Source organism: Plectrocnemia conspersa, unplaced genomic scaffold, assembly GCF_051122295.1.
Source record: "Plectrocnemia conspersa isolate PC_06_02 unplaced genomic scaffold, ASM5112229v1 ptg000003l, whole genome shotgun sequence".
Taxonomy (NCBI): Eukaryota; Metazoa; Arthropoda; class Insecta; order Trichoptera; family Polycentropodidae; genus Plectrocnemia; species Plectrocnemia conspersa.
In genome coordinates, this window is record NW_028277167.1 from 16,421,822 (window position 1) to 16,566,000 (window position 144,179).

The window sequence follows — 144,179 nt, forward strand, 5'->3', positions numbered from 1 at the left end:
GATATTGAAAGTTCATTATTTAGTGATATAACATACCTTCGACCTTTTAGGTATGAGCGTATTATGTGGAAAAATAATCGGGTGCTTTGTATTGAAATAATTTATATAGTGAACCGTTGTTCAATACCGCATTGAAAGCATTATTGATATCGAGCATCTATTTATAATCGCTCGCTTTTTTAATATTTAAATTGCCGGAAATTTCCCACGTTAGCCTGTTGGGTTATTAAGTGGTTAAGTGCATTCTATTTAAAACAAACTGTTCGTTAATAATTTTATTATGAGGGTTTCTTTTAAATTAAAGATATTTTTTAATTAAACTTTGAAATTCGGTTAATTTTCCTAGTTTTAAAAATTTGTATGCTTAAAATTATATTATTTTTAATTATAACAGATCTAGATACTCGTCAACATGGTTAACAAAGTTCATTAATTTTAAAACGCTTATTAAAACGACTTTTTTCATCAATGATAAATAGCTATCATATTCCATCTTAATAATAAACGTCACATATTAAATTTGGCTGTTTATAACTTAATTTTCAGAATCAAAAATAAGTTAAACATACATTTTACCAGCAGTTTGACTTCGTGGCATTCAATGGTAATCTTCAGGTGTTTTTATAGGTTAATGATATGGTGAGTTTTTTGATGTGAAGACATTTTTTATTATTGGTATGATTCAAATCATTGTGCAACAATTAATAAATATTTTCCGTGAGCGTCGGTCTTATTTTGCTTTAGATCCTGGTTGGAAGGCTATGAAGATATTCAGATGTGAATCAGTAGTCTCTTAGAAGTTTTAATCGAGTGTTAGTGATTCTTGCTTGTTCACATTCTTATAATTAAACCCATAGCTCCCTTCATAAAGGTTTTTTTTTACTTTTTTTGGTTGGGACGACTATTTATAAAAAAGTGGTAAAGCAAATTACCGTTGGGCGCTAAAGCAGATTAGAAGCAGCCGTTTTGAGGGCAAACCCGAGTGTACGCTTTATTTTTTCTTAAGATAAATGATACTTTCTTTTTTGATTCGTGGCAAGTACTTTGTAACTTAATCTGTTAAAAGTTTTCTCACAGTGGTGTCCCATTTTAACTAAGAAATCCATTTTACTTAAACTTAAAAAACGGCTTATCATAAACCAAACTGAACTTATTTTTTTATTTTATTAGCTTTATCCATCTAATTGTAAATAAAAGAGGGGCTGAATTGATAAACTATATATATTTTTTAGTGCTAGTATTTCTTGCAATTAGATAATTTCTCTTTTCCCATGATTGATTTTTATATCTTGTCATTGAAATATATTGATAATACTAATGACTAGCAATTTTTTCACACCAGCTTATAAGACCGCTAACTCGCGACTGCCTAAATATAAATTAGGGCTTAGTCTTAGTCTGCAAAGTGCTCGAGCTCGACTAGGTATAAGTCCTAGTTACTCTTTAGCCTAATGCAACTAGCTCCTAATGGACATACATTCACAGCTTGCAAAACTTTGCTGCGATTGAGGCTTATGTAAACCTTACGTTAGCAACCGAGTAAAACATTCGATTTGATTTTAACTAAGATAAATTTATTTTATCATAAACCTCATGTTACTGACATACATTAAGCGGTGCGACATAGCCAGTTTCATAACAAAATAGTTTTCCATAAATATTTTTGTCTATAACTATGCAACTATAAAGATGTACAGTGTTAGTTTAAATCTAAACATGTTTGCCAAGAATCAACGACAAGTAAATAATAAAATATTATAAATAGCTACCGCTGCTTCATCACAATAATGCACCGGCTCACACCATTACATTTGCGTTGTATATTTAAAATTTAATTTTATCGCCTTTGATTCTTAGATCAAACCTCAAATAATGGTATGTTCTTTAGATGCAAACAAAAAACTCGCATATGATCGAAAGATTCATTTAAAATATATTTGTTAGGTATAAAACGTTCCTTTTTAATATACAACGTTCCTTTTTAATATACAACAATATAAAACCAAGTTTTTAGGTAATAATCAAACAAAATAAATTAAACTTCTGACTTTTTGTAGATATGAAGATTAGTTATTTTGATTCAAAAGCTTATTAGATATTTATTGTATGCAAAAGGATACTTTTAGGACTATTTGAAAGTAGTATAATATATAATAAAAAGTCGCTTTTGATATTCTTCATTATTTTTTAACCATGGACGTTTTTATAAAACGATACTTTATGAGAAATATTTACGTTTTATATATCATAAAATAATCGAATACGTATAAAAAACAGCAGTTGTCAGTTGCTCGTAATTTTTAAAATATTATAAAAACATTCTCAAGCGCCATAATTGATTAAACGAATCTATTTCTACTTCACTTATACAAATATTTTTTTGGGATTATATATACAAATATTTTTTGGGGATTATAATGTAAAATATTTATATAATCCTAACTACTTATGTATACAATATAAAGTTAGTTTTCTTTAAAGATATGATACTAGTTAATATATAAGTTACTCTTCACATTACGCCAAGAACAACAAAAAAGGATAAAATAAATTTATTTAATGTCATTTTTTTCTCATTGTAAAAATAACTTTTGAACCTTTCGAATCATAATGAGCTTTGTTGAGTCGTAGTTTGGAACGTCGTGCATTTTTTTATATTGTGTTATCCTAAGTAGTTTTTGTATTGAGTTATACAAAGGTTGCGAAAGTTGCGAAAATTCCCCTTGCGGTCTATTGTTATGCAACATGACAAAGCTAATACTTTTACAACAAAAAAATCTTAATACTTTTTACATTTCGGGAGCTACGTCTAAAATAAACTTCCGCTTTATAATGTGCAATTTTATTTATATTATAAATTATTACACTTTACACGCGAGTTTATGTAGTATAATAAGTTAAAAATAATTACGCTAAACAAACCATGAAAGCGTTTAAGGTTTTCCATAAGCCATTGCCACGCATGAACCTAAGCTTTTAATTACGATGTTTAGCATAAGTAAAAGTATAAATTTATATAACAAAGATGGTTACCTTATTTCTTGTATGTATTTTGCTGGCAAGCGTTTTATAATAACCGAGCATATTCATACATATTATGTACGCAAAATCTCTTTATATTATAATACTGATACTTTAGTGTACACACAAAAAGCATTAAATTTAGTGGGTGATATAACTAAGCAAATTTGATTCATAAGTCAGTTTTGTCATACTAACATATTATGCGTTGGCGTTAGTTACATTATTGTTAGATTTAATTGCTTGTTGTATGTGTATACTTTAGGTTAGGCAAACTTATTTTGATTGCTTACATTGTAATACTAAATAATAATTTATGATTTTAACGTGTCTTAAAAAGCAAATAAATAGATTTAGTGGTTGCAGAGAGCTTTTTAAATAGCATTTACTACGTGATTGCTTAAATTGTTTATTTTTTGTTCACCATATATTTTTCTATAGAACACCATTTTTGTGTAGTGTAATAAAACACATTGGTAAAGCTTATACGTCGTTCGAAAAAAATTCTGCTTTACAATATATTGTGTTTGCTTTTACGTTAAATTATTTTTTTTATTTAAATACAAGGATTTAAAATGGAATGTCAAGAAGACAAAAGTGAGCAATTTCGACACCTCCTTCTGTTCCCGTTCAATTATGGGAATGAAGCCGCCAAAGCTGCTGGTAATAAAACTTTCGGTGTACGGTGAATATGATATCAATGAAATAACAGAGCATTGATGGTTTTCTCAATTTAAATACGGTAATTTCAACCTTAAAGACATTATCTGACGACTAGTGGAATTCACAAAGATCCACTTTAAATTACCGTAGAATTGACTTAACAGAAGAATTGTAATGACATGACCGTATACCGCCATCTTCAATCAATGGGAAAAGTCCAAAAGTTCAGCGCTTGAGTCCCACATCTATACTGGTGATGAAAAATTGTAAATATTAAAGAAGAATACTTTATTGGCGATTTTTTTGTATTTTTTTGTTGTGTTCTCTTGTCCTCTTCATTCGGAAAATACGACACAATTTATTTTAACACCCAACAATGTCTCTAATATAGTTTATAATTAGGTAAAAATATATAAAAACTATAACATATTGCTTTTTATTACTTGTAATATATAACTTTTTAAATATATTTATTATTTTTATTATAAAAAATAATTTGATATATTGTACTATATAAATGTACCATGCACAATCAATTACGTCCCAAAACTTTGTCGTTTTTTCGAGACGGCCAAGAAATACGGAAAGAGGTCGCCTACTTTTTATTCGACTCATATTACACGGTATATGAATAAAGAACAAGAAAAAAAGTCTCATACACAAACAAGTTGCTAACACTGGCAATTTTCGTAGCATAATTCTTGGCAAGCGAGCGGATGCAATATTTCCTACGAACGGGCAATTTTCCGCTGCGGGTAAAAACGAAAAAAGTAACTGCACCGCGATCGTCCTTAGTCAAATGTTAACTAAACCCGCTACCGTTTGTTTATTTGTTGACGATTATACATTATAAAAAATAAATAAAAATAAATCAGCAAACGGTAAAACGATTTTTTTATACATCTTTGATTTGTTTCCTGTGCAAACAACCGATCAGTTTACGGCTACCTCTTCAAACCGGAAAATGTGTACTCAAGATTTGCCATAGAAATTTTGATGTGAAATATATAATATATAAAAACCCATCAAAGCTTTATAGTGACATTCTTACAATTTAAAATAGATTTCAATATTATTTTAACTTCTTATAGTAATATTATAACAGTAGATTTACAATATGAATAATAATAAAATAAGGTAAGCTTAACGAGCTTAAAAAGAAAGGTCAAGGCTATTTGAGTTGTAGTCATATATAAATGACATGATTTATTATGTATAATTATTTTGCCAAAAGGAAACGTTTCTATGTACGTCTAATTAGCGAGTTGTGTACACAAGTTTCAAAATCGTGGTAATAAATTGTAGATAATCCGTTGGTTAAACTATGTAGCAGTGCTAACCGCTTGGTATTTTGTATTATATATCTCTATGTGTGCGATAGTTATATTAAAATTATAATAAAACTAAAAGAATTTTAAATTTTGTTGAAAGTGAAAATATAAATTTAAGTCTTATAAAATATTGTAAAATATTTTTTATTATTATTTAGCGTTAATTAAACGTACATAAATCTAAACTTTGCATAGTTTTTAAGAATACTAAATCTTATCTTTAAAATTAAAATTGTTTTTTTCACTCTTTATTTAAAAAAAAGCTTTTGAATTCTAATAAAACGATTTTTTATGGTTATTTAAAAAACATTTAAAGATTTTGTCAGTAAATTTTTATCAAAAAACTTTTAGCTATACAAAAAAAAAAAAAAAAAAGACATTTTATTTATATTGAAAACAGTTTTACCATTAATTAATTATATTAAAAATCGATTCTAAAACCAATTATTTTACGATTTTAATAAGGCAAAAACTCTAAATTAGTAAGAAAAAAATAGCAAACATACAAATTAATAATGCACTGTATAAAATACACAAATTTGATTTATTTCTAAAATTAGTTTTGTCTTTTATTATTTTTTTTATTAATATTTAATCAATAATTTCTATATTCGGTGTATACCAAAAATTTATTTTTGCTGTATTAATTATAATTTAATACACGAATTTTGAAAATGTATTTTTTCTAATTTTAGCATTTTGCCTTTCATTTTTATATACATTACAAAATTATCGCATTTATTTAGCATTTCAGCATATACGCTTTTTATATCGTTTGGGCAAATTTTATAATTAAATAAAGTAATTACTTCATTAAATATTTTTGACGAAAATATATTAATATTTAATGTTAATTATCCATTCATTATAAGTATTATGATGTTACATTTCAAAATTGTATTTATGGATATTTTTAATTAGTAAAATATAATCCCAAATGGACGTTCAAGTAAAAGAAACGATTATAAGTAAAATAATGTTACCTTTCTAGTTTTATTCAAGACCTTTTTCTACTTTAATAGCAAGTAAATATTAATATTGAATATTTTTAATATTAATTCATAATTTTTATTAGGAATAGTAATATATTATTATATACTTGCTTTATATATATTAATAAATTGTTTATTATATTTTGAATTAATTTTATTTTATTATTATATTTACTTATATAACTAGTTGTTTATTTATACAAATTTGATTTAATTTAATTTTTATTAATTATAATATACCTTCACAATTTTCTTTTACTATGTCTGAAAATGCTCTGTTGTTTATTTATTTATCTCTATATTAAGAAAAAAAGAGTTTTAACTTTCGCTAAGATACAAACTTATTATTTACACAGGAGTGTAAATATGTGTTATTTGTTTTAAATTATAGGTATTTACATTCCTATGTATTTATTATTCATTATTTATTATTTTCCCTAACGATTTGTAAATATGAAAACATTTTTAATTTTCTGAAATTATATGTAATTTCGTACAAGAGCAATATTTTTATAATTTTGCTACCACCATATTTAAATATATTTTCACATAAACCTTTACGAATGCTGGTATTTATGTATATAGATACTTAAAGGAACTTTAGGGGATTAATTGTCTGGGCAGAGCAATTGTTAAGGGGATGTACTGTACGGGGGATCAACTGTCGGAGGACCGAACCGTAGATTAAACCATTAAATGGTCAAAAGTCTTTAGAAAATTAGTGTTATATTAATACATACTAATAACAGTGACTTCTAATATATTTACAAAAAAGATTGACGAACTTTTCTAATAGTCATATATCATAAGTCTGGAATAATTTTATTATGATAAATATAGTCGATGGAGAAAGCAAAATATTCAAAAATAAATAAATATGATTCTATTTCAAATAGAAAAACCTAAAAGCTTTGGTAAAAGCTTGATTTTGTAGGTATATGTACACAAAATATGTATATAAAAAATATTTTAACCCTGGCTGTCAAGATTTCATGTGTACACGACACACTAGGTTGTAAATAATAAATGCAAACACGCGACCGAGATAAACAGGAACAGAACGAAAAAATGGAATACTATTTGCAGGACACGCTTTAAAAAATCGCAACACCGGATCTAGACAGGATGAGCGCTGAAATGCATACATATATGTACATATTTTTTAAATTTTCTTTCTACCGCACCCACACTCGCTTTTGCGCTCTAGTAAATTTGACAGATGTTCATTAGCACTCGTTTTATTTATTTCTGCTACGTATCTACGTCTGTGTTTTCTCTGTACATTCGGTTGCATACTGGCGAAAGATATTTTCTTTTCCGGCGTATGCTAAATTTATATTTGGTTTTTATTCGTAGCTCTAGTTCAAAGTTGCCCCATTACTATTCCTGAAATTGTACAATATAAATTGTGCTTACCGCTTTAGCATCGTATATACTGTATAGCATTAAACAACAAAAAATATTGGATTATTTTTACATAAATTTGAAACCAAAATAGTTTTTAATTTAAAAAAAGACATCCAAGGTTAATACATATAATAGCACGCCAAACAGCTTTTTACATTAAACTCTTATTTAATTTGTTTATTAAACAATAATAATAATAATTAAATTAGTATGTATTTCTAAATTAAGTTTAAAAATTATTAAACTGCATTAAGATTTGAACCACCCAAATTGTGTATCAATAAATTGTAGCAAGTAAGCTAATAAATCAATAAAAACGATTGAGTACTAGGTCGAAATTATATCTAAACGCTAATGTTTTATCTATATTAATTATGGCTAGTATTTTTTTTTTAGATCGTAATTTTGCCCAATCATTACATATTCTTAAAAAAGATTATGATTATTTTATTTTGTGCTAATTTAGTTTATTAAAAATATCACACTTGTATATAAAAATTGTTTATATTAATAGAGTAAAATAAACAGAAATTAGTAAAATATTACAATTTACATCATAGTAATATTTATCTTGAATTAGTATAATTTGTGAAAAAATAAATCTGTGTTAATAGAAAACTACAAGTACAAAATTTAATTTGGTATAAAAAATTTAAATAAGTATAATTTTAAGTCAAACAAAAATAAATGCATTAATAAATATACACAAAAACTAATTGAAATATATGGTTTTAAAAGAGTATTTATTATAAAAAAATATTAATCATGAATAAATTATTAAAAATTTAATTTTTTAGATTTCATTCAATTTATGAATGATCATAGTCATATATGATATACAATATATAAAATAGTATAACTATGTAAATCTCGATCGTTTACCATATTTTAAAATAAATGGTAAAATTAAAATATAAAAGTAATAATTGTGTTTAAATTATTTTCAAGTTCTTTACCTAGCTTACTTTGTTTAAAGCTTTTAACAATTAAATCAATAGGTAAATAAGACATACAATTAAATATTTTTAACAAAATAAACAAAACTCTTATGATATTACAATATACATTAATTTTAATTTATCAATGTTGAAATTAAGTTTTTTTAAATGCGCACTAACTTATACCTACTACAAGAAAAAAACTAACATCATAATGATTTATAGCTATCGACCTTTATTCATAAAAATCTAATTATTAAATTTATAATTGGCATTAAAACATTTTTAGTTATTTTTAAGTAAAATAGCAAAGACCTGAAATAACTAAGTTTTGCAAACATTATCACTCTAAAATTATAAATTGTGTTGTGGTAAGTTATTTTCAGTGACCAGTACTAAAATTCAATGCCTTTTAACTTGCCATTAACGTCTCATTTTTCGACGCCCAGACCTTTGAAAGGGTTTCTAGTGTCTGTGTTTACTTTACGAATCGACTTTTTTAATTTCGTGGTTCGGTTACCGTCTGAAGTGAAGGGGTCGCACGCAAAAAATTAATAAAACCGAACCTTAATTTCGCAGAGCCTTCACTCTGATTGATAGATACAAATTGTTGAGAAAGTTACAGACCCTACGATGACGAGGGGGAAAAAACGTGTACACACATGCCCACTTTTGCAAAAGATTGGCTCATTTTACTGTAAAAAAATTTCCGCCCCCTACTGGTCTCGTAATTACTATCGCTTCAGCGGAGTTCGAGGTCTGAAGGCGGATATTTACAGGGGAGGCACTTTTTGTCATTAAAAGGTAATTATCCGAAGGTTTCGTGCCTTGATGTGACCTCCTCTCGGTAATTCTACAAACAATCCCAACGTTAATTGGCTCCTCATACAAACGTCAGGCCCTCACGTTCGCTTGAGCGTCTGTAAACAGATTATTAACGCACTGTTCGACGTTAAAAATCTACGTTATTCATTACCATAACGTGAAATTTACCACGCAAATGAGATTTGCGTGAAAAGGCAGGGCAGCATTTAAAAATAATACACATCAAAGCGAGCTTCGTAGTATGTTGATATTTATATGTACTTATAATTTACTAATGTAGAAAGCGCGACCCAAAAGTATACAGATTAAAAAAATAAGCATTCACAAATTTAAAATTAAATTATAAAGTATCTGCGCTTCTTTAAAAAGATAAATGGAGATAATACTTATAGGAACTACATTTTATAATAAAAGTTCATTCTAAAAATTCTGCAAATTTAAATATTCATTTCCCTAAATAAATTGATTTTTTGCCCCGAAATCGACGTATGAATGTTTATGTTTCTGTTTATGATGTGAATTAATGTCCATATATGTACAGTTTATTAATTGTTTTGCCAGACGATTACGGGAATTGTAAAATTCTTAAAGTAAATATAACTAAAAGAAAAAGCGTTTCCATAAATTCATAAGCCTGTTGCTTGATCTCTACTATTCCAGACAGTGCTTTAACAGTCGAATGTACTTTTTCATGTAACGCATAAAAATATCAGTTTTAAATATTATCACGTTCATCATAATGGTAAAAGAAAAAGTTTTACTTAAAAAAATTTAAATCAAAGAAATTTTTACGATACTGTTATTAAAAAAAAATGTATTGCCTTCGCATATAATTAAATGATCATCTGGTGATTCAATCGCACTATTCCAACACATCTTAACAATTTTAATTTATGACTTTATGGTAGTAAAAACTGACTTTTAGATGTTCAGTATGTATAAATAATTGTGCATTTGCGATGTATATTATACGAGAAACAGTATTTTTTAAAAATAAAATGTATGTATATTGATATATAAATATATACATACGTTACTCTCAATGTAGACATAGAGAAATATTTTATTTATTTAACAAATATTTACAACCAATTAGAGGCTAACGATTTGTCATGTGATCAGTCATTATGAAGGTTACTAAAATTCAAACATAACTGTGATGTGAAATTTAAATAAAATATAAAATGTTTTTATTTGGCGATGTATAGACTTTGAGTGTTGTATGTTTTATTTATAATATGTCTCGATACGTTGAAAGTGAAGTTGTAATTTTTTTAAATGGTTAATGCACCCCGATTAGTACTCATTTGCTCAGTAATTTACTGCGTATAAATTCTTAAGATGAGAAACACAAGCCTTAATAAAGACTGGTTATATTTTATAAAGCATATAAATGTAACATTACCACAATAATTCACCATGAAAACCCTTCCCTTGAGACGCTTTTGTCCGTAGTAGTTAGAGTTGAAATTTTACTTTGCACCAGCCCTTGGCCTTGTTGTTTGTTTGCGTATTTATTGTACGTGTGTTTCGGTTGTTTTTCCTTAAGTCTAGTGAAACGTCCGCGCTTATAATAAACAAAAGGGCCGAGTTTGAATTAGGAAAGCGAAAAAGTGATCGGTAGTCCCTAGTACCGTTTGTGGCTTTGGTGCGAAAGTTGTATTTGCGCTACACCCCGGGAGCTTAGGCGGAAACAAAAAGCCTTCTACATTATCTTTGGCGGGGGGCCGCACTTGTTGGACTAACAAAGATAATCGCATTATGGAACACCGTGCTGCTGCTGCTTCGTATATCACGCTGGCTGCTGGACTACCCTCATTAGGAAGTCGGCTTGTAAGCACTTTTTAATTAGCGCCAACCGTAGAGAAGGGTGACCTGGACGAAGCTTTATTGGAAATCAACGTGAAAAAACGTTATGTATTCACCTCTTACTTTACAAATTTGGCCTAATTAAAAGCGTTTTTTATCCCTAAAACTTCTATAGATTTAATTAAAAGGCGAAAAATAATCAAATCATATATATCATACATATATAAAAAACACATAGTTCTGAAATAAAGCCTTAGCTATATTAGTTCAGCAATTTTTGAAATGTTGCATAATTATTTTAAAGCGTAAACTCATTTTAAAAACTATTCTGATATAATAATTTTATATAATATTTTTGCTTATTAATTTACTTATTAGTTTTAATTTTTATAATAGTAATATACATAACATGTGACTAATAAAACAATATGACGAACTAAACAGTTGCTAGAAGTTCTGAAACACATTGAAAGTAACATCAATAGGCAATCAAATAGCAAAGAAAATAATTAAGAAAAAAATTATTTAGCTTTATCTCGTAGTTTAATTTTTTTGTCTTTTAACACCCATGTAAATCTAAGATTCTTAAATTATAACAAGTACGCTTTGTGAAATAGCATATATTTTATATAATTAACGGATTTGGTACTATTTTTAGAGGTTATGAAAACAGTTAGTTTGCACCACATTGAATTGAAAATAAAAAGTCACGTTTGCTCGTTGCAGCCGAAAATGCGTATGCCGGGAAAAATATATACCTCAATCTAACAGCCTTTCGGCGAGAACAGTTTTTAGAAGAGCTAAGCACATTGAGAGTAACATCAATAGCCAATTAATTAACAATGCAAATTATATCAAGTTTTCTTGAGCCTCTATCAGTGGTGATTTAAATCTCGGTGCCATTGCTCAATCTATATTGTAAAATTAGTTGAAAGAAATTATAAAGCTTGTAAAAGTACAAGGTGTTCGAAGCCTCTGATTATTTATTGTATTATTTAGCAGCAGGTACTTTGTAAGAGTTATCTATCGATCATACGATAAAAATAACAAACTTTAACTCGAGTTTAATCTAATGTTGCCCATAAAATAAGTTACAATAATATGTATTATATGCTGGTGACCTAAAAGTGTTTTACACAAATTCGAATTCACTCTCTTTACAGAAAGACCTAAAGTCGCTGTGGAGGTAATCGTTCCACAATCGACTACCTTTTTGAAACGGTAAGTGTCACATATCACATTTTCCAAATCCCTTGCCCGGCGGAATTTTTTCATAGTTTAGGCAAAGGTGTTTTAAACAGAAATACTTTCGTCAATGACTTGGGAGTGATATTCGAGCAAAGATACGCACATCTCCAAAGTTTGCGATGAGCACATGTTACTGCAATTAATTATTGCCGATTCGCGTTTTGTACGATACGCCAGTTCGTAGCGTCCTCTATCTATTGTCTGGACCAATACAAGTGAAGCTAAGTACTCATTAGGACGGTCTTTACTTATTTTTGGTGTGCACCATAATTGTTTTTTTTTAATTTTTTTTTTATTTTTAATATTATTTTTATATTAGCTATTATGACGCATTAGGAAAATCAAGTCATGATGGTCAGATTTGTAATAAAAAATATGTTTATCTGTAAAATTTACTACTATATTAGTAAAGCATATTTATAAACGACATGTATTTCAAGTAATTCACGATAGATGTAAAAATTCATAGTATATATGAATATATGCTAAAATGTGAAATATGCAAATAGATTTTAAAATTGCAAATATTGAAGAAAATCTAATTTTTAAATTGTAATAAAATATAAACAAATTTAAAAAATACTATTTAAAATTATTATTAACTATAACTAATTTATTAAATTATTGTGATGACAGGTTTAAAACATCAGCGATAATAAACCCTAGATTTAGTAATACATTGTTTGTTTATTTTGATTTTATAAATTTCTTATTTAATTAATATATGCTGTTGATCTCACAATTTTGAAGGTAGGAAACAGGCCAGACATAATAACAAATTGTTATTCGACGAAATGTTTGCTCTAAAGCGTATAATTAAATTTAGGTGCACAATTTAATTTAAATGATTTTAATGTATCATCTGATTGTACTAAGAATTCATTGTACTAAGAAAATCGTTATTAATTAACATAACTTATAGATTTGGCAATCACTACAACATATGTATTAGGTAAATTTAATTATAGTACAAAACTGTGTAATATAATAATATAAATAAATAAATTAGCTAGTAATTTAGTCTTTGGACAATATTGTGTTTTTGCTCTAATCCGAAAATCCTCTTTTCAGCCTAAGGACACGATAAACATAAAAAATAAAATAAAACATTGCAAATATACACCTTGATTATAAAACAGGTTGTAACGGATGCTGGTAAGACGAGAATATTAATGAGAAACAGCGACGATTCGTGGCGCATTAAGATGAACCTAGAATTTTAGGTATTGATTAAAGGTGTTGATATAGTACGCTTTGTCAAATCCTTATAATTAGGATGTTTGAGACATGTTTTACATAAAAAATATAATAATAATTCTTTTTATTTTCTTTCACATTTTATTTTATATAAAATATATATTTAAATATATTAAAAATCTTTTGTAGCAGTGTAACAGGCGTAAGCTTAATGCGTTACAGTGAAATAAACGCAATTTAAATACAACCACTAAGTAAGTAGTGAGACGCCAGACTGAATTACATAAACATATTAGCTATTACTTATGAGAGCGGCAAATCCATTCTCTTTCAACTTATTTATAAAAATATTTCATCAACTCCACAATATGTTTCAGTGCGTTATGTTTCTTACCAAAGTAGTTAAGTTCACTGATTTATTGTATTTTTTAATTATGTATGTGTTATATTTTATAAATGTATGTATATTTTGAAAAATATTTATTTATTTTTTTTTGTAAAAGGTTTTATGTGTTTTTCCTTAAATCTTTACTTTATTACACTTAGGGATAACTTATTATTATTATTTTTTAAATTTTTAATTGTAAACAATGAAAATGGTTATAAACCAGTATTGTGTATTTAACATGTCTGTATACTATTGTACCCATGAATATTTCTGAAATAAACGCGTTAAAAAAAAAAAAAAGTAGTTAAGAGGCTCACGTAATGAGAATAATTGTAAACAGCAAAGCTACATCGAAACTTATCATAAGATCTTGATCATTCAATAATATTTTACGAATCTTGTCCACAAATTGAAACGGTTTTTTTTACGTAAAAAGTATTTTTTTCTGTTAGTGGTTGAAAAATCTCTGCTAGATATTTTGCTAGCTCTTGAGTGTGTGCAACAGTGCTTACAATTAACCTTGTTTTATGAATTTTAGGGAGACCGTAAAAACGAAAGACTTGAAGAGTTGATTCGTGGTGCAAGTTGCTCTTTCGAAAGTTTCGTCATAAGAGATTTTTCGATTAGATATTTAATTTTATCTTTCTTTTAAACAAAAGCATAACAAAAATCGACCGTTCATCAGCTTATTCAGAGGCTGTTTCAATTCCTTAATACTTTTGGATCTAATGCGGTCTATGTAGTCTTGAGTGCTACATTAATTTACAATTTTATCATTTTTTTTATATCCATTTAAAATTTACACTTATTTTTACATATGGTCGTTCTTTCTTCAATTATTTTATATCACTATTTATTTTATTGTAGAACGTTATAATTTTGCGTTTGGAGTTTGTATATCTTCCAATTGCTTCTGTTCCCAAATTTTATTATTTTGTAGATATTTCATATTTTAATTTATCTTTATTTGTTACTTTTAGTATTTCTTTGCTAAAGTGTTTGCTTGTTATAGAGTATTGAGATATATAATAAATATAAATCTAAATTGCAGAAAATGTATTTATTGACATTATATAATATAATATCAATAAACTTTAAAAAATAATAATATTTTTTTTTGTATTAATTATAGTATCTTATATCTACTTGATTAATTTTTAACCTTTAAGAAACTCTAATTAAAAAAAACTGAAATAATTCAAATTTTAAAAGAAAACCAGACAAAACAGCTTTACTCTTATTATCCTTTGGAATCTCCTACTCGACATCAAACAAATTGTCAAATTCCTCTTAAATAAATTTTTAGTATCATTAAAAACATGAAACATTTCATTAAGCAGCGACGTTTTCTCTGGGTTAATTAAAACACTTTAATTTATAATCCTTGAAAATTTCAGTCAACAGACAAATCAGGTAGAAAATATTATAAAATATTCATTGCATAGTCTTTGGACAATGTTTTTGCAACCAAAGCACGTACGCTTTTAAATTTTCTATATGAGCAAGCTTATAAATTTTACCTTAAAAAAACATGAAACAAAAGGAAAAAAACTTTAGTTGGGACTATAAACATCGCATATCCCGCCAGTCTCGGGGCTTAACCGGCTCAAAGCAAACGTGTCAACCTGTACCGTTTTTGAGGTGTCGAGAATAGCTCATAAATACATAAATTCATATATAAAGCAATAAAAGTTGCGGAAGTCAGCCCACACGGCTCATAGATGATCCCTGTCCTTATCCGGCATTAATAATTCATCGCTTCATTTAGCACTTCGCACTTGGAAGCCAGAAAAATGCTTTCGACACCTTCAATTCTAGAGGCAATGGCAATAAATTATTTAAAGGATTACCTCAGTGTACCGATGCAACATGTATGTGTGTATCATAACATACATATATACATGTAAAAGTTAAGGAAAGTCGAAAGAGGGGCGTTCGAACGAGAGGAAAAGTGCGAGTTTAGGATTAAAGTAATGGGAAATGTATTGAAAGCACAAAGTCTACTTTCAGAGTTTGTTTCATGAGATATGTATAATAAAAAAGTTAAATATATATTATACAACAATACAAGTAAATTTTTTCTTACTATAAAATATATTATATGAAATTTGAAATGTTTTCATACAAATTCCAATACAATTTTAATATGCATAGTTGACGCAAAGAATATTGCAATAACCACGTACTCTTTTGAAGTGTTTTATAGACACATTACATGTTTCTTATATAATTAAAATTAATAGCATCTTAAAGAGCCTTACTTTATTATATTTCTTAAATAAAAATATATATTGCTTTTTATTAATGTCAGAATTTATATATGAGTATTTATTTATAAATTTTTATAACCATTAGAATTAATATATCAGTATTTATTTATAAAATGTCACAAAAACGCGACAAGAAAAATACATTTATAAGTAATTAGTCTTAAACTTTAATTAACAACATCTCTTACGTTAATTATATAATACGATATACTTATTCCAGTCTAGATAATTCCGACGTTAATCTGTAAAGTATATCTTTATTGAACATACTCATCAATATTTATTAAAGACACTCTTTGAAACTTTAGCAATCCACAAAATAGTAGGATTGCATCAAATCAATATTAATAAATCTCTTAAATTAATTATTTTTAAATGTTACAAAAAGGAAGCTTAATAAAAATAAGACTAAAAAATGTAATTTTGAGACCTCATTAAATTTCTGATAAACGTAAACTATCTTTTTTTTAAAATACCATAACAAAATAAACCAATGACGACACTGACTATAAACATATTTTAAGCTATACAGATTTGGAAAGAAAAATAATCTTTGATTGAACGTAAACATAAAAATAGAGCAAATATTATTTTTATTTTGCTATTTGTCTTAATACACACAAATACATATGTGTATTATGTACATATATTTTAAGCTATGAACAAGATTTTATTTACAAAACCAATTTGTTTTTTAATTTTATATCGATATTAAATTTTACAACAATTTTATTACCATCAGAATCATTCCAATGTAAATGTCTTGATTTTTTCTAGTCATGCTCGTACGATCTTTTTGAATTGTTAACACATTATTAGACAATAAAAATATATTTTTCTTGCCTTCATTTTCCCTTGATAAAAAAATACAGTATATTATTTATCTAAAGGAAACGACTCAAAATAAAACACAGAAAAAAATACCAGTATAGTAAACATAAAAAGAGTAATTTACGTCCTTTTTAGTGTCGCAGTAAAATTCGTCATTGATCCGAACGAACGAAACGTTGGTTTAGTGGTGCATGGGTAAATCGACCCCGTGTCTGTGAAATGAGTTTCCCATGTTCACTCGCCCGTGTCTCATGAACGCTCCATTATCTGTCTGCCACACTTTGACAATCCGCCAGCCATTATAAACTTGAGGGGCCAGATTGCGAGAGATTGCCAAATGGCCATAATTTTGCAGCTCCCGAGGACTCCATCCTTCCGACCGCCCCTTAACATCGTCCTGAGGGGTAGCTCCTGTTGCTAATACGTATTTTAACGGCCTGTCTTCTCTACCCGATATCGGGAATATGCTTTTAGACCATTTTAAATTTTTATCAAGCTATATCTCTCACCGTGAACGAAGTACTTAACACTCATCTCGATCCGATGCGATATCGTTAGCTCTAACTATCAAAGAAAAAACGATTTTCACTCTAGAAAATAATTCGCGTAACCACACTAACCATCTAATCTCAAACATCAAAGACTATGATAAAACAAATTTAAATATAAACACAAAATGCTAAAGCACATATTACTTTTGATGCAAAAGCACACATTTTAATGGTTTCAGAGCTTTAGCTTAATGTATTCAAATTAATTCTAAATTCTTTGTATCTTCTTTTACTTTTATTTATTTTACACAAATTGTTTAAGGTTATTAGTTTTTTAAAGTCTGGGTCTGTAAACTCAGCCGTATTCTAAATCGATCTAGTTAATTTCCATTGTGGGGGTAACAACCAACTGTCAAATTTAATATAATTTGAAGGTTATTCGTACGAATATTTAAACAAGCAAAAATTTAGAGCAAAAGTCGGGCTGCACAAAGTATCTTTCCAACAATGTAAAAGAGATTTCGGGAACAAATAATTGCGTTAAAAATTAGAAATATTGCACAGACTACCTAATAACACGTCTGTTCCTAAATGACAATTACTTATACGTACCGCTGAAAAACTACTCTTTGCTTGGAAAAGACGCATCCCAAGAAATATATTTTAATCTGCACGTAAGTTCTTTTACCCATTGCTAACCTTTAAGTGACTATCAAGACTGTTTCTTTTTTAAAGCGTGGCGTTTTGTAGGTGTGTCCAAAAAGCAATGCAATTGGCCTGCAAACATCCTTTTATGCTAAAGCATTATCGATTGATAAAAATATATTTTGAATTTAATTTATTATTATGTATCATTATTTAAAAAAAAATAATATGTAATATACTTTTTATCACATTAATGTTCTTGGTTAACCATTTAACTCTGTTCTTCTAAACTTTGTATGTATATACAAATCGTTTAAATAAGAAAAAAGTTTTTTAAATTTTTTTGACGAATTTGAATTTTCCCTAGTGATTTAAAGTAGAAAAATTGTTAAATATAATAAAAAGTCTTTGTAGATACCTTGAATTTTTATTGTGATATTCCTTTTACCATAAAAAATACGATTATACTTACATATTTCAAGTTGTAAATAAATTTTAACGACCCATATCAGATATCAAGAATGTGTTACGCAATTTAATTTCTTGATCTAACAGTTATCGTCTACCCTGCGCTTTTAAAACATATCTACATCTTCAAGAACGTTACTTTTTATTATTAAATATCATAAAGCGTTAGATATTATTTTTACCCCGCTAAAAGCCGAGGGGTGACGCTGCGGGCTAATATTATACTTGGTAGTTGTTCCGCTTAAATCGAAGACACTTTTACTATAAATCAGAAGGCACGGCCGCAAAGCCAAATCCAGAAACTGCCGTTATCATTGTTCGACGAACGACTCAATGTTTGCAGCCGAATAAATCTCGAAAGTGAACATAAATCATTTCAATACGGTACCGAATCTGTTCCGTAAGTTCCCAACCGCAAGATCAGATCGGTAAATCTGCAAAAAATAGCATGAAAAGGTCTAAAAGCGTTTTGAATAGTTTATGGCTCGTAGCCTATTGTCTTGGTGGTTGCAAATAAAATTTTCTCCAAAAATATAACTTATTTTAATAACTTTTCTAGCTAGTTTTTCAATCTGAGATAATAAAAAAATAAATTAATATAGATACATAGTTAATCAGTGATGATATAAGACATTAATTTATACTACATTTAAAACACTTAATTTATAGGATATTTACAATAGTTTTAAATGCATATTTTTAAAACTGCTATGTTTATAAGCACTTTTTATTTTCTTTGTCAAATTGATTGGTCGTGTAAGAATTATTTATCAAAATGATTTATTATTTTTAATTTTTAATCGGATTATTTAATACCAATGGGTGTTTTGAACTTCTTTTTGATACTAATAATATTTGTGATAATTTGTCTGCTTTGAATTCAATACACCTATTTTAAATGGAATGTTGCTACGATTGAGGTACTATGCCACGTCACGTGGACCCTTCCAGAAGAAAATAAGCTGCCAATTAAGTAAAACATAATCTGCAAAACCTATTTCTTTATTTTTGTTCTTATATTTATTTTATTTTATTTTATTAAAATATTGGAACCCTTTGATATCTAACATTATAATATTATACTAGTTAAAACAGTGAACTAATATTCATAAATGCTTAAATTATAGTTTTAGAATCGTAAGTCAAATTTGTATGTATTCATATATGTAAATATTTGTTACTTTTAAATTTTTACTACGTCAAATTAATATGAATTACCCATACAATGCTTTTAATATGATTTATTACGCTGTAGCGATCATTGCTACGCCTTATAATATAAAGACATTTCTTAAAAAAATAATTTCTTTTCAACGTTTCATAAATACTGATTTCAATGTATTATAATGGTGCAAAAATAGCTTTCCCAATATTCATATATTCATAAAAGTAATATTTTTCATATATCTATGTATGTTATAATTCGATACATTGAAATTTTTACTTCATTTAAATAATATAGAATACTCTTGCATTATTTTTAATGTAATTTATTGCGTTATCTTAATTAAAACTGATAATATTGTGGCGACCATTGTGATCACAAAGTTTCTTAGAACCATTTTTAAACTGCTTTCTAACTTTTCATTAAAATTGATTTTAACGCTTTTAAAAAAGAGTCTTACAAAAATTAATTTGACTGATTTATATATTTTTAGATGGTTTTTCAAGAAAATATTTAATTTGCCAGGTGCCAGGGATTTTAATAGTTTTGAGCCATGCTGAAAGCAGTGGATATTTAGTCGTCGGGTGGAATGAGTATATTATGCAGATTGTTTGTATAAATATTTGCACAATTTCATATAAATTATAATACTACTACACGAATAATGATGATAAATCAAAATACACATATTAATTGTATTAAAACTAGCAGATTAAAAAATCTGCTAGTTTTAATACATACTTGTAGGTATTCATTATTTCTGATTGACATACCAACATAATACAGAATCACACTGTTATAACGCATTAGGCTTACGCCTGTCAGATTACAACAAAATATTATTATTAAGAAAAAAAAATCAACGCTCTTTTAATCATTATTTGGTTTGTTAATTTATAATTGATTTAGATGTAATATATATTTTTAATTTACTAATATATATGTCTTTAAGCGTATATCAAGAAATTCATAGCAATGAAATAGATCAGCATAAATGTATACCAAACATAAAAACGAGAAGAGGTCAAGCACGAAATCTCTTGCAGGTTAGCAAAGTATATAAAAACGGATACATCTGGTCTAAACGAATAACTCTTAATTAAAACTCGTTTCGGGCTACACATTAAAAACTTGAAGAAAATCAAAAACTGAGCTACCTAACTAACCAGAGTAACCAGATATTCTGACGTATTTTGCATGTACGTACAAACTGATTCAAAATGAATCGTAAATTAAAATAGGTTTTATGTATCTTCTAACTTTTGTTGTTGTATATTTTTTGAGATGATTTTATGCCCTATTCATAAGCATAGTGCTTTTAAATGGTTTGACATCTTAATATGTATCTTTACCGCTTATGATACATATTTAAAGTATTAGTCGTCCTCTTTAAATATTTTTACCCATTGAAAACAGTATTTAAATGGAATCATAATTTGTAATAAAACTCAATTTAGAAAAGGAAGTGGGTGATATTATTGCATTTATACGAATCATTTTAAATATAATTTTAATTGAAATTTCTAATTTTAGTATTCTATATTTATACATCTGTCACTTAACACAGAATTAATAAAATGTGTAATAAATAGATTTACGATTTAATTAAACATTCCTTAAGGATCTTATTACCTATTTGACGTGTAATATATTTATCGTCGGTACCCAACATCAATAGGTGGCTTGAATTCTCTCGAGATCAATCGTCTCATTAAAGAGCACCTTTCGACGCAAGTCAGACGTTTATAAATGACCAAAATAATGTCACGATGCCTTAGAGCTTCGATATAAATTTCTACCTGTAATAGTATGACGGCGTACGTTTTTGAATAACGATCATCGATTTGTAATGGGCCCTATCGAGAAATTGCGAACAAATTGGCGGGGTCGGTCAGCCACTTCTTCAGGTATTTCTTTATCATCGTTCTCTTTTAGCGCTGGCGCGTGATTCGAGTGCGAAAAAAATTGCTTAAGAAAAAATAATAAATGGGCAGGAGGAAAAAAGTTTGGCGCAAAAACGATAAATATATATCACCGCGCACCTACCTTCTCACGCGTAAGTCCAAATCAGAACGTGTCGATATGAATATTTATTTTATCGTAAATTTGCGAGAGTTTCTCTGCAGGCGTTAAATTTGACACAAATTGGTTTTGTACTTGAGCGTTTCGCGGAAAAGTGTTTTTCAGGAAATGTGCTTCGGGAAAGTTTTGCGGCGCGCCGTGACGTTTGTGTTTGATGGCGATCGAATTCTGAGAGATACAAATATGAGTATAATAACATAAAAAGTGAATTAACAATATTTTAAAAGTTGCATCTTAAAAAATAAATTAAAAATTAAAAAACATTTTAATGTTTAATATCACACTAACAATACGATTTTTTGCTACAATATATTAGCTGCTCGTTGAATTTGTGAGATTATTCACCGAGTTTGTTATGTTAAGTGTCACTTTTACGATAACCTAGATTTACTATAAAATGTGTCGTTTTCAACGATTTATTATTTTAATTCTAATTTAAATTATATATTATAATGTAATTTTATACTATCTAAGATACCTTATACATTATTCTTATTAAAATTATTTAGGAAATGAAATTTAGAAACAATAAATAATTGCAATTATATACAAGAGATGTCTCTAAATAATAATTCATTATCCTCAACATATTTTCTCCCTACATATTATTTTAAATAGAAACAATTACATAAACCTATTTCTCAAAAAAATATTGTACTAAGTGTTAAAGTTACTATCCAAATTAAATATGAAAAACGATTACAAAATATAATGTATTGTTATATAATATATTTCATATTTATTTAAGTCATGCTTTGTGCTCTGCAGTATAATTAGGACCTAATATAAAACAAGTATATTATTTTTATTAAAATTGCCATAAAATATACAAGTTAAATATTATTTTACAAAATGTTAATAATTCATACTACTACAATGCTTTTTGCGCTGAGCTAAGCTTAGCTTTTTGATACATACAGGTATTATGTTAAAGTTTTGTTTTAAATTATTTACGAGGCAAATTCATAATATGTATACTTTAATTTTTAATATATTTTTTAGAAGTAAATAAATATGTGAATATAATTTGTTGACATTATTTTTGCCGCAATTAAAATTCATTGGACGCGAAAATAAATAATCAGTAAATAAAGCTAAGAAACTAATGAACTATTTTAATATACGCGCATTTGAGCTCACCATTGATGACATACATTCTTAACGTCAAGGCACTGAACGTCCGTTGTTGATGCGTTGATCTCATTAAACCTCTGATTGTCATATTAAATTGTTGACATAAACATTTCAATTGTCGGCGAATCATATACAATAGTAGCATTTTTCAAAGTATGCGCGACAAGTGTTTTCTCGCAGTCAATGCGTATTTGCAAGCGAGATGCAAGCATAACGATTACACATTATCAGAACTCATGACAATATAATTCTTAATTTATAAAAATATCTGGTCAAAAGACATATATAGTAAATTTTAAATCGTGTTGTTTTTTGTGCTGCGATAATCACTTTTTGATAGATATTTTAATTAAAATTTATTATTATCACAAATAAATTTTTTCACGGTGACAAAATAACGCTTTTAAATCTCAACATTAAATAATAAACCTTACAACGACTTATAGTCGTTGTAAGATTTATTAATAATATATTATATATAATATTAATATTTTTGTGTAAATTCGTACCACTTGCATATCATACACCATAGAAACGCATTGCGTATATGTAAACATTTTATATATGTATTTATATTATTTGGGAAAACATTAATGTAACGTCAACATATTTTTATGTCAAACAAGGTTTACGAGCGTAATTTTATAGTGAAATGCCACTAAAAATATCGTTTATGTATCTGACTATAAATAAAAAAAACATACTCATAGTATGATAGCGACCCATGAAAACTTTTCCAATAAAGCATGCAAAGCTGTTTATTTTTACTTTTAACGTATTAAAGTATTAATTTTAATATAAAGTAATCTAAATATTCCATAATGGTTTACTCTAGCTAATCTAATAATTTAAGTATATGTTTATTTTTTACGTATGCATATATAACACATATATGTATAAGATAATTATATAATGTTAGATAATAATTATTTATATGTACTGGTGAATCTAATAAGAAAGAAAGGTATAAGAAGAGATAATATATGATTTTAGGGAAAGGTCAAATTATTTTCCCGTTTCCTTTTAGTCAAAGATAAATGAACCGATAATTTCAATAAAAGCGTAGAAAACAAATCCCCTCGTATCATGGCGATTGTAACAAAAATAACCCTGTATATTTTGTCTCTGAATTTTTATTGCTAAATTCCGGTTCAATTATATCGCAAAAGGAATCAAAAGAAATTTTTCTTTTGTAGTCCTGTAATCATTTTTTTTCTTGGCTATCCGCATGGATAATAATTTTCGTAAATATAACCAAAAAAATGCGAGGAACGATTTTGCAAACACGATATTATCCATGGATATTTTATGTTACGTTGTGCTTGATAGAAAAAATCTATATAATGGTAAACGGACAGAGACGATAAACCTAATTTTATAATATTTGTATGATTATTTTACTTTCTTAAATACTCCATGTGTAGAAACATATATTTTAATGAATGTATATTAAATTTGTTTTAAATGCGAATATCACTCAATGGTAAATATTTGATTTTGATTTAAAGTTATTCATTAAAACTGTTTTAAGCATATTAAATTGAATTTAATTATCTTACTTTTATATAAAGCTTACTAAAGAGCAAAACAATATGTTTCTTTATATATTACGTATTCATGTTTCATTTAATTAGGTTCCAATAGTTCATAGTAAATTACGTTGTACATAACTCATTAAGTATTATTATTTTATAAAAGGTTCTAGCGAGACAAACAAAGTATTATAAACATACATAAATATTGTGTTCTATGTTATTACAAGAAAGAAAAAAATCGTCATAATTAATTAATATGTAAACGTACCTACAAGATATAATATTTCTCAAAAGACTAATAAATTGATAGTAGACCTTTCTGTATAAAAATCAATCAGAAATTGTTAGCAAGACAGATTTAATAACAAAATTGACTATTTTAGTTTAATTAATAAAAAAATGTTTGTTTTACATATAATTAAAATTATAACTGCATTATACCCTTGTGACAGCACACACAGTAAAATATAAAGAGGATTTAAGAAAGAAATAGATAAAAAATCCCAAGAGATTGCAAGACTGGTTGGTTAAAGTAGGATCCAGTTAATTTTTAGTGAGTTAGACAAACTTTGAAAATAATAATATAAATGTACATTAAGTATAAATCATATAAACTAACTTTATCATTTTTATAAAAGATACAAAAATATCTAATTTGACATAAATATAATTACGATTTTTTATATTTTTTATAAATAAACTTTTAATTTCATATTTTATAACAATAAATCTTAGCTTTACTTATTTATTTTAAAAACAAAGATTTATATTGGTTTTGTGCTAATTTATATGTTAATAAATAAATAATATTTTTAATAGTTGTTAGTATTATCAAAAAAATCCCACAGCCTAATTTTCAATTATAAGTTAGGCATTGAAACTGTCTTGGCGACTCGCATAGTATTTTTATAAATTTTAAAATTGTGATCCCACTAAAATTGGGCAACGTACTATATGATAAGAACTTATTGCTTAGTATGAAAGGTAACCCATTTTCCTATTTTCTTAAATTATATTGTTTTTTATTGGTTGTTTGCATTTAATATGCAGCTTTAAAAGTGTACAGAGGTCTATATCATGAATCTGGAAATTTTTTCGTAAGGGGCCAGTCATATATATTTTAGGCTTGGTAAGCCAAAAGTATAAAAAACTTTTTTTTTTGAAAAACTATTTGAATTTAGATAATATTAAATTTTGTATTTATCGTAATTTTCTTAAATACGTGTCTTGTCATAAACTTTACTTAATAAAATAATATTTTATTTTTTTAAGATAATACATCATCAAAGTTCGTCACTACTAATTATCAAAATTTTAAATGGTCATCTGTCAACACTAAGTCCATGATGTATGTCATTGACAACCAATAAAAATTGATTAGTGTCTGGTGACACAACCTCTAGGCCAAGTCAAACTTTATTAGTTACGTTTTTTTCAAGTAGTTGCATATAATCCTAATTGTTCATATTTATCACCTGAAGGACACATCTAACAAAATACATTTCTGTTAATTTAATTTTTATTTTAATTTGCTTTTTAGCATGTCACCACTTTACAGATTAAGCATGTTAGGACATTCAGGTTTCATTTTTGATAAAAGTGTCACATAACAACATTTAAGTCTGCAGAAGCGAATAAAGTTCATTGCTGACACAAGTGATTTAATAATATATGATATATTAAGGTATATCCCACAAAGTGCCTGCTAGTAAATAATACAATGAATAATAAATAGTGGCTTTGAACAGCTTGCAGTTTTACAGGCATTTTGAACTAAACCTTAACCGGTGCCAGGGTTATAAAAAATACAATGAGCTACGACGACTAAAGGAGTATATTTTATTAAAGTAGTTGAACCAGATTTCATTATTTTAAGGGATTTTGTAATCATATACCCCTTTAAATCTATCAACATACCCTAGGATAACGGTAAATGGATAAGAAAAACCTATTTTCTACATAAATGACAAGTAACAATTTCTTTCTCTGGGTTCATCAATTATTTTGATTTTAGTTAACTAATTGAATTTTATCCGCAGCCATACAAATATCTAAGATCGTTTTTATTGTCAGTTTTCTCCTAACTATACAACATATTGAATTAGGTATAATTAATTATGTTTTTGTTAATAAAATTTAAAGGTTAAGAAGCTATTCACAAGAAATTTAATTATGCTCCTCACGATTGATGATTAGCAATATGAAACGTGGTATAGTGCGTGTACATGTATCGTGTCTTATAACGCATACACATATGTATAATGTATGACAATTAATTAAAGCTTGTTCCGTATCTTTTAATACCCAAACGATGGGTCTCTCGGGGCGAAGTGGCGTATTAATTTCGTTCGCATGGATACATACGTATAATATGTACATGTAAGTTGTGTGTCATTGCAGGAGTTTTCGTCAAACGTAGACACATATACACGCATTTTCCGGCTTAGGCATGATGTTAATGAGACCTGTGCCGCGTGCCATATTGCGACCGGCTTATTTGTATATCTTTTGTCAAAGTCATGACGATGAATAATACATATACGGTAATCCATGACTTGTTCTTAAAGACGAGACACGACATGTGTTGTGTCATAATGACGCCGAATAACTTATACATGCGAGCATAAAATCAAATTCGAGCCAGGAGATGACTTCGACGTTTCATCTCGTATGATGTGGTGTGAGAGTTAGAATGTTAGAACAAAAAAAAACTGCCTTCTGGGGTTATTGGATTTTAAACGAACGCTCGAAGTTAGAATTGGATTGATGTGTATAGATGAAGTTTGACGCTTAATATTTTGTATAACTAATTCAAAAGTTGTGTATCAGTTAATTATGTATGTAAAAAGATATTTAATTTTATTTTTTCAAACATTTCATTTAATAATAAATTACTCAATTTTATTGATAATATTATTTTAATATACAAATATTATTAAAAAAAATAGAAATACCATAATTAATTAATAATTAAACAAAAAATATACACTACTTAATAGTTTATTCAGAAGGTAAATATATGTGCTTATTAAAGTTTAATCAAAGAAACTGCACACGGAGTAATTATACAGGACACAAAGTGTTTTTAAGCTTTTTATTACTTAAACATACTAAAGCTCTACTATTTTTTCTTAAGTAAATCCGTGCAATATAGCACGTCAGAACCAATTTTACAACGGAAAAAAAGAGGTTTACTTTGAGTATGTATTGAGTAAATATGAGAGTTTACTTTGAGTATATGTATATAGTATATATATATATATATTTATGTAGTATATTTTGATGCTGAAAGGTGTGTTCACTTTTCAGCATCAAAATATGATGCTCAAATGTTCAATATAATGTTTAATGTAATTTGATTATTAAAAATCTTTTAGGTCAGCAACAAATGCGTGAAATTTTACTTGCTTTAAGATTATAGTTTTTATAAAGGCAAATATCTATTAAAATATATTTTTATGGGTTTTAGAAGTATAATAACTAATTTTTTAAGGCTTCAATAATTACATTGTGAATATTGATTTTTTTATAGTTTATTATTTTGTATTATTTTACTTAATGTATATATTATAGTATTACATATTTATTATTAAAAAAATTATTGGCCTAATGCTTTATATGTATTTACTTTTAATAATGAATTTTTATTTTGCACGATATTCTCTCATTTATATTCTGCCATTTGAGGCTCTGTCAGCGATGACAAAAAATAATAATACAAGTTGATAAAACAATTTTAATCTGACGTTTAAACACGGTGTTGTCAGCACGAAAAAAACTTTGCTATAATAAATGTCAGCGTTTGTGATATCGCACGCTCACAAAATTGCCGGTGCAAATCTAAAATTTAACCGTATAAAAAAAACCACCACGTAAATGGAAAATATAATGGATATTTATATCCAAATTAAAAAGAAAAGCATTAATTTTCAATCATTCGTATATTTTACTTTGGAGTTTTATAAACTATGATTAAATTATGTGACACAACTGTATTTAAATTATTAAAAAAAACATCTTTTTAAATTAGTAATAATTTTAATATTATGATAATTAAATGTTTATATTTTAATTATTGATCTCGTCGTTTCATGGGTTACAGGTATATAATATAAGACTTACATACTCTTTAAAACATACTTCACGATATATTTATTTTGTTATAACAAAAATGGCTATTTCGAACAAGATACATGTTTGTTTGTGTTTCATCTTAATTCAAAGCAATGCAGAGAATAAATTGTATATATAAAATTTCTAAAAATATTTAATTTAATATTTATGTTAACTTATATAATTAGACGACACATTGCTACCCGAAACTACGAAATCCATCATTATAGTGTTTTTTTACTAATTATTATAAGGCGATATAAGAGATGATACATTAGAACCCTTTTTTCTAGCATCGTCATGTCATCAAAAAAAATCGCCCGGTCATGACAAGCTTTGCGACAAAGAAGAAATGAGATTTTCCTCGAGCACGGCGAATGATGAATTCGTTTGCCGATAATAATAGGTAAGTGTACCTAACCATACATATATAAGTATATATATATAACTACGTACGTATTCGTACGTATGAACGTACGTCAGTCCATTTTTTGTCATGTTTCAGGTACGATGCGAGATGAGGTGTTTACGATTGTGTTTTTCACCGCTGCGATATCTTGTTTGTCAAGATTGTCTGCGTTGACAAAAACATATTCACGTTCAGGTCCGTCAGTTATTTAAAACATTTTTCTAATATTATTTTTGAAAAATGCTCGCGTAACGCGAAAACATAAAGCTGTCACCATACTTACGTTGGATCGCATATATTATATCTATGTCATCTCCTCAATCTAAAAATTCACCAGAGTTTTTAATGTATGTGAGCATAAACCGATTTGAAATTTGCTTCCATTCTTTGCCTCGCGTTCAGGTAGGTGTGCGAAAGTTTTTCCATCCATTTCGTTTGTGTTCTTTCTCCTACGCAGATCCAAGATGGAAAGTTCTAGGCTTTCTCCCTCAAACTCGGTTTCGGCAAACTTCTCGACTTTGAATATCAGAGAATCAATCGTTCAGAGTGCTAATCGGTCACGATATTGTGTCGAATGCGGTAAAGATTCAAAAGCTGGTTGATACTTCGTTACCTCACTCTATTCTAACTTTCCGTGACTAACTCTTGTCTGAAGGTCTTATATATCTTCATTAAAAATTTAAATCACGTCCTGTGTGGCAAAACTTTGTTTGTTTTAAGCTTCAGATGCTTAACACGTCGTATTGATGCCGACCTATAATACCATACCTTTAATCTAATACTAACACGTAATCTGTCTGGTAATTTATTTATTTAATTATGAACCAAGGGTATATTATATTGAAATTAGAGTTGAAAAATTTATGTATTATATTACATCGCTTTAATCTTTAGCAAATATTGTCCATTTTAATGTATTATTGTATTTCACATATTTGAGTGATTTTGTGATTAGAGTGCAGTAAAGTAGTAAATCATTGTAAGTGTTAATTAAAACCAATTAACAAATGTAAATAGATAGGGTGATGCTGAATCACTTTTATTAAAGTGTTATTTATACAAACACTTGCATGTACAATGTATGGATAGTTAAGATGATGCTGTATCACGTTTATTGAAGTGTCATTTACACAAACTCCTCTTTAAGCGATTACATGATAAAAAACATATATTAGATTTATCCCTTTATACAATAAAACCTTGAAGAAATATAATAAAATAGAAACAATACATATTGATATTTAATTTTAATTTGCAGGAAATACTTAATATATATAATAAATATTGTTGCTTGAAAGTCCAAAAGTATAATAGTATTTTTAATACTTACTCAAATTTGTAGTTAATTTTGTAAAAAATATTTAAAAAAATGGTTAGTTCGGTGCATGAAATTTGATTGTGTTATAAACATTTTTTTTGTGGCGTACAATATCTAACAAGTGGCGTTTATAACTATTAGTTAAAGAGCACTACTTTGCTATTTTACACGTATCACGCCTATAAAAAAACTGTTTAAAGCAGCAAATTATTTTACTGATTAAATTTTCGCTAATTATCAGTTAAAATTTATTTGGATATGATTTCACTGAAAACCAGTGTTAATGTATTTTTACTAGTAATACACATTCGCTGTAACATATACATACATAAATATAATTTTAAAAATAGCTTTAAATTTTATAGTTCTAGCGTTCAAATATAATATAATTAAGTTGTTTGCATAAAATCAAAATAAATAACAGATTATCGTTGGTCTGCGTGGACCTCTTGGTGGTTTATTGTATGCAAAACTGTAGGATTTTGCCTTAGATTAGGCCCTTTAGACAAGAGCATATCGCCCCGGACAGCTAGAGGGATATACATAATTAAAGGGTTGCTTAGGTATGGGACGTTCCATCACTATGAGGGCTCGGGGACCAATGGTTAAAATTTACTATCTATTGTATTATCAAAGCATTGAACTCCTTTCTGTAACAAATTGTAGTTATTAAATATTTATATTAATAGTGTAAAATATATCTTTGAAGACAATGAATAAAATACGCTAAAGATCCTGTAATGGATATAAGAAATATAATACAAACACACACAAAGTTTTGCTGTGTTTATTACGTTTATATTAAATAAAACAGTTCGCAAAAATATATATTTTAAATTTACAAAATATTTACTTTATGCTTTCAACAAATGTTATAAATTTGATACACAAGGTCATGAAATATATATTATTATATTTTTTTCAAAAAAAGTAATCTCATTTCTTCGTGAACATGCGATCGTTTGTTTCAGCAGTCGACAACATTTTTAGCTCTTTCTACATTACATCAATCTACCCAATTCCTAGTTAGAATTATTTTTTTATTACTCTATATCACATAATTTTAAATAATCTTAAATATAATTTAATATATTAAAGGTATAATATGAGTTACATGTATACACGATTTATATGTTTTTTTAATGAAACCTGAATCAAAAATGTGACATATTTCGACACATATCAAATATTATGTGAAGTTATGCGATAAGAAAGTCATTAAGGCTGATGCATATCTTTCATCACAAAAATAACCACCATAAATACACTTCTGATGATATAGGACTAGCGATATGTAATTTTTTCTGGCACAGTTGACACTAAAATTATAAATATTTAAATTTTTTTATTTGGATAGAAGTAGCTAGATCATGTCCTCCTTTCTTCGTTTGATGGTTGAAAGAATTTCTTGATTGCGTCCTATCATAAAAATAATGTAATCATTGGAGACTCTCTTAGTCCATGGAACTTTAAGCATAGCCTATAAAACCACATTATAAACATGTCAAGTCTATTAAAGTATATGTATCTTATTCGTACTGATAAGACATAGCACTTGACAAATTTAATTCTAGTCTGAAGATGTATGTAAATGCTTCCTTGTGAGATCAGCTCTAAATTTTAAAAACTGGCTCTTAGCAATTTTGGTGTCAACTTTAATCTCTTCTTTAGGAATTATTTCGTATTTTATCAAACTACCCTAGTATTTAAAATGCTTCACTGTCTTAATTCTATCTCCGTCTAATGTTTAGCTTCGCTGGCCCACGAGGAAGCTTGTTTATTACCATAAATTACCATAAATTTTATTTCATCTGTGTTTATTTGTAAGCCCTTTTTGTATATTCATTAATCACACTATCAATGGATTTCTGAAAGTCCTCAACGGTCTCTGCAAATATTTCTGTATCATCAGCATAACGTTTTTGATGCTTTCCTTAACAATTTTATTATTTTTTGTTAATAGAGTGCTTCTTTGAATATAGTTTTGGAGTAGGAGAAAGAACACATCCCTGTCTGACACCTCTCTGTATTGGAATATTTTCGGTTGGATCTCTCTCAATACTTATTACTTTTGATTGATTCCAATACAGATTTTTAAGACGTCTTACACCTCTGTCATCTAGCCCAATAGAACTTAGGTCCATTATAAGATACTTGCTACACGATCAAATGCTTTCTTAAAATCTATAAAGCAAATGTAAATAGATTTTTAAACATGTTTATTCTAACAATCAAGCTAAGTTACAAATCATATTATAGTTGCTACGATTCATAGATTGCAAGTGCTGTTTATTTCTTAAAAAAAAGTAATTTATATTTAAAAAATAAATTACTCGTGTGCACTGAGCGTAACGGGCTATGGTTGTTATGGCTGTTTCGTACGAGGCATGCAGAACGGTATTTGATTAAACGACCGGTACTGGCCACCGAGAGGCAGGGAGACCATCTTAAAGAACATGATATCACATTTTACAAATCCAATTTTGAGCTAGCCTTTGACCCATTCAGCGCACGTGGTACATCCCTGGCATATTTTTGCCGTAATAATTCGCATGTTGTCCGGCCATGAATAAAATTACGGATTTCAATATATGGATGCAGAGGGGAAACCACTCATATCACCGAGAGGACAGAACAAAACCTTGCATACATACATTTCTAATAAGTTGCTCTACTTTATTCAACAAAAGTACCATAATATAAAAGATATATATATAAGTATTTTTTAAAAGTTATGAATCTTTTAATATAGACTCTACCGTATATAATATATTCATGCGAAAAAGGGTTACTAGATGAAAATAAATATATTGTAATCTCATCGCGTGTTACGCTTGCTTGTATTTTATATGCTAATGCTAAAAGTCTCCAGGCCATCGACGGGCAGTGTATATAGGACAAATTTAAACAAATAAGCGAATGTGTTATGTTTATCAAGTCCGCGGATATCCTTGCCTTCATCCTCTTTTATCACATGGTATCGTTAGCACGTATTGAGGTCAAGGATCTATTGTATATTATACATCTGCACACTTTGTTCGCTAAATGAATTCCCAAATACAAATGAGTCGTAAACATAAAACGAGTATTTTGGAAATAGTGCAGTGATATAAAATATTAAGAGTTAAGAATTATATTTAGTATTTGTGATACATAATTTTTTAATCAGCAAGAAAATATGATAATCCATCATGATATATGTACCAGTTTACTGTCGAGTATAAACCAATGCCAACCTGAATAAAATAAATATATAATATTTTATTCGTATAAAATCTGATCTAGGGCAGTAGTCAACTGGTTTTATATAATAACTATTTTCATGTTTATTAAAATATTTTATTATATTCTTATTCCACTTATTTTTAATTTTTACTTTATTAAATATCATGTTCATTGAAGACCCAGGCTAATATATTGTATTAGCAATGATTATTAGGTCAAATTATTATTGCAGCTACAAAATAATTAGGGTTTTCAAGATCAATTGTCCATGGATGATTACAGATAAACATTAAATATTTATAAATGATATGTTTATTAAAAGTGTGGTGTGTCTACCTTTAATTCTATTAGTGTACATTTACAAATCCGAAAAGACCGTAACAACAAAACCTTTTATGTATTAGGAGCACCAATTACCTATTTCTCATTTTTTATTCTGGTCTGTGCGGACCGTATGTGACAATAGAATGAATTAACTCTAAGCATCACCATAATCATTTTATATTTTATTTTTATTAGAATTTAACAAATGGCAGCACTTTAGGATTCATATTTCACACTTGTTCAACATATTTAGCGGCCGTCTTAAATCTGTGCAGATGACAGGCGGCTTATCTTAACTCCTACACAACGGTGTTAAGTTCAGTAAGTGATCAAGCTAATATAATTGCACGCACAGCTAGTCGTAATTTATCGTGGCAGAAAAATTTGGGTAAACACTACACCTCTCTCATGCTAACTATAAGCATAAAACGGATACACAGCGCCGAAATCAACATCTGTATTTTGAAACTTATTTCCGACATTTCAATAACTATCGTTTGAGTTCACTAATTAAAACGCACAAGGGTCTGTACGAACTTGAACCAAAAGAAGCCACTGATCATCAACAATCGAGATCGAAAAAGCAGCTGCTTCCCTCTTCACATCAATCCTGGTCCAGCTTGACGTCTAGAATTCAAAGCTTACTACTTTACGATAGAAAAGAGGATTTTGCGTAAACATTACCATAATAATACAAATTGAAACAAAAAAACTTGACGAAATTTTTAGAACAAATACCAATTATAAACATAAGTAACATCCTTGACACAATATTAAATGAAAAATATTTTTTTTTGCATTATTTTTAATAAATATATCTGTGATTATTTATTATAATTTTAATTAAAATAGGGTCATTGTATCATTATTTTATTTTTTTTGTGAATAGTTAGAGTGTAAAACAAATAACATTTTATAGTTAGAATGTTATTTTTATGAAAAACTCTTAGTAGTGGTCTACGGGATACAAAATTTTAAGTATAATAGTCCATGAGATTCGAAAATTTGGCGACCGCTGATCTAGGGAACAACCTACATGTTCAAGAAAGGCAGTACTTTTACAGAAATTTCATATATGTTACTAATTATTTTTTAGTGGCTTTAAGAGCAATACATTGCACCGTTTTACAATCAGTATAATTCTATGAAATCAAAAAAGTGTTTAAAAAACTAATCTATAAGAAAACTGCTGTTTTCTTTCAGAGTATTTTACAGCATAAAAAATGTAAGAATTAACGGATGAAAATGGAATGTGCAAGTAAAAACTGTAAAGTATTTTGCCTCCTTTATAAGTTTACAAAAAGTAGATTGAATTTTCCGTTTTGTATATACGTTTTAATGCATATTTTAATTAAATTTTAATATGCATGAGATTGGAGTCGATTTATTTAAAAGCACAACTATGCATGTAAACTACACTAAGTTTGCTTTTTTATCGCATCTATCTCACAATAATTAATCTTTAGAGGTTCCTCTCGTGAAATTAGTCCGAACATAATAGGAAAGTTCAACCGCGTAATTATATGCATGTACAAGGGTTTGTTGAAAAGTTTCCGGTCTACCTGACAAGAAAACATTAGCCCGTCGAGTTCTGCGAATTTTGAATTCTCATCCTAACTTCGGACCACTTATCGTTTGTTCTAAAAATATCTCGGCATATTTGTACATATGTTAATTAAATTATGATAAAGGGTAGCAAGAACGTTGATTGATTTTTTTATGTTATGATGTTATTAATAATATAATAAATCTGCAGAAAGATCTACTATGAAGATTTCTATAATAATCACCACGATAGACCAGTAGTATTGGTAAACCCATATGAACATTTTTGTTTTTTTATTTTTTTCATGTCCAAAAGATCGGAATTAGTGATTATTAAATAATTAAAGTGATTATCAGAAATAAGGTTTTTATAGATTTTTTAATCTTACGAATAAATATTATAATATATAATTAATATAAAATCAAACTACGTTGTGCAAAATGACATGTATAATTTGTATGCTATAATAATAGTTTATTATTAATAATAAAAGTCTTGCTACTTTCTTAGTAGGTGCGGATTCTGTTTAATTTTTATTGTAACGTTATAGGCTCCAATGTAATATTGACAATAAAATAATATACATATACTAAAAATCGATAATGTCATATATATAGGCTCAAGAAAAATTAAATATTTGTCAACTATAATAATTTTTACTAATTTAAGTAATTTACACTTAATGTGCTTTAAATGTGACATAATAATAATAATTGATTGATAATTTATTTATTTATTTCTATAAATAGTATATAAATTATTTTTTTTATTACAAACGCTAACAATTTGAATAACTTTCAGAAGTAATAAAAGCAAAAGTGTACCATATCTTAATTCCAATATTGTAAATTAACGTAATACGTGCATTAGGTAGAGTGCTCTGTTAACTTGCTCATGGAAAAACAAATTATCGTGTAAACAAAAACGGTTAAGTATTCTATAAATAATTGTTGTATTTTTAAGTAATAAATTAATTCGACTGTTCTCTGAAATATTATCGTCGTCAGTCAACTGTTAATTGGACATCGGCCTTAATAATTAAATCAAAATGAAATTAAACGGGTCGGAAGACTCTGGCGAAAAAAAGTTTTATTGCGAATAAAAGATTGAAATGGTGGCTAATGGGTTAGGAAAAATCTGTGAAACGGAGTCGAAGCGCTTTTCGTTGCCAAGTGTACTTTGGCAGAGCTAGCTAGATGTGAAAGCGCTTTAAGAGACCCTAAATATCCCCCGGTTTTTGTGAAAATGAGTGAAAATATCACATCAATTCTCGATAGCTCACATGGAAAGATATGGAAAGTTTCAACGGCGTCAAAAGTCAAGGGCGTTCAATTTGGTTTTACAATAATTATACAGCTTTTTATTATTATTTATAGCTAAAATAAATGTATTTATTGTGCAATATAATCATTTACTCTTGTATTAAAAATAATGATTTTAATATTTGAATATTCTGATGAAATAAATAAAATGTAGGAAGTTAACAATTTTTGGATTTTCAATATAAAATTAAATGCATATCTCATTTTTAATCTCAATCCTTTCTAAATGGGATACTAGGCATATTTAAACAAAATAAGACAAAACTATTTTTTAAATTAAGCAATTCGCTAAGATTGTTTTCTTGATTATTATGGGATCGGAAAACCATAGTTTTTTGCATACATTGGAAACCAAATTGTTGAAAAGCATTTTTTAAATGACGTTATAAATTTTAGATTATGTCGATCGGTGTTAAGGTTAAGCTCATGGAAGTAATTAATAGTATAACGATTCTACCCTTCAAACTTTTGGTTTCGTAAATATTATATAGTATGTATTATAAATAAAAATCTGTTCTACGTACTACAATTTTAACTATTGAGAAAATTCATCTAAAAATTTGAGCAGACACAGGTCTTAAGATTCTTGATATTACATCTTTATGCATTGGCATAAACAACCATTGCCCCAATATCAAAAGCAGTGATGTTTACCTTTATTTAAGTTGTGGGTTTTATTTGGTCTCAGGCTATAAATCACAGACTTAAAAATATTTTGTCAAGAAGTTGAAAACAAATATAAATTTGTTGTCAAAAAATAAAGTTATATGCGCCACAGCTATAAAATTATAAAATAGCCATCTCTTATAAAATTATTAAATAGTCACATTAGTCAAATTATATTTTATCCGAATTTTATCATTTTTTTCATTTTAGTAACTAAAAATCATTCTAAGTATTAATCTTGGAAAGCGTATGTAGTAAGTTTATATTTAAAAATTTGTGACACCAGACAGTTTTAGAACCAATGTCACAATCATTTGGCAAATCAAAATTATATTTTGCATAGTTACTTTTTAAGAACCTGTAAAAAAAATTATTCTCATAAATGTGTATTATATTGAATGCTATGTATTCTAAAAAATTCTCAGTTACATATTAAGACTTTGATTATAAACATATTATGCTTAAATCATACTGCCTTAATCGGCAAATATTGCATCCGTTTTTCATATTTATATGTAATTCTTAAAATTAAATTTTATTTATAGTGAAATATTTTATTAAGATAATCACACAACCGATAAGTGGTGAAACAGAATATTAATTTCAAAGTATAGTTGTAATGGAAGTGGCAATTTTTTGGAGAATCTTTTAGTTTTGCATCGAGAAATAAGCGAGTGCTTGCCAAAGTGAACCTTTATAAACCCTCTAAACAACTTTCTTTTATTAGACCAATTAGACCGTATGGTCAAACTCGACCACCTTAATGTACACTCTCTAATAAACCATCGGTTTTTCTCCAGGATAGTCATTTATAAATGAATCTTTAATGGTTACCTCACTGATCCTTACGTAAATTATAAAACATATTTTTTTATTAAGTGAAGTATTGCCACTGTTCTTAACTGCACGTTTCGATGAGTATAATACATTGTTTAATGGTGACAAATAATTGTAGAAATTTTATTTTGAATGACACATTAATGGTCTGTGATAATAACGGTTGCGTCTTTAACTTCTATCTTGTTCTAATGTGGCTAATAATCTCACCTTGTTTTTAATGGCGCTTCTTTTAATAAAAATGTAGATTGCACCACATTGTACTTAAATAATTAAAAGAATGGACTCAAAAATATGTTAAATGCTTTTATGACAAACACGTTTTTAAAGCATATTTATTTACATTTTTTTTAAATAGTACTTCAAAAAATAAATATATCATCATGCGTACGTATACGTATTTCGGATTCTATTTAGAAACACATTAACCATAAGCTTACACACACGTGTTCGATTTTTTTCCATAAAATATATGGCCCGCATTGGTTGTTTCCCAGGGATACCGTTCGAAAAAGGGCATGAGGCAGTTCGGTAGGTCATATAAACGTCATTAGGCCATCGAAATAACCGTAAACTTGGTGAAATACGAACAGCCACGGGAAAAATTCCCAGATATTATAATATTATGAATTACGACCGGAACAACCGTCGTAACGTCAGGAAAATGTTTGTAGATTTCCAATCGGATCTGTGCCCTCTTTGCGCTTTTTTTCATACTCAAGCGGACTACGAAATGTGGTTAAATAAATTTGCGCGAATATATAGTGCACGCTAAGAATATCGATACAAAAAATATTATAAGACGCATGAAATATTATCGTGATATTACTAAAAATGAAAATGATGAACGTTATAAATGTCAAATTCGAGTATAAGTTTTGTAAGTTATTAAACTTCAAAACTTATCTGGGCATTAGGTTTCAAGATAAGTTTTATTAACATTTACTTCAAAATGATATTACATTTTTCAATGTCGTTTGAATTAAAAAGAAATTATTTTATATTAATTAAAAATTTATATTAAAATTTCTATCTTTTATAATTAAAATTATTCTTCTTAGATTATATTTGCCTTTTTTTTAATCGCATAAATTAATTTAGATTTAGTTGGGTCTTTTTGTTCATAAAACAAATCGTCAATTAAATATATTACAACAATTGTTGTATATTATAAATTCAGCACATCGCTGCCAAATCTCATAAAATAATCCAACGATTAAATGATCGTAATATGATTAAAATTTCATACCTATACACAAGGCAAATAAGAAAAAACTACTGTGTAATCCATACACTAAGAAGCTTACTATGAAATTATCACTGTTACAACGTTATGGTCTTACATGCATTTGAAAATTAATATTCTATATATTAAAACACACACAGTGGTCGGTCGCCTTTTGCTAATAATAAAATACTTAAGCAATGTTAATTTCAACAAGACGTCAGCTGAGAATTTCTAGATCGACGCACTTAAAAAAGAATGTGTATTTAGGAATCCAACTAATGATATAAAATATAATAACAGATAATACAAATCTACATAGCTATATTTGTGTATTAAAAGTTTTATGTATAGCTATACGTTATTTTTGTTACATTACCTTTTATTTCAAATGCTTACAACTCATTAATGTTATTTTTTAAATATCGAAAGAAAATAAAAATTAACTTTCTTAATGGTAAATCAGTCAGGCTATAAAATATTGTCTAGTCCGCCATATATTAGATCATTACAAGCATGTCGAACGCTTATGTTGAATCAGTTAGGTTGGTTTAAAAATTGACGTTTTTAGTTGTAAATGATTTGCGATATAAAATATTCTCGCAATCTCCATAATCGATAGATATCTCGTTATTATATTAATACACGCATTTTTAGGTTGATTTGGGTAACAACCAACTTCTTAAAAAAATAGAATTGTACACAGCCAAAATAAATAGACTGGTACTTAACTGCCAAAAATGTTATATTGATTAATAAATTTAAAACTTGTTTTTAAGCATGTAGGTCATAAAAATTATTTGTTAAGCAATCTAATAATTCCAGCAATAATTTATTGCTTTTATAATACAGTCAAAACATATTTGGTTTCATTATAAGCTCTTTGCATACATGCTAGTTTTATAATAAAGCTTCTTCAAATGCCCGCGCCTTAACGTTCTTAATTAAAAATAAAATTCACAGGGCCGAATTCGGAATTGCCCACTGTGGAATATAATTGCAAAACAAGACCCTTTGACCACGAAGCCTCCCATCGGAGGCATATTTCCGCTATGGTAGATTCAACGTGACAGTTTCAGCGTGAAACGGTACTGGCCCTTCTATTGTTGCCCAAAATCCCGCGCCCTTTAGTTTGCGGTAAGGTATTCAAAATTAACTTCCTGTTAATTTATGTATAAAAACGTATCGCCGCAATCGCGTTTTGTTCTAATCCGACCCCACCTTTAAGGGGGGCTAAATATCAGTGCGCCTGTCGGTGTGTCCGAACGTAATTTATTTACCAGAATTATTACCAAGGGGTCACCTTCGCTTTGTTATGTCTTAATATTGATAATGCGGGTACAACTGAAAAGCATACTTTATGGTAAGGTGTCAAAGAATGCGATAGTGGATTTTAGATTGTCAGTTTTTAAGTATAATAATGTAACATTCTAGAAAATAGTATTAGTGTCAATTAGCGTTATATTTATATTAATATTTTTCTTGTATCTTGTCAGTAATAATACAAAGGCCTTATATGATTTTTTTTTAAACTAGGTTAAACAGTTCACTGATTCGTTTACTTTCAACCTTTTCCATATTGGTATGTAAAAGGTTTGGACCAAAGTACTTTATTTTCCGACGTTTTACCGTATTTAGAATCTCCTGATCCTTGCTCAAGATTTGTATTACGACACCGCAACCTGACACCACAGGCAACACCACAACTCGAATGCATTCAGTCTATTCAAACTTATCACTGACAGAGTCTAAGTTTCGCACCGGTATAGAAATTCGGACCAAGCGTTGAATATTTGATATAAATAATCGAAAAATACAGTTTGTAAAATTCTATGTTATATAGTAACTTATGGTGTAAAGGGTAGTGTTTTAAAGAATTGTAAAGAAAATTGTTAAGTGTTATAAAAACAAAGTAACATGGTAATCTCGTCAATATGTTTAATATGAACCACATTAAGTTGTCTGAACAGATTGCTAAGACGGAAAATCCACAAAATTTTAATCTCAGTTTATTATTGTTTCTTATGTTTAGTAAACATATTGATAAAGTTATTTATAATAACAAATTTGTAAGTTTCACCGAAGAACATAGTGTATTTCTTGATTTGATGAAATTTTATGAACGTGGTCATTCTCTAATAGATAAATTACTTCTTTGTGTTGCTGGTAGAGAAAACTCTCTCGAACACACTCTGGAGATTCTGCAAAAACTTAACTTTTGTATATCAATTATTCACCAGCAGTTTCTGAACTCTAATAAGCACATTAAAAAACGTTACTAATGCTCTGCATATTTATGTAAATTATTGATACAAATATACATACGGAACTTTTCTCAAAACTCTGCGTTTCTAAAGCAGTATTATCGTGCCAAATATGGTCTTTCAAGTTTCAACACAGTCTCGAAATTAAAAATTGTGAATCATGGATTGGACTTCAGCATTTATTTCTGATTTATTAGAAGACGTATCTAATTATTTAATCTAGTCATTGAAACATTTTTGTATATACATATATCATAAGTATTTTAATGCTTTTATTTATAAATAGTATTATTATTAACACAAAAATATAATTCGGTCCTGTATTTTTTGCATTTTTTTATTTTATTGTACACTTTATCACTACACTTCACAATAAAATTATTTGTACATACTTCATCCATTTTTTTTTCGCTGCTGCTTACGAATTTCCATTCATAATAATTATATAATTGGTTTTCTTTGTAATATTATGTTAAAGTGGTCGTTCAGTTTTACTAATATATTTCTTAAAAATATTTTAATACAAATTGCCACTTGGTTTACTTTGTCACTTAATTCAATCATGAATCTCTTTGTATTTTTTTTAACCTATGATAGTTTCTAAGTGTATCTTTAAAATAATAATATTAATACAAATATATCAAAATATTTTCATGGATTCATAAATTACTGAGTTAAAATAATTAAATATAAATTTACTGTATTAAATTTGTATATGTATATAAAAAACCCTTACTTGTTTGATATAATCCAAAATCTTTTATTTGTCTTAACGAAGATTACATTTTCTGGCAATGTTGTCTGTAAATATTTGTGGAAATAATTAAATACAATAAATTTAATAAGTTTACGGTCAATTTTTATTGTTGACTTTTAAAGAATACTGTATTAAAAAAAATATAGGTAGTATACGCTATTTGCCGTAGCAATTAAAATTCTACTAAATACTAAATTACATGTTTAAAGCATTTCGAAGAAAATTTTATCGATGAAACCATAAATAGAATTCATCTGAAGGATAATGCTGTTCCGACAAAATTTTCAGTTATATTTAAACAGCCAGTGAATTTTTTCTTAACAATTCCAATAAATTAATATTAATGATAATAATATAAATTAAAAATAAGATTTATTAAGATGTATCTCAGTTTGACGCTATTGTCTATGACATCGTATAAGTCACGAAGAACCGAACAAAATAGTGCGTCATATTTTCTGTCATTCATAAATATACATAATATGTGATTTGGCTGTTAGTCAATAGAGCAAAATATTCTGTTGATAAACAACACATCATACTATAATATTAATATTGGTTTTAAACTATCTTTTTTAAACCGGGTAATTAGAATAAAATATCGAAATTGTACTGTTTTTAATAAATTATTTTTTTTTAATGAAGTTTGCCTTTTTATTTGTTTTAGTCAGTATCGTTTATTTTACTAATAGTATTGTACAAACAATAATTTTTAATTACATCCCGAAAACAAGTTATTTGTTTATGGAAATCAAGTAGTTTTTTTGTCATATTACATAACTTTTTTTTTAATTTTTTTAATGAAAATTTGAATGTATTCGAACATGCTTATGTGTCTCAATCTTGCACCCTGCTTTGACTAATTTAGCAAAATTAAAAAGTTTTGAAATCATTTTTTTTTTACATTTATTTATAATGTAATCTTATATTGTTTACATTTAGTTTTGTCAGTGTGATACTTTTTTATTTTAAAATACTTTTATAGACTCTCATTATTCTTCATGTTTTATTGCATACTATTACAATAATATTTAATTATTTATTTTTTATTGATTTATGTTACTGATCATATAAACCACAAATAGTATAAATGTAACAAAAACTCTATATCGTACTTACTTTATATTAAAACTACAATATAAATAATATACTACACGCAGAATCGTGCTTAAAAAGCGAATTGATTGTTTGTTTACACACGTGGCTCGTGTTAAAATTATTAAATGAATATCGACGTCAGAGAAGCGGAATTGCTGTGTGATTCGACATCTTTCCTTTGGGATATGAAACTTTTTTTCTCTCAAGGTAAACGTACATACATATCTCGTAGCGAAACTTCGAATTTCGTACACGATCGTTCCGATAAAATTGGAAAATTCGTCCTGTCAAAGCGACGATTTTTTTCGATATTATGTACACTTATACATAAGTTTATATATATATATATATATATATATATATATATATATATATATATATATATATATATATATATATATATATATATATATATATATATATATATATATATATATATATATATATATATATATATATATATATATATATATATATATATATATATATATATATATATATATATATATATATATATATATATATATATATATATATATATATATATATATATATATATATATATATATATATATATATTGTATATAAGCAATGTTTGTCTACTTAAAATATTGATAAAGTAAAATATCAAATATTTGATAAAAATATTATTTTAGAATTTAATTAAAATACATTTTGAGCATCCTTGTAGGTTCAACTTAATACATTTAATGCTACTTAAAATAAGCATAAATTCTTATTTTTTGTGGAATTTGTGTCATTTATTTTGTATATCAATCTAAAGGCCGCAATAGCAACAAGCCTTATAGAGCAAAGTTCTCTTATATTTATTAAATCCTTGCTTGATTTTCAGATTGTTTTTTTTATTCTGTGTAATTTTACACATCCCAAAATATTTAGTTTTTATAAGAAATAGTAATTTATTTTTGATAAGCATTTTTTTAAAATAGCTCTATATTTAGCCTCAATAGATAAACAGCCTACATATTTTTCCCATTTTAAAAGATAAGGAGTAACGGTACAAACCGTTAATCTCACCTAGAATTATAATTATTCTCTTACGGTTTTTTTATTCTTGCTACGCAAAAGAAAGGTAAGAAATTGGGCGATGGCCGAGGGTGCCTTTCTAATTAGAGTGAGATTGTTTGTTATTCCAGCGAAGTTTGTTCTGAATTGCCCAAAGCCTAGAGAAATGCCGGATTAGCGGAGACAATTCAAATGTTTGTTTCTTTAGACACAAATAAAACAAGGTAAAAAGGCAAATAAATAATATGTTATTCTTAGAGATCTGTCAAAGCAGATAGATTTTAACGAAATTGATCACAATCAGGTCAAAAAGCATTATATAATCATACACAATCAATATTATATTACATTCTTAGAGATTAGAGAATTGTATTAATAAAACATGTCAATATTGGATAAGGAAAGTGATTCCAGTGAACCTTAAAAATATCAAGGATAGCGTCATGATGACTGCAAACATTTCAAAAGCAGCATGCGAGCATCATTGGAGCGGCGTGGTCTAAATAATATATGTATATATTTTATTACAATTGCACGTTTAAATAAAAATTATATATCAGAGAATAAATGTCCGAGTTAACACAATAAATATGTTATATTAACAATAAACATAAAATGACTATATTTATGTTTATTCTATCAAAACTGTGTTTTGTAGTTCGCGCTTAAAGACCGTTAATTATCTGTAGTTTAATGATATTTAAATAGTTGGTGAAATACTTACAGCAATTTGCGTGTGCAAGATCAAAACGGAGAAGCAGACGTTGAAAGATGGCGACGCCTCTTAATGAGTGTAGCATTATCGAGCACCAATATATTGCCCTGTTTTATTGCCTAAAGGTCTGGAATATAAATAGGTTACAGCACAATAAGTGCCGCCTGTGTATAGCCATCATTGCCTATCACGTTAAGCTCTTTCCAATAATAGGTTGCCAAAATAATCTAGAGGACGGACAAGGACAAATGCAGCATCCTTAAAAAGCTTTGTGCTGCCATTCGATGAAGAACATCATTGAAAAAACACTGCAGAAGTTTTTAGGAATCATACATACAGATGTAACCATGCTCGAATAGATTTATATTTTATCGTCTTCCTCAAATAGTATTTTTTGCAGAATTGTTATTCTGACATGAATGAGTAGTAAATAACTTACTTGGTTAATTGCATGGTTCTGACAACAGTTACTACAACATTACCTGTTAAAAGTTATTACAACTGGCTTATGTTTGAATCTATACGATTTTTGCATATCAGTAATCTTAATCGTATAATATTTATTATAATTTGTAATTTACTTACTGACTGTATTTTTTTTTTAGTTTTCGCTATAAATAACTGACATTTAATTAATTAAATAAAATGATTTATTTTTTAATGAATTTATCTTGAACAATATTTAAGAATCTTAAATAAAATAATTATATTTATACTGAAAAGGCGACTTATATAACATAGACATTTTTATAATCTGAACAATACACGCGTGTCGTCATAAATGTATTCATCCACAAGCTTATATAAAACGCCAAGCATAGTGAGCTCAATTAAAGTTAACAATATTACTACGTGTACGAGATTTGTGATTTAATCAACGCGAAATGGGGTGATGCGACTGGGGGATGGCGCCACGCGGGGTGGCGTTTGGCGCGCGCGTTAACGGGTTTCGCGAGGTATTTTTGTTGATAAAGCCATCGAATGCTCTTATCATCTGCGATTTTCCCGTGCCGTGAAAATGTGACGGAGGCTTTGGCGCTTGCGCATTCCTCATCAGAATAACGCCCCCTTCCTTTTCGGGTTCAGTCGGGTATCGAGAACCGAACCCGCAGGAACACGCCTCCTCCGACCGGGGATGAAAATACCGCGATTGTATTCTTATTATCAAAACTTCAGTAAAAGGATCGGTTAAAGTTAGTTTGACGATAAAGGTGATCAGATTAAATATATGATGAAGGAGAAAAATCTGACCAGTGCCTGAAAAACTTTGTTTTTGTGATGGAAAGTTGTTCGGGGAGGATCGAGTAAACTTTTTATTTATGTAAGTAGAATTGATACTTTTCTATAATAGTCTTTATGCTGATTAAAATGTGTAACTTGTGTAAACATTTGTATATAATGAAGATTAAATTCTTATCTTACAAATATAACTATGTCTAAAACAAAAACTATGTACGGTGAGAACTATGTATAATAGCTTGACGTGCCATATAAATTCCACGAGTATCTGGAATTCATTCAAAGTAATTTTGAAACTTGAGACTCTTAAAGGTAAAGTTTCATTGAATAACGTTGATTATTAATAAGATGAAATATTTTATATAGAAGGAATTTATTTTGTTATTTATGCATAAAGTATAACCAGCTTGATAGACTTGTTGTTTAAACCCAAAAGACCTGGGTTAAAATCCCATATGGATTCTAGTGTTTTAATTTGCAATCGTGTCTGGAAAATTGTAGTAAGCGATTTTTATTTAATTATAACTCCGAATAAATATCACAGATTGGCTTTTTATAAATTTTCCCAATCTCACAATGCAATATTAAAATGATTACTTAAAATGCAGCTAGTATTTTAATTAGATATGTATTCAAAAACAGTAAAATTATATTCTCAAACACGATCAATGCTTTAGCGCAATTTAAAAATACGATTTTTTTTATAAAATACAGCAACATTTTAATACAATTCATACATATTAAAGACTATAATTATACTTTAAAATTTAATTATGTGTATTATATAAATAATTAGTGTTTTAGGTTCAAATTATAATGTTTCTACTAATCTTACTTTATAACTAATAAAATATTAATGGAGTCATTCAAGTTTTTTACTTATCAATACTAAAAAAGTAACACTACGCATTAAAAAACCATAAAGTTTTTTTAATAAAATTTATAAATTTACAACTTGCTTTATATACAGTTTTCTGAATTTCCCGTAAAAATTGAATTATATCTCTTGTGATATATTTACATATATTTCATGGTAAATTAAATTATAATTATCAAGCATAGACATCTCTTGATTTAGTAATGACCTACAAAATTAAATTTGGTAGAACATATAAAAGCTTAAACGTATTACGTATTAAGAATTAATAATTTATTAAATTATTATTATTAAAAAAAAAAATACGATGGATTTAATATTAGGTTACTAATACAACCAGTAACTTTTCAGTAAAAAAATATTTATTGATATTTTAAAATACTTTAGTTTTCTGATGGTGATTTTTAATATAATATAAATTATTATTAATTAATTGGTAAATTAACAACAAACATCAAAGGCGTGTATAATAGATTGTTAATAAAATAATTTTAACTGTTTGATATTTAAATATTTTTGCAACTATTTCTTAATATTTGCATTGTTTTTTTTAATTTTTAATTTATAAAAATCTGCAATCCAATTATTTAAGCACAGTTTTTTATTATATCTTAATTATGTATATAATATATTAATGTAGGTAGGCTTCTTTATTATGAACAGTTTGATTGAGTCTATGTTTTGTTTTGCAAAATTAATTATTGTACTTTTATGTAATTTATTACAGCCAATGCCGTAGTCACTAATAGCATACAAACAACGTAATGTAGAAAAATACTTTGTTACTGCCGAAATTTTACTAAATACTCATATTATTTACTTCAATATTCAAATAGTTAAAAATTTCGAATAATATAAAATTTATAGCTTACAGAAATATAATGTAGAAAATAATCAATGATTATTTATATATTCCTTAAAAGAAAATTGCTTAGTGAAAATATTAAATTTAATAATTTAACTATTATTGGTTTATTTAATACAATATTTACATTGTTAATAAATATGACTAAATAAAAAATATATATTTTATGAATAAGTAATAAAATATGTTTAGGCCTACATTAAAAAAACCTTTTTTTAAATTTAAAATGTCTTTAATGTATTTGCAATGTACTCTTTTTAATTAAAGCGTTCAAATAAAATAATTCAACGTTCATCTTTGAACTGAGGTTTTATTTTTTTAAGACCGTGTACCACTAACACAGGGGTTCCGACGCATAAAAGACATAAAAGGTATTTACTGAAAATAGGCGGGCTATCAGTAAATTGGGTTTCCAGCTCACTGATTTCATGGAAAATTGAATTCGGTGGGAACGTTGTGTTTTTACTTTTTGCTTGTGTACAACATTTCCAACTTATTAGACACAAAAAATATAAATACAAATTTCATATTTTGAAACAAAATTTGCACAAACCCCTAATCGTTATTTGTTAATTATCATTTAGTTTAAATAGATTAAATTTAAATACAAAATATGTCAGTTTATTTTTTTGAAACAATAAATCAGTAGTTAAGTAAAAACTATTTTTTTTTATTTTAAACTGATTATTTTATTTCCAACATTGATATTATGATATGATGTTATGTAAAGGATTTATTGCAATCAAACAATTAACACATATTGAATTTAATATCATAATCTAATAATTTTATCCTAAAATCTGTTTAAATCCAGTCTACACATATTCTTCGCACGTAGAAGCTAAAAGAACAACTGGTATTATATTATTAATATCCAAACAATTGTATATTTTTTTATCAAAAAAGTATGATCATTTGAATTGTTTCTTTAAGATAAGTATAAAATAAAAATCAGCATAAAATTTTCTGCTGCTGTAAGTACTTTAGTTATATGAAGCCGATGAAATTTTATGTTTGATATTTAACTTAATTATTTACTTTTTATTTTAATAGATTATTCGACCTTATTATAAACTTTGTCTTAAATTTTCACAACTTTATTTTTGTATATGTACCTATGTTTAAAATATATTTTTAGCTATACTTTTCTTCGTTTCCTTAGAAATTTCATTTGCAAAAAAAAAGATTCACTACGAGCTTACTATTGACCGATGTTTTATATTACATTTTTTCATCCAATAAAAATACTTATTTTATTATTGTAATAAAATATAAATTGGATCCATTACAAATATATTTCAAAAATTGAATATTTCTCCCAAACACCGAAAGTCGTCACTCCAAACGCGCAACATCTGTTTTATGTGTCGGAACAATTTTCGTGACCACAATTCTTATATCACAATTTTTCGCTGCATATATTGAAAATATAATATATATTTACTTATATTTGTCAAAAGCTGTTTGGTAAAAAAAATGTTTTCGTGGATAATTAATATTTATAATCAAAGGTGTTGTAATATTTTAAATCATATTTCGCTGTGTAGATCTTTATCTTACATTGCCTACATGTAAAACTTATGCAATAATAATTTCAAGAAAAACTTGTTTTTTTATATATTATGTATGTTTTTTGCTTACATATAGATTCAATACTGTTGAACAAAACCTTTTTTATAGATGTATACATATGAACTCATCAAAGTATTATATTAATTACCTATATGAAAACAATATACATATGTATCAAAAATGTATTTTTCACCAGTACGATCGACTAGTTACGACTCATACCTAAAAGATCTAGATTTAAATCCCATATAAACCACCCAAGTGTTTTTTTTTATTTTCTTTCGTGTCTGGGAGATCGTATAAATGATTACTATATAGTTATAATTTTGATTAATAATCACAAACAAGGGGTACTTACATTTTTCTAGTCACCTTAGTGAATATTATGATGAATTAATAAAATAAAATCGAGCTAGGTTTGCATTGATATAGTATATTTATTGTAAGCAGAAATAAAAAAATAGAATTTATAAAATATATGTTTCTGATTTACAGACTTTAATTTCACTACCTACTCATTGGTTTTCAATCGCGGTTACATGTTGGTTTATATTGGGTTCACCCTGTTGTAACGCATTAGGTTAATGTATGTCATATAACAACGAAAGCTTCAAAATGAATAAAAAAAACGAGGTTAACAATCAAGAGTGTTGTTTGGCTGTTTCTGCCATGAGTTTTTTTGATTTATTTTTGTAGTAAAATATTTTTAAATATACTGATTAAATGGCAATATTTATTAAGTATTTGACAAAAGTGATGCTCAATAAACAATAAACGGTTATCGATACATCGCTACAACAAACTAATCGGTTGCTTATCTTCATCATACCCTTGCGAAAGTGATGAATTAGTCGACACTACAGACCGCGCCGGTATCCTTTTACCGCTTCCGGGATATTGTCCGGAAACCGGGCGTGTCCCCTGTCCGGCAGATGGCGTACGCGTCACGAACCTAAAGATTTATTGGTGACAGACAATGTCTTTGAAAAATGAATACGTAGTGGGGTATCGCTTTTTCATCGGCCTTTTCAGGGCTAACCGAGAGTTCCGTCTCGGGATGCCCAAACGCGCCGATGTGAATTTCAAAAAAAAAGGGTCCGCGCCCTAATTTATTCTGATATCGGTGAAAGGAACTTGTGTAATATGTGTCCTTTATGTGCGAGTGAAGAGACGTGCAGATCGGACGTGCTAGCTGAGAAAATACCCCGGGCGCTGATTGAAGAGGGGCGCCACGTTTTACACAGGATATAAAAAAATCATACAGAAAAAATGCTATTAAGGATCATGATTACGATCGATTAGTCTCAAAAATATGATACGAAGAGCTAACTGAAAAAATATGTTTTTTTTTTTTTTTTAAAAATATCAAGAATTCTCAAAAAATCAATAAGCATGAGAATTATTATTTATCAAGAAATCAGAATGCATAGTAATAACCATCAACAACGTTTTATTAATTTACCATAATCTTTATGTTTCTTTTGTGTTATTCACACATATGTATTTAGAATATCACATATATGTATTTATGCAAAAAAATTCTATGCTTATTTGACCTTTTATGATTTTTTTATATTTTTTTATTTACATCCTTTTACAATTAAACAAACTATAAATCGAAAATTCTTGCAATCCTATATCCAAAAAAAATCATATTGAAATATAGTATCTTCTTTAATTTATTTTATTTTATACATATATAATATTCTCAATGAGGTGCTGTAGCTCATTCTTATAGATTTTTTATATAACTAATATGTACGACCTAGCTCTATTTGAATTATAAGATAAAGAAAATCTAGGAAAAATTGATCTGTGATGATCGATCGAAATCAAAATTAGATAATAATTACTAATTCTAATTTCCCAGAAGATATAGAAAAACGCAAAGGTTCATAGGAGATTTGAACATAGCTCTTTTGAGTATAAGTCACTATTTATACCACTAGTCTGTAGAGCTGGTCGTGTTTCAAAAAATATATACTGCAGGAAGAGTTGGCGAGAAGAGCACCTTTAAAGACATAATTTTGATATATGTATATTTAAAGAGTATATAAAACGATTACCGAAAGGCTATTGAAAACAATAAGGCCCTTTCTCTGCCGATGCAACGCGACTGAGACCCAAATCAAAAAATTATCACATGAGTGTTAAACGAGAGTCACTTTACAGTCGGACCTTTGTTAACTGTGCAATGCAACCTTCGACCAACTCATAAACGACTGGCTTGTCAGTTGCGTGTGTTACTCGAGTCAAACGCTCCTTCACTATAATCGTGTAATTTAATTTTATTATGTATAAAGGTTGACCGTCGCAGGAGAGTTGCGTCAGTGGACGAAGAACGGGCAACGCAACTCTCGTCCAACTGTCCTAAAAAAAAAATCGGTTGTGGTTGCGTTGAAGATGGACAAAGGCCCTAAGCTTATTGGGTGCCCAAACAAAAGCAAAAAAATGCATTAATATACATTAAGAAATAATGTTTTCTAAGTGAGCCGCAAAATAACTTTTTTTTTAAATATCATTGGAATAATAGAAAAATATTTTGTAAGTACATATAGTATTTGGCGCTATTAAATACAAAACTGGTATTACACATTGGACGTTTCTAATACGTAACTCCTTTTGTTCGAAATAGCAATGTAGATACAATTGAAAAATGTGATTCCCGTACGATTTACTACATTCTCTCAAAACAATTTGTTACATGTGACACACCTTTATCGCTCTGACGTTTTATATAATATAACATAAAAATATAATAATATATCTTTGTTTTTAATCATAAACAATACCATTCACTCGATATAATTGATAATTGACAAATATTGAGTATAAATGCATAAAACGGTTACCGAAAGATTAGGCTAAGCTGGGCAAGACTTCAATCTGTTTTTATGCTCCTTCTCTTACCTTAGGAATAGCAGTGTATGTATATTATTACCATAATATTTTTAAATCGATATTTATATTATTAAACACTTTCTTAGTTATAAGAAAAACAATAGTTTGTTTTATAAAAATCTAGGAAGCGCCACCGCGTTAACAAGCACTAGAAGATTATGAACCTTTTCCGGATAACGACTCATAAATTTTATATAACAACGCAGGCGCTCGTTTGTGCACAGTCTCCTTAAAGGAACCAGATCTGAGGCCTCATACATTGCAATACAATAGAATCGGATCCGAGATGCCTACAGAGAGATTATATTTTGAAACCTCTCTGTCTCACCTCTGTGAGAGAAAATGCGAAAATGTTCCATTGTAGCGAGCTATAATAATAATTAAAGCGACGCCAGGAAACGTGCCCGAAACGGTAATTATCACAAATATTCCACTCGGACGTCTCGTTATTTCCATTTGCAGACACTCTCTGTATATACCCATACATAGGGATTTGCAATTAACTTGTCCTTTTGTAAAGTGGGCCCCGGGCGCTTTTTCGGGGAAGTACGGTCAAAAAAAATTCTACGATTGGATCAATTTTGAAGACTGGAGATGAACGAAAAGCAGCGAAGGATTACATTTTGTCCATTAAGAGACCCTCAAGGATTACAGATCGGTTTCCACGAAATCCACTATAATATTCAAGTTTGTGTCCTTGGGCGTTGATACTTTACCGATGGTTTTCGGAGTAATCCTTTGCAACAACAAAGGGCTGAGGGGTTTGCCTTGCTTAACTCTTACCGGCGTTCGATCTCTTAAATTGCATCTTAGTTAAACTTGTGATAAAGACATTGATCTATTTTATAAAACGTATATTCTATACTTAATTTATCTAGGAAACTATAATTTAAATAAAGAAAATCTCTTATCCCTATGAACTTAAACTTTGTCTTGCCTGAAGTGAATGGAACAATTGATCATTGTTTCCAGTTATATCTCAGACGTAAAATCGGGAAAATGTAATTAATTTGCTCAGACAAGTTGGTTTACTACAATAGCGAAAACTATTAATAAATTGAGAACATGTGTTTGGTTTTACAGCAATGATTTATTTAATTACTTGACTTGAATCGACTCGATATTTCAGGATCTGTGCTATAAATTTTAATGAAACTTCTTACATAATATGGTAAATAATTAAACTAATGAATAATAGATACTATAACATCTCATTCAAAATCTTGATGTGCAATAACCTAAACTTGATAATAATTGCTTACTTTAAAAAAATCTTAATCTTCTACAAGCAATGTTTTTCTTGTCAAATGTTAACTAATTATTATTCACAAACACTCAACTAAAAACTTTTCCTGAAACAAAAAAAATAACAAACAAACATGTGTGGCTTGAAACACGTTATCTGCTTCAACGTAAAGCGTGTTTACGTATTCTAAAAATATATCCAATGTTTTCCTTTGCTTCTGGAAGCGGTACCAGAATTTATTTCTCGTATACCCAGAAAGTTTCCCACGCCCTTTCGTCCGCCTGGATTAAAATGGAAAACTTCTCCGTGGAGATAGATCGTATGCCGGCAATAATTTTTAGGCTTACACCTCGTTGTAAATTGGCAAGTATCATCACAGTACCTGGAAGCTGGATAAGGAAATTACCATATTATAACCATTGAAATTATACGAGGTAGCGTAGTGCTAACGTAGCCTAGGGGGTAATCTTGATAGGTGATGCTCAGTACCATATTAACAATACACATTATGTGTTTTTGAGAGTGTCGCCGGCGATTTTTGGCTAAAAGGTATTCTCCAAGGAAGCAAGTAAATAGCTGCTCATTACAACTTTAAAATGGACAATATAAACTGGAAGAAACACGATGATTATTTCTTAGTATGGACCTATACATGACCATAAATATGAGTTTAATTGGGCGTTATTATTACAAAATCCTTAAATAACTTTGTAGTATATTTAATTTAAGTTGAGTACTATACGTTATATTCTCAACGTTTTAGTCATTATATAAAAAGTGCGTAATTATTGTAGAGTGTCATCGCACAATCGCAATGGTACATAGTCTATTTTTAAAGAAGATAATCTTGGTAGATAATAATAACAATACGCATTATGTCTTTTTGAGGGAGTGTCAATGGCGATTTTTGGCCAGAGAGCTTTTCGCCAAGGGAGCAACAGTAGTGGCCGCTCATTAAAACTTTGAAATGGACAAAATAAACACTTTTACTTCGCGACCCAAAAAGGCGAACGTAATTTCGGAAGAGATTTTTTCTTTCTCTTGTAACTCGTTCGCGTTTATATATATAAACAATATAATTTTTCGTTTCGTTCCAAAGAAACTTTTTTCATTGCTAAAATAAACACAAAGATAGACCTGCCGCCGGTATTAAACTCTCAACTTTAAATATTATGTATACACGCAAAAATTGTTCTTTGTTCGAGGGGGCACGTTTCGAGTTGATGTGCGCGAAAGCGCATTGGAGCAAATCTCGGAATGAAATTAAGTTTGCAAGATGAGAGGACGAAAAAATAGCTAGCAAATCTGATAAGATCCAAATGACCGAAGTTGAGTGAGCAGCTTTAATGAAAACTTTTACAATCAGAGTGTAAAGGTTAACGCAACTAAAAATATAATAAGACCTTGTTCAATGCCTCAAATATGGAGCTTAATTCGCAATAAACCATTTTAATGTTATATATTTTAAACAATATTTATATTTAAATACAATGGTTAACCGTTATTCATTTAAACTTCATGTCATTCAAAGTATATGAAGTTAAAAGTGTAATGAAGTAAGTCACCGTGATATTGATATTTGTGCCAGTCTGAATCTACCAATCATCTTATGACATTCAGTCTAAGCTATATTATATTATATTGAATACAGTTTATCAGATAGAAAAGCTATATAGAATACGGCAATTCGCTTGGATAATATTGCATATGAAATTCCAATATAGTACATATACGTATTAAACGTACATTGATATTCAAGATTATATATATTTATACGTTAATAAAACATTCGACTATTTTAATATAAATTATTTATAAATAGATTTGTTATTTTATAAAAACTTTAAATTGCTTCAACATATTTAACACAAACACATAAATATTATGTTTTTTTTCCGAATAATATTTAAAATATGTAACTAAAAATCACTTTAGACAGAATTGAATGTTAAGGCTTGCTATTTTATTACTATGTTTCTTATCATTTTTTATAAACGTTTATAAAAAACTAAAAATATACTTTAAAATTAAATACACCAGGCAAGTCTTCACGCAATTTCAACTTAACAAGATTCAATTTAAAACATAAATTAAGACTAATAATGATGTAATATTTTTATAGATGTTTATTTGAAACGCATGTTTAATATACATGTGTTTTAAATTTGACATATAATACTCTAAATGTCTATGATGAAAATCATTTCACTCTAACCGCAGAAGGCAGAACGAACAGGAAAATTGATACGTCGCCAACAAGCAATGTCAACAAAAACGTCTACATTATTAAACGTCATAATTGTACAAAGTCAAATTTTGAACGACATACCAACCCCACCCGGTGGTGGTTAACTCGTCACGTTTAATTGTCAACACAGAGCAAAGGACATGTCATATTTGCTAATGACATAATTCCGTACGAGCGTACGTATTTTCAGAGTGGTGTTCAAACATCTAAAAATTGACGAGACCCTCCCATCTCCCATGTACACATACTATATACATACGTAAAAGGGGTTATTATGTATCGCAAAAGAGCGAAGAAGTATCTTTATATTATGTGCATTATTAAACCGTAAAATTTATTTAGAACGCCCGGTAACTGAGCTACTTCTTTCGACATACCATTTTAATCTAAATTCATTGTAACATAATAAAATGGTTGATAATAAAATTGGGCACATATGCTGGTTCGAGATATGGGGATTACGGAAAAAAGTCATAAAACAAACACAATAATAAAAATTTAGTCCGCGATAAATATTAATAATAAAAAAACAACGCGCGGAGATCTTATTTGATATATATTGAATTAAACATAAATACAAAATCTAGCTAGTGAAGGTACGTGTACTTAGAAGTATATAATATTATATATATATAAGTATAGAAAACATTTTGTAATGTGTGTCACATGAAGGCGGAGTTGTGTGACGTCTCTTTTTGCGAGCGGAAAATGGGTTAAAGTCTGAATTTAAATTGACCTCACAAAATAGAAAGTTGGCTCCGACGGTGTTATGCCAAATTCGCAATTTAATTTGGTCTATGTAATTCGATTTAGGTATACACTGCCAAAAAAGACTGCGGTTCTACTGTAATGTCACGAATGTACGTGAAAGTTTTATTGCTTTTCTAATATTATACAACGGAATATTCTTTATAAAAAATAGTTACTATATTGTAAATTTGCAAAGTAGAAACTTTACCTATTAAAAATAACATGTTATGACGCGAAATAATAATTGTGTTTTGTAAAACCAATTTGTGTTTTTTGATATATAATAACTGACGAAATATTTATATATTTATTTAATAATTTACCCAAGTTTTAAACTTTACTAGAACATATCATACCAAAGCACCCTTAAACGTTTTTTGTATATATTTACTTTAATAAATATTAAGAAGATATATTCTGCAATATATCAATCTCATTTATAAGTTCAAAAAAATGCATATTAAAAAAATTTTTGATTAAAATAATAAATACTACACTGACTTCAAATCGATATTTGTTTTTCTATAGGCTATTATTATTTATTTACCGTTAAAAAATATTTTTAATGCATATTTAGTTTATTTAAAGTTAAGTTTTGTGGCGTGGAATATATTTATAAATTAGTATGTAAGATTTTATAATAAATGTCCATTGCTGTTATTATAATAATGTATACCTTAAACATGATCAAATATTTTTCGCTTCAGAATTCAATAACCTAATTAATAATAATTATGCGCAAATACAAAATTCTCATTAGTAAATTTTCCTTTATACTGTTTATGTTTATGTTAGATTATTAGCACAACTAAAAACAACATATAAATATGCTATTATATTTTTATACATATATTTAAAAAAGGTATGAAACCTCAACCTTTTAATATTTAAGCAATAATCTAGCATTTATATTTTGTACTGTTAAAACTACGTAAAATTAAATACCAAAATATTGGTCGACTATGGCCTAATTTTTTGCCCTTGATTTTTATCTAAGGGTTGAAAAAATATAAGAAAAGCTAATCTGATACTTATCGATTGGAACAGGCTAAACGAAAATAAAAGATAGAAATAAAAAAACATTAGGACTTGAAAGGATTTGAATATAAAATATATGTTAACAGTTTATAGTAGGTTTTTATCGTAAGTGTTATAAGAAAAACACTTTCTGGTTTTATATTAATATATTATGACGAAAGAGAATTATTTTTTACACCATGTTTCGAATTAAGATAAATAATAATCTGTAAAATTGTAAAACAAATCATAGTAATTCAATAACTCATGGTATTTTTTATCTTTAATACTTCTATTTAATCACAGTACATATCGTGCACGTACGGCAAGGAACTGTACGGTGACGTTTTCAGATTAGTCTTCCTGGTGGATTAGAGATGCTGCAGCCCTCTATCAGACCTTAATGATAGCTCATCGTGTTAAATTAAACCTCGTTCGGGTACCCTAATGGCCGCTGGTTTTACGACTCTTGTTACCCGGAAGAAATGCTTCAACTAATTCTCACTGGGTATGTACATACATACATATATATTATTTATTCATACTAGGACCAAGTATTGAATATTCTCTTATTCCTATAATTAAGCTCTTGAATATTGTCTATGCACAAATAGATTCTGACCTAATATTATCTAAAAATATTTTCAGTCTGATAATTGTCATTTTGACGTAGGTTACTATTATGAAAATAAACATTTTACCAAAATAGATTTTATTTTGAACACCGCAACCTTATTATGTCACATACCATTTATCTGTAAAGTGATAAAATTAAAATATTAAATATATTTCCTTTATTTGTTTATTTTACCTAATCTTTTCCAAAAAAAACGTTTATAGCCGTTGTGTATAGAGCTTAATACATTGCTTTATGAACTTCCCTATTAGATCATTTTATCTTTTTCTTATTGTGTTGTTCAATGTTTTTACTTAGATACTACTTTTAGTATAAAACAATGAAATCTAATAATCTTGATTTACAATGATACATGGTGTACTAATATTATTTTTAAATGTTTCAAATTTACCATTTACAGTAATGCAAATAAACAAGGTAAGCAATGAAAATTGTATTGTTATATATGAATATCTAGTAATTAAACAGTGAGATTATTCCTAATTGCGACATAATATTATCAAAACGTAAAGCTTTTCAACTTTTTCCTAAATAATCAAATTTAATTCATATTATTAAAACTAATAAATAAATTATTACACTATATGCCTAATAACGTACTAGTTTTGATTAATTCTATAGTCCTGCTTGTAAGTAATTTTTTTATAGAGCCATAATACAACAAAATAATTATCAATACAGACCTATGTTTTTTATCATTATAAATATGTCTTTATAACAAGACAGGCGTTATCTTAATTCGTTACAATGGGGTAAACACAATTGAAAATTACTAAGTAACAAGTGAGAGACCAGTCTCAAAAGAAAGTCAGTAAATCAGTGACATTTGTCGATTTTATTTTAATTAATAATCACTATTTTCATTCCTAAGATTTAGAAAATTTAGTAAAACCTAGAATATGATGACTAATTTATATAATAATTTCTTATAGGATTCGAATTTTATTTCTGGTATTAGTCACCGACTTTTGTCAGTAAAATATTTAGCAAATAATTTTAATAAAGTTATTAAATGAGTAACGGTTTCTTGATGCACAATTGAAGTAAAAAATCAATTATTAAACATACTTTCTTAAAAATACTCTTTTAAGCTTTGAACGCCAATAAAGTAAGAAATAAAATTCTTTAAATATATTTAAATATTTGTAAAACCTTCTATGTTTACTTATTGTCATACCAATTACTGCTTTAATAATATCCCTTATAAGTGTTGTAGTGCATTAATATTTAGAATGGATATAATTAGTACAATAGTTTCGCTGAAAATAAAAATAAACTAGAAGCTATAACAGCATTCTTTTAAAAAAATATTATTTAAGTTAAGTTAAAGATTACGAAGTTCAAGTGATAGATTCCTGAATTCATATAGTTATGAAGTTTTAACTCATAATAAAAAATACCTTTATATAATAATTCTATGACAATTTTATTATAATGAATCGCTTTTCACAATTAGCATACATATATTCCCCCAGCTGAAGCCTATGTTTTAATATTAACTAAGAATCAGCAATTTTCAATAATTAAATTTAATACACATCGATAATAGCTTATAAAAAATAATAATAAGCTATTAGCTGCAGAGATAAAACAATTTATCTCTTATTATACAAATATTTTTTTTTTTTGTGGATATACAAAAAGCAAATATAATAGGTCACATAATATATTTATACAGTAAAAAATAGCCTTCACTTCGATATAAAAAATGCTTTTCTCATCAACTAAAAATATATAAATTTTTAATATTATTATACATACATTTATATTAAGAAATGTATCTCAATTTAAAACGTAAAAGAAAATCTACATATTATTAAAAACCTAATATTGTGAACGAAAACCCTAGGGCCGTGGCGGCCATTTTTGAAAATGAAACCGGTTACCTGCCCAATGGGCACGCAAAATACATTTCTTTGTCATTTTGTCTAATTATATGACCCGTGCGTGTCTCGAGAGAAACAAAAGGTTTTTTTTTAAAGACATTTTCCTTCTGAAGCGTACCTAAAACGCTCGGCAAATCGTCATCAATCTTCATTTTAAATCAACCATAAATATCGACCAACCACAAGGTACTGTTTTATTATCCCTTTTGTTTTCATAAGTCTATTAAAGACTAAATTTCAATATAAATAATAAAATAATTATATAAATATATATTTGTTCAAGAAAACATTATTTGAAGGATTTTCCAAAGATTGATATTTTTGGTAAATAAATTAAAGTATGCAAACTGTACCTAGATCAACATAATAAAGTATTAGTCTTTCATACAATGTAAAAAAAAGTAATAAACACCAGATTTCAAGAAGAAACAACATAAGTTAAGTCTTTTATATAATAATATTTTACTGCCGTTTGATTTTGAAAACATCCGTAGATCCTGTGACTATGTATGTATACATGTTATTGGAAAACTAAATATATGCATGTATAATATTCATGGAAAATATTTGCACGTAGGCGTTCCTCGTACAACTATAAAAATATTTTCTGCCACATTTGCCATACACATAAGTGTGAACGAGCGCAATTTTTCGGATCCATACAAATTTCGCCAGGGTCGTTTTTGAAGTATTATATAGCCACGGAAGGGCCGTTAAATAAATTTCCGACCGGCTAATGGGAATATTAAGATTATCTCAGGAAACTAATCTCTATTGCAGCGGTGGCGTTTATAAGCTGCGCGGAAGAAGGGCCCCTAAATTGTATTAAGACGCCCAATGCCCCTGTCTTAAATAAATATTGACGACGATCTAAATTGGCGTCCGCGCGAATTGCCGACGCCATATTTATATAAGCAGATTTCTAGCCGACGCCCTAGAGCATTTTGGTGCTTAAATGGTGATCGATATTCTGATTTATATTTATAATGATTAAAATTTAGCGTAAATGGTGAGGTATAAAATACCAAAGAGCTTTAGATAAAGTAACTAGATATTAAAATATTTTCATTGCGTTTTAATGCGAAATCAAATTAAATATATTTAATCACACTCAATGACATAAACATTTGAAAACCTGTGTTTTTTTATCGAACATTAAAATATATTATGATTAATAGATACGGCAAAAAAATATTAAATATTTTTTTGACAGTAATGTTTTTTAAATCGTGTTACTATGTTTACATAAAAATGTTAAAATTCCTATGCTAGAATTTATAAAATAAAATAATATGATACAAGAAATGTGACACAATTATGTATCGCTATATAGACGTAAAATAGGGTACTATAATTTATACTATATATTCTATAGACTATCAGTGTTGGTATGTTATAAAATGAAGGTTCAATTTTTTTTTAAAACTGCGATAAAATAACAGCAAAGTAATAATTATTCAGAAATTAAGTAATAAATATTCAGAAATTCAAAATATATATTAAAAATTATCGTGAATCTTCTCAATAAATGCTTAGCTTTTACAACTATAAATGCCTATTAGTAAATCTTATAAAGAATGTGAAAAGAAACAACCTTTTATTAGCTTCGCTAGAAAAACGATTTAATTAATGTATAGTTTTCTTGAAACACTAATAAATATTATTAAACATATGTTTTATATAGCAATATACTACTATATTATTTTTGCATATATAAAGACACTGAGCATTAAACAATATTATAAAAATATTTTAATAGACATTTAATAAATTAAGCAACTTAAAAAATACCTAATAATACATATTTTTTTCCTTTTTACCCCATTTTAAGATCGAATTTTGAAATAATACTGTGATTACTATGTAACTCTAAAAATACCTATCATAATTGTTTTTACTATCTAAATGTTTACCAATTTTGAATAACATATAATTTGCGTAATTATTTTTTGTAATGGTGAATGTATATTATCATCGAAAATATATTTACACTGACAAATTAGTGAAATTCCATGCAAAATTATTTAGGTTAAAAAACGGTGTGTAATTGTAAATTAAGTAAATGCGGATATATTTCATAATATATGTATATCACCAGTCAAATATATTGTCTAAAATCATATCGCAGTGCATTTTCACCGGTACCGGCAGCTAATTACGACAGCTAATTACGAAGATTTGAGAATGTAGAAGCAACTGGATTTTATCAAACCCAAACTTGTAATTTTACATTTATTAACTGCGATTGTACAATAAAATTGAATAAGCAAGTTTGGGGTGTTTTTAGCTAATTTGTCTGACCGTCACTTTCAAAATACACTTCTAGGCATAGCAATTGCAATTTACGGTAAATCTTAAAGATTTTATTTATTGCGTTTTTACCGCGTATTACGACAGGTTTATTTCTCACGGTCAATACTTATATTTCAATAAGTGCTTTAAACATGACCGTGGTATATTTCATGGACCCTACATATTATTGTAATAAAATATAAAAATAATAATTTATAGGTACATTTTTAATGTAATATAATTGCAATCGTATCTTTTGGTTTTTAGATCATATATGCACGTATATATGTTGGCTACGTGATTTAAAGCTGATACGTATAGTTTTGCATATATGCTAATAAAACATAGACTAATACATATACACATGCTCGTATATAAACTCTTTTGAGATATTACACATAATTTTTCAGATATTAAATTTTATGTATATTTAAAGTCTGTAAACAAGAAAATTTTATTGCTATATAAATTAGAATGATTTATAAATATGTCGGATGTGTGTAAAATAAGTCTTAAATATAAATAAAAAAATGTGTATAAAAATAATAAAATAAAACACTTGAGAGATAAAAATGCTAATTTTTATATAATATTATACTTTTAGAGAACAAACATTATATAAAGTAACGAAATGTGAGTGTTGTAAAAACGCGATTTAAAAACACATTTTTTGAAACCTAATCGTAACTTAAGTAATAATGTATGTAGATACATAAAAAATATTTTTTAAATATTTTATGGGACTGATAAAGAGTAAATGTAAAAAATAGACATAAGTTGCGCAAGTCTGTTATCAACCCCCAATGGATCACTTGCGATTGAACAGAATTTCTACTCAAAACACATAAAGATAACCGCTGGATTAGACCCTTCGGTATCGTATGTGATATATTAAAGATACTTGGGCAGAATATATTTGCGGATTAAGACGAAGAAAATAAAATCGCGTGCGAAATCTAACATAATGTATAATTATACGCTTCCGGGTTATCTTGCGAGCTTTGATATCTCCCGGTAATAAACTCAATGTAATTTAAATTAACATGTACGGTTTTAATTAAGCTTCTCTGTAGACGTAATAATGGAATTATTTTGTTATATGTTACTACGCCTTGGTGTGTAGTCGAAACTGGCGAGTTTTAAATTGTTGGTGGTTTACATGTACGTGTGTGTAGGAGTAGTTTTTACGGAAGCTCCCGATGCGCTAAACTTTGTTAATGGCTTTTCAAACTTCAGAGGGTCCGGTCACAATTTAAACATATATCACAATAAATGTGCCCAACGGAAAAGGAAAACATTCTCTAAATTAAATGGAAATTGTAGAAGCGGAGGAATAGTACGCGTTCAGAATTATAAGCACTGACTTAGATTTATAAAAAAACTCTATAAGAATAAAAATAGTATAATTTAAATAAATTTACTTACCTCTCTCATCTATGCATATAAAAAAAATTAAACGATCTTTACATTTTCTTACTATTAAATTACGCTTAAAATGTTTATTATTATCCTGTAGCAATAAATATGTAGTTTTAAATATCTAGAAATATTTTCTGTAGGTTAAAATCACTTATATGATAATAAATAATTTTCACGAATCATTAATTAGAACATATTGTGAAAAGTTGTAAGAAATATTTTAAAAAAACTTTCAAGTTACAAAGTTAAACTTTAAATTGTTTCACGTTACATTTTTTCTACGAATCGTGTATTAGAAAATATTGTTTTACGAACTCGCACAAAGTTTTCTAACTTTAGTTTTCATTATTAAGGATTTCGAAGCACCACTAGATTGATTTTTATAAATACAAAAGTCAATAATAAATTTATAAAAATATTTTATCTAATTTAACAATTAAAGTCATAATTTATATCAGATACAATAAATCTGATTCGGTAAATTGTAACAAAAAACCTTATTTTTAATACAATAATTAAAATAAATATCATTAGAAGCCATCATTTATGTAAGCCCTGATTAATATAAAATGTTATTTATAATTTTTTTTTCTATTGTGTGACTTAGATATATAAACTTATTTATTACTAAATAACCATGAATAAAAGAAGAAGAAGAATCATTGAGATCTAAAGAAGTTGTATGGTGTTTTGTAAGATTAAAACATTTTTTACTATTTTATAAGATTTATATCACAACTCGGGTTTAGTAAGTAAATTCCGACTCAAAGTGCTTGTAGAATAAGTAATATGTCAAACAACATTAAATTACTATTAACCTGTATAATGAATAACGAAGCTAAGAGCAAAATTAAGTTATTTGTTCAGTTTTTATGTAATAACAACTTCCTCATTATATATATCGTAAGGCATTTTATATAATTAATTACCATTTATTGTAAAGAAAATAATTAAAATTCTTCTTGTATATACAAACATACATATTTAATGAAAATCTACACATGTTTATTGGCAACTCAAAACATTGTTCGCCTTAATGATTTTTCCGTTAAGTCTAGACCCTTAGTCCCCCTCGTTATAATAAAAATTTTCACGTCATCAGTCAATAAACAAATTGTTATTTTTTCGATCAGTTATGAGAACCTACCCGTCTGACAATTTCCCACCCCATTAGTCCTCTCATTTCATATAATACATACGTCGTGTATCTTTTCCTCCCTCACATCATGCGTAATTTGTCCGTCGATGGAAAATTGTTTTTCCTAAACGGAATTCCGATCGATTGACGTTGGAGCTTTTCCGGAGCGTGTACGGTAAGATGATATTTTTCCGAAAGCAGCAAAAACTCTCAACCACAATACGACGTACTGTTCTGTTGTTCACCAATTACTTAAGTAAATTCAACAAACAAGCACAAGCATCCGAGCTAGACTGTATTGATCCGCTTGACAGTCTTAGCACGAATTAACAAAACTAAACTATGCTTGTTTACAACCATTTCTCTTTCGTCAGATAAACCTAGACTCTGAGTTAGACACGTATATGTATATATATTTTTGTCTTTTTTATATGTATACCCATAGCTATATACAGAACTTTGTATATAATAATTTTCCTCATATTGTTGCAATATGCCACCACATAAATACCGCCCTTTTTATCTTGTCATATTTTATGATTTAGATTAAATTCATATATAACTAAGTACTGTGGACCATAAAAAATTAAGATAACAAAGCATTTTAAATTATAAAATAATTAATCAAATTTGCCTTATTATATAAATACACTACATATATGCAAAATTACACAATATTAATATTGGTAAATATTTTGGTTATAATTATGTTTATTGCTTATTAAAATGCACTATGTTTATTAAAATGCACTGTGAATAAAAATAGCTATAATATTTTATCAGGATTACAAGACCTGTTGCCATATAAATTTAATTGTCTGAGTAATTTACATATATTTATTTGCTGAAAATAAATAAATATATAAACATTAAGATCATAATCTTTTAAATAATTCAATATCGTTTTTGTATGAAAAATATAGCAACAAATTTTATTTAAAATTTATAAAATCATTATCAAATTAAATCGCAATGATCAGTTTGTAACTAATTTTCCTAATTAATCATACAAATCAAAAAAAACTATTTTCAAGTATTTTGCCAAAGCAACATGTCAAATTAAATTCTGTAGGATAAAATCGACAAAATATAAATATCAATATTATCACCTGAAGAATTTTATTCGTCTCTAAAGTGGAGCCACGCATAATATATTCACAACAATGGGAAAGAGATTTCGTAAATAAATATTTGCGTTAATAATTAGAAATATTGAACGGAGTTTGATCGCCCATAAGTACCACAGAAAAATATTCTTTGTATTGAAAAGACTAGGTCATACTTTCTATCCTGCACACATTACTATTGTTCTTGCGAAGGATGTCGAAGAAGTGATTCAATTAGCTCATATACGATTCGCCAGAGTCGTCTTGAATCAGCATCATAAATCGCAAATCAGCAAATCGACACGCCGGCGAAAACTTCCGACTACCAAGAACATCAATTCCAACTCCACCGCCTAATAGCGGTATATACATTTTTTTTAATATGTAGTAATTTAAATACACCCTTAGGTTTTAAAATCCAAAAATACAAATCAAGTTTTGTGGCAAAATTATTACTATGTATGATATTTAAAACTGTTATTTTAACAAATATCTATTTAATATATATTATTTTATTCTAATGCCGAACAGTTAGGTTTCGCTTAGCGTCATTTTAGTGTGTAACGTCAGCAAATTGAGGAATGCCCGCGTATATTTTATTAGGGCGCCGCCTGCCCCCAGTGGCTGTTAAACTTTGGCTCGGCTCGTACAATAAACACAACACTATTCGTTTTTATATTGGCGGTTTCTGTGTCGTACGTGCTCTGTGCCGCGAACAGATACGAAACGAGTCGTAAAAAGCTTCGTCATTGCAGTGACGGCGCGTGAATTATGGTTGGCTTTATTGTTTATTTACTGGATTGTCTTGAATAAACGTTGGCAGTTTTATATCTAGAGTGGGAAAACTAAAATATCACGAGAGCAATGGAAATAGCATTTTTTTAAATTATTACTTGTCACCGCCATTTATGCCCTTTACAAAAATATATTCAAATATTTTATTCCGGTGTTAAACATAAATTATAAAAAAGCTTTTTTAGTACACTTTTTTTAGAATACAATCTGTGAAAATTTTTACACGTTATTGAGCGTAGTAATATGTTTCATTCTCCTTTTATACTGTAATCTAATGTTATTTTTCTATACAATTATTACATTAACATAATAAATAAATTTGCAAATTGTTTAATGCGATAATTTCACGCGTCGCCGCTGGCTTATCTTGCGGAATAACTTATCCGGGCTGATCATAAAAAAAGGTTTTTTAGACTGTGTGTATAGACTTATCCTATTGTCGACATGCAAATTTTCGCACAGAGCTTATATAATACATATCCGCGCGTACTTTTGTTTAACTGTATTATTATTCAGATTAAATAAAACCGTAACGTTATTTTACGTAAAATAGGATGTTAGCACGCCGTTATTTTTATCGTTTAAATTATTATCAAAAATACCTGCGCGAAGAGAAAAATCGGAAATTGCATTACAAAGGTTATAAATAAAATTTATTTAAAATTTATTATTTTATATAATATATAATACCTACGCCTATATAAAAAAAAATACATTATAAAAAAATATATAAATTTAAAAAAATATATTCATATATGTATATCTTATCACGCAAATTTACTATACATAACACGTTTTTAAAGAAAACTCCTATATGTTTCAATGTATAAGAAGTATATAAATTAAAGATAACGATTTCATAATCAAATGTAGATTTGTTGAATTTCAATTCAAAAATTCTTTTCTAATGATTTTTTTATCAAATTTCACTGGTACATACATTTTAAAAGAGTTTGTTTCACTGGTACTTACATACATTTAAGAAAAAGATTTTTCCTAAAACTTTCACTTCTCACATTGGTAAATAGTTCCCTCGTGGGAAGTGCAATATTAAAGTGCATATTTGAACGACGAATATACCTTTTTCACCTTGGTATATACATATATGTACATGACTTGTTTGTCGAACGGGTGAAGAATATAAAGCCTACACTTTATTTAGGACTGTAGCTTTAGAAAACCATATTGATAAAATATAACCTTTGTATATTTAAAAGAACGCATTACAATAAAAAATTTATGACTTAAATCCCTTTTTTTTATTTTTTTTATTTTTCTAGAGTAATAAAATATGGAATTAAAAACGATACATACATGCCTTTTATCTCATTATACGCATTCCCGATTTCATATTTAATTAAAATCGTTTAATCGAATGCATAAAGTTCAGTGGGTTTTGTGGTCGTTTAATGGTTTGTGTGTTTGGTTTTTAAATATTTAAAACGACAATAATAAATATAAATCTGACAAAACGATATACATAAGTTATACACGACTTATTTTATAACTTTTTTTTTTAATTATTTTATTAGATATTTTCAAGATATGCTGAAGTTACTATTTAATAAGAGATGTTTTTTAAATTGTTTTTTAATTTGTTTTAAACCATATATTTATATATACATATATATGGGTTTGTATTATCATATACCTTCTTGCTCACTTAAAATGTATTTATTTCATAAGAATATTTATAAATAAAAGTATCGATTTTCAGAACCGTTGGCGCCTAGTATATTTTTTTAAAAAAGAGTAAACCCATTTTTTTTTATAAATTAATAAAACAAAAACTGCAACGTCTAATCACTGCACTGGGTAATATAAAAGGTACAATTTACTTGTACGACAACGCGTTTACAAAAAAAAATTGTTTGAGTTATTATATAATGCCTTATGATCCACATTCATAGACATATCGCCAACAATATTATTTGATTTATATAGTTCAGTCTTTAAGTGCATATCGACATTTTATCGACTCCATAATTTTTAAATTTTACACTATGGAATAAATTAACTAGTATTCAGTGGCAAAAAAAAAAATCTAATAGTTGATCAATAAATTATCTTATTAGCTGATCAAAATGTATTTGAATTTAAGGCCATAAACCGCAATTATTAACTGGCAACCATATAGTTTGTATTAGAAATTATATATTAACACGCAAACCATATAATTTTCGACTACTATAAAATATATCAAGAAAATAATCAGGACACAATTATTTGCTATGAAATCTTATCGATTAAAAAAATAATTAAAATTTATCGTTTTAAGAGCATCATAACACAAACATGTGTTTGAGTCCACGTCTATAGATATACAAACAACCTCTCGTCAATTGATCCATGTATTTATGCAAATTAATGTCCGGCTTAATTATTTTCGTTTCGTTTCAGATGCGGTGATCTGCGCCCCCATCACGGACGGCTGACAAATGTGTGATATTAAGAATAAGTGTATAATTGATAGGGAAAGCTCGACTCATTAGCGTGTGGCAAATAGGGAACAATGGCCGAAGGTTTATAATGGTCGTTGATATTATACCTAGTGGGCCGTGTGCAATTAAGTGTGATTAATTCAAAATGCGGTAGGAGGGGGCGTCTTCGTTAAAATGCTAACGACAAGTGAGTGAGAAAATGGGGCTCCTTGATGCGGGGCGTGCGCCCCCGGCGGGCGCCGCCCTGTGCACCACCACGCTGCTCCTCTTCGTGGTCAGCGGCGCAGGACAAGGTAAAATATTTGTACCTAATAATAACCCTAAATTTTACAAGCATTCCTTAATAAATAAGCATGATCGGTATTCCTTTACAAATGCGAGGATAATAATGTCAAAAACAACTACGTTAATTTTTCGTGGAATTCCAATAATAACATTTTACGAAAATTTTATTGTTATTTTAGTATAATGGAAGAAATATATTTTATGTAGGTTATCATTGTGATTAAAAAATATGTAGAAAAGCCAAATTTATATTAAATTATTAAAATTAAAAGATTTATTAATCACTAATTCTCGATAGAATTAAATTGAAAAAATGGCATAGATTCTATATGAGATTCTAATCCAGATATTTTTGCTATGAGTTAACGACTTATACCACTGGTATATTGCGCAAATGTTATTTAAAAAAAAATTGTAATAAAAAAATAATTAGTCTAAAGAAACTATGATCAGTTAAGCTTTACTTACAATTTTTACATTTTTTACTTACAACTTTATTTATTACAGCTTTACTTAAAATCAATCAAAAAGTAATATGACCATAAATTAAAAAGGTACTAAGAACTCTGATCTGAATAAAAACGTAATATGGATATTTGTTTAACTATTCCTTCATATTCATAGGTAAATATATTAAAAAAAAAAATTATTCATAAATATTGCTACCCAAAAATTATATTATTTTTTCAACAACGCAAGTATTTACATCCAAATGTGTCCTTTTCATTTAAACACCTTTATCTTTTTTCCTTTATGTTATTTAAAAACCCAAAAAACAGTATTATAGAAAAATAATGAAAAAAATAAAATTTTATGATTGCCGAAATTTAAGAATTACTCATATTTAAGATATCATTATGCAGCTGTATACTTTTAAAATGACTTCGATATATTATTTATTTTTATCTCTTTTGAGTCAGTCTAAAATAATTTATTGTGGTTGTATTTTTTTGATCACACCAAATTGTAGTTGCTGCAAAAATTATTAATTAAAATTAAATATGGTACTTAATTAAAGTTTGAAACATTTAATGTTTTTACTATTAAATCTAATTATTAATTACTTAATTATTTTTATTAGTAACATACATATCCAAGTATATGAACCTATATTTTAATTTAAGTTAGATATTTAAATATTTCTTTAGTTATTTATTGATATTTATAGTTGAATTGTTTTTTTTATTTATAAATATTGCTTTTCTTAAAATGTATATGGTATATTTTTAACAACGCGTATCATTCCTCCCCCCCCCCCCCCCGCCGTCATATTGATACAGTAACTACAGCTTATTTATTGTGTCCATTTTTTTCCAAATTTATCTTTTTATCTTTATTATATTTATAAACCAGACAAAATAATTATTTTTATAGAAAATATTGAATAAAAACTTCTTTGTAATTGCCGAAATTTCAGAAATTATTTATTTATTTAGTTATTATTATGCAGCTGTGTACTTTTAAAATGGCATTTTTTTTTGTTAATATTATCTCTTTGAATGCTTTCTTAGATAATTTATTATGATAATATTTTTTTGTCGTACCCAGTGGTAGTTGATGCAGCACTAAATACGTAGTTTAGGAATAATTAAACGCAAATATTGAACTTCATTAAAGTTTGAAACATTTAATACTTTATTTTCTTTTAAGTGAAATAAATAGTAAATATACTTTTTATTAGTAACATATATGTCGTAAGCTATATTTTAATATTTTATCGTTTACTGTTCGATATAAGAGTATTTGAAAATAGCTTATATCGAATAATGACCATAGATATTAGATATAAAAATATTTTTTTCCTATTTTTACGTTATTAAAATAAAAATAAAAACAGTTATTGTATATTAATTTTTATTTAGGATAAATCTTATATGCTTATATTAATATTAGTTTAACTAATGCGACTATCGTAATACGTCTAGATACCTTTTCTTATCAATTATTGCACTAAAGTTTTTAATTCTTTTTTTTACGTACATTCACCACAGAAATGAATCGATGTATTACACATAGGTATCAGTTTTTTTAGCTATCCTGTGTAAATTATTTGGCTTTTGAGTTGCTAGCAAAAAAACTTGCATTGTTTTTATAGTAAAATTAACTTACTTGAAGCTGGTGTGTATGTAGTGAAACTCCAAAACTGACTATGCAAACATTTTTAATATTAGAAAAATCATATTTTCAAGTCGAAACACTGATAAAATTTTAAACTGATTACTAGTGAAATTCATAAAAATATATAAAATTCTTAGAATTAAGTTGTAAATATTTGATAATAACATTGACGATTCTGTACTATATATAAAATATTTTTTTTCATTAAGTATTTTTGTAAATATGAACATGTTTATATTTTTAAAAAACTTCAACTGAACACTCTACAATGTTGAAAAAACATTTTAAACACCGATTAAGATATAGTAAAATGTCAGTATTAAATAATCTGTAAATTTAAAAACATTACAGTTTTTAAAAATATTGTTATTTTTAATCAAATTGTTTATAATAAATACTTTAAACAACAGAATAATAATGAGCGCATAATTTTACATTTATAACAAATTTTTAAATTGTTGTTGTATCTTCTTTGTGAAGTGTAATTAACAAAAAAATGTATATAGCTAATAAGGATTATGTAGCTCGTAACTTTATGAAATTCTAAGAATTAAGATGTAAATATTTGATAATAACAAATATTTTTAATACTACTTGTAAAAATAAATAAGTTAAATAAAATTATGTATCTTAGAGCCTTTTATAAGACGTGTATGGTCTATTTTTTTCAAAACTCATGTAACTAAGAATTATTTTTTGTGTAACTCTTTGGCAATTTTTATATGTAATTTTTTTCTTTAATAAATGTTATTCCTCTTCTTATAAAAATACTTATATTATTCAGAAAAAAAATCCTTGTAAAAAAAATCCTATTTTACGATTTTTAAGTTTTCATGCCGATTTAGCACTTAATTTATAAAAAGTAAATAATTAATTTAGCTGACAGTATCGTAGTATCCCTTTAATAGTTGTTTTCACTAGAATGGGAACTTTTTATTTTTATAAAAAAAATATTTAAATTTCATAAACACAAATAGATTTTTCTATATATTTCACATAAATGGATTCCAGACTATTTTTTTTAGATATTTCACGAAATATCTCAATTGAGAGATACAGAACTTATTATAACTACATGAGTCACATTTTAACTTATAAACGATACAATTTACCATCTATCATAAATATGTTATTAAAATGATATTTCAATAATTTGTAAAAGAAAATTTTTCATTGAATTTAAAATAAATTGATTGTATTAACGTGACAAAACATGTTGTGAAAATGTAATTTATTTTATTTGTCTACGTGGTTTTATAATATGTCTCTTTGTATTACGACATGTTTGCGTTATATAATTTGTATAAAACAATTAACGTTGTTAATGAATCTAATGCATGACTATACCCGTACACCTTACATACGTGATACTTGTTGCATACAAACAACCAAATTTAACCCAAACTATACAAATGTAAGCTAATATTACAATACAAGCTTAGATTAGAGCTTGAGGCGTAACAACACTGATGCGTACTTTGCAATTAAATAATCAATATAAAGCTCTAACGAAATATATAATAATTTATTTGGAATTGCTAATACTCATATTTTAATTAGACATTACATAAGATTGCAGATCTCAGATGTGTATCTTGTAATTTAAGCTAAAACAATAACGTTTTTAAAAGCATTTCAGTTGCATAGATTTTTTTAGATAATATATGCAATGATAATTTTAGTATTATTAATGGTGGCAAAGTTCGTATACGTTTGATACATATAATCGACTTATATTTATTCTGGTTAGTTTTAATTCTCCACCTCTTGAAATATTAGGTTTTTAGAAGTAATTTACTCGCGATTTAAAAATATCGTAAACAATAGGTAAACTATCAAAGTCGTCAGCATGCATAGATAAAAGTATTTTTTTAATTTTGTTTTTATTGTAAATGTACAATAAAAATGGTTAATACAAAATTTTCTGAGAAATTCCAACTAAAAAAATGCCATTATTGAGAAAATGTCAATGCAATATGCTGTTTTTCTGCAACTAAAACTATATGAAAAAATTATTAATATAATTTTTCTATATATTTTCTATATTATTTTCTATATAATATTATAACATACACTTAATTTTTATTTCCTTTAATTATAGAAATACTTCTAAACCTTGATCGTATTATCGCGTATAATTTTCAAGTGAGCACGTAAACATCGTTAAATCAGATTGGCCGTTTTGAAAATTGCCTATGTGTGTGTATGTCCTAGGAACGTGTTCTCGGACGAGTCCTTCGACCCTCGTCCTTACATGGACTATATTCCTTTATTCCGTGGTCGTTATACATCCTAATTGACCGTGTAATGAATAAAGCACTTCAGCCGGCAGGTTTATGGGGCATATTTTGTTTGGGGATTAATTAGATCAAAGCCTCTTGCCGGCAATTTCGCCCCGTGCCTTATGGGCCAGGGTGTCGCTTGTCCTCTTTTACTGCCCAATAAAAGCATAACACGACAATTATTAACACATATCAATCTGACATACGAGGTACTATACTCTAATTTATACAGTGTTTAACGAAGGTTTGAGAAATTCGATAAAAATAAATCAAACAACATATTAAAACAAATAAAAATAAAAATAAATCAAACAACATATTAATGTAAATTCAGGTACATAATATTTTTTTAATTACGTAATAAATGTCTTTTATTTGCAGCTACCTCAACATTTAAAATCACTACTACAATAAGCTATTGATATGCCTTGTGCAAAGTTTTTTTTTATTGTGCTAATTATTAAAGCTTTAGTTAATTGCGAGATAGGCAGCCGATTTTTGTTAATTAGTACCTCTTGTAAATTCTAAAGACCAGCCAAAGATAAAGCATATATTATCATATACGCTTCTTAGTTGTTTAAACGATAATTGATTAAGGACAATAGTGGCAATTACCTTCTGAAATCGCATTTTTTTGTCATGCTTTTTATTTATTGTATTATCATTGTATTAACTGTTTTGTTTCATTTATCAGATAATTTAATCTCTATTGTTACCGTTAATATTTCTCGTAATCCTTATTTTAATTTTATTGTTTAGTCGATCAGTACATATTTTTTATTGAAATTAATAATCTATATGCATATGTGCGACGTACCGTTAAAAACGGCAGAGCAAAATTGCACTAACAAAAGTGTGCATACAAAATCTACAAAAGAGCGTAGAATAAAAACGCTTTAAAGAGTAAAATTAGTTTAAATTAAAGACACAAATAAATTATATAACATACAAATAATTTCCACAACACAAATCTAACGGTTTTTTAATTATAGTTAAATTTATTAAGATAAAATTGTTCTGTTAACGAGTAACTTGGCGCGTTATCAATGTTTAGAATATCTTTTAAGGATTGCTTATTTTCCCTGAATAGCTTTTTACTCCTGGTACAAAACATTTGTTAAACCAATGTGTAAATTCAGCATTATTAACCTTAAGCTTTTTGTTAGCTAATAAATGTACCGTGTAGCTATTTAAAACCTTTTCTTTTAAAGTACGTGGTCTGAAACTTTTATTTATGAGCACCGGTTTAATCATTTTATTTTCAGAAACCTTGCTGCAAAGCATGTATAACAAACGATATATAGATATTTTAAACCTCCTACCTATTTTTGTTATTCCATAAAATAGTTTTTTTAATATAAAAAACTGATCCATTGTGTATTTGCACCATTCAATAATTGTTGCTATTTTTAAAATAGTACTTTCATTATTTTTAATGAAAAATAATCTTTTTATTACAGAAATTGTAAAATCATTTTCTTTTTGTACATTTTAATCAGACCATATATTCATTTTATGGTAAAAATGTTGCATGTAAAAAATATAAGCATTGCTTTTGAAAATATAATACAAAATAGAAATAATTTATATTTGTAACTTTACTTATTAAGGGTTTTAAAATATTTATGGTTGTTTTTTTAAAAACCATATTTATAGTCTTAAAATTTTATTTGAAGCATCCTAGATTTTTTAAATTTTATTCTTCAAATAAGTTAATTAAATAATTGAAGATAAAATCAAAACATACCTAGTTAATTGACCAAGTAACGGAGTTTGCATAAAAAATTATAACAATTTAATAAAATATACTAAACAGCTAAATTATAACATTAAAAATGTAGCTTATTTTTTTTAATTCAATGGTTAAAAACTAAAATCATTTTAAAATTGTACCATCGTATAATTATCATTATTAATATTTTCAGAATTGTATATATGTACTTAACAGTATAATCTGTGTGTAACACATAATAATAAGTAAAATATATACATATATCAAATATATGGAAACACAAAATACTGAAATACGATGTACATATATGTGAAAATATTTTTATAATCTTATTTCATATTTATAGTAAATACGTATATAGTAAAAACTTATTTTATAAAACATCACAAAAAATTTCAGTTAATAAGTATTTAATTAAAATAATAAAATTAAATTATTATTATTATGTGATACTAGTAGATATTAACTTAATTTTTTTTATTTGACAAATTATTATTACTTTTGAAGATATTAAAATGATATAAAATCAATGTGTTTTACATTGTTTTTAAAAATTTGTGTTCGATCGAACATAATATTATATTTCAATTCAATTAATAATGACATGATATATGTTGTTTTGAAGGCTATTCATAGTTTTTGCGGTATATTATATTATATTATGCGTCTATTTACTTAGGATTATATCAAAGACCTTTAAACCTTGCTAGTAACTAAATTATTACATTATTTCATAAATTTGATTAGAAAGTAAACAGCCATGTTATAAATAACTGTATTTACTAAATATGAAATGAGATTTTATTATATTGAATTACTTTGCTATGGTTATTAATAAATGACAAAAATTATAGCTTGGTTTATTCAAATCCTTCAGAAAACATCGATTATAGCGAAATAATATAACATAGATTACACATTGGTAAATAAATCTCATTAAAACGCATAAATATAACCTGTTGTTGATTATTTAAATTTGGTATTCACAATACGGTATTTTCCTACAATGACCCATCAAATGTTGACTTATATCTTAAAGCTTGCCAAAAAATTTTCATTATTAATGCAGGCAGCATCTTTTATGTAAAATATTCAATGTAAAGAATTTAATTCAATTTGAATAAACAAGGACGGCGTAAAGTTTAATCGCCATCAAGTTACTCCAAACAGTCGATGATGGTGCAATCTCTCAGATTTCAGCGGTGCTATAAGAGATTATGGACACTTTAAAAACGCTGAAAGCTTTGCAGATAATAACGTTTTAAGTGAGGATGAAATTCAGCCGTTCAAGTTTATTCTCTCGTACACGAAACATTTAGACAGTGAGAGGGATTGTCCATAAAGAAAACGTATTAAATCTCACTCGAACAAACGTAAGCGTAAATAAAATAAGGTGTAGTATACAATGTAAAATGCAGAGGCTAAACGAAGCTTTCAGAATTTTATGATTATTAAAAGATATTAAAAATAAAATAAACCAAGATTAAGATTAAAATGTTTATCGATATCACTGTTTTTTTGAGCTGTTTTACACAATAATTATATAAAAAATAATGTCTTAATGGCTCAATAACTTTTATCTAATTGCCTTGTCCTCTGATTGCCTTCTCCTTTTATAAATGAGATATATATATAAACATTAATGCAATAAAAGACGACTTTCTCTCTAGCGAAAAAAAAAGTGTCAGGTTAGTAAAATAAGCTGAGTGTTAATCTTAATATCGTCGTATTTAATTAGAAATGATTTATATAAACGTTTTTTCTTCTAATATATGTATATATGTAAAATTTATTGAACCGATGATCATAATCATATATAAGTATTGCTGTTTAACCATAAAACTGAATTTAATTACTGCTATACTTATGGTATAATTCTACAAAAAAATATTGGTGGATTACTTAAATTTGATTTTAGAAAATAAGCATTTATTTACAAAATTTGAGAAACATCTTTCATATTCTCAATGAACCAGATCTTAATTTTTTACAATGAAAAAACTGCTGTTTAAGCTTTGAATATCCAATAGTTACATTTATCAATACAAGATGATAAAATCAAATACCTATTCTCTATTTGTGTTAACACAGTCAGTTCGAGAGCTAGTCATTTCATCATTATTCAATATTGAGAAAGAGATGATATGTTTGAGTTTACGACCCTTTTATTAGCTCTAAAGTACACGATACTAATAATATACGCTTAATATATAAATCAATACTCCTATATGTATTTTGAAAAAAATTATCTAAAGTAAAATCATTGCTGTATTTTTTATATTGATCAATCAATCAGACTTTGCCATCTTGCCGGTTTTTTTTTCAATTATGAATAATAATGAAATGAATAGCTCTCGAATTGACTGTGTTAACGCAAATAAGCTTTTTAATGGCAATATGTTGTTGTTGGAAAAAAAGCAAAATTAAAATCTATAAAAAATAACTGTAGTTTTTTAATATACAATACATTAATTTCAACCATAATACAATGTTTATATTCAATTTTCTTTAAGAAAAACAGACTTTTAGATTTTGAATTACATTTAATCAGGATCGAGCATTTCCTAAATCTATTTTTGATGAGGGAAAAGTGTTATGTATTAAGCTTACAAAGATAAAAATCATATTTATTTCAATACAACTCGTTTAAATTTATGTAAGACTGCTTAATTTATGAGATATATTATATTAGATACATAGAATTACTTTGAGATGAAAATATAGTCCTAACAATATACAGTAGAGCTTACTATTAACACTAAACTAAAATCAATATTAATGTCAGAGATTTAAAAATATATTAATTAGTAATAAATATATGTTTAATACCACAGTACAAATAATAAAATAATAAATGGTAATTAATTGTTCCCACAAAAAAGATAAAATTGATGTAACATAAACTTTTTTGGGGAGAAAATTTTATGTTATGAAAGTGTTAATTACTAGTGATTTTTTAATACACGTGTTTAAGCATAATTAAAATTATTATTAATACTTTTAAAATTTACTTTTCATTACACTTGCAACATTGAATGTTTGAGAAGTTCTTCTACGTTTTTAACTAAATTTTCATAACATAAAAACAGATTAATAATGTTCTGTAGATATTTTAAACTATGGATAAAATCTCATATCACAAAGATTTTAAATTCATACCCACTTTTTATTTAGTGATCCAATTAATTAGTATACCTATCTTATTTTTAATGAGCTTGTTTTTTCGTCTATGTTCCAGGGTTGTCCACGGCGGGGTCAAGCGGTCCATCGAGTGCGGCCCTCCAAAGTGCCATACTTAGCAAGAAGCCTGCTTCGCAGATGGACAACCAACTCACTGCTACTTTTCCACCAATCCTGGAGAGCCCGGACCCTAGCACCCCACCTAAGATGTACTTTGCGACCGAGAACAATACGGCCGTGACCTCGCAGACTGGCTCCAACGCCCTTTTGCCCTGCGTAATAAGAAACATGGATGACGGAATGGTGAGTGTCGTTCAACTGGGCCAAATTAAATATTCACCTAACCGCCTATGGGGTCTCGGAGACACTTGAGCTAAGGAGGTCTTCGGTCACCACAACAATTGGCCAAGTCGCGTTTCTGGCGTTTCGAGTGTGCTTTAAGCCCTGTGGGTGTTTAGGGTGTGATTTTGATCTTTGAATCTAGTAAATATTTGCGCTAAATTATCTAAGACTTTAGTGTATAATGCGGTTTGTGGTTTTCCTTGAGTTACTATAAATATAAAGCTATATTTAGTACTAAAATATCTACGAGTAATTAAAATTTAATGCCATCACTAAAAGTGTATTTATATATACACGATTATTTGTATTTATATTAGATCGGATTTTTTCTACAAGTTTGTTATTCATCTTATATCCTTGTATTTGCTGTATATCTAAAGACACATTAGTCATACAATGTGTTGACGTTGTTTAAACATAGCTTCATTGTGATATATTTACAAATAAAAATAAATCTCAAACGGCGAAATTGTATAAAAAGCTAGAAATATATGTTAACATTACTTATTTGGAGCCAAATGTATTATTACCACCAATACCGTGTTACATATTTTTTTATAAATAATTTTTCCATGTAATATAAGAAAAAATATTTTAATTTTTCATGTATCTTTTCGATATTTCGGTTGCAATTCTCCGGCCATGATCACGAATTTTCCACAACTGTCGCTCTCGTCCTTAACCTTGTCATATATACACGTCAGTATTAATGATATCCATTAATTGTCCATTTGCCAGGGGCGCGTCATTTTGTCCATTGTGTAGCAATTAGGCGGTGACAGTTATATGTGATTTTTTCGCTCATATAGACTCCAAACCAAAAGCCAAGACTTTGATATCATGCTGCTGCTATCTCGTTTGTTCATTTTGATATTTTTTATGGATTTATATTTTTAGTACTTCGCGTTTTGTACGAACAAACAGAAACTGCTAAAATAAATTTTGTAGTCTTCATTAAAACTATGTTTAACCGGAACAGAATTACCATTAAACTTTTTGACAGCAACTTGGTGTTCTTTCTCTTGGTGTATGATGCGTCTAATAGATTGCCCAATATAAACTTTACCGCAATCTGCACACGAGATTTGATACACTCCTTGGGATTTATTTTTTATTTGCTCTTTTTCATTTGCAAGCATAGAACCCGTTTTGTGTTTGGATCGAAAAATAGGTCGGATATCGTGCCTCATCAGGGCTCTTCCGGTCTTTTTTGTCACTTCTCGGATGTATGGTTTGTGCGTTTCATATGCATAGCTTTTATGTTTTTTTTCTGTTCTTTTCTGTTGACTTTATATTATCTTTCTGAAGCCATTTGATTAAAGCTGGACTTTCGCAATGTAGAGTTTGATATCCGTATCGGTTAAACTCTAGCTTTATTGAATAGAGTTTGCCACTGATTTAAACTATGCCAGATGGTGGTAGAAATTTGCATGTAGATATTTTTTAGTGTGCATATTTTTTTCGGTATATTGTATGTTTCAGAAAACCGTCTTCTTTTTTATAATAAGTGTGTCCAGGATGGGCAGTTGACAATTTTTTTTAATTCTACCGTACATTTTATATTTGGATGTTGTGTATTAAAAAAATAAGGAAAACATTCAAATCGCGCCGTGGGCCCACACATATCGTAGTCATAGGTGTTCCTCCGACTTGTTTATAGAAATCCCCTTTATAAATAAAATACATTATGTTTCTGAACAATGTAGTTAAGGGTTTTCGCAATGGGAATACTTGTAAACAGCTAGGTAACAATAAAACTTACCAGGAGATCTTGATTGTCTAATTATATTTTACAAATCGTATTTATAAATTTGAAGGAGTTTTTTTACATAAGAAGCTATTTTTTCAACCACTGACAAAAAAATGCTTTTTAAGTGTATTTTACGTATTCAGTAATGCAAATCAATTGTTTGCGTTTTTCAACTTTAATTAACATCCGTTTCTGCCCAAAGAAACTCTCTTTTTTGTATGTTTTCTCTCTTTATTTGTAAGAGGCAAGGGGAAGTTCATAAGTAAGTTGATTAATACGTCGCTCTGTATAATAACGATATAAATAACACAACGGCGAAGACGAGTACACAAAGGGCAGTGCATTAAAGAGTTTGCAAAGATAAGTAAGTGTTTCTGTCAACTTTCCACGAGAAAGATAATTCATTCGATTTAGCCAAGCCCTACTGTGTATATGAGAGAAGAGGAAGAAAAAGCAAAAAACTTCTTAACATCAAAGTTTCGTATTCCGGTTACCTTTCGCATTACTGAACGTCTCGCAAGTTTTGCCAAGTCATAAATTGTGTGTTGCTCTGGCTAACAACGGGAAGATAATTTACGATACTTTGGCAAATTGGCGTATCCGTTTTAGGGAAGACTGTGAAAGAGCCGAAGGATGAGGCCCTTTTGGCTTTTCGCAAAATTTTCAACCGGGACTTTTGCATTAATTCGAAGCGTCCAATTTTTGTACTCGATTGTTCGTGCGCCGGTGTGCGGAAAATCAGAACAAAGAAAATGATTTCCTAGGAAACAAAAAGTATTTTCGCGTTTTCAGCCATACGACACCTTGAGCGGAAGGGGCTCAAAAAATTAAAATTTTAGCTCAAAAAGTGTCGACCTTTGTTGTAAGAGGCGGGTTTCACGAGAGACAATTCACATTCGCTTCAATTGAATATAAAAAATGTATTAAACAATCGACTACGTAATTTCTAGAGAAAATGGCATCAAAAATAATATAATGCTCTAAAAATATGCCCGTCTGATATCGATTTTACAAATATATTCAATTAAAAATTGTTTTGAATGTCAAAATAATATAAACATATAATATATATGTAATAATTAATCTATTATATAACAGTATTTAATTATGAATTTTATATAATATTTTATTAAACATTGCAATTATATTTTTATATATTTTAAGTAAAAGTATTCTAGACGCTGACTATGATATTCTATGAACTTGATAAGATATTTTATTACATTTCATGACTCGTCAATTTGTTATGTAGCTGAAATATAATAATCTAACGAGATAACTCGTTATTGGAAATAAAAATATTATTTAATTTGATAGGCATGAGATTTTAATAAAAAAAAATTGTGTAATACAGTTATACCTATTATTTTCAGTGACAATCTATTATAAAGAGATATTATTTAAGTATTATTGAATGAAAATATTTTGTGACCAATTATTAAAATAAAAAATACGTTACATTTAACAAGTTGAATAAAATAATAGTATATATCAATAGATATACGAGAAATAATTTTTAAGTATAGATGCAGAGCAAATAGATATTAAAACTATTTATTTATTACCCAATGGCGCTTATAGTATGTGATAAAAATGGTCCAGTCGATGCTTAATAGTTTTAACAAATAACCAGTTTTTTCTGTGCAATTAAATAAACTTTCAATTTATTTAATTTTATAAAAAGTCAATAATAAAGAGTTAAAATAGTGCCATGATTTTAAAACAAGAGAAAATTACGTGAATAACAAATAAATGAATGTAAAGTCATATATTTCGCTGATTACAAAGTGTGAAAATATTAATTTTATTTTGTACGATTGGGAAAACAGCTGGTAAAATTTATTGGCAATGTAATTCTATTTATTAAAATTGAGTTCTTGAAGAGGCATAATAGTGTGGTGAATTTAAAGTATTATTAAGTAACTATCATTAGAAAGAAAAAGTGAAAGGCCATTAGTTGTAAGTGATTAACACGTTAACACATTCACGTTTAACGATCAATGAATTTTATAAGCAATGTCTAGAATGCTTAATATTTAAATGCTTGCTAGAAATGCTTGACGTGGGAATAACAAAACCTTTTTAGAGGCTCATTAAAAGCATCGAAGTTTAAAAAATAGGACGTGTTTGTAAAGATAAATCAATCCTAAAATACAATACTTTTTTTGTAAATCTTGAATTTTATTTTAATTAAACATGATTGTCCTTAAATTATTAATTTGTTAATTATTATGCATTAAAATATCTAATTTATTTTGCTGATGGCATTATACATACGTTACACCACGCACAGTTATTTTAATATGTGTGTTTAGGGTTTATCAAAATTTATCTGAACATGCGGTTATCTTTTAGTATATGGTTTCAGCATAACTTGCAAAATTTTGTTATTAAATGCGAATAAAAAATTGTCAATTCAAGGAAATACTCTTAAACGTCGACTGAAACACAAATAATTCTATCTTTCAATTACGCCGGATCGTTATTTATTTTAATACATTATTATACGATCGTAGAACTCCCATTTCGGTACTCTCAAAGAGAATCTATGTTATTTTTATCGCTGATTTTTTTTATCCCTCGTTTCTTTTTCATCTTAACCGCGAGCTTATTACGACTTTGACATAAAAACGAACGTTCCGTCGAAGACGAATTGGCTCAAAAGTGGCCGTAATCTCTTTTTAAACGGCGCCATTGTTCGTAAGAACGAGTTTCGGAAGAACATCAATAAGGAGAATTGCCCTTGAATCAATTCGCGCAATTAATTTTCAAAGTCGTCCAAATCCACCCTGCGAGTGACGCATCCAAGGGCTTAAATTTCGACGAAACTATTTAACCGCCTCCCGTCCCCACTGGAGCCATCACGAGCAGCCACTGACTTTCATCCGATGGGGATAAGGGTGGTTGTGAGTCAACACTTTTGATTGCCGTCTAATGAAGCCAGAATCCGGAATTTCGCGTGTGTGTTACTAGTTTGCGAATTTTGCCCTATATACCTAAGTTGAATATAAATATCATGGGCAATTGCAAAGTGAAGCTATATGAATTACGACGGTAATGTGATATTAAAGGCAAATGTAATATTGTAAAAATAACCAATAAATTATATAAAATAAACAACATACAATAATTATATAATATATAAAAAATATATAATGCAAATATATACACACACAAGGGTTACAAAATTCTGCAACTCTTGACATCTAAGGATATTCCTTTACTTTGTATAACAATAAAATACGCGTTAATATTTAAAAGTTGCTATTGCTCCTTTTCCATGATATATTTATATTTTAAACATAATTCATTAAATTTTAATTTATTGTATTTTCATTTCTTTATCTTATATATAAACACTGACATAACTAGAGCAACACGAGGAAAAAAGTATAAAAACATATTTTGTACCATTATTAACTGGGTTTTTTTTTAATAAATTTGTCAAAAATTTATATTTCATTTTAATTTAAAAAGGTATAATTTACAATAAATAATAAAATGTAATTACAGAATTTCTGGGATTAAGGTTTTGTATTAAATGTATCTGTTCTGATTAATATGCTGGTATGTACATATTATAATAATAAGTAATAATAAAAATATTAGGAACTCCTAGATAAACCTAAAACTCGGAAAATCCAAATCGTTGTTCCACTCTACAATCTACACTTCGTCACGTCCGAAAATCTAATAGATTATGAAATATGTAAATACTTCCATAGTTTCGTAAATTCGCACATTTTTTTAAGATTAAAATTGTTTCTTTTGGAATAGATTTTTTCAGTATTAAATCATGAAAGTATACCCATACCAGTCATAAAAATCTCTCTTCGCATGAAATCGCACTGCATTTAAGATATTTCTGAAGATTTACGAGTTCTAAGAAGTTCGGTCAAAGGAGGTATCAACTACAAGGTAATACTAGTACTAACAAAATCAATAGTTAAAACGTCTAATTGAAATTATATAGAAATACTATGTATATAGTACATTTTTTATAAAGGTGTAAACCAGCCGTTCAAAATTCAAGTAGCAATAATAAAATAATACAAAAGCCTGTAACCACATGACGCCATAATACGAAGAGAATGTTATATTTATAATGCGGCAAAGTCGCACGCTTCGCGAGGTAAATGTTCGCGAAGATTAGATAAAATATTGTTGTTATACACACGGTATAATAGATAGGTTTGCATTATACATGTTGAAGGTCGAATATTGCGTGGGAGGATATCGATTTTGATTTATAACGAAACCGACCGAGGGCGGTTAAAGTTTTCCACGTCGGGGCCCCGAACAAATCTGCCCCGGCTTTATCGGCCAACTTTTGACGTTGGCAATAAAGAAAATTGGCAACAGCATCACGTTTACAGAGCGCAGAGATTGGCACGCTCTGCCGTGTGCGAATTCGTGCCGGGCTATACCAGCGTAATATGTACTATACTGAAGGTAGACGTAGATAAAACGTGAGCCTATACAAAAATAGAGATCCAACAGAGGATCCATTGTTGACGTATTGTAGATTTTTTTAAGCCGTCATAGTGTGATAAGAAAATGTAATAGTGAGCATATACAAGTATATACAAGAGTGTTCGTTCTACTATGTTGTATTATGACTAGAGGTGTGTACTTTCTATAAATAGTATATTCATTCATAAATTTATCATTTTATAGTATCATTTTATAATAACGTGTTTACATTTAAGCATGTACAATATAAGTTTAGTTAAGATGATTACCATCCACGTGCTGCTTGAAAAAATGTAATCAGTAATACAAAGAAAGCTTCTATGTTTGATTTAATTACAACAAGGTCAAATACATTTATTTAAAATGTAATTTTGACACTTATGTATTTTGAAGCTTTCACTTATATTTATTTTAAAAACATCGGTAAGTATCTTACCAATTTTATGTTTTGAATGAAACTAACTATAAAAAATGATGAAATAATCTCTTAGTCTATTCTGTTTTATATAAAAACATAGCACGACTAAATAATTACATCGGGTGGAAAATATAAATCATGAGAAAAAATACAACTCAAGTATCAGTTGAGTTCTGATACTTAGGATTACAATTTAAAATTAAAAAGGCACTTTTTTAACATAATATAAAAAATGGACTGTATTTAAAAAATTGATGCAAACGTGCAAATGTCTTTCTAATTTATTATAAGAAGTAGGACATTTCTTACAGTTAAAAAACGTAGCAATTCCACACCAACATAATTGCAAATTCACAAGAAAAAACGCACGTGAGGCGTAAAAATGTGCTTGAAGTTTTAGAAATCGCACATTAAGTGTTGAGTTTGTGTAATTTTCTCTCTTGAATATTAGTATTTTTTTTATTTTTTTACTAATAATGTAATCGCAGTCTTAACAGGCAAATTCTGCAATCAAATTTTTTGTAACTTCAGGTTAAAGAAATATTAGCAGAAAAATATGATACCTTGTTAAACTTACCCTTAATTGTGATGTAAAATATATGAATATTTGTATGGGTTTCTATGATTTAATTATTTTGCCACTAACCTTTTGTCTTTCATTATTACAGTGACATTACAATTTATTAATGCGGGAATACAATTGAAGAATTTTGAGAAAGCCTCGGCAAGATTTATCATGGGTATTAATAAACAAATTATCAGACCTCAGTTGCTCAGATAATCAATTGTTACTCGGATATTTTTGAGCAATTCGAGCCATCGTATATATTTCGTCATCGATAGCTACCGATTATCGAAAAAATATTTTAACCTTTCGGGGGTTCCTAAAGTTTTGCATTCGCAAACAATAAAAAGTTATTACTAAATATTAAAAAAAACTATTACGGGACGCACCAAAATTATGTATATATGAACATACATTTGTTCATCTCCTAATAGCTATCGCCAAAAATATCCTTGATTTTGTCAAGCTCGTTAGAAAGCCGGATGGCTCGTTAAAACGGAACGGTCTCAAGCGCTGGCGACATGGTCGCGACGGTTAAGAACAAGGGACGCGATCGCGTGTAACAAAAATAAAAATACTTTATTGAGTAACCGCTGCACTGAGAATTTTACCACACTTATTAAAGCAAAGAGGAAATATAATACAAATACATGATAATTGTGCAATTAAAAAATATATTCGATGTGTTTTTCTTATTTTTATTTTCTCACTTAAATAGATGCAATATTTCAAATATTTACTTGAAAAGAGTGCTGCCTTTGAAGCACATACTACATATACATATTGTATTCATGAAATTGTTTAACGTTGGAAAAAATTTTTCTTGAAATGTCTTAAAACAGTTTTGAAATGTTTAAATGTTTAAAACAGTATCATATTAACATAACATATATATTTTATTACGATTTTGCAGAAAACTTATTTTTTAGGTAAAAATGAAAATTTTTAATAATTAATACATTTGTATACAAAGAAATAACGCATGTTGAATAAAAATAAAGATTTCAATATTTTTTTTATAAATGCTTATGTACAATATTTACATATGTACGTATGTACATATATAAAATAAAATTAATTTTCTCATCGGTCTGTGATTTTCTTGCGGATATGCAAATATAAACTTCGATACATATCTAATTTATTTTACCAAACATCAAACGTTTGAATTTGATCCTAGGCGAGATGGGTACTACAGTTAGTTATTAATAATTGAGTTATACATATTTTGCCCAAAATGTAATATAATTCACGCCCCATAATTCAGAGCAAAATGAACGATTACTCAGGACTCCGTCTGTTACAATTTCTCTTTCACTTCCTTATCGCTCCAATTAACGCGAAGGTCTGTTGTATTTTTGTCGCCATTTTTTTTCATAATTATGATTAAACGTGGCCTTGATTACTTTTTTTGTGTGCAAGTTCAATATTTGTGTTTCGCATTTGCTTCAATGCGTACAAAGAGCGTCCGGGGAAAAATCCAAAAGTCGACTCCCTGAGGGAAACAACAAAGTGAACGTTTGTAATCCCCCTAGAAAAGGTCTCCGACATATAAATGAGTGCTTAACATTCTAAACAGCGATCTTAGCGAAAGTTTCTAAGTATTTTATTATACCTTAGCGCTTAACCCTAGCTATTGTAATGTCGTTTATTATGTATTTAGATATGTAGAGGTATTAGCTGTGTCAGTTGTTTACATAGGATTAATCTTGTCTAGTTGTGCAACATTGCATTTGGCCAGATAAAGCCAGAGCTTGTAAATCAGGGCGAAATATCTGGTTAGTGATTGTATATGGCTTGAGGCCATTTGCGGTTGTTATTTCGTGAAGGGGCGTAACACCCCTTTAACTTGTACGTCTCGAGATTGTTTCCTTGTCTTACTGCCCGCTTTACTGTGAAATACTGCAATGAACTCAAAGATAGCAATTGTTGGTCAGACGAATAATATTATAAGTTGGCTTGTAATATTCAGAGTTAACATAGTAACTTATCGAAGTTATTAAGAAATAATATCTTACAAATTTTACAAACAGTTCGTATGTTAGCAATAAAAAAATATGACTATTACATACCTAATATAATTTTAAAATTATTTATTTAACTAATTTTTAAATTATTAGGATTTTTCTATAATATTTCACTAACTTTACAAGCGTTCCGTGCATATTTTTTTTTATATAAATAATATTTGTTTCATTATTAACATATACTAAAAAATAAATTGAAATAATACTTCAACAATGTTTTAAATTTACTACATTTGTTTTTAATACATACATATTATTCTATTTTTATAATTTCAAAACAAAGCTAATGAAACAATTTATTTTAATTAAAATCTGACCTAATTTCTGACAATCAATTGTTCAATGTGATGCTGAAAGATTTATAACATCAAATTCCTTGCCAACTTATTTTCGAACAAACAGAAGGTGGTAAAAATACAAAAATATATATGTATCAAATATATTTTTGACCAGCACGTGAATTAAGTTCGAGTCCTATATAAACATTGCTGTTTTGCAATTTTTATCGTTTCTGGGAAGGAATAAGTGATTACAATATAATTATAATTTCGATCATTTATCACAGATTAGGTTTTCCAAGATTTTTTAATCTTACGGATCAATATCGTGATAATTAATTTAAATTGTGCTAGGTACATGTCAGATACTAAGAAATATTTCATAATGAACTACTTCAGCTTATATATAATATTATAAATGTATAATAAAATATTGAGTTAAAATAATGCTGAGAATTAAAAATTAAAATAAGTGATAAACATTATGAACGATAAAAAAACGTTACGTTATCAAAAACACTGCATCTGTTAAATGTTATAAAAAACTTCTATAACTTTGGAATCTAGAAATATTTGTTGGCTCACCATATGAATTTGATATTCAAAGTGATAATGATAACATTAAATCGAGTATCCTAAAAGTCTATTTAAAAATCTAATGTAGATTTTGGGCTTTCAGTATACTATGTATTAAATTGATACAATTTAAGCATAAATGAATTTGTAAAAATACTAAAAATAGATTATATCTTTGGTTTTGACCATTTTTGATTTTGGTTTTGGCCATTCAATATGAATGTTTTTTTAATTTTTACCGTGTCGAGGAGAACAAATATGTTGATTTATAATTACATTTTCACTACAGATTAGGTTTTCCTAGATTTATCTACATTTCTTTACAAATTAATATCGTGATGTATAATTAAAATAAAATTGAGCTAGGTTGTCGATAGTGTCATATCGTGTTTATAAAATGTAATAAAAAATTATTCTAAAATCTAAGACCTTATAAGATAAATTTATTAAGAATTTATTTTTATATTTGTGAAAAAAGATTTCATGTATAGTTTTTTTATCTAAAAACCTATTAGAATGTAATTGGAAAAATTTGAAAAATTGATAGCAAATAATGCTGTAAACCAAACTTTAAAATGCGTAATAAATTTACTTGCACTGCTTTCTTTATTTTTTGCAATAATTTTGATACAGCGCAATATTTCAATTATTTTAAGTAGCTTATTTATCACTATATTATTAAATTAAAAAAATGTTGCTCTTATAAAAAAATATACAAATATTTCTATAAAAAACTTCATTTCTCTTTCTGACAGATTTAGGATCTGCTTAGCATCCAGGGCAGTAGAACGTACTGCGAATAAATTTCTCAGAAGTGATCCGAACGACGTCTGTTTCAAATTATCCATCCCCTTGAGAGCAAATTAGGAGAAGTACGCGACAATTTTTCATTCATAAATTCATTTAAACACAACCCTGACTCGGACATATTCTCTTAACATAAATTTTCACTCCGCGTTCGCTAGTGCCGCGATTTTTCCATTTCCAGTCACCGACTAATTCGAAGAATTTAATTTTGTCTCAAACAAAAGGATTTTCTTTTTCCGCTCGCACATGTAGTGAATGAATTTATTGCAATATCAACATGTAAGTATACAAACTCCTTCTTTATGATATTTCGTTCCATTAAAAGTATTATTCTTTAGCGAGAGCCAGCTTTTCTCGATTCCCTTTACCTATCTGTTTCTTTTGAAATATTGCGCTGTGCGAACAGATGTTTCAATTTAACTTTTGATATTTATTTGCAAATTTCATTCGCAATATCTTAAACAAATACGCATTAAATAATGAATAATAAATCACTCAGTAGTGAATATAAATTTATTTACAATTTTATATAAATTACCCTAAATTTCGATTTTTAAAGCAAATGTTTTAAACATAAAAGCATCTGGTATAATTATCAGCAGTAGAATAAAATTTTATTCAGAAATAAACTATAAAATAAAAAACGTATCTGATTAAAATATGTATACATTATTATCGTACATATGTATACATTATTATCGTACAGAAAGCTCATCTAACTAACATTGAACTGTATTGTAACGTAATTTAGCACCTGACCAAACAATAAAATCGTAAAGTAAAATATCCTAATTATATTTCCAAATATGGATCATAAATTAATGTAACGTAGAATTTCCAATTACTAAATTATTTCCTTAACATTGCATAGAAAAACCAGTTTATCAAACGAGCACATCTATCAAAGTTAAGTTATGACCACGGATATCTTTTTAGTCGTATACATAAACAAGCTAGTAATGAATTACGGCAGCAGTTTCTTCCTAATAAGCCAATCCAAATAGTTTTATAAAAACACTTTTGAACTTTCCTATTGCGTCGTTTATATTATTTATCGTTAAACGTATATAAACATAAATGCATTCTTTATTATATAAAAATTCTCTTTTCATGACATGTTTACTTGGTTCATTATCATGAAAGTTATTTCCTGTTTTGAATTTACGACAATATTTTTACTTTTATACTAGTTTATTTCTATGATTGGAAATAGATATTAAAAAAAGTTTCTCTCAAAATTCATTTAAAAATATTTGCACTTAGTTAAGTAGAGAATTAACACGGCTGTTTATAATTTACGCTGCAAACACGAAGTTGCTGCTAATGAGATCAGATAAACCCTATCGGAAACGATAATGTTATCAACTTTGTAAAAAAATCGTTTCTATTTTTACTAGCCTAGCATCTTTACTTTAGCAATATCACTCAAAGTAGCATCAACATCCCTGAATCTAATTATTACTGTATAATTTTTAATTAAAATATTCTATCTATATTTGAGCTTTATGCTAACTAATCCAACGACCTGTAATCTGTGCAACGTTTGAATATTTATTAGCTGTTAATTAATCGCCGCTTCAGAGCAAATTAAATGAGTAATCTTATCCAAAGCTTACTCTTACGGGAAAACTGTAAATTAAATCGAAATTACGGCGCTCGTTCCTGTGTACCAGATAAGCTCATACTCGGTTTTAACAATCAGTTAAATACACCCAACCGCATACGTATTATACATACGATACACACATACACGCGGATAAACTCAGCGAATTTCCATTTGGTAGTCATTACCATTCCCTGCATGCCGTATAATAACATTAGAAAGTTATGCGAGAGACAGGTATCATATATTATAAGAAGAATTTCCTGCTGACGTGAAAAATGTAAAGAGAAATTGTATTGTAAATTCGAAACCCTGAGGGTTGTACGAATGAATTCAGAACACACTGAATGTTGCCGAGCACCTAGCTTATTCCCGTTTCATACCCTTTTGCAAACATTTTGTTGTAATGGAATCTCGAAAATGCTATATTATGCACGTAACACTTTATGTTATGTAATAAAATGAATTAAATAAGAAGGCCAGTTAGAGCGTGCGATAAGTGACACAAGTTATTTCAAGAAATAGCGAACTCGTATTGCTAGTAATAGAACACTTTAAGTGCGTCCCAGATTCGAAGAAAATGTGCCGTATTTTATTCCTTCATTGTTATTATTCTTATTGTGTAGTTTTATGATTCTATACTACATATAGTATTGTTAAAATATTTCATATAGTAACATTTATTGATTTATAGGAAAAATCTCTAAAATTAACATGTTTGCTCTGTAATTTTAAATTTCATACAAAATATATTAAATAATTATTTCTATTCAATTAATTTTAGTTTTAAGTAACAGAGCAAACAGATCACTAATAACATATAGTAAAATCTTTAAGCGTCTTATTTTAAATTATTATGACCTAAATTTAATTTTTAATTAGTCTTTAGTTCTGGCCTCTTGACGATACTCCAACCCACATTATAAAAAGGTGGAACTTTTGTTACCATACGTAATGATTATTCATTAGATAATTTATTAGAAAAATATATAAACATTTATATACATTTAAATATATTTGTAATAAATTTAAACTATATTTTAGGTAACGTACTTTTTATTATAAAAATATAGTATTTGTATAAGAAATATATGTTTTTTTGTATAATAGAGAGATATAAAAACAGATATAACAATAGAAAATATCTTGGTACTTTTTGGGGCGTAGGCATTTTATGTTTGTATTTAAATTTAATTTTGTTTGGTCATAATCACAGATTGTTGCGATTACCGAGGAAATACCCAAAACGAAAGCATGCGTTATATTTTTTAACTGTGAAGCGAAAGCATTTAAAATGATCGTGCTTAAAGGAAAACGCACTTTACCGTTATCTCACATATACATACCTTTTTTATTTTTATGTGTTTGCTCATATGAAAAATGTAATTAGAAACATTTAGCGATTTATTATTCACCATATAAAAATTAGTTTTATTACGCACGTTATTTTTGTAAACTCAATAATCAAACTCTCAGATAATGTTTATGTTATTTTAGTGACAAATTAATTTTGTGTACATGTATACATATACAACAAGGAAATGCTTGAGAATGTATACATATACAACAAGAAAATGAGTTAATAATAAAAACATTTTTTTTTTATATTTGTAATTTTTAATATACTTTTATTTTCTATTTTGTAAATTACATCAATAGCATTCTAGTAAAATAAACGTTTATAATTTTTTTTATTGTATACAGAACTATGGCTCTGAATTTTATTAAATAAAACTTTAAAATCAAATGATTTTTATATTTTTTTCAATTTCAGAACTATTATTTTTTTCTCATATAAAATTGTTATATTTATTAGTAATAATATAGTTTCAACTAGTTTTATTTATAATAAGCGTAATAATTCTATACATTCAATTAAAATTGATTTAATAATTTTTACTTAATAAGCTCTCTTGCTAAAGTAGGAAACAGTAAAACTTTCGCTTGCAAAAACAAGAATATCCATTATCGAATATACATATGTATGTATGTATGTATGTTCATACAAAATACAACTCACAAATGGGTCATATTTGTTTTAGCTTAGGCCTACATTATCCAAATCCGCTATAACTTTTAGTTTTAGAAATATCCCTATTGTACGAATATATTATATCAGCAATGTGGCGTACCATATTTCAAGGCTAAACAAATAAAAACACGTTTACCTTAAATCTATTTGGGTAATTTTCCCTCAAAAATGTGCATAGCAAGCAAGAAAGATATGTTTTATGAAATGAATTATCTAGAAAATCTTTTACTAATGAGTTTTTAAAAAAGAGTTTATATTAGTATTATAGTTCAATAGTATATTAATTTATGTATATATTATTTTAATAAAGCTTATTATACTATTATTATTATTTTTAATATGAAAATAAATTGTATTACTATATTTTATAATTTTTAATTTCTGCTCTCTAATTGAGTGTTGCAATAAAAGGGCAGTAAATTACAACAACCAGCAAGAAACTTGCTTATTTATAAAACCAGATTTATAACCCTATCCTTATTCTTTCCCCAGGTTTCATGGATAAGAAGAAAAGACAGACACCTGCTCACCGTCGGTTTAACAACGTACACTTCGGATGAAAGATACCAAGCCATTCACTTTCTTCATTCAGAGGTAATTCGCTTGCATTAATTTTAGCGTTCTATTAAAAGCAAACTCTGTTTTCGTTTTACCTCGTGTATAAATAATGAGGAAATACGCTAAACCAATTACGGTCGATTTTAACCCACACACATATTCGTACAAATTATTTATTATTTACCGTCGTCTAGTTTCAAAACTCACACAAACTATGCTAAGCTTTTAATTAATCAGTACTTATCTCTTTGCACACGTGTTCTTAGTAAACTAAGAAAACATATTTAGTATGGTATTAGATATTTGATTTAAACATTAATAAGTTTGTGTATTTTTTGTACTTGTTTTATTTTCACTGAACTATCGCTTTTCGATATCTATAACAGTGATACTATATATAGGAAATCAAAGCATAATAAATATGACACAACGACTAAGACTAAGTCATATAATAAATCTTAGATCTAGACACAAAATATTCGCTAGTGTAATTATATTTTCGCATTGTTAATGTTAAATAAAGTGATTATTCAGTTTACCTTTTTTATTCTCTTGACTTTTGCTTTAACTTTAAACCGTTCACCCTATTAACTCCTATTAAAAAATAATAAATATTTAAGGAGTTATTTTTTCTTGAACGCGATATTCAAATTAAGTAGACAAAGTCATAATTAAATTTGCTTGGTAATAATTTTAGTTTAACTAAGGATTAAGCCATTTAATTAAAGCATTTATTCCATAAAACATTGAATTTAATTAATATACTCATTTAGAATCTAAAATTGATTTACTATGTTTAACTATTTAATATTTAATAATACCAAAACTGATTTATCAAATTTTCGCAGTATGACAGTTTTCATAAAACCTGTCGAATTGGATATCAAGGCTTTGATGGAAAGGGACAAATCTATTATGTTGAATGTAACGAAATATAACTTGACATATTTGAATATAACATTCGTACATTTTAGATACAATGAAAAATAAAATAAATCATTCACGATAAAAAATACGAAAATTTAAATACACTATAATAAATATAGTATATTCCCTATTCCAAACAATGTAAATTTCTCGTCCTAAATTATTATTTATTTCGTCAATAAAATAATATTTTAATATTATTATGTTTTTAAAATTATTTTAAATATTTTTTTTTTTTTAAATAAAAATAAAACAAATTATTAATAATATATAAAATATTACCTGAATAATGAGAGGACAAAACAAAATCAATATCAATTTTACTTATGTTAATAATCCTTATTGTTATTTTAATAAATAGACATAGACGTGTATTTTCAATTTAACGTGAAAATTCAACAAATACAGATTCGATGGAAAAGCATTTTAAACCACGTTTTACAAATAACGTTGGGCTAGAGATCCGACGAGACGATGCTTAATGATACTTTCTTAGTAATAATGGATCGATGGCAAATTTCAGGTAAAATAATTGGAATTGTTTTGGATTTGTTTCAGTCTCAATTATAATAAGAAACTTCACTAGAGCGTAATGCTTCCTTAGTTAATTTTCGTTAAACGACTTTTAATCTGTGCTTAAGAACGCTCAACAAAGGAGAAGTGGCAAAATAAGTTATTATATAAATAAAAATAATTCCTTAATTGATACTAATAGTTATTATTCACACAAGTAACACAAAAATATATAATTAATGATTTTTTCATGAAAATTAAAAATAAAATTTAAATAATGGATCCTCTACATAATTTTAATAACAATAAAAATGCCTAAGACTTAGCTGTATATATATTGCATATTAACTTCAATAATATATTATTATTTATTAATAAGAAGCAATTAACTACATTTATTTACTATTTTAAAAGATAAGTTGTTTTAAAAACATTGGTTTTTGATTTATTAAAATCTAAAAATAATTATTATACATAATTTTTTTATTAAGAGTTGCCCATTAATTTGCTACTATTTTAAACTTATATTTAGAATAATTATTATTGTCCTTAATTAGTTTCAATAAAATTATGTTTGTAATTCATTTACAAATAAATCTTGTGGTTTGAAATTTGTAAAGTAGAAGTAAGAAATTATTGTATACTTTTTCGAGATAAGTATAACCATCCTATGGTACATTGTGTTCACTTTAATATGCTGAAAAAATGCTAGATTACGGTTTTTATTGGCGCACATTTTTTAAGTAAGGACTAAAAATGCTTTCAGCTGACATTACTGCAAGGGGACCGGAGTTTTAACACCTGTTGATTTATTGTGGTAAGCTTTTTGGTGTAAATATATCAAGGCTGTTGAGTTAAAATTTTAATAACTCCGACTCCGATTTGAGCTAATTTAATAAAAAAAAAATTTTCAGCATATAATTAATTAAATAATAGAACGATATTTAAATTATAAAAAAAAAAAATTTTTAAATCATTAAGCTAAAAAAGCCACATCTAGCTTGTTTACTTATAGTAACTTATTATGATGATACACGTAAAAAAATAAATACAAAAAAATAACAAGGAATTTACCATGCGTTTCTGCTTATACAAGTGTAGGTATAACTTTATGCAACAATGGACTGTGTGGCTGAAAGAAAACTTCACTAGCGATACTAATAATTTTGGGACACATACGTTTTACAATCTTACTGAGCACGGTTTTAATTATTTTTCGTGTTTAACGCACGTAACATATAAAAATAAGTCGGAGTTGGTCTATTTCTACGACTTGACTCCTCCTAAAATACCACGAACTCACGAATATAACTCCATATCCTTGAAATATATACAAAAAATCAAGCTATATGTTGCGTCTAAAATAGTCGATTTAGAGTTATGGATATTTATGAATTTTGTTTATTTTTATATCTTTTACTTAAATCATTCAGAAGATTATAATTTTAAAATTGTTAAATCTATACGTATTAAAACAATGTCGTATAAAAAATAACGAAAAAAATTCATAAAATTATACAATAATCTTTTTAATAAATACTATTGTGAACTACGGTTCTTTTCTTTTTAAAAATCAAATAAATTTAAATTAAATATTACAAACAGGTGTTTACTAGTCTGAAATTAATCTCTTTTGAAATCCTAAATAAATATTTAAGGAGGTGGAAAATAAAATCAACCAAATTAGGACTAAAAAAATTATGTTTACAAAACTTTGAAAAAAAAGCTCTGCCACTGCCTCTTCAAAATAAACAGGGCAGTTACGTGCAATGCAAAACTAACGTACAATATCTAGAATTATACCTATTTGTATATTTTAAATATTTGCTTTGAAAAGATTGCTGCTATTGCTTTTGACCGATATTAAGGTACCAAGTCTAGGTACTTTGCATTTGTTGCAAGGTGCAAGGTAAAAACAAATTAAATTTATTTTGTTGCTATTTAAAACAAAATAAATTTTATAGATTTATCTACATATAGAGATAGTTACAAGGGCAGTTTAACAAGTTCAAGAAACCTAGGCTCTATAGTATAAGAAATTGCAATTAAAAAAAAAAACAATTCAAAATATTACTTTTTATAAAAGGTTTAAAAAAAAATCTTTTAAAAATTTGACCCCCTCATAATATGCAGCTTCAGTATTTTGCACCCGCTGCACTGCACTGGTGACCATCTCCGTGTATACCTTAAGGTATAAAATAAAGAACACATTTACATAAATTTATATTATAACAAAAATCTTTTGAGTTAGGCTAGTTTGGGGTACGATAAATCGTAGCCTAGCCTAACTCAGCCTAGCTCAATTCCTTATAAGAACATATTTTGCCTGAAAATAATGTATTTAACAAAAATTTAAGACACTTTCGCTGCTTTTATTATATCAGCATAATTTTTATGCATAAAAATAGACCTTTTATACGTCTCTGATATATTTGTTAGCCAGCTATATTCACCATTTTCTTTCAAAATAGTGGCTATTAAAAATATAAAATAAATCGTAGCTTCGTTAAAAAGCATTTAAGAGGAATAATTAAGGAGACTAAAAACGTTTTATATTAAAAACAAAAGCAAACTAAAAATATAAAAAAAATCTTTTTTCACATTTTTTTTAATTATTTGTTTTTAATACACGATCACTGTCACAAATTTAAGCATTTCAAAAATTTTCTAAAATTAAATTTTGAATTTATTTTTGCTTAGTTTTTGAACTATTTTATTTTTTTTAAATGAAAATTGCGACCCTTCTTATAATATAGAGCTTGGATGTCTTGCCCTAATAATGGGGCACCCTTTAACATGGTGTGTAGCTCTTTACAAGTTGTTATTCTGACCGAAATATATTTGCATGTTATTTTTGAAAACTAAACAAAAGAATTCATAGTTTTTATTGCTCACTTGAATTTCAAAATGGTGATTAAAGTATTTTAGGTGGCAATTATTAACTTACGCCATTGACCTGTTATGACGGAGTATTTATAAAAGAAAATTATTTTTCTACATTTAAAATCATTATAACACGTTGATGGAGCGTTAAATTTTTAAATAATTATTTGTCAGCGTCCAAACTATTGTAACTGACAGCCAAGAAAAAAATGAAAATCGCCATGTTAAGTAAAAAATGTCTTGTTGATAATCATATTTTTAATTGATCTCAATATTTTTGTATTTTTTATATATAATTATTTCCATTGGAGTTACTGTTTTGATAAATATAATTTTCTAAGCACTTAGTGGCGCAAACGATTCGTTTATGTTTCAATCATTCTCGCATTAAAAGTAGATTATTGCTTCTCGCGAGAGAGCGAAAGGATGGTCACCGCGGTCCTAAACGAGCCCCATAAAGTTTCAGCACATTTTTATTTACCGACTTAGTTTGCGGGGTGCCAGCAGCAGGACAAAAACCGGCCGGGCCATTACCCAATGGATTAATGGCCCCGCGGGGATATATACGGTCCTGCATCTTTTGTCAGTTGCGTTTTATGGTTTTTCTGGTACGTGCATAAAAGGCATTACGTGCGGCGCGACCGTTTTATTGTGCGGGAGCGCAAAAAATCAGAGGAGGAAATTTTACAATGGAGCTCTTCTCTTTTTAAAAATAAAAAAAATTAAATAAAAAGGAAAATCCATTCATTTCTAATTCACTGTGAAATTGTATAAATCAATTATTCTCTCTGCAGGATTGGTCGCTGCAGATAAAGTTCGTTCAGAGGAGAGACGCTGGGTTGTACGAGTGTCAAGTGTCGTCGCATCCACCGACCAGTATTTTTCTGCAGCTGAACGTAGTCGGTAAGCTGATTATTTTTTTATATTTTAATATTTAATTTTTTTTTTTTTTAACTTCGCTTTAACTTATGTACAAACAAAGCCGTAATATTAAGTATTTGCCGAAACCGGGCTCGATTCCAGTATTTTTTTTAACAATTGTCTAATATTAAGGTACCTCTCGGAAAAATTGTATGATACAAGAAAAATATTTTGTAAATGAAAATATCATTTCATCGTATTCATTTTTTTATATTTTTAAATAACCTGCATATTTATTTTAGACTGTATTTTATTACAAAAATAATGTATTAATAAATAATTTAGATTTAAGTTAAGCTATTGATATAAATATGGAAAAAACAAAGAAGCAGAAACTTCGGTGTAAAACTATACGATACAATTGTTGTTACAAACAAATTTAGGACGAGTCGGATAATAAAAAAAGCTGTGGGCACCGTTTCAACACCAAACAACTCTAGATGTTTGTTAAATTAGAACCACGGCCTTAAATATTAGTAATACAACACTTTTGAATCTTCGAAAGTGACAAAAAAGTACTTGGAAAACCAAAGACAAAATAAAAATGGTACCATGACAATTGCACAAGAAGCTTTAAGAAAATATCTGCAGGAAAAAACACCTAGTGAAACTTCACAAAGAAAAAACTCTGCGGAAACAAGAAAATTATGAATAAAAAAAACAAATAAAAAACAATAAGAATAGCAAAAAGATCTTTAAAATATTTTAATATCAAGCTGGAACTTTAGCATAAAAAATATATAATCTTAAATTTAAAAACAAACATAATGGAAAAAAATGATGTGATTAAAAAAAAATAGCACTTTAGCAAACTGTTTAATTTATACAATCATTAAGAAAAAAGTCTGCATTATAAATGGGAAGAGGTTTAACTACTGTCTTCTCTAGAGATTTTTTCTTAAAAAAAAATTATAAAGCCAAATTTTACAAAAAAAATAATATATATAAATAATATTCAATATTTTACAACCCCTGCGTGTTTTTATTACTGCTGCATAAGACAGGTTGAGCCTGTGCTAAATGTTTAGAAATATCCACTGTTTCTTGAAATTTTTTTATAGAGGTCAGAAGTATTCGAGTGACAATTTTTTATGATTTTCTTAACTACTCTAATTTCCCTTATCTCTACTTTAGTAATCTTATACATTATTAAAAGTTACATAAATCTCAAATATGTATAGGGAGATTTTTCATTACATTTGCCTATCGGCAAACTAAACTTAAATATCGTAATCCGAATAGGTTTATCTGTATCTTATTCTAAATATGAAAATTGTAAAATAGCAATAACTATTTTTGACAATTTTCTCTATGAATCGAATATAAATATGGAAGCCCAAAATTATTTTATACCTATACGCTATACAATCAATCAAAGTAGATTGATGCATTCTTATCCTATAATTATTCGCATATATTATAATAAATCATCATTATTTTAAACAAAAATTTAGTTATCTGTTAATCAAAAATATAAAGATATCAACAATAATCTACTGTATTATTTTAATCAAATTACATAATTTTTTTCATTATTAAAAATTTCAAGAGAAAATTGCGCAGTTAAAATAAGAATTTTATTTCACGAAAAATGAATAATACTGAGAAATCAGAATACCTAAAAAGAATAATACATAGCAAAAGAATAAATACAAAAATTTATATTAAATTCTATACGAAATGTTATTTAAAGTCTCAATAATAATAAGGCAATAGAACAGACTTAAATATACAAAACAGAGGAACAAGAACTGAAAAAGCATATACGCACTTCAGCATGTTCAAAAGCTTTAAAGATATGAACAATGAGAAATCAGACATGACACCACAAGAAAAATAAGTTCTATGGCCTAAAAGCTTACAAAAATCTGATTATATGTATAAAATAAAATGAAAGCAAGATAATTTTTTAACTGGTAAACGAATGAAAGTGAAGTACCTTAAACATACGATCCAAGGTCCTAAAAGGAACTGTAGGCAAATAAAATCGATCAACATAATTTTGATCAACGAGAAATAAAACATAGCACTACAAGGCAAAACATATTTAAAAAAATATACTTATGTACACAGTTTTTATAAAAAGTCTTACTAGCGGCAATAAATTATTGAAAATTGCAACTAGACTTGCAAATATAATTAGGAAAAATTATTACAACTTCATCCATCATGATAACGCACCCACATGTGCATCAAGCGGATACAACTGATATTTTTTTCTTGCTCTATATTCAATTTTATAATAAAATTCACGGTTAATGTATTAAAGAATGAAACGATGAAACGAAGAGATCAAAAGCACGTTAATCAAGAGCAATTCAGAAGCGGTATGTAAATAAAAGAGGAGAGTACTTCAGAGGCAACAAGGTTAAATAAGTTGTACGCTAACCCCCCAAAAATTATAAAATAAAAGTTCGTACAAACTTTTTGTAAAATCCTCATACATAATTGACGTTTTTTGAAACAAATCAAAATCCCAAAGAAACAGTAATTACACAGGCCTGAGAATTTTAACTTTCCAAGATTGCTTATATCAAGTAAAAATTTTGAGAGATTTGGCTTTGATAAAAATATTTTTTACAAAATATACACATGAAAAAGGTCATAATAAACTTGTCAAATTGAAAAAATAATTGATTTAAATTTATTTTAAAGCAGTTCTACCAAAAACTATAAATTTAAAATCAACTTAAGTTTGGTTTTTATATATTTTTTAACAGTAAAGATTACGTATAAATTACGCGATAGAAAAATCTAATTTATTTTGTATTCATATTAATTAATTATCTCGTCAATTTTTAACGTGTAATTATGTTTGTATATACAGTAATATTTTTTATTATTTATATTTATAATTATGTAATCAGTTAGTATTGCTGTATTATTTTTTGCATCATTTAATCTTATATTATAATATTACAATAATTCAAATAATATCGCTGCTGATAATTGTAAACACCTTTCTCAATAATTTATACTTGATAATATTTCAAAGAGAATAAGGATAAGGACATAATATCCGTCAAAATGAAATATTTCATTGAGCTGGTTGCTTTTCTCTGAATTAATTTTCTTATTTGTCATTGAAATTTAATTATAAAACGTTAATCGACTTTTGAAGACTTTTCCCTTTCATTTCCCCCGATTCCGTGGGGTAATCTGTGCTCTGGCAACTTTGCCTAACGAATTCGTTTAGCTTTCATTGTAAAATAGTATTAAAAAAACATTTAACTTTTATAAGTTTTTAGATTTAAACATAAAGATTCATTATACTTTAAAACAACATATTTTTCTACGTTTTTTAAAAGCTTTAACTGTCTATATTAAATAGAAATATTTTTTACTATTTAAATATTAGGTTAAACATCTATATATTAAATCAATTGTGTGCATGTGTACCCTTTAAAATTATACTTGTACAGTCATTCATAATTTGACTAAAATAATGAAAATACCTTCATTGAACTAATTACAGGTTTCGCTGGATACGAACCGCTAGTAATTTGTATAAAAATAAATATAGGAAGAATATAAAATAATATAAGTAAAGCTTAAGTGGTTAGGTTATTTATTCATAAAATAAATCGTACAAGTTATATATGTTAATAAAAACTTACGGAATATTTAATATATATTTACGTTTGTTAATAATTTTGCGTTTATTTTAGAATAATAAAGCAAACGTAGGCGCTAGGGGCAATTTAAAGTTCTGACACATATAATCTTTCATTCACTCGTGTTTATATGTATGATTTAGCAACTAAAATGTTTATACAGAGTGACCTAACAAAACCGAATGACTTTTTATAGCTTCTGATATCTCGCAAACCTTTATATGATATAAAAAATAAAGTTTCTTTGAAGTTCAAGTTGAATTCAAGCATCAATGATTCATAAGATATCCTATTTTATAAACTGATTTCGTGCCCTTTGATAAAGAGCTTTGACTTATTATTCCTCCCACTTTTACTTTATACTTCGACTGAAAATACAGCAGATCTCAAAAATAAAATGAAATAATGATTGTTATAAAACACAACAATATCAAAAGATGTACAATAAAATTCTAAAGTAACTAAGCGAAATATTTTTAAATAACTCCGACTGAGATTCAGACTTAAAATAAACAAAAAATAATAATGATTAATTGCTGAAGAGATTTCTTTAAAAGCGTGTATATTTTTTTAAATAACGTAATTTGTAAAATTATCAACCGTACCGAAGTAAAAACCGTTGTTCTTGCTCTCATCGTTTTTTATTGTCCAAAAAGCTATACGGTCGCCCGATTTAATGAAATCATAAATATGGAGCACGCGCGTGAGCTGAAAGCTTAAAACTAGGTGGGCGAAAAGTGTGAGCAATTTACGACGTCTCTTTCGTCCTTTCTTTTTTTGCAGAGGCCAGAGCGCAGATTTCAGGACCGGCAGACAAATACATAAAACCCGGTTCGGCCCTGAGGCTTCAATGCGTCATTCTAAAGACGACCGAAGCGCCCGCCTTCGTCTTTTGGTAAGGAAAAAAACTATTACTTTTCATAGTGGTAAATTATCTTTATACTTTTTCTATGTTATCTTCTAGACATGTTATTTTATTCGTTAAAACCCAAATCCACCAGACTTTTTCGACATTTATCGAAAACTGCTCCAATATGGTATTAGATCTGTACATCTTACCATAATATTGCATGATACATCCATGTATCTATGTACATGAGCTTTTAAATATCGAAACTATTAATATAGAAAACAATATGAGTGCTTAATTCAAAGTTAGAACGCACTGTTATTAGTTTTGCCTCAGGGCTGTTAATAAATTGCTTCTTCGCATTCACTAGCAGATTATAACAATCGTTTGTCTGTGACACTAGAACGACGAAAGCGAAAATAATTTATGGTAAAGCAAATATTATATCAAACGACTTACGTAGATAATATATTTGATATGCCACACATAGAGCATATTTTGAGACTGAAATTCAGTATTTTGTATGGTATATTGACGCAAGCTTCATATAGAAAGACACATTAATTGGGACGTTATATAATAAATTTAAATACGTCCATATTTTTTTAATAAAAGTAGTAAAAATAAATAGTTATTACTTAATTTAAATTGATTCCATTGCGACCTAACAGGTTACTCCAATACACCACGATGAAAAAAATATACACAATACACAAAAAAACTCATAATAAAAAATATATCCTCTTATAAATGTATCCCAAGAGTATTCACTAAGCTTTTAAGATTATTAAAGAGTATTTGGTGATAAATCGTAAATTCCAAAATAAAGATCCTGATTAAGAAATGCTTTGAACTGTCATATAGAACAGGAATTTAGTGGGTTTTTTTATTGACAATAAGCTTTCCCACCGATATAGTTAATAATAATTATTTAAATAAACAAAATGCCACATTTCGACAATAAAAGGCATATGGTTAATGAAAGCTCATCTTCATAGAAAATTCTTTAGAAAGAAGTGATGCGCAAAAAATAATGCATCTAAAAAAATTAAAATAATAAAACCTAAATTTTTCACTGACGTATTTATGTCATTAATAAATAAAATAAAAATCAGAGAGCCCATATTAGACCATTAAGAAACTGCTGAAAGGGTGAAATATACTTTCGACAATCGGCTTCTATAGGTAACGAACTTTTTACGATTGTGAAAATAACTCAAGAATAACAATATAAGAGTTGAATCATTTGAGCTACCGAGGGCCAAAAATTCTTTATTATATTAATAACCCATAACAAACTTTGGCAAAGGCCTTTTAAAAATCCGTATTATATTTCAGCATCGAGAGATTTTATCAATGTTTTAGTGAAAAGTATAGGGTTAATAACAGTAACAAAATAAATATTTGTTTTATAATATAAATCGAGAACTATATTAATTTTTTATTTCCGTGAACTCATTTTTTATCTAGTACAAATAAGGGTAAGTATTTATATACGTAATCAAGATTAATTTGTTTAACTATTATTCCTGATTTTTTCTCTGGTGTAGTGCTTATAATTTGTATTTATAATAAAAATGAATAAAGTAATTTACTGCTACAATTTCTTAATTCTAAATTAAGATTTGCACAGATTTACTTGTATTGTACATGGATTTATGTTATGTATGAAAGAGTTTTAATTTATAGGTTTAATATTAATTATACTGTTTTTTCTCTATTGCTATAGTTTTTACCTGAATAATATTAAAGAGCTCTTGATTTTTTTAAACGAATAAGAAAATGAACTGTCAAAAGGAAATTTTTCAAACCTGTCAAGTCATACTGTTTTAAAAACTGTATTAATACATCAAAAATAATAAACAAACATGAAAACATATTCATTAGATATAAAGCATAACATTTCTCCATATATAATACAGAGTCGTTAATTGGATACTAAGGACGCATATATCCATAATAAATGGTCAATCCAAAACTAGAGTCTAGACAACGCCTCCAGATATAATTGTGGTTTAGAAATTTCATCAAATTAATTACCACTAAGAACACATGTGTACACCAAATTGTGCTTTAACAATACATTTGTATTTTGTCTAAGGTATCACAACAGCCGTATGATAAACTTCGATCTAGACAGAGGCGTTAACGTGAGCACTGACCTAACTGCCCGGAGCAGCGATCTAGTTATTCCATCTACGAGCGCATCTCATGCAGGAAATTATTCCTGTGTACCCAATAATGCACATCCCGCTAGTATATATGTTCACATATTCAATGGTAAGTGCATCACACTCTGAAATCTATATATTGTAGATAATCTATATATTGGTGTAATCGAGAGTTTAGATAACGCTTGTAGCTCGATTAATTATTATATGTGTATGTTACATATTTATTTATTTTAAATACATGTGTGTATATTTATGTGTATTATGTGGTACGTGTGTGCATATAGAAAGAGGTTCGGGTTTAGTACAGGCAAGTAACATTTATGCGAATCACGATCTTGCATAAATGTAACACGCTTTACAATAATAAAGTTTGAACGAACGTACAGTCTGAGCGTTAAAAATAGAATTATGTACAACAAAAATAAAAATATACTAGAATATACAATCTCATCAAAGTTTATTTTATCCTAAGATAACAGTAACCTAATTTTATACACCTTTAAATTAAAAATACTATGTTACGTTATACAAGATAGATACTGAAGGTAAGACTATGGAATTTAACCTAACCAAAATGTATTAAAATACAAATCAAGCAATTAAATTAGGTTAGGCTCATCAGAATATATTTTAATGTAACCTTAATAAAAAGTAAAGTAAGTTAGTTTTAGTTTTATAAAATTTTATCTGTCAACCTACATTTCTTCGAAAGCAATTAGTTCAGACATGTTAGGTTAGATCACATTATTTCATGATTATAAAAGTCTGGTTTTTATATATTAAAATATGGTATAAATCCCAAAGCTTGCTGACTTAAACAATAATTTGGACATTTGAAATTAATTAGGTTTTTATATATGAAATGGGCAGTTTAATTGTATTTGCTTGAAATTTATCATACCTAAATATTAATTTAGACAAATCAGACCCAAAATATATACCGTAAGGATATATTTAATCAAACTTATCATTACTTCAAAGGTAATGTAAATTAGCCAGTTCGATTAGGTAAGGTTTGCTTACTCAAATCGAATGTTTCTTTTTAAACGTAGAAAATAAAATTGGTTTGATCTTATGAAATATAACCGTTGTGAGTTGATAAATGAAATTTAAGAGATATGTATCTAAAAGGATATTTTGGATGTCTTAAATTATGTATCATTTAACGCAATTTAAATAAGAACAGAAAAGGACAATTTATTATTAACAATACATAAAAAAAATTAAATATAAATACATAAGTTCTATAAAATTAAAACAAAAACCGTTATGCTTGACAATAACAATTAGTTAGGTATAAATTATAATCAAGATATTCGTACAATAGGTAATATTATTGAAATTATACTTATTACTTAAATAAATTTTATATTTGGGAATTTATCATATGCTATTATATACTATATAAATTAAAAGTTTATTTTTTATTTAACTTAGTTTATTAAATGTGAATAATGCAGGTAAAATGATCATTGTTAAAATTGTACATTTAATGTATCTGTAGGCTATTATACGTAATTTTATAAAAAAAAAACAGTTAAAATATGTAGTTAGTTTTTTATCAGAAAAGATGTTGAATTATATTTACCTTTACCAAACATCACTTAAACATTAGATTAGAAAATAGGAGATTTTTTTATATCGTGAGCATAGTGAAATTTAGAGTAAATTTGATTTAGTGTTATGAAATCTTACGTATCTACCTACATATTGTAAAAAACTAATCTACTAATTTGGATGTGTTAAAAAAAATTATATTGCTTTTAATAATAAGAACTTATAAGACACGCAATAAAAATGATTACATTTAAAGATTATTCTAAAACTTGAAACTTGTACAAGATTTAAAATTGGTAGAAATAGTCTTAGTATCAACGTGTCTAAAGCTGATGTTGAACGTTCGTTCAGGCCGTTGAATCGCATTAAACACATATGAAAAATTTGATTTCCTGTGATGTACTAAATGCTCTTGCTGCATTATTAATCCAGAAAGTGTATAAAATAAATCAAAATAAAAATTAAAATGAAAAATATTTTAAAAAAATTGTAGAATTTACAATTTTAAAAGGGGACCAATTAAGAACTTCTTTTAGAAACAATATTTTTATTAGCTTACAAATAATAATATTAAACTATTATGCTAATCTCTTATATTAAATTAATTGGGGTTTTTATAAATTGATAAATTATTTTATAGTTTCGGGTATCTGGACAGTAAATGGATCTCTTGGTGCAGAGGTATTATATTAAGTTAACAATATGAACTTAGTGCATCATACCAAATAATTGTCATAAAATTTAAGATTATAATTAGATTCGTATTCATTATTTGCATCAAATATTGGCATAATGCATTTTCTTTTAAGTGGTTAGATATCATTTCTATTACTATTACTGTCACAGTAATAATAACACGGTTTATATCAAATTCATCATCACTTTCCTAAACATCCATTATTATATCGTCATTCGTAATTATATGGATAATTTCTAAAAATAAATTAATATATGTATTAATAAATAATTGAAACACAGATTACTAATTCTGCTTTATATTACTTAGTAATTTACTAGCTCGAAAATACATCAAATGGGTAGAGACTGATATTATTATTTGAGTTTCCGCTAAAAATGTCGATACCCAGATCGATAGTTGTCAATCGCTCATTTTAATAGTGCGAGCGAAATAGCGAGCTCTGCTTGCATCTCGCTCTTTTTTCCGACTCACTAAATTTTCTAATATTTTTATTTTGTAACAGACACACCATATTATGCAAAATTAGAGCATACAATCCCGTTTCATCTCAGATCATAAAAATATAGATACCTTTTGAAGGAAAAAATCCGTTTCAGAGCAATAATTGACACCGTAAAACTGTCAAGTATCGCGTTATGCAGTCTTAACACAACATGAAGCGTCCATGTTCCGATGAAAAATTTTACAATAAACTTACACTCGTAAATTTAAGATTATTGAGCTATTTGCATAAATTAAAAATTCAATATTACTAAAATGTGTTTACCAGAAGTTTTTTACCATTAATAAATTTAAATTGGCAAATTTAGCTTGAACACAAAGCCAATAAATGCATTAAAAGTTTTGTCGACGTAAAAGTGCAACGCTTGGAATACGATGTCGACACATTGTCGACTTACGAGCACAAAGGGTTAACTATATTCGAAAGACACAGAAAATTACAAAGACGTAAACGACAGATGTCGCATAGCTACTGATTTTTTTTAAATATTTCTAGATACATCCAGACATGGTCAAGGTCATGCTTCATGGATAATAAACCATAAGGATTAAAAATAAAAAATGTCATGCACCTCAGATTACAAAAAAAATATTTTTTATCAAAGGTTGGCAATTTGTCTAGCTTTAAGATATTTATCTCTAATTCGAATTATTTTAATATAAGTTGTTTGTTTTTTTTTATAATATTTATCTTATATTTGATTTATTTTAATTCGAGAGTGACACGAAGGTCACCTTTGTAATAATATTGACCTTCTAAAAGTATATTGTCGATGATTTTAAGTTTATTTATATGAAAAATATTATTTAAATCTAATTAATATGTAATTAATATTTATTCGTCGCTCCTTCTTACAAAAGTCAACAATTACCGCATCATATACAATAATATATTTTCTTTCTTTAATTAGTCTTAAAGTTTTTTTCGATTGATAATGCAAAAACTGACAATCGATTCTTAATTTGACTATTTCTGTTGAATGTTTTAAGTCTTTTCACTGTCGAAAATAATTTTAAACGAGTGCTTATCGTCCGTGTCATTCTCCAACGTCATGCATTGGTATGCACCTGGACAGTGGTGAAACTTTTTTTTAATGGGTTACAATTAGGTATTTAAAAAATCATAGGTAACTCTCTTTTTGATAATTAAACAATATGAATAAAATGAATTCGGCAATGTTAATGTTTTAACCATTTGCAATCACATTTACTTTCAGATGATTTTATTTATCTTACACTTTGCGCTTGTTTTCGCCATTCACGAAAAAGTGTAGTAGTCTACAAATATAAAAAATAAAGTCTGGTGGGCCATATACCTGCCCTATAACTGTACGCATTTATTGCAAGTCGAATGGATAATTTGTAAATTAAATGAAATATTATAGAACAAATGTAATGGGAAATTTAAAATCAGCGTTTCATTTTAGTACAAAATATATGTATATCGTATGTATGGGGATGGGGAGGCATACTTTTGTAAGTACATAATAATTAATAAATAATAATGTTTGCATTGGCGAATCATTTTAATCGTCATTACGCTCTGGCACGGTAAATACTAATTTTACCGCCTTTGTAAATTTCTCACAATTTACTTATATTTTGTTTACCCAATTCCTAGAATATTAATAACTTGATTTTCTTCAAGTATTTCTGCGCTCTTATGACGTGCTTTCTTTTTATAAGCGCACATATGACTGTCTGCACATCATTTGTGACGTTGCCGTAAATTATAATATTCAATCTGATTTAATATTACTTAAATGGCAATACAAATCATACAGTTAAGTTAGGTTAGATTAAGATAGTCAAGTCAAACATTTGTTTTACAACGTTATCTAAATGAAAATTAGGCTAAATTAGAATATATCTCATTTATCAATCTGCATATTTTGTAATTATAAACAAAAAATAATAACACTGTTTTTATTACATCTTAAGTTTAAAATAATTATATAAAAACGTTTAAAGAAGATTTTATAGTTTTATAAATACTAATTTCTACACTGTATTTTTTATCAGTATGTACTTAAAATAATTAATGAATGTTTTGAAATAAGAAGTAATGAATGAATAGTAATAACTATTATAACATTTTAATAAATTAAAATAAATAACACAATGCTAGGTCCTTTCTATAAATGTAAAATTATTAAGTTAAGCCAATTTACAAGTCATTTTTAGTAGCAAACAATATATTACTTTTGCCCATCATATTAGATAATACTATTTTGTGTTAAGCGACGTATTTTTTTTGTTTCCACGTACATCATAGAATATTAAATTTAATATTCTGCAAAGGTATTTTTGATTGCGCATACACACGGAAGGAGAAGAGAGCAATGTAGTAATCTGGAAGCACTGCATGATCTCGTAATAACTCACCGTTAACGATGCACTGTTTTTCAGGTGAAAATCCAGCTGCAATGCAGAGCGGCGCTGGGTGCAGAGACATATTGTGCCCCAGAAGGTGTTGCACAATTCTGGCCGTGATTGTGGCCACAATTGTACCCTTTGTCAGCAGCTGACAACCGTGGCCGCTCGACTCCTACATCGTATAGTCGCCATCCAGGAATCAACGTGTAAATACTAGCATAAATATAGTAAATATTAAAATAATCAATAATCAAAATTATGTGAAGAAAAAAATATAACAGAGTGGGAGAGACATTGATTAAATTAATGTTCTACAGTGCGATTTTATTATTATATAAATACATAAATATAGTATGTATAAATTTATATATGTAAATATGCAAAGACAAATGTGTACATAAAATACTTGAATGTATAAAAAATGTAAATATGATAGTGATTTATAAATGTTTCATTTAAAAGCGATGAACTTGTTTCTCTTTACTATTTATTGTTATTTATTTTGTTCATTATTCATTCTTGAGAATTAATATCGTCCTTGAGATTTAGCTTTCGCAGTTGTGCTAGATATTACACACAAATCTTTAATATAAAATATTTTATCCTACAATGTGATACAATATAAAATAATATTATTTTTATTTAAAATTTATTTTTAATCATATATAACAGTAATCATATATACATAAATAAAAATAACTTTCTTCGCAAAATGATGTTAATTGTCTGCTTTAAATTATTGCCACTATTAACTATCTTACCACTTTAATAAATTTACAATTAATAATACAGGAGTAGGCAAACTTCTAGGCCCTGCGGCGACTCGCTTCTGAAATTAGTGATGGAGCCTCAAATTTCACCCACTCCCTTTCTCCTTAATTATAAAATAAACTAATTCTTAAAATAAATTCGCTTTAACTTAATTACTTAATAAAAATAATAAGCAAGATTTTTAAGAATTTTATTTTATATTTTAAAAATATCGATTATCTGCGAAATTGAAGCATTTAATAATAAGTTTTTAAGCTGTTACTTAAAAATCTAGAGTTATATTGACAACGCATAGCTAATTAAAGCAAAAAATACTATCTAGATTTGATAAATTTTATAGTAAAAACAAATATAGCAAGCAGATATTGATTATTTAACAATTAGTTTAACCGTCAGGAATATTTAATATATATTTCAATATATTATATTAGCACAAAATAAAAATTTTAATTTTAAATTTAAAAATAATAACAGTAAATAGTCGGAATAACGTAATCATTACGGTTTAATTAATTTCCAAACCTAAAAGAATAAAACCTGGATGCCCTACTATGAAGAATATTTTTGGAATAGGCGAAGATTTGTATTAAAAAAAGACTGCGATCGGTAATCAATTAGTTATCTTATTAACTAAAAATACTTTTGTCAACTGCCATAAAAATTACCTATAATAAAATAAGGTTTATAATTATTTCGTTTTACCATCACATGCGTGAGACCAATACGTTATTACGGGGTAGACACAATCAACACGTACACGTCTATAAATCAATGACATCTGTATTATTTATTATACAGTTTACAATTATTATATGTAACTATTTACGACTAAGATTAAATTTTACATTTTTAAATACTTTCAAATTTCAAAAAATGGGCAGTAACAAAACGACTAACCGCCGAGTTTGGTCGTTTTGAGTTGAATTACCATCTTTATACCGCGTATGGAAGAAATTACATTTATTTTGTTTGAAGCTACTTTTAATTTTGCTTTCTAGCGTACCAAATCTAAAAATATATGATCTAGCCCTTCATATAATAAGTTTGCTAACTTTTGATTTATTATAGTAATAATTATATAATAATCATTAATTCCAACTAAGTTAAAAAAAATAAGAGTTGAACCTTACATCTTTAGGTATTAGTTATCAATTGATATATCGAGATTGTTCTGTAAATCATCGTATTTATTTTAAAAATATGGTTTCAAGAGCAGAATAAAATCATTTTTTCTATAATACAGAACAAGTTTTAAATCGTTTGGTAAAACTAAAGAAAGGAACATATTTTTTTCTAAAAGAAAGAAATGCTTACATTTGTATCATTTTAACATAACTGATTTTATTTATTGGTTGCCTCACATTATATCTATTTCTACTATATTATTATTATCAATCTGTCTATTTAAGGTCATATAATCACTCTTATGAATTTGACTAAAATAATACAAGTTACCAATCTAGAAGTAGAGAAGAAAGGGCAATATTCTTGCAAACTTTTTTATTATTTTTTAAAAAGAGATATATACAGACACTTACAGAACTCATTTAAAACTTACTATCTTACAGAGAAAAATTCCTAATTATGGATTTGCAATTCTTTTCTTTATGATACAAACATCATTGAAGATACAGACCTAACCTATTATGAACTCATTATTCTCAAAACATAAAACTTAGTAGACCTATATTTTAGTTATACTGAAAAATTATAATTAACAAGCAACTAAAAATGGCTGTTTGATCGCCGTTTATTTTACCCTTGGACTCTAATTGATACGTAAATATGATATATTTATTATAAATTGCATTCTTCAAGTGCGATATTAACCACAAGTTTTATTTATAATTTATGTATGTAAGTGACTACACTTTAAATAAATGCTAGTTTCCTAAAATATTTGAACATTATTTAAACATAAAATTAAAATCGCTTTTATTACTTATACAATAACATAAAATTTCATCAAATATACATATACTACCTCATTTCGCATTTGTGCGTTAGTGTCAATTTGCCGTCGCCAGTTTCGCTCGAGCTTTACGACTCATTTATTTTATAGACACTCATTTGCTGTGTTCCACGCCCGTTTATTTCTTTCAATTTTATTTAATATTTTGTAATGCAACCTTGAATTTTTTATCTAAAAAACCAACTCAGTTTAAATATAAGCTGATATGACAATTACCGATGTGTAAGTTTATGGTCGTTATAGTCAGCACACTTGAATAATCATTTAAAAATATAATATTTCTTACCCTTCTAGCAATAATTGTAAAAATACATCTAAGGGAAATAATAAATCTTTTGTTTTTAGTCGCAAAATACTAAATGTATTCACTAATGTGTTTTATTTATATAAGTCTATATATGTTGAGAATTCAACCACCTGCACAATTAGTTACAATGTATAGGTCACTAACGACCTTTCGAACAGACGAAAAAAAATCGACTAGTGACGAAAGTGGGTCACATATACAATAGATCTCATGACCAAAAAATTGCATCATTAATTTAAAATATCGCATGCACCACTCAATAGTACATCTACCCAAAAAGTTATTCACCCAACCGCCGAGACACATCACCACGAATCCCAACTGTTCCACAGATATCACAGATGATAAAAATACAATTCGACACGCCAGCGTAGACCTCTGACTTCTAAAAGCCGCATTCGAAATACTACACTATTTTAAAAATAAAGAAGAGTTGCGTCAACGTGCAACGCCATTCTCCTAAAAAAGTTAGGTTGCAGTTGCGTTGCGTTACATTGCACCGGTGGACAAAAGGTCTTACACATAAATAAGGTAAATTATTAAGAAAAAATAAGACATTCAACATATATTATTATTAATTAAAATCTTTATTTATTTACTGTAATCAGATGGATTATTTAAACTAACACTATTGATGAAACTTTATTTAAAATTTTATTTGAATATAGTATTATCAATTTTGTAATTACATTGAATTGTGACATAATATATGTTAGTAATAGTTTTTGCTACATATTATATTACAGTGGCAACCATTTGTCTATGTAAATGTCAAATGCCTTCGAGTGTTGAATATTAAATGCCAACCAAACTGATATATTGCTTTGTATATTTGAATAAAAAATTGAATAATAATATACAACTATTTATAAACTAAAATTTTTGCTATAATTTTTAAATGTAATTAAAACAAGCAAAATTATACAGATATTGTGATAAAAACTTATTTTTTTACGTAAAAAGCTTTGTTATATTTATGCTACTGATATCCAATACGAAAATAGCAATTTTAAAGTTATGTTGTTGTTGTATTAAATGAGCTATCCAATAATTATTTTACTGATATTCTAAAAGCTTTCGTTTAAGTATAATTTTAGTCATTGTATTGTATATTTCTATCATTAAATGGACATGACTGTTTGCTGGTTTGTAAAATTTTAAATAACCTATTATTCAAGTTTATGTTGATGATGCAGATAAAAACGTAATAGACGAGTGCTAACGATAATGATTTTATTTTAATAGAGCTCTAATCAACATTAAACGTAATATCTAAGTGCTTCTTTCGTTGCTGTATTACCAAATACAATTCACTATCTATAGCAACCTGTTCCCTACAAATATTCTAATAACCTTTTTCAAACAAGAAACTTTCTCTTTCTTTTTAGTTACACTTTAGTATTTTTTGATAAAACATACGTTGTCAGTCCCTTAAACAAATTATTTTAATTTATAATACATCTATGTTACGAGTTGCTATCGATTTTTTCGCAATATTATTCCGTTAAATACTGCTAATAATATGTTTTTTTATCACATTTTTGACAATGTTCATACTTATCAAAAAACATTGATTGTTTTTTTTTAATGCGTTACAATCTGTTCTATTGTGAATGAACATATATTTATTTTTAACTATTGACCTATAACCCAAAATTTTTTTTACATCTAAAAATACATCTTGTAGTCTTTATTTAGCAACTGTTTTATTGTTTTGTTAAACTGAATCTCTAGTTAGATATACTTATTTAATCCATAATTCAGAACTTATAGGTTTGTTTGTCTTATCAATCGAAATATTGTTTCGATCATTTTTTGTACAGTAAAATTTGACTGCGAATATACATATTATAAACTTTTGATTTTGAGTAAATGTATTATTTAAAGACAATCAATTAAAAAAATAATCTATTTGTACAAATTTTACGTATTCAGATCCTTATACAAATCTTTTATTGTCTTTTTATGACTTTATATAGTCTATGATGCAGCGACCGAGTTATAATGATGTATGGGTCAGTAAAAACTTTCGCACAATGCTCTCGGGCTCAACTTTTCGTTTTCTAAACCACCCTCGACAATTTTATGGTGCAATTAAAAAGGGTTGAATTACGACCTCAGATTGCACGTCTCAGTCTCTCGCCGATCGGCAATTAATTTTCAACCCTTCCATATTAATTAAAGCCTAAGAGCATCGAATAATATAATTTAATATATTATGCACGCACTCGTCGATAACGTTTTGTATGCAAAAATCGCAATATATTACAACATGCGCGAAGGCTACGCAATTCAATATGCAAATCGAAATTCTGCGAAAACTCTCTGCTTTTGGCTCTTGTCTTTAATAGGTAATCGTATCTGAACGGCAAATGTCTTCCTTTGGAATCGAGCATAAAGAAGAAAACCTTATCAGAGAAAACGAATATAGAACTGTTATGATAATGTAACTATCAAATCTGAATTGAAGACAATTTATTTCCATTGTGTATCAGATTTGTATAATTAATACACAGTGTATAATATAGTATCGAGAAAATACAGCATAAATCAATATAAAGATATGCTTATGCAAGCATTAATGTAATTTCATTTTCCTTTTGAAAACCAAGCAATAAAATACGCAACTGTGGTGTAAAGCTACATACTATTAGATAAATATAAACAATGTTAATGCAGACATATAGGAATTTATTGTACCTAGTAGTAACTTAATAATATACATTTTAGGATTACCCTTGAGAAAACGACAACAAAAACTCATTTATCTGTACATTCTACAAATATACATAAAATATATAGAATACGTTCTAGGGTGTCAATAAATATTTAATGATGCTTCGTGTAGTATTATTATGTCACAATTTACCTGAATCGTAGTGAAGACTCTTTGTGTAACGAAGAAAACTATAGTTTATTGCAGCAGTTCTTAAACTTTTTTATCACATACTGGTTTGAGACAAAAAAACTGTGTACCCCAATATATACAGCAAAAATTAAGGATTCTTCTCAAATCGCTGCTGATTTGGAGCGGCAAGGATTAAGCGTCGTCAAAGTAACGGCGATGAACACCAAGGCAGAGACCTCCTCGCGGCTCTACCTGACGCAATTTTCCGCTGAGACGACGGTGACGTCCATAAGAAGCATCCGGTACGTTTGCTTCACTAAGGCCACGCTTGAAAAATACAAGCGTAATAAGTCGCACGCGACTCAATGTTTCAGATGCCAGCAGTATGGCCACGCTGCGAGGAACTGCCAACGAGACCCCAGATGCGTGAAATGCACAGGAAACCACGCCACTTCCGAATGCACAAAAAAAGACCGAGAGACGCCAGCAACCTGCACTGGATGCAGCGGAAGTCACCCGGCCAACTACAAGGACTGTCCTCGCAGGACAGAATATCTCCTGCAGATGAAGAAGAGGCAGCAAAAGCCACATACCGCCGTACTGACCGCACCCAAGCCAACGTTCGCTCTGGAACAGAGTCAGTTTCCTGCCCTTCGGCCAACGAAACCAGCAGTGAAAAAACCGACTATCGTCCCGGAAGCCACCCCAATTAAGACGCAACAACGCCCCCAAGCCCGACAGTCTGAGAAGCCCTCATCAGAAGCCATGTCTACTGATGAGCTTCGCAGGATGCTGACTATACTCCAGGAAATCCGAACTAAGGCCGGAAAGTGCGCTAGCAAAATTGAAATTGCTTTGATGATGGTCGAGTATCTCGATGACCTCTTCTAAAGAAGACATTCAACTCATGACGTGGAATTCCCGTGGGATCCGTAACAAAACCGGAGAGCTGGAGCTGTTAATCAGTGAGTACAAACTTGATATTGTCGTAGTCACCGAAACTTATCTAAAACCACATGTTAACGTATATTTACCTAACTTTGCCTGCATTCGGAGGGACCGACCCTCAAGGCCAGGCGGAGGGGTCGCGATATTTGTTAAAAAATCGATAAAACACGCACGTATAAACACTAACACTAATAATCTAGAAACCGTCGCGATTCAAATTATTCATAAAAATAAAATAATAATAATTGCTGCGGGGTATAATTCGCCTAGTGACGAACTGCTCCGGAGTGATCTAGATTCGATATTTTCTTTAGGAGACTCGGTCATTCTGACTGGGGACTTCAATGCCCGTCATATGCATTGGGGCTGTTCTGGGGCAAATCGATCTGGAGCGTCACTTTTTAACTACTTGAGCGACTCTGACACGATTGTTAACTTTCCAAATTCACCGTCGCATTACCCTTCCAATCACATGACGCCGTCAATTCTGGATATTGCTTTGGTCAAGGGTAACTTAAATACGTCAGAAATGTATTGCGTTCAGGCATTGTCTTCTGACCATCTTCCAGTGTTATTCTCGCTGGAGGGTTCAGCGGAGGTAGTCTCTGAAACGCTTTTTGACTATTTAAAAGCTGACTGGAAAAAGTTTAAAGATATAGTCGAGTCTCGTTTGCAAGATGAGCGACAGAATTATACTCCGCATAACATTAAACAAATTGACGATGATATCAGTTATTTAACATCCGTTATCGAAGAAGCTAAAATATCATCAATACCGACGCGTAAAAATCATAATAATAAAAATCAACTTACTCCACAACTTATCGAAATAATAAAAATCAAAAATAAACTAAGAAAACAGTGGCAAAATAATAAATCTCCGCGACTTAAATCTGTAATAAACCGCGTAACTAGTTATATTCGCGATAAAATTCAGCAAATAAAAAACGAGTCGTGGACGCGTAAACTAAAAAATCTAAACCCGGCAGATAATTCCTTATGGAAAATAACTAAATCACTTAAATATAAACATTCGGAAATACCCCCATTAAAAAATGGAAACACCATCGCATGCACGAACAAGGATAAGGCAGAAAATTTAGCCAGCGCTTTCTCCACATCTTATTCGCTTACTGTAAATTACTTAGATTCAAAAATAGACAACAAAGTCGCCCGTGCGATACGAAATATTAATTCATCTAGCGTAGATATTAGTTTAGTGAACAAAGTTGGTTTATCAGAAGTTAATAACATCATAAAAAATTTAAAGAATAGAAAAAGTCCCGGTATAGATAAATTAGATAACGTTACGATAAAACAACTTCCAAGAATTAGCATCAATTATCTAACAAATATTTTTAATGCCTGCTTATCTTTCGGGTACTTTCCCGCTATTTGGAAAACCGCAAAGATCCACCCAATTAGAAAGCCAGGAAAGGATAACACTATCGCAATTAATTATCGTCCAATAAGCTTATTACCGTCATTCAGTAAACTATTTGAAAAAATAATTTTATCACGTTTAAAGGGATCTTTGGGGAATAAAATTATCAATGAACAATTTGGCTTCCGCGAAAACCACTCTACGACTCATCAGCTCAATAGGTTAACAGAACATATCTCTGCTAATTTTAACATGAAAAAATCAACGGGACTCTTAATGTTAGATGTGGAAAAAGCGTTTGATACTGTGTGGCATGATGGATTGATTTACAAACTCCACAAATATAAAACCCCTAACTATCTGCTACACTTGTTACGCTCCTACCTTGATCGTCGAAGTTATGTTGTTTCAGTAAATAATGAACAATCGATACCGCGTAATATCCCAGCTGGTGTTCCTCAGGGGAGTTTACTTGGACCGTTCCTTTTCATTTTGTACACAAATGATATACCTATTTTAAAAAATACTTGTCTTTCAATGTATGCCGATGATACGGCGATAATGAGTAGCTCTTACGGTCTTAAGCCTATTTCAATAAAATTGCAAAAATCCTTAACTCTCTTAAGTAATTATTTCAAAAAGTGGAAAATAAAAATAAATCAGGACAAAACGGAGGCTATAATTTTTACAACTCGAAGACAACCTTTGCCCCCGACTATTATAAGCGAGCAGGGAAAGTGTATAGAATGGAAGGCGAGCGTTAAGTACCTCGGAATTCACCTGGACTCCAAGCTTAAATTTAATAAACATATAACCGAACTTAAATCTAAAGGGCTCGCAGCCATTGCGGCGTTAAAACCAATTTTTAATCGAAAAAGTGCGCTAAATACTAAAAATAAAATTCTATTATATAAGCTATTAATCAGACCGGCAATGACTTACGCCTGCCCAGTGTGGAACGTGTAATACTAACTTTTCTAAGCTACAAGTTGTGCAAAATAAAGCTATAAAAATAATTTATAATACACCTTTTTATACTAACCTCAAAAAACTTCATAATAAATATTTAATTCCAACTATTAAAGAACATGTTCACCACCATACTAATAATTATTATAAAAAAATACCGCGAAATCATACTAACCCGTTAATCTCAAGAATCGGTGATTACGACAAAAACAAACTCAAATTTAAATATAAACACAAAATGCCAAAGCACATCTTGCTCTGACGCATAAATTTTATCTATTAATTTAACAGCTCCAGGTCCACGAGTTTTATATTAAAAATATATAATTTATATTTTTTTTTTTTTTTTTTTTTTTGTTAAAGGTGTTTATGTACTTTGACCTAAACTTAACGTATTTTATGTTCTTTTATTATTCTTATTTTTGTAATTCCTCTTAATTTAGCTAATCAATCGTAAATTGTGATAATGGTAATTAACCAGCAACCAATGAAATGTAAATATATATGTTTATAAAAATGTATTATTTAATTATGTAATAAACAAAAATTAAAAAAAAAAAAGGATTCTTCTTGTATGCCTGCTACTCGATGATTAAAAATTTGCTATATCAGTTATATATATTACACATATATATAAATATATATATTAACTTTATGTAAAAAATAACTATATCAGCCGAATAAATAATTAAAACAAATAACAATTAATGTATTTTGCAATTTCTAGGAATTTCCTAAAAAAAACATCGAGCATGGTCAGGACTAGAATGAGAGACAGGTATCTTTGAAGTTATTGTTTGCATTTACAAAATAAACTTTTGACAATAAAGCAATCTTTCTTGTTGTGCTATTTTAAATTTTATTATTTATTGTACTTTATTAAATTTATTATTAAAAATGTCATATATTTAGACGTGTTCCTTCTTTTAGGGTTATTTTTATAGAATATGAACAAATATAGTAATCTAATCTTTATAAAGGCGCTATGTTATTGGATATAGTTTTAAAATATTGACTTTTGATGTGACACAACAGATGTTGATCGATATGGATTCTCAATCTGCACACTTTTGCAAAGCTTGTCATACAAAGAGGAAATAAACTCCACTCATATTTTTTTTGTGAGATTGTTGTACTTTGCTTATGAATTTTGCAAATAAATAACAACTTTATTCTACCACTTCACTATTTTTAAGACAATTTACATTAGAGAGCATCATGTCTGTTTTGTCAACGCTGCCCATATTTTCATTACATGGAATGGAACTACTTTGTTTGGGACACTATGGTTTTTGCCACAAATCTGCTGATGTATTTTTATTAAAACTATTTCTATTGTTTCGTAAAATAAAATTTAAACCCCTAAACATTTGTGTTGGTAGAGCTCCTAAACCACCATTACAATATTGTATAAATTAGGATATGTATTTTTATTGTCCGACCAGAATTCCAAAATATGTTTTTTTCTATTTAACCTTTGTACATGGTTCAAGTTATTAAATATGGTATAAATAAAATCTGTAGAAGTAGAGAATCTATTTGTTTTTATTGCCAATTCTGCACTTCTGAAAAGTCCTCTAAATCGTCTACTTTTTCGTTATACTTTTCACTAGATAATTGTACTTGTTTATTTGTGATGAAAATTTACACAGCTTGCACTTTTTGTGACGTAAAATTTGATAACGCAGATCATAATAAACTGCTATTAGTATACTACCTAATAATAATGTTTCCCTATTTAATAATTCATTATTTAAAATATCAGCGATAAATTTCTATAAATTTTGTAATTTTTTTTTTGTTTGAACTGAAAAAAAAAAATATTTTTTTCGGTTTAGCTTTGATTTTCATTCCGACAAAAACAATTTTTTTTCAATTTGTAATTCAGTTCCGGTTTTTAAAAATTTTGACAAATTAAAATTTTTGTTTTATGAAAAAGCACAGAAATAAAACATGTACTAGCGTACTCCACGTCTAGCACCAATGGCTTAACACCCCAAGTATATTATCTCAACAAAAAAAATATTAATGTATAAAACATTGATCATGTCCGAGCTGACATGCGGTTCAGAAAGTTGGACTCTTACCAAGGCTTACAAGAGGTCGCCTGACATTTTCGAGAGAGAAATACTCCGCAGCATATAAATTTATATGTATGTCTAACAGAGGGCATCGAGTGGCCAACAAGGATCTACCTAGAGTTATACAGTATTTAATACAGGGGCTCTTAATCTGTGGAGTACGCCTCCATAGAGGAATTATAAATATATTTTAGGAAAGGTGTGAGTTGTCTCTCTCTTGAAGCAAAAGCAACTTTAATACAGATATTCGATCGGTATACTATAATGACGATTGATAATGTGGCAAAATATTCAAGAGCAGCTAAAGTTCTGTTTTAATTTCCATTAATTGTATTAAAGTTGTGCATATAGCATGTACACTACTCATATATGTACGTAGTCAGCGACAATTATATATACATATATATATTCAACAAGATAACATTTTTAATACAATAAATAACAATTACACATGTTAAAAAATATATCAAGGAAATGGTCACCGTATGTAGTTAATTGAAGACATTAGATTATGTAAGTTAAATATTGAATGATGTTACATGGATTCGAGCTAGGCTTATTTCGCAAACCCGTAATAGTTTATAAGTTAAAGGTTAAACCAATCTTCGTTAATACACCCCCGGAAACTTGATCCGACGGATAATGAGATATCGTCAGACGTTGTTCAAATGAACGGATAGCAGGGGATAGAAACTTTAAAAACGCCAACCTAGAAAACTTTTGACGGATCGAACATTATTTATACACTCGAATATCCCTCGTCTCCATACTGCGGATTGACACAAATCTGCCGTTGAGAATATCGACGAGTTTTCCAACAAGTCGCCAACTTTCAAGGATTCCGATATTATTCGGAGTTAAAATGATTTTTTTTCACGTCTCGTGCCATTCGTTGATTGTTCCATAAAACTTTTACACTTCGTCCAAAATTCCCGTAATGTAACGAGCGTATCTCAGAGGTATCCATTATTTGTGTAATCCTTGTACATTCCCACACCTGATCTCTCTATTTATAGCTGTTTAGCAATGCATTTCTGCCAAGTCATAAAGTCTTTTCTCGTCAGGCTTTCATCCCGTGGGAAGACACGCCGAGCAATTTATACCGCCCACCCTCCTGCTAAGGCTATATGAAAAAATGTCGACCAGAGGCAATTTTTTTTCTTCGCGAAAATATTTCAAAAATTCCTCAACAGCATAAGAGCTGAAAAAAGGCATATTTTTGCCTCATCACGCCAGAATATCGAGCCTCAGGCGGTTGTTTCTTATATTCAATATAAAAAAGAAAAAGGTTAACTCTCTGCTTTTCTTGCAACCGTAACATGAGTGTGTGTTTTTATGTAATTATAAAAAAGTCATTTACTTATTTTATTCCGAAATAATATATAAAATATAAATTTAATCTTCTTAAGAATATCGTTCATCGCTGTAGTCTTAGCAAAATTTTGCACATAACTATAAAAAAATATTATAATAAAATAATTGGAGTAATAATGTAATATATATTTTCAGAAATATTAAAATCAGATTAAGAAAATAAATGGTTTATTAAATAACCAAAAAAAACTTTTTATTAAGTGCTTTTATAAATACTACTTAATATAATATATATTAGTTGACTTTAGATAATGCTCATTTACAAATAAATACTCACAAAATGTTCGATTCTAGATATTGTGAAACAATACTGCAATACAGTTTTATTCTTTATTGCTGCACTTTATTCTTAACTTTTTTTTAATTAAAAAAAATGAGTAACAGAATATTTGTACTGTGTAACGGGAGTAGAATTTTTTAGTAAAACTATGAGAATAATTTACAAAATTTGCTTTTGTAGAAGCTCAAGTGAGTAAAAATGTTTTTTTCTTTATGTTAAAAAATATAAAAAAGTTTATCATAGATACAAAAAACAGCTGATCTATTTAATTACACTTTGAGTCAATATATTAAAAATTAAAGAATAGTTTAAAAATAACTAATTAAAAATTAAATACTCTTTTTCTCTTCTCTACTTAAAGAGATAAAAAATATTGTTGTTTATTTCTAAATTTTCTATACATATATAATATTCTCTATGAGTTAGCTCATTGTTAAACTATTCTTTTTATTATTTATGAACTACCCAACTTAATTAATCATCATAATATTTATTCATTAGATGATGAATGTCAAGAAAAACCTTATCTACGATGGCATTATATTTTTTGATAAACTGTTACTACCTAAAATCTTAAAAATATTAACGAAATTGATTTAAGATCTTGTTTAAAATATTTATTTACAACTTAAATAAAACAGTTTTCTTAGATTTTTTATTTATTCAAAGTAAAACATTTTACCTACTGATTTTATTGACAAATATTTGTATACCAATAACATAATATGATACTTTCTATTTATAAACAAAATTTAACAATAGCATACGCGTTGACATATAATATTCCGGAAATTTATTTATGTCACTAATACCACCACATAAAGAACATTTTGCGATATTATATAAGATATAAATACTTTGTTTTATATAATGGTAATAATAATCCTACCTTATATGAAGATTGTCATCAAATAGACCCCGAACTGAAAAATGTTGATCACCCTTGTTTTTGCCTATAAATTATACAATACATGCCATGCCGTTGTTATGTGGATTTATTCTGTGTATACCATTGTTTTGTTCTTTGTATTTTTCAATAATAAAAATAACAATAAAGAGCAGCACTTTGATTGATATAGCATTCCATGAAATTCAATCTTATTTAATAAATGATTTGTGTTCTAGTGGGGTCTTTAAGCAATCTTATCGATTTTTCAATTGCACCGTCCTTCTGTTCGACTTGCAAACAAGAGGTCATAAATGGACCGATAAAAGAGGACGCTTACTCACCATTCGACCGTGAATACAATCCCCAAGACACTAGCAGAGGAAATGTGACAAATCCATTGCTTACCCACTATTACGAGTTTCTTCCCTTCCCCAATCGCCATTTACATATAATGACAAGAGCGCCGGAAGTTTTTCACCACCTACACCCCAAAATTCACCCTGCGGCCACATAACCGCCTAGAAAGGAGGACACGAGCGATGTGAGAAACGAGGGGGGATATCTTCTTTTCTTTTATTTTCTAAATCACCGATTCAGCGTCGCGGAAAATTTGCATAGTGCCCCGTCAAGGGGTACCAGTGGATTTCCCGCAGTAGCGTAGGCAAATAAGCTGCTGCGGGGGTAGTACGATGCTAATTTGGCTGTTCCATCGGTGGATGCAAACGGTTTTTCGGCTGAAAGTTGCCTAAAAGACGGACGATGGCAGAGCTTTGATCCCAGATTTTAACATAATTTGCCGCTTGTCCGTGCCCGTAGTACTAGGCGGCATAGAGTGCTAAAGAAGAAATGGTCTTCCAATTTGCATATGTATGAACGCGGGATTTGATTGCGTCGATCAAAGTGTGCAATGTGGTAGAATCTGTGTCTAAATCAAATATTTAAGCAGCATGATGGTTATCCAATCTTTCCCGAGTGATCCGAATTTTATTTTAAGAGAAAAACCCACGCCAAGAAGGTTTCATTGCATATGCATGAGTTTTTTGTTGTAATTCTATATGGAACCAGCAAGGTATTTTTTTAAATTTTATACAAATACTATCAAGGTTAACTTATCAAAGACGTGTAGCTAATAAGGTCTTAACAAAAAACGTATTAACTAACTTTGCTCTTAATAAAATAATACTTTTCGATAGCGGCAAAAATAATATTTTAGACTGCAAGACAAAACATTTTTAAACACAACTTGATAACAATAGCTAATATCTTAACAAATACACTATCCAATTTATTCTCAGTCTGAGAGGTACATATGCAAAGAATTTATATGCCAACAAGCTTAATATGACACATTCCTGTGCAAGGATCATAAATATTATACTAAAATATGTTGTTATATCACAGAACAGACAACATTGAATGCATCTATTTATATAACATAGTGATTGCACAAAAATAAATCCGTAGTTTTCTTATCAGTAATTATCACTTACTTGGTAAGCGATAGAAGGGTAAACCATAAGCTTAGCCGAATTCGCTGAGATTAGTTAAACGGCACTTTTTAGATATAATTCTGCCGCCGAAGAAAAAAGAATAGAGATTATCAGTAGTGTGCGAAAATAATTGATAAAATCCCGGTTTACTTTATACGTTGGTTTGTAATATACTATATATGTCATTTTTTAATTTTTTCACGCGGCACTTAATTTCAATCTAAGGTCCCAACTATTTCTCCGTCTTTGAGAACTAAAGAAAAATTTCCTTAAATGCTTATTAAAAATTCACCGTTTTATCGCGGATGGAATCTATTAACACTATCAAGAAAATTGCTAGTATTCAGTAAGCACCTAAAGGTGCCATGAATTTTTGAGCTATGTAATATAGTTATTTTACATAATTTACGACTAAAATCACGTTAAATTAATGAATAAAAATAATAAAAAATTAGAGAAGATAATGGCATAAATAGATTAAAAATAAAAAAGATTATCGCATAAATAGGTACATACCTCTTTATATGTATAGTAATTTCGAAATATAATGTAAAAATATCAGCTGCAACTAATGAGTTATATAAAGGGTTATGTAAACCTTCGCTTTATTGTTTTGCAATCACAAAACGATTAAGTTATGATGATAAATATTTATATAATAGGGAACAAACTCTTAAGATCGTATTATAAATAATATTACCTAATAATATATATAAGATTTATCCGGTGTTTGCAAAAGCGCCATATACAAACTCACAAACGCACACGTACTATTTTTATTACGTATAATTTCTAATTATCCATGTTTCTCGTTTTTATATATGTGCCTAAAGATTGGTGAATCAGCATTTTTTTATATTTATAAAAAAAATAATACTATCATGTCAATGATTTTAAAATCAACTGAATTTTGTGTGAAAAAGTTATATACCAACATGTTAACCAATAATATCAACATGTTAATCAATACTGACACAGTATATACAGTATCTAATATGCTTTTTAATTCTTAGAAAATTTCAAAGAAGCAATATTTGGCCTGGTTAGTACGTGAATAGTTGACACGTATCTATGAAACTATTTTTTAAAAACAATAGATTGTGTATAAATTTTACAAATAAAGAAACAATGACGCCAACGAAAACATAATGTATTACCTTACTATTTTTTCCAAAGCAATTTAATGAGTATTATGTTTGTTTTCACAACGCCCATATGTTTAATATAATATTAAAATTGACACAACAAACAGTTTTTGACAAACTTTCTGAGTTTTATCCAGATCGCCATCAAAATTATATAAAAACTAGCTTATATAAATATATCAGATGAGTTTGTTACTGACCTTTATACTACATATTGTTTAATTATAGTAAGTCTTGAAAAATCATAAACTAACTATAAAAAAATAAATATAACTTTACATAGCACAATTCTGCTTTGTGGATTTCTAGGGATCCTGTTTTCACCAAAATACATTTTTATTAAAAAACCTAATGAAGAGAACGTGGCATAAATTAAGTCTAATTCACGCAATCGTATTATTTTGATGTACGTTTGTATTAGCATCGAGAATATGTACTATTAAGCTTTACAATTGCGGTAAAAATCACAGATGCAAACTTTCTAACTCACAATTATTACAATATATAATATATAAAACAAATACCATCGATTTATCACTCCAACGTCTACATTTATATACTATGTACATATATATAATTTTATATATAATCGATGGTTATCCACAATGCATGCAAGTTGCTACTAGGCTACTTGGAACAAGCATTACATGCATCTATATATTTACCTAGATATATACATACATATTATATATATTAAATATATCAATTGTAAAAATATTTATTATATAATAGATAACATTCGGGAATAAGCTAGTCGTTGCAAAATTGTGTTGTCTTGAAATTGGAATTTTATTTATTGCTTGAATACCAGAAATTATGTTCAAAACCTTTTGCCAAGTAAATGTAAACCTTTTGTGCAGCTAGCCAGTTACTGCATCACTCGCAATATATCATATTTTAATTGTTATTTTTTTTTTGTTACTCGCTGCAATGTTTTTGCTTGTTCAGAAATTAAACACAGTTACAAACCGGAAAAAATCACTAACGAGAAGATCGCAAAGAATTAAAACGTCATACGAGAATTTAGCGTTGTGAATTACTTAATCAAATTTTAAAATATTCAGTTTGATATTTTAATATAATTTATGGATGACTGGCCGTATGCCTGAATGCATCAGGTTTCATCGCGTTAATTAGGATATGACTTTACCACTGTCGTAAAGTGCATATTTAATCACAGGCTGAAACTAATACTACACCATGGATAATTCATGGTGAAGTTGTACCCTAATTCATCCAGATTAAAATATTATAAATCAGCAACTAAAATAGTGTTAACAAAAAAATACACTGACCTTAATCGGGTTTTAAATTACTTTCCTCAAACTTAACCGATAAAATTATATATTTTTTGCTTCTGTATTTAGGTTACATAATTGTTTACAACTCATCTGTAAATAATCTAGTGATTATAATGTAACTGGTAACACGGATTGAGCCCTGTAGTGAGCCTAATACTCTTTACAATCTTCCTTATAAGTAGTAGGTCACTAGGATGATACGTCTCCAGCATGAAATGGTGAGAGCTGTTTTTCGCATTAACACCATTAGGTGTCATTCACCACCCACGGCGATAAGAACCAATCCACAAAATATATTTGCCAAAGAAGTGGCACAAGCAGAGCAACAAAATAAGTTTAAATATATTTACTTACACCTATGTATATATTTTTATTAGACCTTTAACATAAGTGTACCAATGTATTTCTAGATTTGCTAACTATAATATATATTTAATAAATTATTATATAGTCACTATTAAGAAACTTTTTTTTACGAATGAATAGAAATTTAAATCAATATTATTCTCAGCTCCTTGTTTAAACATTTAAACATTGTTTAAATTACTTAAAAGTATAAATACAAAGTAATTTACAAATACCTTAAAAAATACCAGACGAGTTAGTAAATATTTATCTAGATAGGCGCATTTCTTAAATAATAGTTTAAATTAAAAATATTAGTGTTTATATTACTAAATATAATATATTTTTTATTTAATTTTCATAATTAATAAAAACAAATTTTAGCTGTTCTTATCGATAAATTCTTGTTTATTTAGATACCCTTAATTATTTTTTTAATGTGCGGTAGCTGTGTGCGGTAAATGTATATTATGATAGAGACCACGTCCCGTGGTGCTGCGATGTAAAATATTCAAGTTATTTTAATATTTAGTCAAATTCTTGGAGATTTAATGTGCTGCTTAGCTTGACCATATCTGACAATCAACGTGGGAACGACAGTTTCCTTTTTTTTTAAAAAAACGTCGTTCGTGTCGATTCGAAACCGTTAGCTCTGCTGAATATCAGTTTAAGCTGATTGGAAGCGAAATGTAAAGTTTTGAACAAAAATAGAAGTTTGAAAATCCTAGTGATTTTTTTAGAGAATTTCAATGGGTAACTTTTTTTAAGCGCGCGCAGATTTATGTTATTTGTGTTTTCGATACTCGATATCGTTTTATCGTTATTAGATTTTGACTCACTGTTCAAGTAAAAATTTTAGTGAAAGTTTAAAAGGAAAATGTTTTTCTTACCATAGCATTCCGGATTATAAGCAATCGGGAAATGAGAATGAGACTATCGATACTCTTCTCCTTGATTTTTAGACTAATCTGGACAAATCAAGGCGAAACTAATAGCTTTGTTTTATTTTAATAAATATCTTTGTACGAGTGGTTTTGCCATGGGTTTTTTTAATCACTATCTAATAACTATTGTTCAGTGCAATCTGCTTGTAGAACGGTTGTTAGCTATTAATATTTATGTTTTTGCGCCGTTCACAATAGATCCCGTTTGATCGATAATAGCTCTCGTCATAAGTATGTCACTGGTATACTATTATTCAAAATTTATTTTAGTCATGTCGCTCAACTATTTTTGTGTATTTTTTTTTGCATATGCAAGAAACAAATAATATAATTATTTCATGTTACTTTAAATATGCTTTAAATATGTAGTTAATTTCAACTCAAATAAGATGGATCAGTATAAAATAATTTTGTATAATAAATTAATAATTTTGCATTAAAAATATACTAAAAATATAAGAATGCTTGATTTTATTAAACATGGTAAAATTTTAATTTATTTACGCTACAATGTCTGTTTATTGCACTTAAAAATATGATTTATTTATTACGTTGATATCAAAAATACGAAGCAATTATTTTTATAAATTTTGAAGCGTGTGTTGGAAAAGTAATCCTAGAAAAATGTTGTAATATAAAAACGACAATACTTAAACTCACATATAGGAATAAATAACTTGAAAAAAATATTGAAATGGAATAGACCCTCATAGTTATCACTTAAAACATATATGCTTGTTGAAAATGTATTTAAAATAAATAAAATATATATATATATATATATATATATATATATATATATATATATATATATATATATATATATATATATATATATATATATATATATATATGTAAATTGGCTACGCTAAATAGTTACGAAGTTCAATATAGTTAAAGGAACACTTATATAAATACTTAGTTCTGAATATCCTATTTTAAATGAACATATTCCCAAATGAATATCGCAGATCATAATTAACCGCGAAGGTAGTTATGTTGAGCACTTCACTAAACGCACAAACAACTATTTGTTAATTTAATTAAATAAGCTAATTGCTTTTGGAGAATTGCATATGCGTCGATGATCCGTTTTAATTAATTATTACTTAGCATTCTCTTAAAATTCGGAAATCGACTTATCCGCAAGGCGTTTCCTCGGAGCAAGGAGTGCCCTAGTCATGAGGGGGTTGAATAACCACAAAGCGAGAGAGGCGCTGCTATTGACAAGTTACAAGGAGACGCTCTCCCCACTTGGCGTGGTCGTTAAGCCACATTTGACTTTGAGATTTATGGCCGCGAAAGGGTGACTCGAGCTACTGGAATATTTGTCACTAGAGAGGCGAAAATTAAGGTTGGCATGATGATTTTTTTCTCACTCGTTCGAATTATCGACGAAGTCGTTTAGAATCGTTTCGAAACGGCGTAAGCGATTCTAGTAACGTCAAAAGGAGGCGACGAGAGCAAATCGTAAGTTGATTACCAACGGCGGTTGGTTATGCAGAAAGGCAGAAGTAATGTAGACGTAAAATTAAATGACAGTAAAGATTTTTTAATTTATTAATTTCTAGATGTAGACATTATTGTGCTAGATCAACAAATTGTTGTTTGATTGTTATTTAAACCCATGTCTAAAACTATTTATAGTTTTTAAAGCTTTTATTGAAAAAAATAAGCGTAATATCAGTCCATCTCAGAGTTATGCATTTCACTCGTGCGTATAAGTACGTGTGCGTATGTGAGTCTATATTTATTGCATTAAATAATTATTAGTGTTAAGCAAGAAAATAATATTCGAAATTATCCCAATAGTAATTACATTACCCATTACATTTTGTTAGCAATTTCACCTAATAAACCATAATCTTGAGCTACATAAACTAAAACGAAACATAAACACAAGTTGAATTCTACTATTTATCAAAATACAGTTATCTACAACAACGCTGTTTAACTGGCGGCCCGCGAACTAATTCATGTTTTTTAAATGAAATCAAAAAATATGAGGTAAAAAATGGTAACCCTCGTTTACAGATACTAGTGCTATCTAAAAAATGTCATTTCGGAATTTTGGTTCATTTACCCAGGCATGGGGTATACCAACAAAAATGTCTGAGCTGACGTTTTTTAGATTATTATAGCAGGATAAAAAACTTTACAAATGATAATGTATTAGATTATTTTTTTCTCATTGTAAAATTTGGTCTAAAACAACCGAGTCTTTGATTAAAACCAATTCACGATTTCTCGCAAAAGAGTGATGAAATAAAATAATCCATATTAAAAAATAATTCAATCAGTTTTACTTAGTACAATACGTAACACCCTTGCACATTAACTTGATTCCTACCCCTGCTGCTGCCATTTAATCCCAGCTATAACATTTCCACCCCTACGTTTGACCTATGTACGATGCAAAAGACTTGTAATATATTATTCTGCAGCTCTTCGACATACGCAGGATTCAAACCCAAAAATGTTTATAAGTAATCTTAAAAACTACGCCAAGGCCCGTCAATATTTGCAATGTAAACATATACATTGATATTAAATTTTACAAACAACCAACCTAATAAACGACCATATTACATTGTACAAATAAAAGCTTAAACTTAGTTGAATTCATCGGTTTAAGAAATCGTTTGTGATAAAATGAATATCCTATACTTTAGAGACATTACAACAATCTAGCTTTAAGGACGCCTTTCAGCTGTTTCCAAGAGAGTCGTGATGCAACATTCCGTATTCTCAGGCATGTCATTCATTATTATGCAGTACTTGATATAGACTTGCTTGTGTAATATATTCACTTGTGATATGGTGTTGTAAACTAGTATTTATCTGACCGTTGTTGGTCAGTCATAAGAAAAATTAAACATTAAATTTAAAATATTTTTATTTCACACACATTTACATAGTCTAGTTTTATATAGATAATTAATTAACCGTTTACGACTCGTATTTATTGAGAAAAAAATGATAAAAATCCATTTGCGAATTTGCCTTCACAGACGCAATAAAATTATATTCGCTCTTTGATTTTGTAGCATGTACGCAATCAAATGGCAATTGAAAATATAAAGTACGCAAATAATTATATTTTTTTTAATGTTAAGCAATATGAGTATAATATTTTTTTTAATTATTAGTAAACAGAAAATAGCAAATTTAAACTAAAAATATTTTGATCAACTTAAGCTGCATTATATTATGTTAATTATTGTATATTAATTGTTTGCTATTAATAAATACATTTAGATACGGATGTGTAACACCATCATTTTTAGGCTGCTTTTGAAGTTATAGAAATTCGGTCAAGGAAGTAGAACTTTAATTGATTATAGCTTTACTGAGCCTTCTCACGCCACCGGCTCATCTCTCAGCGAATGAAAGCAATCGAGGGAACACTCGACGAAATCACGACTCTTGCTCCGTCCAGTCTCGTTAACTTGTCTGCGTGACATGTTCAGATCTGATGAAGACGTTGGATTCTGACGGATACAAACAAAGCAATCTCCCTATGTACGGTCGTGGCCTGCTTACGTCATTCCTGGCGATGTTTAATTCAATCTGCCAGAAGAAAGGATCGGCATCAAACAGGGTTGCTGAAATTTCATCATAAATCATGGCAATAACCGTTGATAAGAACATAAATTAATAAATATCGTACACGTTAAAAAAGGTGATAACTATTTTCTATGAAATAAAAATAAAATAACACAGTAATATCATTATTAGTTAACGTGTATTTAAACACCATGACATAAAGTCATTTAAATTAAATATTTTTTTATATAATATAATTAAAAATTATTATCGTAACAGATTACATAAAAATATAATACAAAAATTATATATGTATATATAAGCCATTATTTATGAATACTCAATAAAAACAATAATGCAAATATATACTATGTATACCGAAAATAATAAGAAAAGTGAAGAATTCATATTGAAAACACGCAGATTATATTTTAAGGGGGGGAAATTAAAATCAACTAGAATAAAACAGTGTCATTTATAATCATAAAACATAGACAAACTTTACCACCTCCTCTTCAAAGTAAACAGAGCAGCAACATAAAATGGAAATCTAGCGGTAAATACCTGGGCTTACACCTAAACTCCAAGCTTAAATTTAATAAACACATTTTGGAACTTCTCTCTAAAGGGCTCGCTGTTATTGCGACCATTAGACCGATATTTAATAAACAGTGCGCAGTTACCACAAAATATCTTTCATTATAAGCAATCAATCAGACCCGTTTTAATACATGCTTGTTCCGGTACGCGACAATTGGGCGACGGACAAATGGGCGATTCCGGTCAATTGGGCGACGGTCAATTGGGCGATGGTTATTTGGGCGACGGTCATATGGGCGACAGAAATTAAAAAAAACTTGCACGCTTTGCTTTATTTTGAATATTAATAAAATATACATTAAAACAAAAATGTATATTAAATGAAAAACAATTTTATTTTCAAATTAATAACTCATATTATAATTATATGCAATACCACGTAAATATTCTATGATATTTTTTCTATTGTACCTCAAAACTTTTATAAAAATTCTTTGGTCTATTCTTTTCATAAAGATATCCATTCCAAAAATATTTTTCCTTGTCTTTTTGACTTAATATGTCTAAATTATCCATTTATGAAGAATATAAACTGTGGTAACTCAAATTAGTCGCTCTCAACAATAATCTATAAAAAACAATTATCTATAAATAACACATAAAATATAACCCACATGTGAATATAAAGACACATTCTTATTTTCTTGCTGTACTGAATTTTTTACCAAAAACACAATGACACTGTGACAAAGTGTTTTAAAACCACGACAAAAATAATTTTCAAAGACGCAACGAAACTTTTTGCGAATGTTTTCAGTCAAAATTAAAGTATACTGAGCGCTAGTTATGGGTTTTTATATTTATATATAACTACCCTATCTAATTTTAAATAGATAACTGTAAAATATGCGATTTTTGTGAATTCCCAAAGTTTATTCTCACACTAATTTCCAAGGCTCAAAACATAAAAAAAATCGCGGAAAGGGCAAAATCCACGATAAACACTTATCAGCGCTGGTTCTAGCTTATTATATTTATATATAACCACTCTATCCAGTTTAAAATAGATAACGGTAAAATATGCGATTTTTGGAAATTCCAAAAGATTGTTCTCACAGTAATTTATAAGTCTCAAAACCTAAAAAAATCTCGTAAAGGGTAAAATCCACGATAAACACTTATCAGCGCTAGTTCTATGTTATTACATTTTTATATACCTATCCTATCTAATTTAAAATAGATAACTGTAAAATATGCGATTTTTGGAAATTCCAAAAGCTTGTTCTCACAGTAGTTTCCAAGGCTCAAAACATAAAAAAAATTCGCGTAAGGGCCCACTAAGAACATTTATCAGGTAGGTATTTATAATAAAATTACCGACTTAAGCCGTGTGCTTTAAGTGTTTTATGATATCGGGTAACTCTCTTAAATTCTTGAATGAAAAAAATCAAACTGTTCAAGTGATATTTTATGATTAAATAAGCACAAATGATAAGTAAATATATACATACTATATCTTATGAAGGTATATTATATAATATTTTGTTTAGACCGAATAATGTTTTCATCTTTTAATTCTATTCTAAAAAATATTACTTATATTTTCGTATGTACGTATATGTATATATATATTTTAATATGTATTAAATTATGTAAATTATTTAATTAATTATAAGATCATGATTTGCTACACATTTATTTGTAATGCATTATTATTGTATCGCCCAAAAGACCATCGCCCATTTGTCCGTCGCCCATTTTGAATTGCCCATTTGACCGTCGCCCAATCGCCGTCGCCCAATTGACCGTGTCCCGCTTGTTCGGCTGGAAGTATTATCAGTATTTTTTCTCTAAACTGCAAATCATGCAAAATAAAACTATATAATAATGTAAACATTGTTATTTTTAAACTTGAAAATACTATAAACATATTTTGCAAAACTACATTAGTCCACTAATCTCATATATCTGTTCCAATCGATCGTCATAGATCAAGTTTACCTTAATTTTTCTAATCTCACAGATAAATATTGTGATGAATAATTAAAATCAAGCTAAGTCGTAAATATTGCGTATTAAAGTTTTTCTAACAATGAGCTTCTTCAGTTTATAAAGAATAAATATCTTTATGTACTAAAAAAAATAATTTAAAATGCGAGAATAAGTGCAAAGTAACAAAATATTTATATGTTTTAACCTAGATGTTCACACAAATATATTAGAAAATATGGCGGTAATAATATAATATATTGCTACTTTAAATTCGTCTTTATTAATTTAAACGTCAAGAAAAAAAGAACCTTCTTTGTGTCTACTAAGTGTATATAAGCAGATATATATAACTTATATTATATTGTGATTTTGACAGAAACCTTCATTAATAAGTTCCATAAACTACTACTGACTCGGGACTTGAAGCGGAGCTACTCGACGTATCGACCAAGATCGCAGCCAATTCCCTCTTCATGGCAACCTTAAATTAAATTAAAATCTAGTTGTTTAGATAATTTGGGTTCAACCTAATTATCTAAACAACTAGATTTTACAAACGCACACAAATCTTCAATGACATTACTCTATTTTTTTTTTGTATTTATATAAAATAAATCAATGTATGTAAACATTATTTTTTGTGACATAATCAAATGGTGCGTGTATTTATTATTATTACATCAAAATCATCGCACGAATTAATAAAATCATTTTCGGCGGTTATGTATTTAATGTAAATTTCCCAGTAAAGCATATTTTCCGTGATATAATTTGATTGATTCGCTTGCGAAATGTATGTGAAAAACGAACGAACGTGCGGCAATGCAATTTAACGCAGTTATAAATTTGAATGTGTGCGGTTTCGGAAATGTCATGGGAAAAATTTCGACTGATTCAATGACAATAAATTCTACAACGACGAGGTTAATTAGGTTTATCGAAGCGTGTGGCAAACATTAGTCCGCGAAATGGAATAAAAATATATGCGAAATGGAAAAATGTTTTTAATATTTACACGATACGATTTATAAACACACGGTCTGGGGAATTGTGACAAAAAACAATTGTTTTGTCAGATTTATGACGAAGTGCGAATGTAAATACGACAACAAAAATATTATAATTATGCGCTCGAATTTTACTTGGATTGTTAAATGGTACTAGAATATGAAGATAGAAGCAATTTTGGCGAATAAAACGCTATTCTGATTATTCTAAGAATGAATTACTAACTGCGTATGATAACGATCAAACACTCTCACCGTTATTATAACGTTTTATTTAAAAGAAATGATGTATCATATTTTTTATATTTTTTTAAAGCCATGTAAAAATTCAGAATATTTTAAGAACTTTAGTGCAATTGAAATGGAATAGATCACGGTTTTTAAATATACATAAAATAATGTAATACATATAAAGTGATTACGATTATGAATTACAATAATATCTACGCAGAGATGAAGCTTTAATAGATGACGTCATATTTAAAACACAAATGGCTGTTTATATCTTCAAAGTATTAACTAACTGTGTGTAATTAATCATCCATTTCTATAGCGAACGCTGAATAAAGGTATTGATTTTACGATAGCTTTACGCTCGAGTTTCAAAGGATACAATTATAAAATCGCAACTTAATAAATTAGCGCTAATTAGTTTTTAAAGCGTTTAAACAAAGTAATTATATGATTCAATGCGCCAGCGCTTCTGGTGTTGAAAAAACGGTACAGTTAAATTTAACGATTCTCTACGCCGTCTCGCTAGTTATTTAATTAACTATCCGGGTAGTTTATTATTATTCTTCGTCGAGTGACACCAGCTCGGTTAACGTTTTTAAGGGTATTTTTCGTTTCGGATAGTATTGCACCTCTGAATTTAATTTACTGCCAGTGTCTTGCCAATTATGCATTCGTGACAATTTAATTATAAAATAATAGCTACAACAGTTCATTTCTATGAAGAAAATAAATAGTACAAATAAATGACGTTAGGAATCGACAACTTTTTGAGTAGATTTACTTTGTTGCAATAAAATTTTATTTTTTCGTAATTAAAGTTTTACTATGTGTTTTAAATATGTTTACTCTCATAAAATGCAGGTTAAAATTTTACAGTTGAATAGATCCGACTATTTAAAATTATTATTTTTTAGGCCACATGACCCAAAGATTGTCCATATTAAAAAAAACAGTTTCTCGTTTTGCTATAACGATAATTGGCTACCAGTGTTAGTTACTATTATCAAAAGTCAATAAATCGACGTCCGTTCCGGTCGATGGCGTCGTGTCCTAAACAAACCGTATACGCCCCCTGGGAATAATTTACTTCGCACCGCTTAATCCAACAAAAATGTTTATTTTCCCGTTCGTGAAAAACGACCGTTTAATTATTATCATTCACGAAAAACAATATTCTCTCTGTCGGCCTTGGCCCATTGATCAAACCGTTATTCGATTACCTTGTTTGCGTAGTTGAAAGTTTAACCGGCACCGACGAAAGTCATACAAGCAACTATCGTCTCGATTTTTGGTATCTCCATTCGAAAATACAATCAACCCTCTGCTCTCTATTTCTCCGCTTGCCCATTGTTGCTTTGCGCTACTCTCGGTGGTGCTATTAGAACAGATATGTATTATATATAGCTATAGAAATAGTATATACGGATGGTTCCAATTAAAACTTCGGTCATAATGTGGTTAAAATGTAACTATAAATTATTTAAAACACAACCACAGTGCGAGAGCAAATACTAAGATTTTTTAATTTATCAAAATCTGTGAAATACAATACTATATAAGTACAATGCTATTTTGTAATAATAAAACAGTAAAACATTACCATTATAAATTTCACAGAAGCTGGCGCAACTAAAACTTCAACTTATATTTCCGAAATCAAATACTCCGTTTAATTTGCTTTTAGTGATAAAATACCTGCACAAGTATCTTGTATATTCTAATTTCTACTATACTATACAACGATCTCCTTAAAAATCAAAGTAAATTAGGGATAAAATGCGAATCAGTAGTAACTTATTAAATTACATGTATTTAATATAATACTTACATAACCTTTTCATTTTATTTCACAGTTCTAGTAAAGAAACGTTACACGGCTGTTAAATTCAAGGGTTAATTTGTGCTATGATAATTCATATAGACTTAAATAAGTAAACTGAACATCATAATCATAAGTTTACAAGTTTTTAAGTAATGAAATTATTATTTAAATTGAGTTCTAAAAAAAACAATTTTTCCATACCATAAAACAGAAAATACGTGTGTGTGTTCCAAACATTAAACAGTAGCGACGTGACATTTGCATGTCATTCTGACCGCAAATGTTATGTCGACTGTGTCATTTTTAACTTCCAAAGCTTTTGAATTTATTGTGGGCAAAGCCGGATAATAAAGTTAGTGTAATATAACTAATAAAATGCTTACCAATTAAGTACTAAAAAATCTTTTGTTAATTAACATTCTGAATTCATATTATACTGTACATTAAAAGATCATATATAATTTAATAAAAAAATTTACTATTTAAAACAAACTGGATAAAACATTTTAAAATTTAAATATACGTGTATATAAGTCATAAATATATCTCCAATATTTGGTATTATGTGTGTCCAGACGAAAAACAATAAAAGTTTTCGAGCATCCCGCCAAAATATGTTTGCTTTGTATTAAATTACACACAATCTGTATTCGTATTTCTCGATCGCTTACCTAACCGCTTTTGATTAAACCTTACGTAGATAATATCTGAACAAGTCGCGAAATATGTCTGCAATAAAAAAAATCAACGACCTCATTCCAAGATAACGATAATTTGCGATCAATTCTTGTTCTTGCTTTATTAAAGATTTTTTATATAACTTTTTAATCAAGATAATGTTGGGTATATATTTTGTCTATATAGTACGTGTCAACAATGTATTAAGGGATATTAATGTGGTAATTGTGTTCTATTGTAATTGTAATCTCCGCAAAGTCCCATGAGTACGAGGATCGGTTTCGCATCCAAATTCAAGTTACGCGTCAACAGTTCACCGCAAATTTAATCACATGTGTAAACTATCCTAAGCGTTTGTAAAGTTAATTTAGATTGATGGCTCTTATTTTTGTCTTATATCTTAATATGCTGCATTGAAATATTAATTAAGAGTGATAAAGAAAATAATGATAAAATAACACTATTAAGAAAAACGTTCATCAGAAATAAACTTTCATATTCAAAGTTTATCATTCATTTGCAGATCAACGTAAAGTCTAAACTTTACTAAAAGTTTGTGCTGGTTAAATTTGTAACAAAAAGTAGTATGGTATAATATTAATTATTGAAAGAAAATGTTCAAACTTGTCTAGCGGTCGGTGACAATTTTTTCTTTGAAGATTTCTTCATAATCTTACTAAAATCGTCCAACGTAATGTTAAATGTATATTATATGTAGAGCAAGCCTTAATATTAAATATAAAATAATAATAAAAAAGTTGGTAATGAACAATCGCTTTTATCTTATACGTTGAAAAACTATCTATATTTTTATAAATATATTATTATATTTATAAATCATCGTAAATAAATAATATAATATAATATTAACAAATGTTTCTAGTTGGTTTCTTTTGTATGTAGTTATTTATACTGTCTTAGTCGTATTGCTTTTTTATTAATTTTAAAAACTATTTTTAATTTTACCTACAACTTATCACATGTTTTTTCCTATTTATATAATTACCCTAAAGAGACGTAAAATTAAACAATCTTAACGCCAACACGAAATGATCTAAATGTAGATTTATATAATAATCTGTAATGTACATTTTATACAAAACATAAGTTATTCAATGCATAACCATTTATATGCGTGTTTCAAATTAAATATTTTTTAATAAACAATGCTTAGTTTTAATAATTATAAATGTTTTTGAATTGCAAATAAAATCTTCAAATTCAACACTTTTTCACGATGTAATTTTCAATGGAGGCACCCGGCCAAGGACAAATACTTGGCAAATGGTCGATATCTCCTACACCTGGCCAAGAAAAATGCTTGAAAGAACATTATGGTTAACAAACGTTTTTATATTTCTTCGAAAAAACTTATGCTTTTCGATTCGTCCTATTTTATTTTTCTCTAAAAGTATGTAAAAGTGGTTTAAAGACACGTCAGAGAGCAGTTTTAAACTGATTTAAAAAAATATTCATTTTTTTGTTTGACAAATGGTCGCCACATATGTTTTTAAAATTAGGTTCAAATTTATTGAAATAATTTTTAGCATATAATATTTAATAACTACATTTTTAATATATTAATGCAGATATTGGGCGAATATAAATTTAACGAAATAATACTTTCGCTATATGAATTTAAATTATATACAAAATCTTGAATATGAAGGGTTTCGAGATTAATTTGATTATATTACTCAGTAAATCAGATCCCTGATATATACTAACTGTCAGTGTCTTGCTCTCGTGTGCAATCAATTATTATTAACTCTGAGCTGTCCGGATTTCATCTGGTACAGATGGCTTCAAATGATCCTCATCCCTTTCCGGAAAGATGTTTCTAGATGAAAAAATAAAAATATAAAACAAATAGTAGGAGAATTCACGATAGTGTGTATTATATATGTACATATGTTGAACCCAATCAGCGCCGCGGCCTGCCTCGCAAGTTATGCAGGCCACACACGCGCGATATATCAAAAACGACGGTGGTCCGTCCGTTGACCCACTACAGACACGGCTATGAATATGAAATTCACAACACAGTGGCCTCTCGTTCCGTGAAACAAGCGTATCAATTACTACCGGCCTCGGAAAAGCTGTCCGCTGAAATACTGGCCGTAAACGCACGACCGACTCCTGGAATTGGGCCAGAACGCTAAACCCGGAAAAATATAATAAATTTCCGCAGAAATAAACTGAAGGCATGTAACCACCCGTATCGTGGTCGCTCACTCCTAAACAGGACTCAATGCCAAATAAGATCCTCTAAAGTAGGCACGCATCACAATCGGATGTGTGCGTAGTCAACGTAATAAACTGTGCGTACGTGTGAGAACTGTAGGCAGAGCTCTTACATTTTTTCAGAAAATCTTACTAAAAGAGGCTGTTGATCGAACAATCTGGCAGGTCATGTTTGTGGAGGCTTATTATTTTTTTGACGTATATCTACTAAGCTGTTTATTTTTCTTAGTGTATTGTAAAATGTCGCAATGTAGTATTATATATTACTATGAAACAACATATATGCATTATGTAATGGATTATCAATACTAAATTGTGCTAAGTTTTAAAAAACAGCATTATTTTTATTAACACGTTGTTTTTCTTGCAAATTTAGGCCAAAGCGTTATTTCTCATATGCAATAGAATTAAAAAACATATGGTTTATATGGCATTTGAATCCATCACCTTTCTGCTAAATCTTTATGTTGTGATATACTTAATAAATTATATTTTTTATTTTATATTAACTTTCCTAAACTTCAAAGACCATCACAATAATTTAAAAAATCTGCGTTCAAATCCCATGTTAATATTTATATTTTTATGTTTTTATAATATCTATAAAATCAGAATTAATAATAGTTGTACAATTAGAGTTTTGATTGATTACTATGTATGTATTTGACTTTCCTTAATTTTTCTAATCTCACAGATAAATATTATGATGAGAAACATATAAATGCAATATATATTTAATAGTTCATGCAATAAATTTGATACTTTGCACTCAAAATTTAATACTTTGCACTATAAATGTAAAACTTTGCGCTATAAAAATAGACTGCACGTGCAGCGTGAAGTTTAGGAACGTCATATCAATTTTTTACAGGGGGAGAGGCAAAAGTTTGTCAATCTGTGGTCATTTGATTTCATTATAAATCATAGTATTTCATTAAATGACGACGACCACCGACGCCTCGTCCACCGATCACATCATATAATGTTTAACAAAATATAACTAATTATTATATCATTTAAATAAAATACTACTTTGATTGCACAATCTACGTATAACTCTGATTTCAGAATTAAATATAGACCCATTTCTAAGCCTTAAACATTATCTCAGAACATGTTTATGGCAAATTACCTTCTAAGACTCTATATTGTATTATAAAACTAACAATTTATATCCATAAAAAATACAGAATTTGCTTTCTGTCTGGTTTCACTATTTTCTATGGTAGTTTTTAATTGTGTTCACTCCGTCGTTACACATTAGGCTATCGCCGGTCATAAATATTTACAATTCATAAATATTTTTTATGCT

The 144,179-nt window shown here is 28.1% G+C and overlaps 2 protein-coding genes across 2 annotated transcripts; both read left to right on the plus strand.

Moving 5' to 3' along the window:
* The first annotated feature begins 46,380 nt into the window (after nt 1-46,380).
* On the plus strand, nt 46,381-112,141 carry LOC148236774 (limbic system-associated membrane protein-like). The gene is made up of 8 exons (XM_088182531.1): nt 46,381-46,606; nt 69,674-70,007; nt 79,370-79,614; nt 94,675-94,776; nt 99,858-99,966; nt 104,382-104,493; nt 106,550-106,728; nt 111,790-112,141. Exons 2-8 carry the CDS (start codon nt 69,914-69,916, stop codon nt 111,906-111,908), a joined length of 960 nt encoding a protein of 319 aa, XP_088038657.1. The 5' UTR covers nt 46,381-46,606; nt 69,674-69,913; the 3' UTR covers nt 111,909-112,141.
* A 4,937-nt stretch (nt 112,142-117,078) lies between these two features.
* On the plus strand, nt 117,079-120,896 carry LOC148236775 (uncharacterized). Its single transcript, XM_088182836.1, has 3 exons — nt 117,079-117,157; nt 117,797-117,956; nt 118,029-120,896. The coding sequence occupies exons 1-3, from the start codon at nt 117,079-117,081 to the stop codon at nt 118,543-118,545; spliced, it is 756 nt and encodes a 251-aa protein (XP_088038962.1). The 3' UTR covers nt 118,546-120,896.
* Nucleotides 120,897-144,179: the final 23,283 nt, after the last annotated feature.

Coding starts and splice junctions, on each gene's coding strand:
- LOC148236774 (XM_088182531.1), top strand. CDS start 69,914: ATGGGGCTCCTTGATGCGGGGCGTGCGCCCCCGGCGGGCGCCGCCCTG. Junction 99,967..104,381: donor TCTGCAGCTGAACGTAGTCG/GTAAGCTGATTA, acceptor CTTTTTTTGCAG/AGGCCAGAGCGCAGATTTCA. Junction 106,729..111,789: donor ATATGTTCACATATTCAATG/GTAAGTGCATCA, acceptor ACTGTTTTTCAG/GTGAAAATCCAGCTGCAATG.
- LOC148236775 (XM_088182836.1), top strand. CDS start 117,079: ATGCGCGAAGGCTACGCAATTCAATATGCAAATCGAAATTCTGCGAAA. Junction 117,158..117,796: donor TTGGCTCTTGTCTTTAATAG/GTAATCGTATCT, acceptor CAATATATACAG/CAAAAATTAAGGATTCTTCT. Junction 117,957..118,028: donor ACGTCCATAAGAAGCATCCG/GTACGTTTGCTT, acceptor TCAATGTTTCAG/ATGCCAGCAGTATGGCCACG.